Here is a 123662-nt window from a genome sequence, read left to right as displayed (position 1 = left end):
CCACACTTTTATAAGGTATGTGTGCCTCCTTTTTTCTTGGGGGTTATTTTGCTGCCTCTGGGAGGGCCAACTAATAGTTTCCACATTCACAGCATTTTTCATCATACCAGAGATGGTTTAGAGTGCAGATCCTTTCTGCTTTCTGCGGAACTACCCAACAAGGTCTCCCAGGACTATTGAAAACTTCATACATTTCTTCAAAACAAATTATACAGACTGGCCTCAAATGACCACTGCCAATAACAAAACGACCCACTGAGGAGGGACCTAGTCCAAGGTGCCGATAACAACTGATAACCCTCATTTAATGGGGTGATACGATTCAATGTGTGTGTGCTATGACACTGCTGAATTACAATGGAAGTGCAATGTTTGAATTTGTATGATGACTGCAATTGTTTTTTTTCCTGAAGATACCTGTGGGGAACTCGACTGGTGTTACACAAGATGTTCAATTTATAAGTTTTAGTTCGTACAACTTTTGAAAGACAAAGACATTTACCAGGCATGGTCTAATAAAAAGATCCTGTTCTATGACCAAAAACTCCAACCCATGTTGGCATTACATGTTCCTTCAAACTACATTACAAATCCACCTGCTTAGCTATGAAATGAAACTACTTTTATAATAAGTATGATTTTTATGTAACGTTTTGACTATTACATTTACAAGTGACACCACAGTTGAAGCCTCTTATGACACATACTAAAGGGTGCCAAATCATTTTCATATCAACATATCTGTGATTTTGACTAAGCTGAAAAAACTTGACTCAAGGCTCACTTACTAGCTTTAATCTACTGGAGCTTTCAGCTACCTCTCCCCATCTTCAAACGCTTTCAACTGATGAATACCATGAGGAAAGCCAGCAAGTCGACCCAGGAAATGTAGGCTAGAAAAAGGACCCAATGCTCTGTGTTAAAATCAGGATATATCTGCCTTTAGTGCTTTGATTTTTATTATATAATAATTTTAATCTCTCTTGTGAGTCTATCAACTTGATGAAAACATAATATTTAATTGCTTGAGTGCCCCTTTTTACCCCAATGATATCATCCAGTGTTATCTCAACTTGAGTGAATAGACTACAAATTCATAAAAGAAACTGGGAGCTTGGAGCCTTAAGGTTATGGGCTTTTACTGGCATCGATGGTCTAAAGCTACATGTGGTTGCATTACGGGAAAAGTAGTATCCAGACACTAGGGACTAAAAGTCAGACTATCTTAAGTCAGGCTATTGATGTGTTGATTTTTGCCATTCTTTTGTGTCTCTACTGCAAAACTAAATCAACACAGTACCTTTTAAGAATCAATGACTTTGTGCAGAATCTGTATCAGAACTGACTTACAGCAAACCTTGAATGGCTTATTGATTGAGTTGGAATAGTTTACACAAGATTTACATTGTGTGTTCAAACCAAAATGAGTAATCGTAGCACATAAACAATTTTAATAGTGTCTGTCTCAGGAGAGATATTTAGGTTATACATCTATACATGGATCGAAGGTTATTTGGTTGGAATGTGTTTTCCACTTGTTCCTGAGGATAACAAGTGAGGATGAAGGTCTGTAAACAGTACACATAGGAAAACAAAACAGGCACATATGCATATACTATACATATAGGCATTATGCATATGAAATCAATGTGTTAAGGAATCTGTATGAACAATCAGTTAAAAAATAACACATAACAGCAGCTATAAAAAAAAAAGCAGCCTCCAGGTGGTTGAATTCCTTATACTAACCATTTATCCATCAATCTTTTAACTTTATCTGGCTGTGAAAAGCAATTTGTCACATCCTGCTGTTTTTACTTTCCTTTCCTATGGTGCCAGCTTTCATCAGTTGAACAAGTCCAAACTGTTCCTCCTTTGAGGAATCTAAACAATATTTTACATGTGTAATAAATATGCAAATTAATACAGATGTATATGCAACTATTTAAGATTAAATAAATTAGCAGTGGGGAACGGGTTATCATATTTATAGTATATTTAACCAAATTACCTTGGGGTGGATGTTGATAAACTTACAATTTATTTGGTATTGAGTTATTTTTATCACAGTACTGTTTGGGGGGAAAGAAACGAGTTTGGCAGCGAAAACAACGATGGTGCAGTTGTAAATAGGTTTTGATATTGAAGAATACACTTTGTCAAACACTCTGTCTAGTATAGGAGCTATATTATGTCTATCAACCTTTGAGACACACTTTCTACAAGATAATACTTAAGCATGGCTGAAATAGATTTTGTGAACAAACCGCCAACAATTAAGAAATTAATTGAATGGAAAAAGATGAATATTTACATTTTTAAGGGTTTTTGTTGTTGCAAAATACTGCTACCAGTATGAGCCTGTCCCTTGATAATAAGTCTGAAGTGGTACAGTGTGTACATGTCTGCTGTGAGTGTGACAATAAACTTGCCAGTGAGGAAAGTAGGCTTGAAAAAAAATCCAAATAAAAACACCACCATCATGGCAGGAAAGAGCTTCCAGTGCAAATGATAGCTAGCAGCTAGCTGGCTTTGTAGCGGATGTGCATTGGGATGACAGACAAATCAGGGATAAGTGAAAGGGAGAGCATCGGATTCCAAAAGTTCCTGGAAGATGGCAAAATGCATTATTGCAGCAAAACGACTGTAACCTTACTTAATGGAAAAAATATGTTTTGGGTTATTTAATCATTTAAGTTATTATTATATACAATAATTATTTCATTATTATTTATGGAACTTTCACTATAATTTATGTATTCATTTTCATGTGTTATATTTAAGTTGATATTACTTGTCCCCTTGCCAAAGTTAATTAGTTCCTACCTGCCCTTGTTTTGGGGGACAAATATAGGTGAGGGGTAGTCAATCGGATGTGGTAGTTTCGCGGGGTTTCTCTTGTGTTGTGACCCGTGAAGTGGAATGCTGTATGCTGTCCTGCCGATATTGGTTATTAAAGAAGATAAAGGAATAAGTGTGGAGTTATCTTGTAGCCCGCTCATCACCCATCAGCCCGAGAGACTGGAGAACGCTACCCCGACAAGAAATAAGGGTTACACGACCAAGAACATATGTGAGGCGCTCCATCGAAATGAGTCGGAAGTCGCAACCGCCCGTTCTTGTAAAAACACATTTAAACATGAAAAAAGTGATTTTGGGCTGTTTTGGGGTTTTATGCGTTTCTTAATAAATACAGTCTCAGCTTTAAGACAATGTTAACATTAATATGAAATTCAAATGATAAGTATAGTTTTTAAGCTCTTAAACGTAACGTTGTCAGAAAGTTTTTTGCGGCACACAGACAGGCTGGATGACGTGGTTCAGATAGTGGTGAAGATCGCTGGTTTAACTAGATGGATTAATGTGAGGAGAACATTGCAAAACTTTTCAATTTAATCAGAGATAGAGGTGCTACATGTGATGATAACTGGACAGAGTTAATTACGGACTATTTCACCGCACCAGTAGGTGAGGAGAGAGAGAGAAACAGAGAGACAGCGGGACGCGGACGGTCCGGCTAACGTTAGCCAAGATAATGACGGAGAGATTGGGTTGGAGGAAGATGAGGAGGAAGATATTAAGCTCATTGATGAGCCGATGGTAGCATACAATGTCTCTGACTGTAGTTATCTAAACGAGGACAATGTTAAGAGACTGCGATAGCTCGGGAGTACAAGTGGAGCCGCAAACTTCACAACAGCGCCGCCTGCTAGCTGCTGTTCACCGGAGGAGACGTGAGAAGACCTAGTTAAAGAGATGACTGATGGTAAGTGCTTATACTTTATCTACACGATCCTCTTTTTCTCTGTTAGTAAGGGCTAATAAAATCACTAGAGCAGGCTAAGAAAGCAGCTAATAATGCTTGATAACTACACTACACTGTGTGTAACGTTAGCCCAGGTGTGGGGTAGGTGTGTGTGTGTCAGGTGTCTACTGTCTCCTATACATTACATTTATTAACATAATGAGGAAAATCAGTGTTTCATTCACTCAAAAAATTGTTTCTGAACATAATCCAGGCAGTGATTACCTTATCACTACACAACTGATCCTACTTATTAAACAGTAATATACAAACATAATTTGTAGGAGACAGGTTTGCTGTGAGACCCAAAGATGAGGAGATCTTTAGGCTATAACAAAATAAACAGCCTAAAGTATGGTAAAAGTATTGTTTAAAAGATCTGATATGGTGAATCATAACCTGTGTGGTAAATATGTTATGTTTCTGAATATGGGGCTGTATTAAATCCTGTGCAGTCTGTCTATCAGTGAATGCACTGATCATATTGAAGCAATAATACAGAAATGATCAGGCCTCATTCAACAATGATTCAATATGATTTAGCCAGCCCAAAAGGTTTGTGATGATGACTGCATTTTTTATTAATGCTATCTTATTTTGTAGATGAAAACATTTGGTCCATCTTGTGAAGCTCCATATGACTCTATGAGAGGATGTAGTGTGAGAAGCAGCAACACCAGCGGACTGCCTACTTCCTTGATGCATGTGACAGTTTAATTATGAAATAATAATAACTAAATGTGAAATAACATAAAATATATTCTGTATTATTATATTAAAAGGGCCATTGTCTGTATATATATATATATTTAATTGTATGGATATGCACTTGTAAGTAACAGTAAGTACATGTGTGCATGTGGCTCAATATTTAATATTTTATAAATATTCTTCATATTAATATTTTTAAAGTATTATTATATTTAAATACCCATCATATATTCTGTATTACATCATATGTACAGTATATGTGTTCATATTTTATCATTATTGTATTCCATATGTTTTGGATACTTATCTACATGGGCTTCTAGGCCTGTACTGTGTTGTGTATGTGCTCGTGCACAAGGTCACGTGCACGTGGTCACGTGCATGTGTATGTGTGACAGTATGAGTAGACTACACATAGAGATGTGGGGTATCACCTTTGACCCAAAAATATTGTGTTCATTTGGAGTCTAGTCTTAATAAATGTGTTTTAATCCCTGTGAAACATGGCGGAATCTGTATCATTTTCTTTAAAGCCCTTTTTCTCAAAACTAACTTTTGATAACAGTCGAACTTTGGATGAGCATATCTCATGGAATATTTGGCATAGAAACATAATGTTGGTATTGACATGAAGCTAAGAGTCTCCTCTTTACAGACATATCAAAATGTGTTTCAGGGTCAATGTGACTCATCTTGATGGAGCAGGTCACATATTGCTTGAAATGAACACTGATGCCATTCATTTTTACCAACCGGCCACCTCTTGGTCTGAGCTGTGAGGCAAACCAGGAAGTGCCTTAAGCTGCATTCTACCGAAAATTCAAACAGTGGGTGCTGACGAAGTTTGCAGAAGCATTTTGGTCCATTCATTTCAATACAAAATGAGAAAACTAGTCACTTGATTCATTAATTCAGAATTTTTTTCTTAATCGCTAGTAAAAATCTTCTTCAAGACAATATGATGTTAATAGTGTAAATAATGGCCCCATTTAGAAGAAAATAAAAGATAAAGAATCTTATAATTTAGGGTTTGGCTTCCTTAGATTGACAGGTCAATAACAAGGCGAGCCCTCATCTGGAGAGAAGAAAAGCAAAGCGTATCCACGGCATTGTGTCAATAAAGTTAAAACATTTTTTTAGAAAAGGACGTTTACTGGTTTTGTCTCAAAACGTTGACTCTTCACACTGTATTTGAACATTTTGTTCATTAAAAATGTCTTGTTCAGAATTTGGTTGTACTAATAGACACGACAGTGACTAGAAGACAAGAAGTTGCTGTTCATTTTTTTTTAGGTATGTAACATACATTTTGTTTTTGTTTTTTGCTAGCCAAAATGAACATCCCAGTAAATGCTACAGTTAATGCTTACACAAATTAGCAGCGGCTTCTCTCAGTCAGGTTGCCGGTGTAGAGAGGGGTGTAGTGCAGAGTCGTCAGATCCCTCTCGCTCCTCTGCAGTCCAAATTAGGCCTGCTCCCTGTTTCTGAAAACAAAATGGTGACGAGTGTAACGCTGAACTCGACACCTCAAATGGGCAGTCCATAAACCAATGGGTGACGTCACTATGACTCGACCATTATTTATATACAGTCTATGATTTTTACTCACTTTTCCTGTGAAAATAACTGCATACACAAAACGAGTCACATGACGTCCAGAGCTCTATACAAAAAGTGATAAATGTCTCTGGAATAAATAAAAGTAATAGCATTACATAACAATAAAAACAAGAACTGAAGAAATGTTATCATAAATTCATTATATGCAGCCACTCATGCTGTGAAATGTTATTATAATTAGTTCTACTGTAAGAATACATCTTGATCCACGTCAGTGAAAGACTGCATTATCATTGTCAGTAAGACAGAAAATCAGACTAAAAGTAGTTATGATTTATAAGTTGAATAAAACACGGAATAATGGGAATAACAATTCACCACAGTTTATTATATTTAATTGCAGATGTATGATCAGAGAATGTGTTGTATGAACACCACACCACTGCATTAACCATAGTTTGACTTCTGACAGGTGTTGCTACAGTATTCCTGTTCAGGTCAGGCCCCTGTATACAGAACATTAAAATGTTCTTATACATGAAATTTCCGGCACTGACGTGACGTACACAAATAGCTTTCAGCACAACCCAGGGATTTTATAAGAACATAATATGAAGAACATAATGAATTACAATTTACAATTTGTAGTGACACATTGATTATTAAGTCGCACTGAGGCCAACTTGACTCAGTATAATTATTCTTTTGGCAATAATTTGACCGGCAGCAAAGATAATTCGATTTTTTTTTTCAAAATCTTGTAGAAAAAGAACTGTAGATATTAACAGTGTAAGTGATTAAAGAGGAAAAAGACAGAAATAACATTACCTCAGGCTTTTTATAGTCTTTTGTCAGATAAGTACTGAAACAGACAGCAAGAAGCTTTAAAACCCTCGCTTGGGCTTCCAGCCAGATGAGGATGTATACTGTTTGCTTGACCTCAAATACAACTGAAGAATTTTTATGAATCCCTGATGCATGGGCTCTTTTATCTGCTGTCAGACAGCGGAATGAAAAGGTCACCAGGGCTGCTGGAATTGAATCGCTCAGTTATTCAGTTAAGTTTCATGCATAAATAAGCATTAGATATGTACTGTACGACTAACATTGACAACCGCAGTAGGAATTTCAGCCACAATAACATCATAATCTCCTCCTACACAGTCTAGTCTTAGTAATGTGTTATGATTATCTTAAACCACGTAAGCACTTATAAAATTGATATGGGGAATGTGTCGGCAGACCTGGAGCAACTAACAGTCGTGTTTCTCAACTTCTGATGAAAATATATGTCTTCAGTGGCTAAAGTCTCATGTCAAGGTGTTTACCATTAAGTTACTAGCTTTGAAGCTGTGAAAGTCTGTTTATCAGAGTTTCTTTGGCTGGAAATATAAATAAGGACAGTATTGACTGAACCAAAGAAGAGTTAAGTGAAGGTTAGGGCCATAAAACCAAAAACATTGAGTGATAAGACATGAAAACAGGTGGTGTCACAGGGGTGAATCCGGGCACCAGAGGCATGACAACTGAGATGCAGACAAGACAATCAATGCAGACAAGGACAGCTAAATTATTTATTGATCAGCTGCTTACTGACATGAATAATAAGTCCAAACAGACATGAGAAGTGAGGATCCACAGGCAATTGAATGGGGTAGGAAAAATATGCAGACAGGTACAGGTTTTAGAACAGAGGTTGTGAAGTACAGAGGTTGGAAGCAACGTTGGGTATTTATGCAACGTCTTTGGGTAAAGTAATGAGGAATAGCAGGAAAAAGGTTTATTTAAGGTCAGTGCAGATTGATAATAACAGGAGAATAAGTATGCATTTAATCTCTATAGCCAACTGATCCATATGTTGGTACAGGTAAAATTCTGGTGTCCGTTTGTAGCCAGTTTGAATAGCATTGACTAATCACATTTGAGTTGGTTTTGGTGGACTGCAGCTACAGCTCAACAGTTCATGTTAGGACAAAAATTCAGTCTTGGAACCCTTCTGCTATCATCTGGCGACAATTTTTATTTCAAGTACTTTAGTTAAACTGGCTACTTGTGAAACAATCTGCCCGTATCTGTTGTCTCTAAACACCAACTCCATTCTCATGTCTCAAGTTGTTAACTGGACTGTAAACAATCACCAGTGCACAGCATAGGATGTTTTGGCCCATATATTTGTTATCCATTGTCTGCATATCTGCTGACAACATTGTAACCCCAGATATATTCGTAGTTGCCCCCAATTGTTGTCACGCAAATTGCAGATGGGTACCAATATTGATATACGAGTAAATTAAGAGGCTACAAATTGAAAAAGCTAAGGGTTTGTCAGTACAACTGACCCATTTTACATTACACATTGTCCCCTGAACCATTGCTGATATGAATATTAATCACAGAAGCAGCAGCGAAGAGGTCGATACTGGAGGCGTTTCAGTCGTCCGTATCTGTTTGTGTCTGATGGAACAGATACGCTCCTATTTTAACCAGCCCATTGGTTTATATAGAATATATAACAGCTTGAGTTTCATGTGCACCATACATGACCCATAGCTACAAATCAGTGATGTGTTTTGGGCTCTGAGCACTGCCAAAACACAGGTAATCTACTTTCAACACTGTGCCTGAACGCATCCTGTATACTGTAGATCTGAAGCTGCTCACTAATCCACATTATTATTTCCAGCTTTTATTATTTCTATTGTAGTCTGTTTCACTTTTATAGACATGAGATTTTCCATTTCAGCAGAGTTCAGCTGTTAAAAGGTTTTGGAGAGAGCAGGTTATGTAAGAAGCAACAGGGTTGATGGCTCAGTGTCTTGTCGAGGGACCCAGCAGCTGCCTTGGACAGAAAAGTGACTTGTGATTGACATAGATTTGTAGGAAAATCCCATCAAATATTTCTGATTGGCCAGAGTTGGATTCTATCACTGCAGGAATATGAAACACTGAGTAAAGATGGATTGTTTCTGTTTCTCCTGTTACAATAAAATTGCCACCCTTGTGTCACATTGCTACTGTTTACACAAGGCTTAACAGTACTAGGCCATTCAGAATGTGAGAAATGTGGAGTTTGATTCCAGTTTTGAAAATGTCACTTGGCCAAAGCAGAAATATATCACAAGCTTTAATAAATCTTAGGCCTTAATTCTTTGCAATTTTCTCCCACACTGCCATCTGACAAGTTATCCTGAAACCACATACTCATATTGGCTCCAGTGCTGTGACAACTGAGAGGAGGATTAGAGGCAGGCCAGAGGTCAGTGAAGCAGGCTGGTGGCTATATGAATCCTGTTAGTGCTTAGTTGAAATTAACAATTGATGAACACCCTTCTATAATTTTCCTAAAACTGAAGTGCTGTAGGCTACACAGTGGTGTAGTGTCTAGCACCGTCATCTCAAAACAAAAGGGTCGCATTTTGGAATCTGGTTTGCGGCTTTTCTGTTTGTAGCTTGCATGTTCTTCCTCCAAATTCCTCCCAAAGACTTGCAGCTTAGGTTTAATTGATGACTCTAAATTGGCCATGAATGAGAACCTGAGCTGTTGTCTGCCCTGGCGATCTGTCCATGTTGCAGTTAAGGAAAATGAATGAATCAATAAAGTGCATAATAAAGTGTAAAGGAGTTTAAGTTTTTCAAACTTTTTTGGTTTTAATGCCAAAGCTGGAAGGGAAAACAGGTAGTCTGTCCTTGTCCAAAGTTATATAAATATAAATAAAAAAAATAAATAAATAAAAATCAATTACCAGCATCTCTGAAAATCCCGATGTTTTTTCTTTAATCTGTGGATTTATGGGGAGTTCAAATGCTGTGGACAGACAGTTGAATTGACTTCCCAGTTGATAATGGTGTGTTCTAAGGTTTTTGGAGAAGGGGCATTTCTAATATTAAGCCTAGATACCACGCTGTCCCCTTTAACTGTGACAGATAGTAGATAGCACATTAAAGTTACATTTTTCACACATTTATCCCCAAAGAGGGAAAATTGTAATTATTCATGGACAGTGATGAATAAAACTGCTGATACTTTGAGACATATATTCAATTGGAAACTGTATATGTGGGTAGCTGGTGGTGGAGGCATGTACAGTAACACTTAGTATTTTAGTACTTCTTTAATCGCGTATGGCCCCATCCTGGCCCCCACATTTGAAATGATCTAGACTGATAGTGGGGCTGTCAAAAATCCAAGTTTGAATTAATTTAAAGTAACAGATTGAATATATATATATATATACATATATATATATATATATATATATATATATATATATATATATATATAGATCCATCCCAAATCCACCATCCTATTGTGTTGTTTCCTTCCCCATTCGTTTCTTTTGCCAGTTGGTAAGTGGCCCTGATTACAATTTCATATTCCTCAGAAATCGGAAGTCACAGCTGGAAAAGATGTCACATCCAAGGAGATCAGGTTCCAGTTAAACAAGGTGGAAAGAAACATTTTATGGTTCACAAATGAGACAGAAGTGTTAATTAACAGCATGTTACTAAAGCTATCACTTAGTGTGGGGAAGGTCTTCTTACAGTCTTTTTACTGACTTGGATTGCTGACTCTTGGGAACCTGGTCTCACAGGAATCCGTGAAATAGCCACGGATTCACTTAACTCAAAATCCGTGGAATAGCCACGGAATCACTCAAATTTCCGTGAAACTGACACAGATTTCACTACAATGCAAGTTAATGACAGTCCTATCCCTGGCTATTCCATGGATATTTTTTCTTATTGGTTTGTTTCAAGTCATGTGACTTTTAAGTTCCTGGTGGTAAGAACAAAAAACATGGCTGACAGTTCTCTCATTTTTAGTGAACAAATCAATATTTTGACTTAGTTTCTGCATAAAAATGGATTTTGATCACATTTCTAGTGAGAAATATATGTTTTATCTTCTAAATATTCACTCAGTGAATGTACATAATCACTTTGTATGTTCGAATAGCCACGGGATATGACTGTCATTAACTTGCATTGTAGCAAAATCCGTGTCAGTTTCACGGAAATTTGAGTGATTCCGTGGCTATTTCACGGATTTTGAGTTAAGCAAATCTGTGGCTATTTCACGGATTCCTGTGAGAGCATGTTGCTCTTGGATGGTAAATTGAACTAACCTTTTTTTTAAGTCATTTCGTTCTTTTTAACTCAGCCCTGTGGCTGAGCTGCCTGTCACATGACAAATGAGCGAGACACAAAATCAACAATCTATCATGAGACACAAACTGACTTATTTCTGCTGCTCAGCCAACAGCCCTGCAGCTGAGCCTCTACAGCTGTCACATGACGAATAAACGAGAGAATCAAACTTGAGGACATAGTTGAGTCGCGAACCAATCATTTCTGTTTCCTGTCCTGACTGAAATGATGCAGCTGCCATCTGACGAGGGAACGTACTGTGTGAAAATGAACGAATCACTCACTGAGACTACTCATTACTCCGCAGTCATAAAAAAGATTAGTTCAAAATAAACAAATGACAAACCACTATTTTCACTACTGTTGATCCATGGAGCAGCCCTCTTTGATTTAGAGGTCCGGGTTCAGGAGGTTTTTTCAACTTTCAGAGTCGGTAATCCCACTTTAGGGGACGTTCCAGTAAAAAAATTTTACTGGCAAGTCAGAAATTTCAACACCATTATTTTCACTCAGATTAATCGGGCAGCTGATTGGCTTCATTGTGCAGGGACAATTACTGTTTAACTTGGGATGCTGTTGCAGCCTACTAACCACACTGCAGTTAAACATTTTTATTTTGAATGTGTTTGCTACGGTGGCCCTGAGCGCTCACAGCAACTGCAATTTAAGAAAACACATGGAAATACACAAAACACAAGCAAATTGAGAAAACATCTTCATCAATGTGACAACGTTAGCCAGCGATCGATAGCGTGCTAGCTCTAGCGGGCTAGCAAGACCAAGACCAACTTGGTGCCGTTGAGAGAGAAAAACTAATACGTGTATCATTCATTTATTTGATTTGTTTACCTGCAATGTGATTGATATGGGCTAACGGGCTAACGCTATATAGGCTATATATGGTCTTTGCAGTTCTTTTTCTAAATGCTGCGCTTGTGTTTTCAAATTGATGAAGATGTATTCTCAATTTGCATGTGTTTTCTTAAGTTGCAGCGATGTGAGCTCTCAGGGCCACCTTAGTTTTCAGACTTTAGCCTTGCTGGAGTAACAAAAATTACAAGGCAGCTGTGTTGAAGTCACACACACACACACACACACACACACAGATTGACAGTTTATTTTGGGAACACCCGCCTTAGCAACACAAGGCATGGCATGTGCTACTTATATGTTGAGAGTTTTCAATTAGAACAAATTATAGATCAAGTTATTTTTTACACGTCCCAACAGTAGTTTCCAGTGAGTGACAGCCCTTCTTAACAGACTCGTCACTGTAAGGCTGCCAGGCACAGAAGTACTGCATAGGGGGATAAACTGTTGGCAGGAAGTGTTGCTGTGATTTTATGTATCTGACAAAGAGCTATATAAAGTATGTAACTGGAAAAAATATACTCTCATCTTGATGGCACAAAACAGCACTAATATAGAGTTACAATACATCTTCTTTTTGTTAAATATATATTTCCTCTTTGGGGCATTTGGCTCTCTTGGTCTCTATCCATAACATTTCCTAGAGGGCTTTAAGGAAGAGGCCAAAATAGCTGGGGCAGCTCCAGGCAGTCATGGCAGGTTAGAGGGTTTGACACTTGATGAGTTGTGTGTTCTTTTACAATAACATTTGTGTTTGAATCACTCAAGCTTGACACATTTAGATTTAAAGTGAAAGAGAAAGGCAGTTTTTCACATTCTTGAAGGACGTGTGCACCCTTACAAAAAACACATTAATAACTACAGGAAAAAGAAAACTTCCATAACAGCAGGGTTATTTTTTCACCTTCAGTTCCTCTTCAACACAGAGTGAGAACACTAACTTTCACATAAGTTATTTTCTGTCTCTGAGGACCTCTGTGAAACAAAGAATGAAATCAATGAGGCTCTCTCAGACATCTATTCATCACACTTATTGTGATCACTTTGAATACCTGTCGTGATTTATGGTGCTGTGCTTTTCATAGCTCCAAATGTGAGGAATGAGAAAAAAGATCCTGTGCAATATGTGTCACATTCTATCAGGGAATGTATCCTGCAGTGCAATAAAATAGAACATGAACAGAGAGCAAAAGAAAAAAAGCACCCGTTCAATTAAATAAAGTAGTCTTGAAAACAAATGTACAATTCAATAAAATGACTGAGCAGCGAGTGTATTTCAGGCTTTTCAAATGGATTTTAAGGGAATGAATGACCATTGACTAGAACTACAAGCACAAAGTGCCAAACCTTTGGCAGCCATTCATTTAGTATTTTCCACCAACTTCCCTTCTTGGCCATATCTTTCAGTCCAGCCAGTTATAATCAGAGGCATCAATAAATGTATCTGGTTATAATTGCAGCTGGTCAGTAATAGGTCGGAAGGACCTGGTGGCCTTGGTCATGTATCATGTAACTATAAAAAGAAAAGCTATATGCAGACACTGGACAGAGCCATGATCATTTTTTGAGACCAATAACATGAAAATTAACATGCACATTTAGATAAAAAAAAGCAAAACAATACATTACGTAAAGTGTTTTTCACACATATATGATGGGGGATAGTGGGACTTGCCATGTCCACCTCATTTCCTTTAACAGAAATCTCACCAATGCAAAATTAAATTAAAACTCATTACTTACCTACCTTCTTTAAAATACTTGCAAATAAGACATTCAGTAGTGTGTCTTTTGTTTCACTCAATTTGTTAAGATAAGGATTGGCAGCTTCTAACAAACAGCATTTTCTATAAACAATAAACAATACTAAAGAATTTCGATTTTATACTACTTTATACTTTACTGCCCCACCAGATTTCAGAGGTGATATATTGGCTGTTTTATTCCACCATTTTCATTTGTCACATGATGAATTTGTGCTATATCATACAGTACTATATGAATTAAACTATATCAAGTTATTAAACCGGCTCTACCTCATCTGTAACAAATAAAGTACTTCTTCCAGCACTGCACTACGTGAGTTAGAAGTTTTCAGACAGAAAAGATTAGAGCACAAAAGTTGGATTAGCAGAGGAAGATTGTTGCATTTAATGGATATAAAAAAAGAATTTCAGTAAATTTGCGGTCTGGGGTTATATCAATAACAATGGAGTAAAATATAAAATGTGGCCATGGCAAAGAATTATGTTTCAGTTAATTTTCCTCTGACTTCCTCACTTCCCTCTCTGCTAAAGGGTGAGCACAGACTCACTGCAAAATACCAGGAAAGTTCAGTTTTCCCTGATGGAGAGTCGACTTTAAACTTTCTAAGCAAATGAAAGGAGGATTGAAGAGCATTGCAGTCTGGCCATCTTAAACATTCACAGAAGAAGCAAATGATTTATCCTTAATACTAAAAGTAGTCGAGGACGCAGTAAAAAATCCAACAGGGCAGTCAAATTAGAGTTGTGGAATAAAAAGATTGGCTTTTTCTGACAAGAATAATAGATAAAATAATATTGTAAGTAACGAATAAAGTAGATGTTGTGTATTTATTTTTTCTATTTTTTTTATTTAACCTTTATTTAACCAGGTCGGTCCCACTGAGACACAAAGACCTCTTTTTCAGGGGAAGCCTGGCCAAGACAGCAGCAGGGTGAAAAAAGTTACAACAATAAGACAGACAGTGCATCATGACAAGAACAGACAATAAAACATGGACGTACAGTAAAATACAAGCAAGCCAGACAACACAGTAAGATAGGCATGGACAGCACAAGATCATGACATCATAAAAAACAAGTGCAAAGGCGATACGAGTCTGCTTCCAGATCTCTCAAGAGTTTTTTAAAGGATGTGAGTGTAATAAGGTCCTGCAGATTGAGACTGCTCTGGAGCAGATTCCAGGATGAGGGAGCCCGATACATAAAAGCCTGTTTACCGAGTACAGTGCGGACTTTGGGAACAGTCAACCGGTATGTATCATTGGAACGAAGACTGTATGCAAAATTACTGAAACACTGCTACATTATCTGTTGAATAACCCAAAAGGGTTATTGGGACTTTTCCAACTCTTTTCTCCGACAGAAAGAATAGAAGACCTTTGGGTGTCTCAGTCCCTCTTAAAAATCAGAAACGTCATGAATTATGTATTTTATTAGGGCCATGGGACAATCGCACTGAGCACTATTGTTATTCTGTGGATTTTTTCTCCTTCCTCTTCCAGACACAATTTCGTCCCGCTACTACAAATTATATATCAAAACGTGCGATTTGATCGGGATTGGTGTGCTATTACTTTTCTTATGGAATCCGAATTTTTCGCGATGCAAGTGCACAAAATTTTGCAATGAAGTGAATGGGACAGCCGGAAAAAAATGGCCGAAAAAAAACAATATTGGAGATTTTCAAACGTCTACTTCTCCGGCATAATTTCACCTAGAGACTCCATTTAAACTTTGACACAAGTCTTGTGTATTGGTATATTAATCCACGTTTTGATAGGTCATATAGTTTTTTTATCAATCCCTGTTCAATGACCAGGATCATTTTTGGTGAAATTCTGAGATTATAATGGGTGTGTATTGCACGGAATGTTCATGTCACAGTGTGTGACATCATTGCCAGAGTGTAGAGGGAGAGAAAAAATTGTCAAAAAATAAATTGGAAAACTGCGCTCCAGGCCACAAATTCCACTCTACAGAAATAATTTATACATAGAAATGTAGGAAAATTTGTCTTCTCACTCACAATCCTCTGGTAAAGCTGTCACAGTTATAGTTTGGGTGTTGGACAAACGGATGCGCCACCAACATGCACCAACAGCCCCATATTAAAAACGCAGGAAGATTTCTGTAGAAAAGCATATTTAACAGTTTTTCAGATCGCTCTTACGAAGCTATTTCTTCATTTTTCTTCACAAAAAAACATATGTAGCTGTTGAGGAAGGACTCAGGATGCTCAAAGTGAAGTCGGATCAATGATAGGTATTATGGTTTTGCCAAAAATGCTTTCTGTTCGAGGCCAGAAATTCCAGTCTGTCCACCTCTGGCTGCTGTTACTGTGACAGAACATTCTACAGGTGCAGTTAATTCTGTTGATTGCTCTGCTCTAATTGCCTTTGATCCTTTGATGTGATTACAGTTACAGATACACGCACGCACACACACACATTTGCGTGTAATTGCACACATACTTGAAAAGGAATGCTTGTTATAGGTGTGCTCCTTGTATATAATATAGTATCATAACATTACTAGTATTAATTGTTTAAAATCTCTTAAGAATCTCATCATAGTGTACACACATCAACAGTAGCCCCCGTGGCCCTTTCAGAATTTCCCCAGAGGAAATTTTCTAGTTTTTTTGGCAGTGTACCTGCAGTAAAACATGTTTTTGCCAGTGACCCTCTTCATTAATTCCCATGCAAAAACCTGATCTGAAGGCCTTGATGGTACAGTCTAACTTTATATATAAATAATACATGCAATTCTGCATTTTAGGGATCTTCTAGATGTTTTGTCCTAGAGGGTTTTTATTCAAAGTTTCTTATTGTCATTCAATTGACTTGCCTTGCCGTCTTCTTTCTTTTAATCTGAGGGAGACACGTCTGACCGGATTAAAACTCAAGGACTCCTTTGATCCTTCTGTGGATAGACAAGGCTTGATAGAGGAAGACAGGCTGCTATAATATCCTGAACAGTCACTGCAAGTCTATAATGATAAGTGTTAACTGTGCAGTCCTCTGAAAACCATGCATCATGCAATGAAGTGAAATCATCTCAATTAGTAATTGATTGTAATGAGATAAGAAAATTCAGTCGTTATATACATAATTACACTATTTACACATCATATACATTAAATACTATTAAACTTGTTGCAATGGTATGAGAAAAGACATCAAATTGAAATCTTATTTCTTGTTGTCAGTTTTGAAATGTGTGTGCACAGCTCTGCCCTTGCCAGTGAATTATTGATCTGGACATGTGCAGGGCGCCCTTTATCACAGCTGATGGGCTACTTTCATTCTTTGGCATGTGTGTGATCGGCGTGCCTCAATGATCAGTCTATAGCTTCAGCTACTGTTGCGCACCGCCTGACAAGCATTCAGTTGAACAGGATGGTAATTTCTGCTCAGAACATGCTGCTACAGCAGTGATGTTATGCAGAAACAAGACCAAATTTGTCTAGATATATTTTCATTTTGTAACATTTGATAAAACCAGAGTTCTGACCATGGAATAAGCTTACCATTGAATTTAAATTAAATTCCGTATTTCTGCAATATCTGCCAATTGGCTGTATTTTTCCGCCACTATGCCAGAAAGAGCCAGCAGCTTTATGTAGTGTGACCCTGATGAACAGCATAAAAAGCTGCAGTGACAACGAGCTTTTGAGTTTAACACTAAAAATATTTGTAGCTGTCTTTTACTTCAGTAAAAAAAAACATCACTCATTTCACATTTTAACCATTTCTGAGTTCCAAAATGTTCCATTCTGAAACCATAGCCTCAGTAAATGTGATTCACAAAGTTAATTTATTGCTGAGGTTTTGTATCGAGTCCTTGCTGAAATGTGCACTGCTAATGAAAAACCCTTTGATGCCATAAAGGAATTGAGGCTTCTTCATTTTGTATTCCTGTCACTACCAACAGACAGGCTTCTCCTCAGTGACACAAAATAGTCCTTTCCTTGTATTGCCAACACTTGTCTTATTAAGGCTATAGGCAAGTCAGCATGATATTCGGTCAAACTAGCTAATGAGTGAACTTGACAATCACACTTTAAAGGCAGCACCCAGGGAGGAGCAGTAGTCAGTATTTGGAAACCTTCCTGCATAGTGATGATGGCACTATAACCGTTCCCTTCGGTTCTTGGAAACAAGTCAAATAGAACAGCAGGCCAGGGAGGTTGGACTACTTTGAATTAATTGCAAGACTTCACTGTTCATGAATATTTTCCTCTAGCTACTCAAAAACATCCACATCAAGGTTGATATATGGCTAAAAAAATGACCTCAGCATATGGCACTGTTCAAAACTGTTTTCTTTCTCATCAAATGCTATTTTTTTTATGTAGGGAACAACAAAGAGAATGAAAAATGATAGAAAAGACAGAGGCAGAACTATGTCAATCATATGTAACTATTATATTTGTATAGATAACTGTTTGGAATCATTTTCTGAAAAAAAAAAAGTCTTGTTCTCCAAACAGAATCTGGTTCTAGACTATATGAGATTTTTTTTTTTTTTTTTCAAAAATTGGCATTAGTTTGTTTTAATTATTTTAATTATGATTATGGTTATTATGTTGTTGTTATTTTTTTTTTACTTTATTTTGTTTTAATTGTTAATACTTTTTATATTTCTACTTGTTTATTTTCTTATCTTTCTACTTTATACTGCTATTTACTATTTATTGTTTTTTGCTATGCACTTTGTTGCTGTAACACTTGAAATGTCCCTGTTGTGGGACTCATAAATGGAATCTTAATCTTAATGATTATAATTATGATTACGTTTTTTTAAAATATGAGGATATCACCAGTGTATTATTTCATGTTTAACATGCTAGCAAACAGCTGCTTGCTAAGATATCCAGAAGGCACAGAGAAACATTTCTCTGTCCATCTGACAGATGTAAGTGTTGAGAAATTAATACTAAGTTTGGTAGATGCTTCTACCCGCCACTAATTAAAAGAAAAGGCAAAAACATGTTCCTTACTGAATCTGCTTAATGAGCTCCTTAAATTAATATATGCACCAATCTTCTTCATTTCATTTTATGAACCTATGATTTAAAGGCATATGCAATTAGAATATATTGTAGACGTTGACTTAATAAAACAATATCTTCTTATGCACGAGAGGTTACAAGCAATAATGAGCTAGAAATGTCTTGTGTCATTTTGGCAGCTGTCAAATATGGCCTCAGTTTTAAAATCTCACACGGAGCAGTGGAGAGGGAAAGCTGCACAGAACTAAACCCCAGAGCACTGAGAATATGTATACCATGTCAAGAGCTCTCTTTCTTCATGCCTTTGCGGGTCAACTTTACTCAGAAGAAAATTGCATAAGATATACAGATGAAAACAGTGTAGAACATGTAACTAGAGTGTACGTGCTACATCAGAGATTCCATTTACCCACCCAGTGAACAGAAGCACTCTGCAGCTCAGTGGTAAATATAGATGTGGCTTTGGTTTCCATGTCAGCAGTGGCAATTATTCCTGAAAAAAAAGCAACTCTAAATGACAATTGTGGTTAGAAGCAGAACACTGGCAACACTGACATCATAGCAAGGTATGACATAATGTCAAAGGCCACTAAACACTTATCACAGAACAGCATTTCCTGGCTTTACTGCTGAGGGCCAGCAATTACCGCTGAAAGTACATCAGCTGGTTAGTTTGCCATTTGGGTCTTCTGACCATGGCAACGGCCCGAGAAAAATGTCAGACAGACCTCCTGTAGAAGTCAAGTGATGACTATAGATATTGGAAAGCACATTGGAGAGCGCACATCATTTCACATATTTCAGTCTGAATGGGGCCCATTCTGAATGGTGTGTGGGCACACTTTTCTCTTGGTTTTTGCAGTTTCATCCGTCTCAAGGAGAGATAGACTTGTGATGGTGATCTTACAGAACAATTACTAAAGAAGTTCGCAATCAACTTTCGCTTCATGGCACTTGGCCAAAATGTAATTCAAAATGCATTTACCTGGCTGCTGGCAGTGAAGACCTTGATAGCCAAAAAACTTTCAATCAGTACGTCTTTAAATTTAAAGATGTCTTGAGTTTTCAGAAATTCCTCAAGAGATCATTACACTGAATGCACTGCATTTGTCGGATATCAATTTTTCAACAATGTCTTCGGGGATGATGTCAGAAATGAAGAAGAATGAATTCTCAAGACAGCCAAGCGCTCCAAAGTTGTGACAACTGCAACCTTCAAATTGTAGTGTCACTGCAATGTTGCTGCTGGCAGCTGTAAGTTACACGAACAGTATCATTAAGATCTAAAGAACATGCAGAGTCCCTCATAAAATTCCTCTGTGTTGGAGATTAGGTAGAAAGTTTATGACCTCTCTACCAAATAGTGTGGAGACTTTGATGAATCTGAGTGCTGGTGCCAAAGATGTGCATCAGCAACTCAATGAGAAATTTTCAATGGATTTTTTTGGTGTGCTCTTATTTACAAAGTCACAAGTTTAAAGAACTGTTTAGAGATGAAAAAGCTCAAGCTCTAAGATGTTGAGATTTATTTGTCCAATAAACTGACAAAAAAACATATGTTCCCAGTTTCCCATGATAAAATCATATTCAATTGACCCTTCGCTAAGTCCTGCCCCCCCCTCTTTACAGTTGCTAGGCCAGTAGAGCTTTCAAACTACTTTCAGGAATACTTCTAAAACATCAGAAAGAAGTAGATAGAAAGAACTACTAAATGCATTAAAAATGTGTTGCCAGAGTATCTGACAGAAAAGAACATTCAAATCGAGGGAAGTGGAGCTCAGATTCGGGGCTGCACTTGATGGTATTGCTAAGTGGAGTGCACTTTGTTCCAAAGGAGCCTTCTTACCTACAGTCCCAACACACATAAGTATGCACAAAGAACCACTAAGACAGTCAGAGTTTGTGGACTTGATGCATGTCATAAAGAAACTAGGTCAGTGATATTCTTGAAAGGCTTTGGGATAAAACAGTGTCTTGACTAACATGACCGTAAGTAGTTTTAACTGTGATCTGTTATCTTAGGTGATAAGATCCCCCTGGGTCAAAACAACCACATTCACAGTTAGCGTTTGGAAATCCATCGATATAACATGACCAGAGGAAGATGCAAGTTCAGTTTTAGGACTCGGAAACCCGGGTATTAAAGGACAGATTCTGATTTTGTTCTGAACACAATACTTACATTGATGTAGAAACTGATTGGTAGCTGTGATTATTGGTATAACACTGTTGCCCATAAAGTTGGAATGATGTTGTTTTCAGACACAATCCTCTGTTTATTCCTGTCTAAATGCATCATTAATCACTTTTGACCAGGTGCAGTGATTACATGTCCCAATCACCCTACCTGTCAAGAATAAATCACATTGTCAAAATAATTTCAAGAGGTAAAAGTATTTTTATTCCAACTTTATGAGCAACAGTGTATCAGAGTGGCTAGTTTAGATTCCCTCCATGTATGTCCCCTAAGGCTGTGTATCAGATTGATACGGGTACATTTAAAGTGACACCGGTACCAATAAAGCATGTGAATAGAACCATACTTTGCGTAAAATGCCATCACTACTACTCCACATCAAAATTATTTTTGTACAGAAGGTATTGAGTACTGATACCCAGCCCTACTGTCCCTGTACTTTTTTCAATTTCTCAGTAGTGCTGGAGGAACGTGTGTAGGTAGTCACATGTTGGATTGTTGCAGTTATTGTGTCCAAGGCTTCATGGTCAATATGGATGGAAGGAAATAAAAAAACAACTCTGCTTACTAGAAATTCTGTGTATGTACAACTTATGTTCAAGGACAAATATCTTTGAAAGTAAAAGTAACATCAGCTGGACTATGAGTCATATCAACATCATAAGGAACAACAGGATCTCCAACCTTAACCACAGAATAGACCATTTGTCGAAACCACTCATAACGACACATACGAGCAATTGTCAAAATGATTCACAACTCATGGTATTGCGGATTGTTCGAAAAATAGCACATATGTCATTGTACATACACATACGGTTACCGTTTTTAAAAAATGCTGCAGTTTCAGTGAATTTCGGCTACAAAACCACTGACCGAGGTTTAACCCTATAAAGCCTGAACCATGAAATAATTGCCAGAAAATTAAATTTTTGTAAAAACTGAGTGCTTATTAACCTGCTGACGAATTTTAAGAAATAAATAAATTGCATATATGAATTCTAATTTGTATCATATTTGATACATCAGGTCTTTTTGTGCAATTTGTTGCTCACAGTTTGTTTTTCTTGAACTAACAAAAACATATAAACCCTAACATTTTTAACCTATTAAGACTTTGACTTTTCCTTTTTCCTCAAACATGCAAAATACATATTTTTTCCATATAACACAACATTATACATCTGCTGATATGAAGTTTTTTAATGCAGCAATGACTGATCCATTCGTGGAACCTGCATATCATTTTTGCTACATCTGGTATTTTTGTGCAATTTGTTGCTCAGTTTGTTTATCTTCAACACATGTAAACATCAGGTTTTTGATGATGTAGAGGTCTCAAAAATTACTGTATCTAATATGATACACTTGGCTTTATAGGGTTAAGGTAAAAAACTTCCTGGTAAGGCATTATAAAAGACAGTTGAAACAGTAAATAAATGTACTTCAATACCGAAAGTGAAGTAGTTCCAATTTTCCCGTGAGCAACGTAAATTACGTAAAAAGTAATTTACCTTTGTTTTCATATGGGACACAAACACAGTCCTCCTGGGTGAAAGTCTGCAATTTGTTCGGCTGTTTTTCTTTTTAACATTTGCTCATGGCAACGAAAGCATAACATAGAACATAGGGTTAGGGAAACGTAATGGTTTTATTATTGAAGGATATTTAAAAAAAATTTAATGTTTAACCAAAGCAAAACATTTTTCCTAATGGTAACTAAACTTTTCCGTTGCCAAAACCAAACCACATGCGAAATACATGATGATGATATCTGTGTAATACAAAAACACAAAACTTTGTGTACAGGAAAACTTATTCCACTGAACATAACTTATGTAGTAATATCTATTTCACCCAAAATATAATGGGAAAAAACAAATTAGAAGCATACAACATGAGTTTTAGAAGACAGGCCTGACAACACCCATCCATTCCCAGACACGAGGAAACACTCTCAACATATTAAATGCAGCAGGAAGACAAAACAAGACAGCCTCCGCTTATTGGTAACCAGCTCATGGATCAGCATTCTTACTTCTTTCCCACTCCTTCAGCACTTTTAAGATTTACTGACAACATGGCAAAGCTGGAATTAACAACCATCCCAATCCCTTCTGCAATTTAAACGCGGCCTGCTTCAGTCAGCCGAACACTACTTCACAACTCATCACCACTCATTGCCTCCTTGTCTCCCCCCCGGGCCGTGCTATCTGGTCTACTTGCTCTCCAACCCTTCATGCTTTATGCCCAGCACAACCTGCACCACAAGCTCTGTTAATAATGAAGAAGACTCTTCCTCTCTCTGACCGGGCAGGCAAGACCGATAAGGTCAACAAGGTCATGAAAAGCATCTCCACCAGGCAACTACTTGCTCTAGAATGGCCAATTGGTTTCCTGCAAAGCAATCACAAAGCAATTGAATCCTTTTGAAATTAGGTTACAATCTAACCAGAGACCGCCATGCTAATACATTGATCAGTTTATTTAATATGCTTTTTTTTTTTGCAACTATCTACCCTCATATCTAGATTCTTATCACACATATAAAACTTGAAATAAGGCAAGAGATCCAGATACCTTTATGGGTTTTTTTATTAAAAAGATGGTCGATCTCATCTGAAGTACAGTCAATCAAAATATTGTCCTGGCTTTTTCAATTACATTGCAGACCTTCTATAATTTCAATTGATTTTGGTTTTAAAGTCATTGTAGGTGATTTGAATACCAATTTATGAACCCTACAGACAGACAAAACAATGTCCTGCATTCTTAATAATGCTGAATTGACTCAGCATGACATTAATATATTTAAATGTCTTCATCCCTCTATAATTGAAGTTATTGCTTTTATATCATTGCTATGTTTGTTTGTGACTATCACATCTATTTTAAACCTTGGGGACACGGACAGATTCATATTTTTTCTACCTCATTTAAACCCAAACCATCATCTTTTAGTAATGCTTACCTAATTTGCTACCTAAAGCTAACCAAACTGGGACAGGTTAACAGTGTTAATCACATGCTTAAACTCTAGTTTTGATTTAAATCCCAACGTTAACCACATGTTTAAAACATCGGCTGTAATCGTTGATAAGAAAATACCTTGAAACGTAATCGAAAATGCAGTTTAGTTGCATGGGAATTAAATTTGAATAAAAGACAGGGTTGCTGTTGATCAAACGATTTCTGTTATAGATAAACTTCCACAAATAAAAGCCAAATTGGTAAAATGGTTTAAAGTATTGGAGAGCAGAGCACAAAGCTCCAGGTTCTTCATGACAATGCACATCTACAATTCTATTAAAATCTAACAAGAATTAATACATGTACCTTGTTCACTGATTAATTGAGTGAACCCCCCCACTTCTCTCTACTAACACATTTAATGACTCAACAACTCCTCTTAATTAAACGTCAGAATAAATCAATTGTCCCTGCCCTCTGGAACGATCCATAGAAGTGTTTTCTGATCTCACCCTAATCTGCAGGACAACATAATTTGTCTCTGCCTTACAAACACATTATAAACCACTGTAGAAATCCTTTGGAGGACAGTCTCATGGCTGCTTTTTGTGTGACAAATTTAAGAAGATTAGTTAAGCTGTCAGTTCTTTTGCATCTTTTTAATATCACTACAACACTAATCCAGTTTTTGCTCCCTTTAACTATGAAATTTTCATAAACTGATACTAAAATCTGCTACATGTTTTAAATGCAAGGCATCAGTTCTCCTCTATCAGGCCGTTTCTAAAGTAACTCTGTAAGCAGCAATATAATTGTGAAGTTAGTAGCAATTACAGGCCAATTTTGAGACAACCAGATCACAGTAAAATTACAGAAAAGGCTGTTTAACAAGAGCTTCTAAACTTCATGGTTTTATCAGCTGCTTTTCAGACAGCCCAGTCTTATCCCAAATAACTAAACAAGTCCATCAATCAGAGACTGGCTGTGCCCCACTGAACAAAGGCTTTAATGTAATAAATGTTTTATGTGGTAAACAAAAAAGCAACAAGTATTATTGATTTAAAACATTTTACAGCATGAGAAAACGATTGAATTTAACTGTTTTTGTGTTGCTCTTATCTTCTTTTATTTTTATTGTTTCATGATCATTTCGGAATTGTACCTTTAAGACAAGAAAGTGGATCTTATAACAACACTGGGTGCCTGCGCTGCCTCTCTCACTCACCCTCAGGCTGCTATGACAGCGCATGCTTGAGTATATTGTTCTGTAATCCTCGTACAATAGGACCTCTTCTCCAAAACACACCACAACTGAAGCCAGCCCAGTTATGTGTGCCAAACTGCTGTTACCCTGCAGTTATTTGTAAAGTCGGTTCTTAGAGTCATTATCCTTCACACACAGAGACACAACTGCAATTTTCAAGGGACCAGGAGTGTCCCGAGAGGAGTTGTCCTTCAGTTACACTTGTACACAGTTTCCTCAGAGCATATGTGTTGTAGATAAGCACTTTCCGTTCTTTGTTTTTTTTTGAATTAATCTTCTTCAGAGGAGCTATTTAAATGAGCAGCCCTGAGGCTTCAGGTAATGGATGAGTGACAGATTTGAGTTTAAAGCTCTGTCGGATAAAATTCAGGGTCCAGATTTGTCCACACTCCAAAGTATATAAATTTGAGCAGCAGTTTGCATTGTTGTTATGATGTTTCATCTTCTGTATCGACTGTAATGAAGAGGATGTATATCACCATGATATCATACATTAGTGGACTATGTTTTTGAAGCCTTGAGTTTGGCATTCTCCCCTTTGCCATCTTCGGATTTTGGAGCCAGATGTGACCAAGGAAGAGAATTTCTTAGAAATGAGTGAACATATGGGCTGAGGGAACATAGGGGTGACCCCAGTGACAATATTTAGACAAAAGGGTAGAGTTTTTATCATCTAATTACCAGCTAAAGCAACCAAAATGTAAAAAAAAACAACACTGAGTAACTGAAAAGACATTGAAATGGTCAGAGTTCTAAAACAAAAACACACATTGCACTGTGGTAGCTACCTGTTAATTACAATATAGCCATGCCCTAAGGATACCATGTATGATTGTGGATTTTACTGTAAATGTGACCATAATTGACTAAATGAACACCATGCTGAATCAAAGAAGACTTGCAACTGTCGTGGACTTTGACTTCAACGGAAGACTCAAAAGCAAAAACTCAGAAGCAGGAAGTATAACAAAAAGTCTTTACTTGAATGAAGGGCTGAACAAAAAAAACGCTCTCAAGGAGGCTGCAAAAATACAACATAAAGCGCTCACACAGGAGGTTACCACAAAAGGCTCACTAATAAGGAAAACAGAAATGAGACCCAAAACCTGGTTTTCCTGGACGTGGAACATACATGGTAGACAAGACGAACTGACACGAGACAAAGGGAGACAGGGTCTATTTATACATGAGGGAGGGGAGCCCAGGTGAGACGAATCAGGTAACGAGGAGACGATCACAGTGGAGGGAAAACTCACACAAAGGGAGGAAGTGAAGTGCCTGAAACAAGATGGGAACAGGTGAGTACAAAATAAAACAGGAAGTGAACGACAAGACTAGACATGAGTGATTTAACTTGACATGAAAGTGCTCAACAGAATTAACAAACTTTGCGTGACATAACAGTACCCCCCCTTCTATGGACGGCTCCTGACGTCCCAGGCACCTTAGGCTGGTGTCTGTAAAAGTCATCAATTAAGGTCCGATCCAGCACGAAACTGGATGGGATCCAAGACCTCTCCTCCGGGCCATAACCCTCCCAATCCACCAGGAACTGTCTCCCTCGTCCTCTCTTACGGACAGCCAAAAGCTTTTTGACTGTGTATGATGGGCCACCATCCACAATCCGGGGGGGTGGTGGGGGCTTGGAGGCGGGAACCAAGGTGCTCTCGGTGAGTGGTTTGACCTTGCTCACATGGAATGTGGGATGTACTTTCAGAGATCTAGGGAGTTTTAATCTCACAGACACAGGATTAACCAAGTTGGATACTGAAAATGGACCAATAAACTTGGGCGCTAACTTACGTGACATGACACGGAGAGGTAAGTCCTTGGTGGCCAGCCAGACTTTCTGACCTGGCCTGTAGCAGGGAGCAGGGCGTCGCTGCCGATCTGCAACCTTCTTCATCCTCGTGGCGCTTCGCAGCAGGGCCTTGCGAGCTGCAGCCCAGATGCGGTGGCAGCGGCGGACCAAGGCATGGGCAGAGGGAACCGTGATTTCGCTCTCCGACTCTGGAAATAATGGGGGCTGATATCCATATGCACATTGAAAAGGTGAGAGGCCTGTAGCAGAGGTAGGAAGAGTGTTGTGGGCATATTCTACCCACGTGAGGTGCTTACTCCAGGAGGCCTGATTCTGGGAGACTAAGCAGCGGAGACAGGTCTCCAGCTCCTGGTTAAGCCTCTCAGTCTGGCCATTAGACTGAGGATGATAACCAGAAGTGAGACTGACAGAGGCTCCTAGGAGATGGCAGAACTCCTTCCAAAACTTGGAAATAAACTGCGGTCCGCGATCTGAGACTATGTCTCTGGGGAACCCATGGAGCCTGAAAACATGGTTCATCATGATGTCTGCTGTTTCTTTGGCCGAGGGGAGCTTGGGTAGAGCAATGAAGTGAGCCATTTTAGAAAATCTGTCCACCACCGTCAGCACAGTGGTGTTACCTTCAGAGTAGGGGAGACCGGTGACAAAGTCCATGGAGATATCTGACCAGGGGCGTTGCGGGACAGGGAGGGGCTGGAGCAGTCCCATCGGGGCCCTGGAGGAAGACTTGTTTTGTGCACAGACCGGACACGCCCCCACGTACTCCTTGACTGCCTTTTCCATGGCCGGCCACCAAAACCTCTGCTTAATGAAGAACACTGTTCTCCTTACCCCTGGATGACAGGTGAGCACCGACGTGTGAGCCCAGTGGATAACCTGTGGACGGAGGGACACAGGGACAAACAACCGGTTTCGTGGGCAACCACTGGGTGCTGGGCTCACCTCATTAGCTCGCTTCACCTCTGATTCTATTTGCCAGGTAACCCCTCCTACCACACGGTTAAGTGGTAGGATAAGTTCAGGTTCCTTGGCAGCAGGCTCAGGGTCATACAGACGGGACAGGGCATCAGGCTTGGAATTCTGAGAACCCGGTCTGTAGGAAAGCGAGAAGTTAAACCGATTGAAAAAGAGGGACCACCTGGCCTGGCGAGAGTTCAGTCTCTTGGCATTCTTTAGGTATTCGAGATTTTTATGGTCTGTCCATACCAAAAAGGGCTGCTCAGCTCCCTCCAGCCAGTGCCTCCACTCTTCTAATGCCACTTTGACTGCTAGAAGTTCTTTGTTGCCTATATCATAATTCTTCTCCGCTGGAGTCAACTTACGTGAGAAGAAGGCACAAGGGTGGAGTTTGTTGTCCTTGGCCGATTTCTGTGACAGGATGGCTCCAAGGCCGACATTTGAAGCATCCACCTCCACCACAAACTGCCGCTGAGGATCAGGAACCGTGAGTATGGGAGCCGTGGTGAACTTCTCCTTCAGCAGCTGAAAAGCTCGCTCAGCCTGAGGATTCCACACAAAAGGAACATTGGAAGAGGTGAGAGCATGCATAGGGGCCGCTACGCTACTGAAACTTCTCACAAACCTCCGGTAAAAATTAGCGAACCCTAGGAACTGTTGCAGTTTTTTGCGGCTGGTTGGTGTGGGCCAATTGACAACGGCACTGACCTTGCTAGGGTCCATCTGGATCTGGTTGGCTGAGACAATGAACCCTAGGAATGAGGTAGTATTTACATGAAATTCGCACTTCTCAGCTTTCACAAACAAGTTGTTCTCCAGAAGCTTCTGGAGGACCTGTCGGACGTGCTGGACATGAGTCTTCTCATCAGGAGAGAAAATTAAAATGTCATCCAGGTATACAAACACAAACCTGTTTAAATAGTCTCTGAGCACATCATTGACAAAAGCTTGGAAAACTGCAGGCGCATTAGTTAAACCAAAAGGCATCACCAGATACTCATAATGTCCATGAGGTGTGTTAAAACCAGTCTTCCATTCATCCCCCTCCCTAATTCGAACCAAATGGTAAGCATTACGGAGATCTAGCTTAGTGAAAATCTTGGTATCCTGTAGGAGTTCAAAAGCAGAGGAGATGAGTGGGAGGGGGTACCTGTTTTTAACCGTGATGTCGTTCAATGGGGCATAATCGATACAGGGCCTGAGAGACCCATCTTTCTTCCCTACAAAGAAGAATCCGGCCCCAGCCGGTGAGGAGGAAGGCCGAATCAATCCAGCCTTCAACGAGGAGTTAATGTAGTCAGTCATGGCCTCTCTCTCAGGACCTGAGAGAGAGTACAGTCTGCCTCTGGGAATGGGAGCCCCAGGGATCAAGTCTATGGCACAGTCATAGGGTCTATGTGGGGGAAGTGATGAGGCCTTAGTCTTGTTGAACGCCTCCTTGAGGTCCAGGTAACATGGCGGTACATTGGTCAAGTCTGGGAAGTCAGAGTCCCTGTCATGCTCCACTAGTTCGGTCTTGGTCTGGACATGATTGATAGCGAGACTGGCGTCGGTCGTGTGGATCTGGTCTCTCTTACCAGTACTGGTCTTTTTGAAACACACTTCGCGGCAATCTAATCCCCACCCCTTGATCCTGCCAGATCTCCAGTCTATATGTGGGTTATGTCTGGTCAGCCATGGGAAGCCTAATACGAGTGGGTGCTGTGCAGAGTTGAATAAATGGAATCTTATGCTCTCCGTGTGTTTATCGTCAAATGTAAGTGTGATGGGTTCTGTGGCATGGGTGACGTTGAATAAGATTTTTCCATCTAGCGCCCTGGCAGTAATGGGTTTAGGCAGGATCTCAGTCTTAATGTCAAGTTTTTTAACCATTCCCCAGTCCAGGAGATCTGCATCTGCCCCCGAGTCAACCAACCCCCCCAGAGTAACTGTCTGGTCACGAATAATTACCTGGACCTCAGTCAGGGTACGAGAAGGGAAGTTGAGGACAGAGGGTCGGCTCGCCAGCGCCCTCCTCCTCACTGGCGAGCCTGTCCTTTTGCTGGGCAGGATGACAACTGATGACCTGGATGGCCACAGTAGAAACAGCAGCCCTCCTGTTTACGACGCTGTCGCTCCTCGGGTGTGACCTTGGCCCTGCCCAACTGCATGGCTCCTCGGGAACGGTAGCGAGCGCTGGTCTCTCTGGAGAAGGTTGCGGCTGGGGCTTAGATGTCCAGGCTGTCCTGGGAACCGGGGCAGACGTACGCAGTCTTTCTCTGCGTCTCTCTTGAAGACGGTTGTCTATGCGAGAGGCCATGGAGATTATCGTGTCCAGATCTGTGGGAAGCTCTAGGGGTGCCAACTGGTCTTTGATAGAGTCTGTGAGTCCGTTCATGAAAGCGTCGATTAACGCAGGTGTGTTCCACCCACTGTCTGCTGCCAAAGTCCGGAACTCGATGGCGTAGTCTGTGACTCGGCGATTGTGCTGTTTGATCTGCATAAGCACCCTGGACGCCTCCCTTGCTGGGGAGGAGTGATCAAAAACCCGGCTCATGGTATTGGTGAACATGGAGAGTGTTTGGCAAACGGTTGAGTCTCTGGACCATTCAGCAGTGGCCCAAGCTGCTGCTCTACCCGTCAAATGGGACATAATAAAAGCAATTTTAGCCTGATCAGAAACAAAGGCAGCCGGGTTGTGTTTAAAATGTAAGTCACATAGCACCAAAAATGGCCTACAGTTTCCTGAGTCTCCAGAAAACTTATCTGGGGCGGCCAGCCGAAGTCCAGAAGGCGGAGACTGGGCCTGTTCCAAAGCAGCAGCGTTTCCAGCAGCAGGTGTGTGTGTCGTGGCAGGTGGGGACTCCGAGGGATCAGCCTTGAGGTGGTTGATGAGGAGATTCAGCTGCGTTGTCAGGAGGGTCACTTGGTTGGTGACCGAGGACTGGAAACCCCCCTGTTGCTCAGTGAGATCCCGGAGACCTTGTTGTATGGTGGACAGGTGTCCCTCGTGCTCATGCAGACGAGCACCCTGAGCTCGCAGGGCTGCCTTCACAGCTTCAGAGTCTGCTGAGTCCATCTTTGGTCAGTTCGTTCTGTCGTGGACTTTGACTTCAACGGAAGACTCAAAAGCAAAAACTCAGAAGCAGGAAGTATAACAAAAAGTCTTTACTTGAATGAAGGGCTGAACAAAAAAACGCTCTCAAGGAGGCTGCAAAAATACAACATAAAGCGCTCACACAGGAGGTTACCACAAAAGGCTCACTAATAAGGAAAACAGAAATGAGACCCAAAACCTGGTTTTCCTGGACGTGGAACATACATGGTAGACAAGACGAACTGACACGAGACAAAGGGAGACAGGGTCTATTTATACATGAGGGAGGGGAGCCCAGGTGAGACGAATCAGGTAACGAGGAGACGATCACAGTGGAGGGAAAACTCACACAAAGGGAGGAAGTGAAGTGCCTGAAACAAGATGGGAACAGGTGAGTACAAAATAAAACAGGAAGTGAACGACAAGACTAGACATGAGTGATTTAACTTGACATGAAAGTGCTCAACAGAATTAACAAACTTTGCGTGACATAACAGCAACTCATAATTGAGACCATAAACTCACTTGAGGTACTAGATACTGAGGTAATAAATCAAGTGATAAGTAGGGTCATTTCCTCGTCACCCCCTGCTGGACATTAGAAAAAAATGCCGGTGGTTACGACCCCGGCTCAATAACAATACAATAAATGACGAACGGCAAGCCAGCCGTAACAAGGTTGACAGCACTTCTGTCATGGCTTCACTTTTCAGGCCCAGAGATTGCTGCTCTGTTCTGTGGAACAGAAGCTTCAGTGGGCGTTTAAGACACAGGCTTCATGTATTTCATGACTGACTCAATAAGTCTGTTCCCCTTCAGCTTTGCTGTATTTTTGTTCTTGACCAAAACCCCAACTTTTCCATTTCAGCCTAGCATGAAAATGTATTTTTATTTTTTATCTTATTTTTTTGGCATCACCACTCATGTGTTTAAAGTTAGAAATTGAAAATGTGCATAAAAACAGAAGGTTGGAACTGCTTCTAGTTCTCACCTAATGTTTTTAAATACACAGATGTGTGACTTCAACTTTCAATGAAAGGACAAGATTTTTTATGTAGCAATTCAATTCTACGTTTTATCTAAGCTGTGGAGATGGTGTGATGAGTCACCTAAAACTGTCTATGGAGAACATTAATGTGACTTTTACTTTCAGAACCAGGGGTGCCAGAAAAAGCTCTTTTTCATTTCCCAACTCTTAACACTGTAGGTGTTAATTATGTAAATGTTCTTGTTTAATATAGACTTTGTGGTAATTTATAATAGGTGAAGGAGGAAGGGGGAACTGTGTTCTTCCCCAGGCTACAGCAGATTTTGTAAAAACTTAATTTCTCACATGCTGTATACAAAACATTTTGCTTGATCTTCACAGCTGAATTTCATCCATACATTGGGCATGAATGAAAGCTGGAAATATAAAAAGGTAAACATTTGGGAGAATTATCACTGTGACTGATGCACCCTTTGTTGATCCGATGGCATTCAGTTCAGACATGCCCTGTGTTGGAGGGTTCCCCGATGGATCAGATCCAAGTGTATTACATACACAATTATCACAAGCACAGCACACAAAATAAGATGCTGCACAACATTCACGGTTGAACATTTTTTGATTGCTTAGTTGGTAAATGCCATTGAGATTAACTCACAAGGTGGTTGCCTGCATTTATTTAAACTGGTTCCAACCTGATACATTTGCACGAAGACATGCTGTATGAGCATTTCCTTCTGAATGCCACGCATGATGAAGCTGATTTAGTGTTCACTGCTTTGTTGATATACATTTACATGGTACATTATCACACAACATTATTTTCATGTGGTTTAATAAAATAGCAGGCATGAATATGTTAGTTCAGTAAGATTTAGGCCCTAAAACAACATGGGACCCCTTTAAAAATGGCACATCTCAAGGGATTATTCCTAATAAATAATTTCCGTATAAATAGTTAGGTTTAGTAAAAGGTCATGGATTTGGTTAAAATGACTATATCTGTTTGGGATTAGGGTTAGAGTTAGGGTTAGAGTTGGGTCTATTTTATTTTTTTGTTTCTCATGGGACACAAATAGCTGCCTCCTGGGTGAGAGTCCTACATTTGTTGACCCATCCATCCCAAACACCTCCATGTGTGGACATCCTCTGACTTTAATTAGAAATGTGTTTGTGATACATCAAGAACAAGCTTGTATAAATATAAGTTCCATTGTATGAGAACATAATTTTAAGGAGACCCTTCTGCATGATGTGTTCATGTACACAATGTGAAAATTTTGAGGATGCATGATTAAATGTATTATCTCAGTTCAAATGATTTCCCACAGAAACATATACATTACAGTTATCCTACAATTATTCTAATAAATATTTTGTGCTGTTTTAAAGATGTTAATGCTGTGATACGTAACCATTTAAGGTCAGGCAACAAAACCTGATTAAGGTTAGTAAAAAAAAGAACAGAGTAAGGTTTAAGCCTTACGTTAGGTTTGTAAAAGAACTACTGGATGCAGTTACTTCGATCACATTGATAATGAGTGAAGACCTTTTCAATGAGACACAAACACAGATTTCAAAGCCCTGGGTTTTTGCAACCTCCCAGCCTGACTTTAATGCCTCTACAGTCTTCATAAATGCAAACACTTTAATAGGATAGTTATGAAGTTCTGTGCAATACATTTTCTAGTAATAACTATCAACCATGAAGTCCACATAATTGCACACAAAGTCAATATAAAGATGCAGAACTGAACATGTGAATTTTCTCCAGGAGATTTTAGGCAAAGCCACATCCTCATGGGTTGAAAGTGTTTCCAACTGAGATAAATATTTGTGCAAGGCTGCATGACTTGTTCTCATAAACCTACACACAGGGGAAGAGAAGATGAGTCTGAAAAAAACCCTCAAATTTTCTTGTTTCATTTTGATGAGTGTGAGCTGTCACAAAAGGTGCGTGGCTGGATTCAGTTATCTGTTCTGTTTGTGCATTGGTTGTGTTGGTGATTGAACATGGTGCAGATTCCAGCTGTTAAATTTGCAAGACAAAAAATTCAATTTTGGGTTTAATTTGATTCCATCTAGAAATCAGTTGCTGTTCTGGCTCAAGCAGAAATTCTGGCTAGACGTTAGCAAGATTTATTTGCACTATTCAGACAGGTGGGTGGAGGCAGGAAGGGAAAGATCCATATGCTGATAATGCAGGCAGAAAGCTTAGTGATGTATGGAAGAAGTGAAGATGTATAAGCTTACAGGCAGGCAGATATACACCTTCAAGTTGAGGTACAGATGGCTGGAAAGCAAAGCACGTAGCAAAACTGACAATCTGGCAACTCTCTGGGGAAGAGAGGCTGGTGTATGTATTCACAGGGTGAGTGGAAATTGTGGGAGATCTTGATGCAGGGGTTTGGGGAAGTGTGGCTTGTGTTGTGGAAAATCACTGAAGAAGCAATATTCGATGAGAAGTCACCAAAATAAATACTAGAGAGGAAGAAGTCTTTTGTCAGTTGATTGAATCTTGCTCTGACAATCTTGCAAAATCATGTATATATATAAAAAAAGTGTATAAAAGTCTGAGAAAAGTGGAGACTTGAGCAAGTGTCTGACGAAAGACACAAAACTGTAACTAACTGTGCTATCAATTTTCTATTACGCTGGAAAACAATAAACTGAAAACTGGTGCCATAATAAATAAATGGTAACCCCCCCACCCATCACAGTGAAGGGAAGCTTAATTGTATAGATGATAAGCAACATGGAGCATAACATGTATGTGTTCTATCTTTTTATATGTTGGAGATAATCAAGTCACCCATTGTTAATCAGATTGCCTTTGTGCTGCCATCAGCACCAGCATCCAACAAATCAACCAATTCAAATTCACTACAGGGATTGTGTGCTTAGTTGGCTCCTATCATTGTTTTCATCATCCCCTGCTGCAGGTGTGGTCTGTCTTTATGGATCAGTGTTGCTGCTGGCTCGAAGCTGATCAGAAAAACTGCTGTGCTTGTGTCCTACTGGTAGCCAGCAGACCAGGCCTTCTCAAGCATGTTTCACTCTTTCCTGTTTTTATCCCCTTGTACTTCCTGTAGTTCAGCCCTAATGCTACCAGGGGGTCAGCACATCATACAGCATTTATATGGAATAAATGTAGCAAATGTTTACTTTTCAATATAGCTCTAAAAGCTAGGCTTATGAAGCTTTGCTCCTCTGACTCACCAGACCAGCTGTGTCTCTGCTGAGTGACAGAGTCATTTCATCCTTATTGCTGATCCCATCCCCAGAGATTAACTGAAAATCAAGTGTCACCCTGACATAAGCATGAAGCATAAAAAAAGAAAAAGGGCCTTTGTGAGAGAATTTTTTTTAAATTTAATTAGCTATTTTGTAAATATAATACATGTAATTATCACCCATCTTGTCTTTGATATTACCTCAGCTACTAAAACTTCTTCACGTCTTCATGACCTGTCATTGCCACATTATGCAAATGCACACACTTGAATGACTAACCTCTTGTGGTATCTAACCATGCATATAGCTTGGTAATTATTTTTGCTTGGGTTTGATATCTTTTTCAGATTGTGTCAGTGAGCATCACACATGGAAGACAGATATCATTTAAATTCATCTCCACCTCAGTGATCACTCTCCTCAGCCAGGAAGGGCTGTAATCACTGAAACAGAAATAAGTTGATGTTCTCACTTGCAGCTGCATTATGAGCTCAATAATTAATAATTTTATGTCATAAGGGGTGATTGCTTCGGCATTAAGAGTAGCTGATTCAGATCAATTCAGTATTTACCACCACTGCATGATGCTTTCATTATGTTCAACCTTCATGGACTACTACAACTATGAAAAGCTACATAAATATAAACATTTAATACCTGTATAAATAAACTCTTCTTTTTTGTTATTGTGGTTGAAAATACTGCCATTAAAGTACTTCTCATACAACACCCATCACATCATATGTTTATTTGTTCATTTATCAACAGACCTTACAGTGCATGTAGACCTGCAACAATGCACCCATTAAATCAATGAACCTGTAAATATCTGGACATTTGGATCCATCCTGTCTGACTGTTTAACTCTGTGGTAGACAGGTGGCATGTCCAGGATGTTTCCACTGTGTTATACTGTTTAGCAAAACTCTATTTGTATGCATGTATTATTCATCTGTAAATATCTCTTATCATTCATCCAATTTGAATAAATATTGATTATAACAGTGTGTGTCCAGCTCCTGCTCATACATTCACTAGAATAAACTGGAGATTAGATTATCGACTGAATGTTGCGGAAGAACACACAGGATGGTGTGCTGCTGTAACTATCCTTTGACAGTAGATAATTAACTCTGGCCAATGAATCATGTGGCTTGTCTAGTATGGCACTGACAGTGGAAAATCCCCAAAGGATTAATTTTAACAGTGTTCAAACAAGACGGCCACAAATCCTCTTAGTCTATTATTTGGACAGTTATTTTTGTTGAACTGTTCTTTCGATCGGCTTCACACGTGTTTGGTGAGGAGCAAAGGAAGTGCGATGTCGAGGGTGAGCACTTGAGATCTAGCAGCAGTATAATGAGAGGGGACCCTTGTTAACTTTTACATTACCTCTCGCCCAATCTCAGCTGGGATTAGCTACAGGAACCCTGGGCTCAAGTTCAGATAAGCGGTTAAGGATAATGAATGAATGAATGATTGCATTGATTATAATACAACTGATCTTTGTAAAAAAAGTTTCTGGATATGGAGGCCGGATCTGTGGGCAACTCGACCATATTTGGAATTGGAAGCATTATGGTTTTTGTTTGTAGTCCTAGTAGTATTGTCCAATCATGTTTGAGAAAGCCTTATTTGACTGCAGTTAAACTGTCGGGGTGAAGAGCAAAAGAAGCAGGACACATTTGTCAAAATGCAATCTTGTTACTTCTACTGTCAGTATCCTAGTGTTTCTTCTTGTTTTCTCTTTTTCTTTTTGTGGGAGTGTGTCTTGTCTTGTTGTCCCCTGTCTTGTGTGTGTTTGTCTGGAGCTATTTTTTGGGTCCTGTTGTCTGCATTGTAAGTCCAGTTCTCGTCACCCATGACATCTACACAGGCAACTTATGAATCAATCCAGTTATACACATTTTTACTTGACTCCAAATCGATTATCACTTCTCAAGTTACAAATCACACTGGAAGAGTCCTGGCTGATATCTGCTGGATACATCAGAAACCGTGATATATTGGCTGTTTACCCAAGGGGCCAAATCGTTGGCAGACTGACAGTCGATGGGCTCCAAGATCATCATATCATATCAGATTCATTCATTTATTATACTTAACTGCTTATCTCAACTCAGGTCACGGGGGGCTGGAGCCAATCCCAGCTGACATTGAGCGAGAGGAGGGGTTCACCCTGGACAGCTCATCAGAGACAGAGAACCTTCCATGCTCTCTTTCACACCTACAAGGAATTTAGAGTCACCAATAAAAAACCTAAGCTGCACGTCTTTGGAGTGTGGGAGGAACCCATGCTGACACAAGGAGAAACTCTATGATTAAGATATGTTTTTAGACTAAGATTATGTTATTATAATAATAACTTGACACCAAAATGTTGTAATGGAAGGACCTACTATGTGAAGTGTTAGAAAATATTTATATATAATATATAAGTATTATATATAGTATATATAGTAGTATATATATTTATATAATATATATAATATATAAGTATAAACCTGAACCTATTAATTTCAAGTAAGAAGTTGTTGCAACATGTTTTTTGATGTTTATTTGTTGGATAGTGTAAATAATCTCTGCCCTCTTTGGTCTTCCTCAATAAAATGTACTGCAGCTCTGTAAGTACCTCCGACACAGTTTGATGCACCTGGTATGTCATGCAAGACTTAACTCACACTGAAGTCTACATTATACATTCCTACACTCAACTCAAGTGTTCATGGGACTCCTCAGGAGGATGCAACAGAGGTTAAACATTCTTCTCAGGGCTATAACTCAAGAGCTACTCTTTAAGTACTTCTTTCCAAACAATGTTTTGCAGACAGGCAGACCTTAACTTCATCTTCTCACCTCTTCTAGCTCTTTTTGTCAGACATAGACACACTTAAAATTCCCCATTGATGGCCTTTCGTGCAGCAGACATTGTGTGTAGTCATAGCAGGAATTACATAAAATTAATGATGGGTTTGTTCATATTAGGTGCATAACTATGGCCCGGGAACTGGGATAGCTAATTGGAATGAAGCCATTATTTACGTTATTAATTACACATGTTTGACAAGTCAAAATGTCTGTTGTGCTGTTGAGAAAGATCTATTATGTCCAGACACTCACAGGACACTCACATCTGTCACTACATCGCCTTATCCGCAAAGTTCAGTTTTACTTGGAAAGTCTAGAAATTGTAAACACGTCAGGCTGAACCACAGGAGAACACACACAGATTTATCAAGGTAACCTTTTCACTGGTTGCACACAGACAATGCTAGAACTCACTGCATGTAACATCATTCAAAAATAATAACCACCTCAGGCTTGGCAGCCTCAGGCCTATCCTCATGTTTTGCCATGCATCCAAAATGTCTGAGTCTGCCGTTGGGTCGACTCACGTTTTCAGGTCAGTGATCTGTACTCGAGACCTGCTCACTCGCACACTGCTTGGTTTGACCCTGGTGCTGCTTTGTAGGCTTCATTGGACCAGCTTAGTTCAGGTAGTTCAGAGTCAGTGCGTCTCCAAAGCAGTTTTGGTTTTTCCTCTTGTCTCATACACAACACATCATGACAGGAAAAGCACAGGCATTACTAACATCAAAGATGTCTTTATCGAATGAACACTAGGATGCACACTAAACATTAGGACCTCAGAACCCCAAAACTGAAGCCTCTAATAGGACTTTTGACCAGAGCCGGTGCCCAATTGCGAACGGTTCTTTGGTTCTCCACCGCCAAAGAGCTGGCTCCCGGCCGGAAAAACTGGTTCCACAGCGGCACCAACTCTTTGTTGGTCTTGAACCCCAAACTGCTCACATCAGGGGTTGGGGACAGGGCTATCTGACCAACAAGACCAACTCGGTATCATTGAGAGAGACTAACTAAAACATGTATCATTAATTTCTTTGATTTGTTTAACTGCAATGTGATTGATGCGGACGAGCTCGTGTGATAACATTAGCCGGCAATCTTTAGCTTACAAAGAAGTCCAACATTAACATCATACGTTCAGTGTTAATAAGAATGTATTCGCCGCCCATCATGATTAAAATGAGCAGCACAGATGTGTTGTAGAGACATGTAGTCTGCTGTTATAATACTTGCAGAGAGGGCAGAGACATACATATGTTAACAGTGATGTAATGACGTGACTCTAGATCCTGTGGAAAACAAACAGTTCAGAGCTGCTTCGCCAGATGAACCAACTGCGAACCACACAAGCACAGGCTCCGAACCATCCGGGTACCGGCTGTGATCGAAAAAGGGTATGGATTTCAGGCTTCATTATCTTCATCATTTACACCTGTGTTCCTCCCCCTGTGATTTTTGTGATGCTGAAATGTTCCGCATGACCTCACCCCCAGGTGTTTCCCATTGAGGTAATTAAGATGGCCTTGATTAGCCTTGAGGACAGCTTTTGGAATTTCGATCTACCTTTTTGAAATCCACAGAATACTTAAGTAGAAATAAACTTGCCCTTGTCCTCTTAACACACAAGTCACACTTGAAGGTGGTGTACAGAACAAAATTCGGTCAGAGGTGGGATAGCCCCCATGTGGCTCTCACCAAGTTTGATTTATTGACAGTTACAGTCTGGGCCAGGAATAGCTGCGTGACAAGAAAATATGAAGGCGTTTAGGAGGAGGAGTGCTAACAGCTCTTATGGCAGCAGTGCTAACTATGCTAACCATGGAGTTTTCCAGTTAGCTCCAAGGTTAGTTTACACTCAACAGGGAGACCTGTCTTCCACAAGAGAGTGGTAATTATCAGCGGTAACTGACAAATGAGGAAGCCTGGCCAAGTAGCGTGCAGTGGAGAGTGACAGAGTTTAGCAAGCCAGTGTGACATGGATTACAACACACACAGAGGGGCTGGTGTTTTTTGAGATAAATTACAGTGTGTTTTATTTTAAAGAAAAATGACCTGTCAACTGAGGTAGGTGTGATATTCACTTCACGGCATGCTCCAGTCCTATAGTTTCACAGTGCGGTGATCTTCTTCTATATATTAAATCAGTTTTAGTATATAAAGTCAATAAGAGGGTTGAAGAAGCATATTTCATGCCACCATGTACAATATAATCTGTACTGCACAGTGAACCCGGGCTGCAAAATAGAGGGAGAGAAAAATATGTTTATGGCTTTTTGTGGTGGTTATTATGAAGATTCATGCTTGGGTGTGAGATCAGAGTGGTCGGAGTGTCACATTTCCTTTCAGGTACAGCATTTCACGAAACGTCTGATTCAGTTCAATTATGAAACATTTAACTTGATATACAGTATGCCAGTTGACAGGTTTGTTTTGCCTGTACACACTCACACAGGCATACAACTAACATCTCACTAATGACAAATGACAAGTAGTCAATGGTTTGAGTTGAAGCTCAGTGGTTGGACCTCTAATACAGTTTTATAAGTCATAAAATGACATATAAGAACCTCATTCTTTCTTTCTCCTCAGATTCAGTGGCTTGAATCCTTTCAAATCGAATGCAATGAATTCCTTAACAGTGGCAGATACCGGGGTATGTGAATTGCTACAAATAGATGTGAGGAGAATTCTAGAAATAGGATTGCAGTTTTCACACATCCACTGTTATCGGTTATGAAGTACACACACACACACACACACACACCCACAGCTTGCTCTCCCAATGTTACCTCCTGCACAATTGCTAATGCATCATAGATGCTGATAATAACCAAACCGAAAATCCCTAGATGATGTTAAACTGCAAAAGCTTTTGTTGGAAATCATACCAACCCCTTCATGAGAATATGTTGGCACAGTACAAGACAAGAGAAAGTTAACCTGTGTTTTTGGCAGAATAGCCAGGGACTGTAATTACTTTGAGCAGTATGCAGGGAAATGAGTTGATGATGTATTTCTTTTCCCTGATTGTATGAATAAGTCGTGAAATTTGCAACTAGTCGGCATGTTGGAAACACTGTAGCTATTGGCCTAAACTCACACAGTTCTCACTCTCCCAGTAATTTTCCATTCTACCTGCAAGCCACTCTGATCTCATCAGCCCAACTCCACTCACCTGCACACTGCCTCTGATCACTCACTGGCTTATTGTTCTTTGTTGTTCGATGCCAGACTTTTTCTGATTTCCTGTTGCCGACCCTGCCTGTCTCTGATCTACCTGTTTCATCTGACTCACGGTAAACTCACCATCCTCCTGTCCCTGATTTTGAGTAATTCAAGCTGCCGAATCAGCTTCTCTGCCAGAGACTTGATTGAGAGACTTTGCTGTTGCAATCAACCTGTTCATTGTGCATTTCACCTGCATTGGACTGTACCTGCTGAGTCTGACATTAAAAGTAATTATCAGCTGTTCCTGGTATCCTGTGGGCTGCAATTTGGTTCATACGCAACCCGTTACAGTTCTAATTTATTATAGTTCATGTAATTCTGTTATAGATTTCTCCAGTGACGTATTTCCAAGGTAACAATCTGAATCATTTGAAGCGCCCATTCTCCACTCAACATAATGTTGGAAGGCCAGCTTTCTTTTTAGCGACCCCCTCTTCCCACTCGATGGGCCACAGTACAACCACAATAAAAAGTGTTTTCTTTTGAAAGACACTGAAGCAGTAAATGGCCACCAGACACAAGCGTGTTTATTTTGGTAGCAACAGTGCTAATGAAATTGACAGCTTTATGCTACCTTTCTTCTCCACTGCTGTAGTGGGTGAGAGGCTGTTCTAAAAATGTCTGACCTGCCAAGTTGTCTGACACAGACCAGCAGACCGGCACTCCTAAACCACATGCAGTAGACATGGATTGCTGTGCAACAATTGCCTTATTTAGTGGTGCAGGTCAGATCCATGCTTCTTCTACAGTATAACGGCACACAGTGTCAAAAACACTTGCATGAAGTTTTCAACTCAACAGTGAATGTATTTACTCAGTAAATCAATTAATCTGAGAAAAAAAAATCCCTAAGAAAGTATTCCTTCAGCAAACATGTCACTTTTTAATATATGACTTAACCCTACTCAACACTGTTCTGGTTATATTTAAATTGCTTTGTCAAATTTTTGTTCTTCATGCACACACATTCATATTATTATACAGTATATTCAAATACAACATACAGTACAAAAGATCCCTGACGCTTTGCCACAGACCTGACTGCACTTGAGTAGTCAAGCTGATGAATACCTAATGCCTTATTTAGCAGTGCTCACCACTGTAGAGTAAAGTAATAGTTTAATACCACCGTGATGAATAATTGAACAACCTTAGGTATTATGTGCTTTCAAAATTAATATTCCTGTTCTATATACTGACATCCACTAGAATTTTAACAAGAACAATATGAAAGGATGAGGTCTGACCACACCCCCTTTTTCTTATACTTTAACAAAATAAACTGAATGTGATGAGAGAATTTAATATATTTAAAGAATAATAGTTATACATTTCAGACCACCAATAGATTGCAAAACCAGAATATTTCCAGGACATATTCATGCTGCTCTTCCATGTCAAGTTCTATTAAAAAAGAAAAAATGACACCCTCGAATATTAACATGTATGCCATTGGTGTTTCTAGTTTATCATGTTTCGTTATTTATCTTCTGATCTTTTGTTATATCCATACTTTCTCTTTCAGCCTGCGTCATCGCCTTCACCTGGGGGTTTCTTACATTTCCCAGGATGCTTACTATGGAAACACCTCCAGTAATTAAGCCGTAATCATCTGATGACAATAAATAAATGCCTCACCAATCATGGTTAATGCCACGATAATATATTTCCTCTATAAACAACATCATCATCAATGGCTGCCACCTGTTGTTTATTATTATTTTCAGCTTTTATATTATATATATTATACAGCTTGCTTTGGGAATATTCATGATTGCTAAGTGTGGGACTACAGTAATCATCCAAGTAAAAATAAAACCTTTAGAGTGACCATTCATGTAAAAAGGAGGAAGTAATCAAGTAATCTCAAAGGTGGTTGTATGACTGTTGCCTAGTTACATGCACATCTGTTGGCCAAAACATTGTTAATGACTCTAAGGACAAGGAGCATCTGGAAGCAAAGTACAAAATTCTCAAAGCAACTCTTAGATTTGTTTGTGCTGTACTGTAATGCTGTTTGAGGAAGAAGTGAGATGAAACATTATATCCATGCAGTGTAATGGAAAAAGAAAGGCAACGAGACATCACAAGACTTTTTTTTTTCTTTTTTTACAGCCAAGTCGATTATTGGGCGAGTAGGGGGCTTCCTTAGGGGTTTCCTTAATGGCAAATTATTGGATGATTGTCTTCTGATGGATTATTCTTATTCCAAAAAACAATTGTATTTAGATTCATCTGTTTTTATTAAAGATGCTTGAGTTGTATCCTAGTGTTTTTGGTTTATAAAGTTCTATCTTCAATAAAACAAGAAACATATTTGGCAGTATTAGTTGTTAAATTATAGTAGATGTCTGGGGTGAAAACTACATTACATTTAAGCAGATGGTACATGTAACTCACTCGCATTGCAGTTAAATCAATCAAAAGCTTCAGTAGTATTGACTTAAGGTTAAGTTATATCAACTAAAGATATCAAGTTATACAAACTAAAGTTGGAGTTGAGCCAAATAGCAAGATTTATTTGAGTTAACTCTCTGTTGTCTTGACATACAATTATTTTGCAGCAACCAACATAATTATGTAAATTTCAGTATATCACTGTACGCATAAATACTTCACTTTATTTTACTTTTTAATCTATTTTTGAGAATGCCTAAAAAATGTTTGGGGCCTAAATCTAACAAGACTGAAAGTGAATGTAACAAAACAGGAAGCGGCCACTGGAAAGGCTGATAAAACAACCTTAAAACCTAACCACCCACTAGAAGGCGAGTAGACCCCTTGTCCATACTTATTGCCATTTTAAAAAGTGTGTTTTACAGTTTTTTTACTGTAAATGAGGTGAAAGTACTCTGTGTAAAAAAATAATATGCATATGCTGTTCATATCAAACTGTTGATTGGGGAGGTCAAGAAAGGGATTTTAGTTTAGAGTAATTAAAGATGGTTTCCTCAGTGTTGCAGTATGAATTGTTTATTAAATCATTTTGTCACAGCAATACAGAGACAGCAACACATATTGACACTTTAATAAAGGTCAATTTAAAGTTATAATCCGCAAAATTTGAGTTTATCTCAATTGTGGTGACTCCTTTGGTGATAACTGAACATTTCAATGGCATTTCAGAAGCTTATAAACCAACAAATAAATAAGCATGAGTTGTTGTTCTCTGGCTAAAGGGAATGAAAATGACAGGTTGACATATAGTCAGAATTTCAGCCTGTACCGTATTGTACAGTGAGCACATCTGGAAGGAGAGATTAATGTTGTAGCTCTTTCTTTTCAGTAATGGGGCTGTTTATGTTCACATCCCTTATAACCAGAAGGATATATTTGTTTGGTTGTGGGTTCTCCAATGCAACAGCCTCCTACACAGGTATCAGGTTTACGAAGCTGGGAAAAGTTTGATATGGAAGTGCGCTGCAATAACAAAATTCAAATATTGTAATTACAAAATCAAAATGCTTTGATGCCTCTCTTTCATGAATGCATTTTGCTTCTGGGTGAGATTTATGATGCTACATGGCATAGAATTGAGAAATATTAAAAAAAGATTGAGATATTTAAAAAGTTGCGGATTATCACAAAAACCTGCATTGTTTCTGACATGAACATAAAACAACACAGAGCACTGTTGTTTTTTTCTCATTAAAAACTTGACTGTGTCTGTAACAAGTCACAGCTACATTTCATCATAAGCATGTGATGTCATTTGTAAACACTCATGATACTGTAAAGAAGATGCTGCAGTGAAGCTACATTAAGCAAATACATTAGCACTAACCAATGCAGAACAACCTTGTGAAGGTGTTGCCATAAGAAATATGATATAGAAGTCACTTAGTATCATCAGTTACAAAGAGTTCCTAAAATTCCTTATCTCAAATTACCAAAATAATTCTTTTTTTGCTAGCAATAATTACATTAGAATAATGCTTAAAGGATAATTATAGTTTATTTCAACCTGAGTCCTGTTTTTGAATAAGAGCAGTGTAATTAGTGCTTCCAACAAAGTGAAGGGGACAAGCGGGCTCAGATGGAAATGGACAAATTATCCTTTAAAGACACGACAAATAATATGTCACCACTTGACAAAGATAGAGGCACACATTGTACTGTACATTCATACAAAACACAAACATTTATACAGAGAAACATGAAAATAGATTGATTACCACATAGAAATATTCAAACAACTTCAATATTATGATTAGACAACAGCTTAGAAGTACATGACACTGAAATGCACAACTTGTTTTTCATCACATTCTTGAATAAATACTTTCATGAAGTCTTCTAACATTCAGATCTGTTGGTAAGAAAAATGAAGAGATTTATAATGTTTTTCTAAAGTTGCAAGTTCAGGTCCGTCTTAATTTACTTCCACATCTGACAAAATTAATATCTGGAATCTTACTCCATAACAACAATTTTTTAACTCCATATAACACCCAATCATTTAATAATAACAACAACAATAATAATAATAATATCATCATCATCATCATCATCATCATCATCATAATTATAGTTATGACAATAATAACTTGACCAATAATGTTGTAAAATGTCCAGAAATTTTACTAAAGGTAAAGGAGAGATTCTCTCATTCTAAATCAATAATCTTCGGATGGATGGCCTTCATCATAATATGCGATAGTTCCATTCATCCATTTATTATCCTTAATCACTTATCTGAACTCGGGTCGTGGGGGTGTGGAGCCAATCCCAGCTGACACTGGGCGAGAGGCTGGGTACACCCTGGACAGGACGCCAGACTATCACAGATCACAGGGCAGACACGTAGAGACCGACAACCATTCACGCTCTCATTCACTCCTACGGGCAATTTAGAGTCACCAATTAAACCTAAGCTGCATGTCTTCGAACAGTGGGAGGAAGCATGAGGACCGGGAGAGAACTCATGCTGAGATGTGGTGAGGCAAGTACACACTTCAATCAACTAGAAAACACCCACATAAAATGTATAACAGTATCAGTAAAAATGTTATTACAGTATCAGTAAGGAAATTTTATTACATTATTGGTTCGTTATTCCAATATTTCCTGGATTCTTTTTTTAAAATCAGATTAAGTGCTGATTTTATTACATTATCATGGCATTATTATTGGGTGCTATGCTCCATACATTATTGAAAAAAATAATATAATAATATATAATAATAATAATAATAATAATATATATATATATAATGCAATATATTGTTAAAGAAGGTCTATTTGGTGGAAAATAAACAAATCAAAGCAAACTATTATCACGCTTAGTTCCCAGCAGTGAGTAATGTCTGTTTGTTGTTGTGTACAGAGTCAGAGAACACACTGGTCCTATAGTTTACATAATCCTGCCACAGTACAGTTCGATTTATATTGTTAAACCCAACATGGCACAGGCTGGCGTATTGCTCGGTGCAGTTTCAACACTTGATGCGCACACAAGCATGAAGATAGATAAATGCGACACAGAATAACAGCATGCTGGAAGAAAATATTGAAAATCTAAAACTGTCCTTCTTTCTCATTATCTATTGTATGAAGGCATTTTAAAGAACATTGTGAGAAAAACTGTGAAGAAGGTTACACTTCACTGTGCAGCTTCACTGAGCTGCAAGTCTGGAACTGACAGACCTTGACCCACTAGGCCCCAGTTGGTTAGTTCGCTTTAAATCTGCACATTCTGCAGCAGCCTGTTTATTGGCGTGCTGCAAATATATATTGGATTTCGCCTCAGGCTTGCTGCCAGTTACAGGAAACGTGTCTCTTACAACCATTAGATAACTGAAAGCCAAACTTAATTTCAGCACTACTTTCAGAGCTGAATTCAAAGCCACATATAGAGCCAAATGGAGCAGCTGTTTCACTTGCAACTCTCTGCTCATTCATGGCTTCAGGAGAAAATAGATGCCAAGTGAATCCTCTGCATCGCATAAAGTTCACAGTTATTAATACAGATGGAAATGAAAAACTATGACATACTTACATAATTACAGTCACCATGGCATATTTTCAATTTCTCTTCATTGTGAGATTGTCTCACACTAGCAGCGAATTTTAAAGCAGAACTGATTAATTTCATTATCAGTATCACTTGAACCGTGAGACCTTAACAAAGCAGCAGTGCGCTGACTTAGCTGAATGTATTGTAATGAAATAGCTATTTACAGCATCTCATTAATGCAGAGGGACCCATATTGGATAAGGGGAAAACTTGTTTCACTAAAAGGCAATTTGCCTTGAATTTAGAGGATTATACTGTACAAATTAAGCATTCACCTATTATTTTGTTGAGGCCACTCCCGAGCATGTGTGTAAAGCAGTAGCATGCATATTTTTCTTGCTTAATTTACAAGCTTGATGCTACAGTTTTGCTTTTGGTTGAGAACAAACCCTGAAGCTCAGTCGTTTGTTTATGCTGAATGTGACTGTTTGAAGCATCCTGCCAAAGCACTGGCCCGTTTCATCCAGCTGCAAATTTGCAACATGAGATAATGTCTTCCCCTGTTGATCTGGTCAAAACAAACATCATAAGTGTAACCTGTGCATGAGGACGGAAGAGCCCCGTAGGGACTCACAGATTAATCTGGAATTTTGAAAACATCAATTTTTGTGAATGTGCCATGTTTTGGGATCTGCATGTAAACACTGCTCGTAATTCACTTTTATCCTACAGGCCCCAGTTCCTCACTGGCACTCCTCTCCACATATAATATACAAAATGAGATTATACACAAAATCTGAAACCACAAGAAAAAAACTGCACCTCATGCCTTTTTTGATTTTTTTGAAGCAGAGATATTTTGCTGTGCAACATTCTTATTTTTTAATTTCTTAACCTATTTTATTGTAAGTTTAACGCTGCCAGCTGTATTATTTAGGGAAAACTGAACAAGCATATAACAAAAATAATTTTGAATCACACTTGCAGCAAAAAACTTAGCTTTACTGCTTTTGTTTGAGCTCTGTGACTTTTAAAGAGACAGTTCACCCCAAATAAAAAATTCATCTAGGAACATAGGATGCACCTGAACTATTTTCTTTCATGAAACTGCTTACAACAAGGTTTGTGGATTATCTTGAGGAACTGGGTCATGATCTCTTGAAAGAGACATTGCTGTTGTATTTTTGTGTTTTTTATGTATGAGCACTTTGAGCACCACTAGCGAAGCACCATCTATCTAGCTCCATTATATTAGTTATATAATATATATTATATAAGGCAGACATCCCAATGGCTGATATCTCAAAACAATCACTACAGTTAAGAGGAAAAGTATTACTTTTTGATTTTGGGGTGAACTGTCCCTTTAAATGAGAACTGCTCGTTACATTCACTTCAAACTGACCCCTCAAGATCCTTTGTCTGTGGCCAGTTAGCCCTACTCAGTGATTCATTCATGTTCCAGAGTATCTTGAGAGAATCAATATTATCCATCAAGATAAAATATTAAATAATCTGTATATCCATGTGGTCATCTTTTGAGTTCTCAAGGAACCACTTTGAAAAAATGCTTCTACGTCTAAATAAAGCAAACATCAGTGCACCGTTTGTATTAACAGTGTGTTAAGCACATGTGTACTTTTTTTTTTACATGCATATGTGTGTGTGTAAGTCTGTGAGAACACCCTTCAAGAGAACTCCTCCGGTTGAGCACTTGGAGCCGTTCCATTCTGGGTTTTCGCTCCGACACCATTGCATCCAGAGATCTCGGTGTGGCGTGACGTGATGTAGCTTCTCTTTCTAGCAGACAGGGAGTCCTTCCTTTCAGAGCCAGTGCGGGCACTGCCATCACCCTCAACAGGGTCGTAAACCACCACCACAGTGGTATCCATTCGTGACAGCGTGTACATGCTGCTCTGGCGTGTTGGATGCAGCCGCGTAGAGCGTAGTTCCAACTCGTCGTAGCTGGATACCTTGATGAATGGGCACCAACGGAACGCTCGCTTGAAGCCGGCTCGAAACCTGGTGCCACATAAAAAGGGAGAGGGAAAGGGTTGTATGTGTGTGGAATGCAAAAAGCAAATAACATGGAAAAGGAAGCTTAAGCAAACTTTTGAAATATCGCAAAAAGACTTGCAAAATCAAGGCACATTTGCATCACCTAGCTTGGACAAATAGACTAGACTAGTTTTGTCAAAAGTTCGAATCCGCCAGTAAATGTGAGTAGAAGAAGTAGATTGGGCGAACCAGTAACAAAACAAATCGCCTTAGCCAGCTAGCCTGTCTACAAGACAAACATGGAGAAAGGTCTTCAGGATTTTGTTTCAAATGGGATTTTTTTTAATTGTTATATCATGTCACCAGTGCTGACCATATTTCATGTGGTCCGGAGGTGAAGACTAAAAATATGTTATGTTTGTAGACACCATAGACTGTATAAAATAGACACACAGCACAGATGTTTCCAAATCCCATTTAGCCAAATTCAAAATCATTTTTTTTTATTGACAAAGGCAAAAACCACCCAAAGTGAGGGTAAAAAAAACCTTGCTGTTTCCATTCAGCTTCTTTAATGTGATTCTTCAGAACACAACAGGTGAATATGTAAACGGCTAATGTGTCCAATGGGTATGTTACAGATGTTTTCCCTGAATAAACCAAACAGCAGTATGTACTGTAGAACTGTGCCAAAGGTTGGCTCTTCAGCTGATTGTTATTGTATTGTGAATGTTTGCACAGTGAGGAAAAAATAGGACAATGGCTGTGGAAGTGCAGGATTTACAATGAGAGTACTCAAGAGTAAATCGACAGCACTTGAGACTGTAGCTGTGGAGCCTTTTCTGAATGCACTGAGGCGGTATTCACTGACATATCAGAGCTGTGAAAGAAGCAATGTTTTAAAAAAAAAATCAAATCCATTTTTATGAGTAGACTGAGTGATTTGCTACAAAGAACTAGCAAATTCCATTTATAAAAACATATTTTTAACTGATATAACAAAAAAATACTATAAAGGTATCTTGCAAAGGTATTTTATAATTTGAAAGACTCATTTTTGTGTAATAATATTTAACTAAAGGATGACTAAGAGGAATAAATGTCATAAAAAACATGCAAGTGATATTAAAAAGCTGATTCTCTTGCCATGTTATATAATCCTGGCTTAATTTTGATCATCTAGTGATGTGTTGTAACAATCACACACAGTCAGTGATCGGTTGGGGCTGATTGATGATATAATCTCATTCATTTTTGGTCTCATTTAGTGTCACATTACTTTCCATTCACAATGAATGGATTGCAGCTGTTGATTGAACAAACCTCTATCAGCCCCATATCAAAGTCCATTCCACAAAATACTTGGACTCATGGTATAAGTGTGAAAAAAACATCTTTAAGTTTTGCAGTGCAATTTTCTTCTTTTTTTGCATCTGATTGCAATTAACCATATGGAGAAAGTAAAGGTGTTTCCTTTGTGCCAAGAACACTTGCAAGAAAATTAAATCTTCAGACCGACCAGGTGCAGAGGCTGCATTGTCTGATTTTTTAATGAACAGGGACAAAGAAAAACTATAATTGAGATTAAATACAGCAGCCTGTTAGTGCTATTGGTGCATTTCAGTTATCACTAGCTCCCTGAGGATGCTAATAGTTTTGCTGTAACTGTGTGTGGCTTTTAGCGCTGGCCTTTGTGAATTGAACAGTTTTTGCAATTATGCTTATATGCATAGAAAGGGGCCAATTTTGCACTGATTGTAGTCCTTTTACCTTAACCATAGGTGCAAATAGCACACGAGCACTTAGATGCTTTTGCTCAGGCGTAGCTCACCTTTAAGTGTACTTTGAGTATAAGGCAGGATATTTTTTCTTATTTGTGCAGGTTGCATAGCCACAAAATATATGTAGTCCTTTTGTGGATAAGCCATTTATTGTTTTAGATTGCTAACAAAACCCTGTCGTTACTCACCGGCTGTTGAGGCAACAGTAGATGATGGGGTTGTACATGGTGGAGCTCATTGCCAGCCACAGCACCAACAGATAAACCTGCTGGATGTACTTCCACTTGCTCAGAGGCTTGTTGAGACCCGTCACAATGAAGTAGACGTGATAGGGGAGCCAACAGAGGGCAAAGGTCACCACAACGATAATCATCATCTTCACCACCTGCAAGATTAACCGTAAACTGTCATTATTCGCTGTGTCTAGGAGTTGTGGAAGCATTGAGAGAGACAGAGTGTGTTATCTGGAGGAAATTATATAGGACAGAAAAACCTCAACAACTATCATTCTTTCTGAAATGGATTAATATTTGAAGAATCTGGACCATAATGTTTAGTTATTTTCTGATTTACAGAGTTTTAGAAGCACCATGTATTGCAGGCAACAACAGGCATCACTGTAAAACTGAATGGAAAGCAAGACAGTAGCTTCCAGTGTTTAAAACAGTGATCCTGCAACTGTTTCACAAGGATAGATAGAACAGTCAAACATAAAATTTACATAAAATATCATCAGAAGTGCAACTTTCCAGAAGATATCATACAAACTTTTCATGACAATACATTGCACTGTTACAATACAGTCAAACAAAAAACATTTTTTGCATCAGTATTTCAAGGAAGAACAACCAAGAAAAACCCCCAATACAGAGCACAAGCATAACACAAACACAACTCTCAGAATTACATATATGACTGTTGTTTATGATGTTGTGAAACAGAACTACTTGATTATGTTTTGGCAGCAAAACTACTTGGTCATGTTGGGGATATTTGTTATGGTTTGGTTAAAATATATAGTGCCAGTCAAAAGTTTGGACACACCTTATTCTTTTATAATTATTATAATAATTATTATTATTATTATTATTATTATTTCCAACATTGTAGATTAACACTGAAGCTATCAAAACTTGAAAGAACACATGGAATTATGTATTAAACAAAAAAAAAAAAAAAAAAAATATATATATATATATATATATATATATATATATATATATATAAAACATATTCTGGTTTGTTTACTACAATATTCCATATGTGTTCCATCATAGTTTTGATGTTTTTTATATTAATCTACAATGTAGAAAATATGATAAAAATAAAGAAAAACCATTGAATGAGAAGGTGTGTCCACACTTGTAACTGGTACTGTATATGTTAAGGAGTTATTGACGGTATGTTAAGTTAAAATTACTCCACATTGACTTTTGCACATGGGACACACAATCACTGGTCTCCTGCGTGTTTGTTTGACCCATGCATCCATCCCACTGCAGACTTTGTCGCCCTCTATGTCACCTGACTTCCTCCTTTGTTCTCGTCATAGTTACTACGGCCACAAGAGGTCTTACAACAACTGTAAATACGGGTTGTAAAAAAGCTGCTTCACAGATAACATATAAAAAGTTCTTGGAGAATTAACATACATTTTTTTTTATTTAGCTCTGCAATTTGTTTATTATTTCTCTATCTTTCAGTCACTCTTGCTAACTGAAAATGAAGTCACTGAGTCGCTGTGCATTGCATTGCACTGGGAACACAATCCATAATATTGTGTGGCTCCTCAGAGGCAGGCTGCAGAGGCATGCTACCAGAGACATAACAGACATCATCGTGTCCCTCTTGAAATCCAAACACAAAGTCCTGGCACCCCTTGTTTCGAGTGCATGTTTCAAGGAAGTTTATGGCATAACACAAGCCATGCTGTAAACTATGCTAGGTGGCTGCTAAACAGTGGTGAAACAGTCCGGCAGTATTTTGTTTGATGACGGTGTGGGCATTAAATATCGGCTCTGATTCTCTCAAGTCGGAAACTAATTCAAAGAAAAAACGTTATGGTTCAGTGGAAATGTTTCAGGGGGGAGATTACACAAAGGAGGAGGTGAAGACTCTAGAGTTGTGTTTATTTTAAAGCATGTGCACTGTAGTCAAATGTGTCCACGGTTCGCCAAGGGTCGCCAGCGTGTGGCTCTTCTCTGTGGAGTTTGTATGTTCTGCAAGTGTGTGTCCAAAGACTGTGGCAGGAAGCTTAGCTTAGGTTTAAGTGATGACTCTAAATTGCCCATCGTGAATGAGAGCATGAATGGCTGTCTGTCCCTGTGTGTCTGCCCTGTGATAGTCTGGAGACCCTCTTGCCCAATGTCAAGTGGGATCGGCTCCAGCTCGCCTGCAAGTTAAGGATAATGAATGGATGGATGGATGTTCATATCAGCACATTAGATCAGTTGTTGTCTCATGCTCAGAACATGCCTGCTCCACCTATAGATATGTACAGAAGGTTGCCATCAGCCCATTCAATTCCAGTTGCAGAGTGGTTACTTTGCACTTTTAGTTTTCTTAGGTTTAGGTGCTAAAACTATGCGTTTAGGATTAGGAAATAAAAAAAACTATGTGCTTAGGTTAAGCAAAATAAAGATCATGGTTTGAATAAGTGGTTTCCGACATTCCATTCCGACATTATACGGCATATGACAGTATTTGTATTTGTGAATGGAAATGAATTGGCTATTATGCACTGGCTACACACAGAATCTATGTGAGTGGGATGGACTCATACGACGGACAAAACCAAGTGCTGGAAATCTTGTTCAATTGGGTAAAAGGCTTAGCTGTCCCATCATTATGAAAGGTGTCTAGTTTCTCAATAGGTTAAGTATGTAAATAAACTTGAGGAGGAGAAACACAGTTGCTAGGTGCTCCTAGGTCTTGTTTAAAATGGTCCATATTTGGAATACCATAGAACTACAAACAAACCGTATAACTTAATATGTATACACACACACGATATTTAATATCAGGCTGGCTTCTTGAATATATAAGGCATGTGTCTGCTTTAATGCAATCGCTACTGGAGACATTGTTTTGACATTTACTTTTAGAACTATAGTAGAAAGAAAATTATTTGAAAACTGTGCTAAAAAAATGTATTACCTTGAAACTTTGAATAAATGTATATGCCATCTCTAATTCAAAATGTTGGTGCCTTAAACAAGAAAATACTTGTCTTTGTGCTTGTGTAATCAGCAAATTACCTCCATTCTAAACACCCGAAGGGGAATAAGTAGACACAGCATTTTTGAAGATTATTTAAAATACATTCAGTGAAATTTAATATAAAAACCAAACACAAAACAAACAAACCATAAGGTGAATCAGCTTAGTTTTTCAAAAGCCCGAGCAGAGCAGGAAAGTGTATATTTCCCCAAGTTCTTCACTGTAAAATCCAGTCATGCTGCCAAGATTTTGAACATGATAGAAAAACAGAATCCATAATCTATTCGTCAAACAGCTACATAAACAATTTTGAAAGTATATCCTGTGAAGCACATGAGGTTTAGGTGAGCTCATGAGTGGTTTATATAAACATTTTTGCACTCTCTGTAGGGCTGTGAACTGCAAAACACTGAGATGTTGAAAAGTGCCGTCCCCCTGCCATCAATTTTTCATCATAAGCAAAAATGAAAATGTCAGCACATATTTCATGCAATGTCCTGTTCATATTATGTAATATTACTGATGGCTAAATAGTATGCCTGCAAGTTATACAGTTGTTAACTGAACTGAGTGTTCTCATTGTAGATCTGGTTCTCCTTCTAGCGACTAGAAAAGCGCTATATAAGTGCAGGTCTATTTACCATTCTGCAAACTGTTGCAGAAGGACAATGATACAACTAAACACAAGTTAAAGAAAAATGGCCACACAGTGGGTAATACCACTGCTCGGGGGACATCAAAAGGGTCATCCCAGAAATGAAATTGACAGTTTGAGTTATTGTAGGTGAGCACAGGAACTTCATGGGAGATAGTCATGTCTGTAAATCAAAGGCGGATTTGAAGCCTATTTGCCTCAGTCTTGTTAATAACCAGTAAGAAAAACATCATCATTTCAGAGAGCAGCTTCATGAAACTGAGTTATGATCACTAAACTAATAGCCTAAGAATTAACAGCCTGAGAATGTGGCCATAAGAGGCAACCATGTACAGAAAAGAAAAGAAGTTGTAATCTGCTGGTTACGGTGGCCGACAAGGGTCAAACGGACGGCAACGGCCCAATACGTCTCAGTTTGAGAAAACAGCTTCAAGTACAGAAACGATGCAAAATCACAAACTCAAACACAAGTCTAAACGAGGTACAAAACGAGGAACGTGGTGCAAATTAAAAAACGTGCTGCAAAAAACAAAGACAAACTCCAAACCTGCAGGGGGCGCCCTCAGCGTAACAGCTCAATAGAGAGACACACGGGATGGAGAGAGACAGAACAGCTGACTGAATCCCAACAGTGTATGAAGATACAGCGGGAACGGTAATGTGACTTTTACTTGATTTTATATATATGTATATATGTGTTTATATATGTTTGCATGTAGATTAGCCTGCTTGACATAAAACACCCGTTTTAATAATACATTAAAAAGCCCTCTTATCACAGTCTCCCATACCATACAACGCTGCACATTACGTGTTACAGTATGCTTGTTAATGACAGCAGTTAACTTGTAAGCAGTCATAGATTGCAGGTTTGGAGCATGCAGCGTTTTTCGTTTGCAGATCGTTTCTCGGTTTGCAGATCGTTTCTCCATTTGCAGCGCGTTTGATGATGATGATGCATTTGTCTTTGTTTTTTGCAGCACGTTTTTTAATTTGCACCACGTTCCTCGTTTTGTACCTCGTTTAGACTTGTGTTTGAGTTTGTGATTTTGCATCGTTTCTGTACTTGAAGCTGTTTTCTCAAACTGAGACGTATTGGGCCGTTGCCGTCCGTTTGACCCTTGTCGGCCACCGTAGCTGGTAAGACCAAAGAGAAGAACTATAATAAAATAATAAAGTTGTGCTTATAGACAAATTTTAATATAAGGAATCGATCCAGTTCTGATAGTGAAATGAGTCATTTTGTCGGGGGTTGTGATGCTCAAAAAATGTTTCCACAATTTTCCAGCTGCAATAGTCGTGACATAATAAGCTATAGTGATGCCTGACAAAGCTAAAAGCTATTTCCCACTAGCTGAAGATCTTTGGAGCCTCCTGCCAAAGGCCCCAGATCAGAGGCAAATCAATGTTGGCTCCATGCTTGGAAGCAGAAAGGCCCTTCAGGCTGAATATTTGATTACGACCTGTCAGGGAGTCCATCAGATGGTTACAGCCAATGAGAGCGCAAGACCCGGGAGAGAGGTCGCCTATGCAACCTGTTCTCACTGCCAACTTGTAGGATACACATCAGGGATTCTATCAGGAGAAAGATCTTGTACCATGTGAACTAATGTTGATGGAGAGTCACAGAGTGTGAACAGTTCAACGATCTGATAACTGTGTAGTATTGTGTAGTGTGTATCAAGCATCACTAACTTGGCCAGTGAGCCGCCCAGTCCCAGGAACATGCACGCTTTCTCAATACATTCATGGAATTACAGGCACAGAGAGAGAGCCAGTGAATTATTCAGTTCTTACATTTCAACCTGTCATATAAAATACCTTCGGGAGGCGGGGCACATTTCAGTTAAAATGAGGGAAAATAACTAATGGTCAAGTGTTACGTCTACCTGGACATCTCATGCTGACCTTTCAGAAATATCAAGAGTCAGTTCCAAATCTGGACAAGCAGGTTTTTTTTTGTTATGCTTCTATTAGCATAGGAACTGGAACCATCTGCCAGAGGATCTGAAATCCATTCCATCAATTTCTTCTTCAAATACAAACACCTTTTCTTTTTATTGTGTATGACATATAGTTATGGAAAAAAAATATTAGACCATCCATTTCCCATGGTTGTCTTGATAATTACCAAAATCAATATCAAGAAAACCATGGAAAATGACTAAATATCAGGTCTTAAATTAAACTCTTATGAGCTATTTTTCATTATATCATTATATCTGTTCAAACAAATGTACCTTTAGTTGTGCAAGCCATTAAAATTAACATGACATTGAAGAAAACAAGGGTGGTTTAATATTTTTTCCATTTTTCTGGTCACTCAAGTCTGTTGTTTTTCTCTCTTCACACATTTACATTTGTATACCTTGATATTTTATGGCATTCTGAGAAGCTGTCCTGATATGTTTTACACAAATTACACTAACTTTGGGGTACAGATTGTTATTTTGGTTGTAGATTACACACCAATAAAGAATACATGATCGGTTTAATAATTGGAATGAAAAGTCCAGGGGAAATTAAACTGAAGATCTTGAATAAATCCCTCTCAGCAAGGGTCAAATGATTTTTCTGACTGTCTGTTAAGCATACCTTTAGAAATAGTTCACCTTGTGAACAAGACAAATATAAAATAACAAACATAAATATATATATATATATAATATACAATAAAAAACATAAATAATAAAACCAATCAATGTACTACAGGATAACATGTGACAGCTGTTGATTTGATTTTGTTGTGATTGCAGCACAACATGTGCAATTTTAATAAGAGGAAAGATAATTTGTTGATTGCTCGAAGAATCTTGAAAAGTTCTGATTATACAGCAATACAACTTTTATTTAATTTACAGGTTGACCTTTCAAAAGTAGGACTCTAAAGTTTGTTTTGACTAACCTTGGGTGTCAGGTTGTTTGATTTGCAGTTTGGTACAAATCTTTCTATAATTGTTAGAATAGAAGTAATTTTCACTGGGAAGCTGGGGACATGTCCCCCCTGGCCTGCTGATTCTTAAATGAGCCCAAAGATTAAATACAATTTTATTGCCTAAAATGGCATCTCTGGGAGACTGCTAAAATATTTTGTATTACCATTATCCAACACAGAGTGACGGCCTTGACAGTATGTCTATTCAATACATTTTCCTGAAACACGGAATTAAAGAATTCAATCTGTCCGTCTTGTATGTATAAAATTTGCAAAATATAGCGTCCTTAAAGGTGGAGTTAAAACATTTTTTGTCAAATTCAGGGAGCACCTCCTCAAATCTAATGTTCATACACAGCTCTGTCTCTGTAAATGGGAAACAAACAAAGTGGCTTGGACTGAGCCACACAACACTGTTCTATGTCTGATTGTATATAGGAGGACATGGGAAAAGCCATGGATGTAACAAGAGAAGGGCAGTTTGTGAGAGAGACAGTAAGTGCGGCACATGCTCACGTTCCTAAAAAGTACAAATATAATAATCAAGAGTTCAAATATCAAAATCAAAGACTCCATCTTTAAGAAAACCATTCAATGTTAATGATAGCCTGAATATGTGACATATCTACATAACTATGATTAAAAGTATCTAAATTACCTTGTTTTTAACATTTCCTTCTGAGGTCTTATCGTTTCTCCCGTCTTCCTGTACAGACAGACTGCTTTGTTTGGTGTTGTGATCAAACTGAGAGATAGTAAGAGAAGAAAAGTAATTCTCTCTGTCTCAAACTTCTTATCTATGTTCCTGATGTGGAAGTCATTTTCCAGAACACTAAGAAGGGGAGAAAGATATACCTACTAAGGGAACCATACGATTGCACATCACGTATACATCTCCCACACCCAACAACTGTCTGCCAGGAAAAAGACTAGAAGCGAGGGAGTGGAATAGCAACTAAAACACAGCAACAGCCAGCAAAATGAACATATCCTTTATTTAGCTTTCCATGTGTTTTCATGATTTACTGAGCCTTACTGGGTTTCAAGGTGATTGTATAGTAGTAATTTTGTCTTGGCTTACTTTCAAGGTTGCTTGGAGACAGATTGCCTTATTCCGAGATTGCATGCCAGTAAAAGACTAAAGACTCAATTGAAAGAAACTCAAATTTTCAATTAGTATGTAACACAAACAGTTTGTCCTCTAGAGTTGTGTAAGCTTTTGCCAATTAGCAAGGCAAGACTCCAAAATGGGGAGACAATAATGTGCTTTACATACAAATTGAAATGGAGAAAGAAAAAAGTAAATTAATGACTCATCAACAATCATTTTGACAACACACTGCATTTTTTGTGGCAGAACAGAATAGGATGCATAATTTGAACACAAGTTTTATGAAAATTACGTTTTTTTTTATGGGAATGTAACTATGTGCACATTCAGAGAGCTTTTGAAGGTTTTTATATTTGGATTGCAGTAGAAAATCCAACACAAATGGGCCCCAACAGAGCAGAGATAATAAGAGATGAGTGGAGAACAAATATATGAAATTTACATACAGTGCAGCAGACCTCAAAGGGAGAATGTCTTATCCCTTTTTACCTCTTTGAAGTTCCATGATTGCTGCACTACAAAGACCAGTGAGACAAAAAATTGCATGTAATATAAAATGTATGGTAATGCTGCTGTACCCAAGAGTCAAGCAGCAGCATGAATGATGCTATTGTGCCGACATATAGGCTGTAACAGAGTTCATTGTGAGGTCTAAAAAGGCTTCACAGGTTCTAAGTTCAGATGGCAATTTAGGAGAAGAACTAGAAAAAGATCTTAACATATAGGTCGACAACATATTGGTTGACTTTATATATATAATATTCCCTTTCTTGCGGAGAGTCAGATGAAAAGAATGACACCACTCTGTTAAATATCAAGGTAGAAATGATGTCCCAAACCTTTCATTTTAACAAAAAGAAAAAAATGTATTTCAACATTTTTTTTTAAGTCGGATAAAATTGCCTTGCCACTGTTAAGCTCTGCTGTGTGTAGCACTTCATTCAATAGCTATGAGGTTGTGCCGACAGTTTAAGGATCCAGTGGAGTTACAAGATTCTGTCACAAGCTCTTTTTGATATATTTCATGTGGGTAAACATTTGTAAAAACCACAGACAGCAATATAGCACGACCAGAAGTGTGATTTAGGGTAAGAAAAGAGACGAAACATGGAGATACAGGGTTCCCTACAGCCACGGGGAAACCACAACCAAAGCTTACAAATTAATGTCATATCTTTTTGGTTTAAACCAGAGAAAAACAACACTGTGGCTGTACTGGAAGTTGTGTGCTGTAGGGTACTACTTCATGGCTTCTGGTTTCCTGTCAACCTTAAATTGACAAGACTCTGGTTTGTTTTTGTCAGGCATAAGAGTGTCTCCCCATTTAATGAGTTTCCAAAAGTGACAAATTATTACTTTAATCAAGCATTAAATACTTAATTTTGCAGATAATTAAACAGTGGTGCATCACTGAGGAAAATGAAATACTTACTTCTTAAGAAGCTTTGTCAAGAAAGGAAATATAGAAAAATGAAGACAGTTAGTTCGGCTAAATTTCATCGCCCATAAAATTTGAAAAAAAAATGTTTTAAGGCACAATCCTCTGTTAATTGTGGTTTCATTTTCATGGTGATATGTTTGGAAGAGATTGATTAATAAAGTTTTGAGAAGATATACACTTTAAATGTCAAGATAAATCACATTGTCACAATCATTTTAAAACAAATTTGTAACAAAGTGAAGTGCCAGGATTTATACCTCTAAAACAAGTAAACAATTTATGTCATTACACCACCACAACAGGTGAGATTACCCAGCAGCAGCTGTAATGCTACATGGCCTGAATAAGGATATGTAGTGGCAGACACTTTGTCCTTGTTGATTTATTTTCTGTAGCGCTGCAACAAGGTTATGCCTCTTGCGTATAGTTACTGACAGTAAAAATCCGCATTAATGCTGTGGTTCACAGCAAAATCCAAACTAATGATGAATGCAAAAAAAATAAAAAAATAAAAAGCCTGTCAACAGTCAACAGCCTGCAGCCAAACTGCATCCTGCTATACCAGAATGAATACGTTTGTGAGGGAGTGAATGAATTACAAGCAGTTTCCATCGTTATTAGCCATTGCAGTTTTCTTGTAACATAACAGGAGGGCAGCAGGGTAGCAGATGAGAGGTATCCAGGGCAGAAAATATTCCATCCATGTCTTATAATTGGACATGGCAAATGTTCACAGGTGTGCTTTTTTTTCTTATTGGAAGATACCAGTGCTAACCCGGAGAGACAAGTGCAAGCAATTGGCTGAGCCCTGCAGTTACTACTGTCCTAGCTCTTCCATCATTGAGAGGAGAATCTAAAGTATTTGTATTCACTCCCAGTCCTTAAATATGGAGGACCATTCTACACCAAAGTAGCTCATACAAACACACCTGTGCAATTCTAAAGTCAATTTCATATCAATTCTATGACATGGAAAAAGAGGCGAAAAGGACAATGGCTTTTTCTCACAAAATGTCAAAGTGAAAACTAAAATTACTGCCTTGTGGTTGTACAGCTACAATTCCAAAAGAGTTGGGACGCTGTGTAAAATGTAAATAAAAACAGATTGTATATTTACAAAAAAGGAGTGGAATCTGATTTTTCCATTCTAATTTGCCAAGCCAAATCACATCTTTCCTTTTTTGCTCATTGATTGCCCTGTATATGAACCTTATGTTATAGGAGTAGCATAGGTAATTTCGAGAACAGCAGGAAAAAGAGTGAGAGATCGACGTGTTGGCGAGTGAAAAAGGAGCATAAAAGAGTTTAGCAGAGTGTGTTTGTGTGTGTGTGTTAGTGTAGGTGCGCTGTTTCCAAGGCAAAGGAAGGGACAGACGTCACGGAAGGGAATGAGGTAAAAGAGAGAGAGCTCCGCTGTTTTCAGCCTTGGTCGACATGCCTCCTGCTGCTGACTTTAACAGAGAATCATTTAAAACTATAAAAAAACGCTTTGCTAGAGCTTTCTACATTCCCGAGTGCTCTCATTAATAATTATATTCATTGTGAAATCATTCGTTAAGTTTGTCGTGTTTCATGAGCACAATTCCACTGTGTGATTGGCATTGGATCAGGGTGTGTAAAACGATCTATTCAGGGTCACCCATACAAAAAACAAAAGTGTATCAGTTTGAACATTAAATGTATTGTATTTATACAGTTTTCTATAATAAAAAAAGTTAGCAAATTACAGCTATTATTTGTGTTTTGGACCATCATCTTAGGCAAGGCAAGGCAAGTTTATTTGTATAGCACAATTCAACACAAGGTTATTCAAAGTGCTTTACATACACATTAAAAACAGCAAGACACAATTGAAAACAGTAAAAACAGTCAATTAAAACAGGGAAGATACAGCAGGATAAAAAAAAGAGATAAAATAATAAAAAGCACAAGTCAAACATTGTGTAGTTAAAAAGTAAGGGCAGTAGAGTAGAGCAGATAAGTGTTAAAGTTAAGAGTACGCTTCAGTAAACAATAGTGTTTTTAGTCCTGATTTAAAGGAGCTGACCGTTTGGGCAGACCTCAGATCTACAGGTAGTTTGTTCCACAGGTGAGGAGCAGAATAACTGAAAGCTGCCTCACCCCGCTTAGTTCTTGTTTTTGGGACACGCAACAAGCCAGTTCCAGATGACCTAAGGGGTCTGGATGCTTCGTAGAGAGGGAGCAGATCAAGCATGTAATTTGGTCCGAGACCATTCAGAGCTTTGTAGACCAGCAGTAAGATTTTAAAATCTATCCTCTGACTCACAGGAAGCCAGTGTAGTAATTTAAGGACCGGTGTAATATGGTCCAGTTTCCTGGTGAATTTAATAAAAGTCATGGTGTATTTTTTGTTCAAATCGATGCTTTCACTATATTGACACTTAATAATTATAATTCCAGTGATTGATTCCCTGTCAGAAATATGCTGTCCTTACTTACAGACTGTTTTTTAAAGAGGACTGACAAAATCTCCAAAATCTCCATTACCACAGCGTTTCACACATAAATTGAAATAAGCAGCGGGAGACAAATGGAAGTAGACAAGGAAAACATATTAGTTTGATGCGGATTTGTTTTGGAAAATAAGTAATGAAACTCACATGCTAATGAGGTTTTTTAATGCATAAAATGGATATCGAGTTAGATTGTAACTATGCTCGGGGCTTGCCCCAGCACTAAATTTACATTTCTTCATTAATCCAGTAAATGACTAGCCATTAGTTGAAGCCAGAATGAGTCCCACCAACAATTTCAAATGTGAAACGATAGGAACAAAGCTTCAGCATGTTGAGTGCTTGAATTATATGAAGTGATTAAACAAGCGAGGAACTAAGTCAGAAAAACAAAAAGTGAAGAGAAAAGATGAAGAAAAATAGAAGAGGGAGTCTTTGTTTCACACTGAATACGATAAAAGAAAAACCAATCCTGTCCTAAAAACAAACTAAAAAACTATTTATTTGCAAATATAATAATGTGGTTTAATCCTTGAAAATGGTTATTTTAAAATTATTGTTTTTCTTCACCCAGCATTAACTTTGACTGGCTGCCTACAGCTTCTATCCAATACAGCAGTCTGACACTATATCTGGAAGTCATTCATTGACATATTTGCACATTTATGTATTAACATCACTGTCTACACCAGGAAAGGAAGGATATCAGGAGTCTTTTATAAGTTCAATTTGAGTCTTTAAATAGCCTCTGTGGAAAGAGAACTTTGTGCTTTTTCAAACAATTTTTTTGAGACAATGTTTGTTTGTTGGAGCCAGTAAGCCATTGGAAGAACATCTGAATAAAATAAAAAGCTTTTACTTTAGGCTTTAAACTAAGTATGCCAGCAGAAGCCTTTGTCAAGGTCTAAAAAACGCAGACATTTAATTTTTCTCACAGGTTATTTGACTGTATCCACTTAACGCTGGCACTCACTCTCAAAAGAAACCAGTCAACTTCCATTGTGTTGTCTGTCATGGTGAATGGAGGAGTGACCCTTAAGAAATTGCTCCGATTGTGATTATCATTATAAAGCCTAAACACTTGGCCATGCACCTACTCCTGTCTCTGTCAAGACACATGGATCCACTGACACCTGTCAGGATTAGATCAGTCCCATTATCACTCACATTCACTGCAGCTTAACAGTGTCGCACTTCATTTCAGGAAAAATCTGATCTTGTAGACGTAATCCTTCCCAAGCCTTACATCCACACACACACACACACACACACACACACACACACACACACACACACACACACACGCACGTTTTGTCTTCAGGCAGAAAGGAAGATGGACGATCGATGGTGCTTACAACACAAGTCCGACAGAGATTGTCTTTAAAGAGCCAATACGGCAGACGGGTCATTAGTGCTGCACTTCAGACTGACATTTGGAGTGCAGAGCCCCGGGCATGAGCTTGAAATACACCACCTGTAGCATGATGATTGCAGCAGAATGGATGAACTCTAAACAATGGACTAGTCAATAAAGAGGATGAAAAATGACAGAAAGGTGGAGGATTTTATTGCTTTTTTTGATTATTACAGACCTGTGGTGGCTTCACAGGTAACGTGTCATTCAGGTGAAAGACTTGAAAATCTTGAGAAATAATAACTCCCTTCATGGGCTATTTTCACACATAATTACCGTTTTCTCTTTCTTTTTTTGAGCTCATTCACTCATTTGATTGTGCAGCTTCTTTTGAAGATCATTGAAGTGATTGTCACTGTTCAATACACACCATAAAAAGCTCCAGTCATGTATGAAGCAAGCAGAGTCAATTCATCTAAACAATATGCTGTCAGCCCAATATGTTCTGTGTCTGTATCAATTGGCCTGCCCACCATTTCGGTCCAGACTATCTCAAACACTGTTAAATGGATTTTTTAAATATGATTTCGTAAAGTCATTCGTGGTCCCCCGAGGATGAATCTGACACTGACACTGGTCATCAACTCACTTTAACTTTTAGTCACTTATGCTCTAACATATCTCAAGATGAATTGGAAAAATGTTTGCAAAATACATTTATGGGCCCCAGCCAATGCATCACAATGACTATGAAGCCTGGTTACTGAAACACCCCACCAGTGACCTGTCACTCAAATCTGCCCTGCCCTGAATTATGCATTATTTGAGGCTTTGATATAATTGAAAACGGGTGAGTTGTATAAAAATTCACCCCCATACAGTTGTCAGGAAGGTAGAAATTACTTTTAGAGACCAAAACTGTTTTCTGTACCGGTTGGGGATTGACTTGCCTTTGAAGCAAGTCTCAAGTCACCATTCAAGTGAACTTCAGTTTTTGGCACTGCTTTAATTTTCAGCCCCTGACATTGCTGCTTGATGCAGACATGTGACACTCAGATGCTGATTATATGTGACATTACATCACATTATTATCAGCATATTAGCATCGTGCAAATGTTAGGATGCTGATGCAAACATTTATCTCAAAGCACTGCTGTGCCAATGTACGGCCTCACAGAGCTGCTAGCATGGCTGTATACTCTTGTTAAAGCATTGATGATAGCATTGCTCTTAAGTTTTTCAAGTCCATTTTTTAAATTTCATAACCTTTATTTTTTTCTTGAGAAAAGGTTAACTTTAAATCAGAGATGCTGAGGGACAATTACTGCAATCTAATACATATTAAAGTGCTTGGTGATTACCTCTTGGTAATCATACTTAATGATGGACTGCCTTCAAATACCACTACTAATTAAACTTAACCTGAAGACAATTAAATGTTTTTTATGTATTTAATGCTTCAGTGCCTCAACCAGAGCCCGGCAAGGGGAAAACAGAACCAGTAAGAAAGAGGACGTCAAGGAGGAAAATTAGAAGGGAAAAAAGAGAGTGACCGAGCAAGAGGCCGCCGGACAAGAGTAAATCTTGAACCTGCTTTATGAGAGCTTTCCAACAGACACAGAGCTGGTCATCTTGCTGTTCAACTGATGAGTAATATTAGGTTGCTTGCTATGTCTTGTGTTGCTGCTAGTTTTTGATTATAAGTAATCCACTGTATCGTATTGCAAATGCTTACAGGGTTTCCCTGTAACATTTTGCCTCACCGATCATTATCGGTCTCAAACTTAACCATAAGTCACGTGATATGCTACTCCTGTACACTTCAGTAACAAATGTTACTTGGACCACTACAGATGAACATTTAATATCCCCAAATTAACATTATGGACACCACTGCTGGCTCTACCTGTAACAATCTGGCCACAATTAAGCCCACTGACAGGCTCTAGCCTTATACTAGGTTTTGAACTTGCCTTGTTTTGTGATGCTGGAAAGTGTTGCCTCGGTCTGTTCTCTCCTTTTGTTTATTTTTTCTGACCAGAGGCGGCAAGCACAAAACTCTGAGGAGGTTGAAAGTATTTTATCATTTAATATGATCATGTGGTATGGAAACCTGAATATTAAAGGGAGAAACAACCTGCAGAAATAGTGAACATGGCCTCTAAGATTTTAGGGAAGCCACAGAAACATTTGAGCTGTCTTTATGATGAATTAATTAGAAGTAAAGCTGAGAAGATAATTAATGACTCCTGTCATCCCATGTACAGCGAATTTGAGCTTTTGCCTTTGGGGAAGCAGTATAGGCTACCGATGGCAAGGAAGAACCTATACAAAAAGTCCTTTGTCCCAGAAGCTGTCAACGCAATAAATAAGACCAGAATGCGGTACTGTTTACTCCTGTTTTTTCTTTGCTGAAGGTTTCCCTGCACAGTAGGTTCTCTGAATAAAGCAGGTCTTATACCTACAATTGTAAACTTGATTTGTACTGTGGTGTACTTTTATGAAATGATGTACTTGATTGGGTGATGTGTGAAGTACAGTTATTGCTGTAGGCTATTTTACATTTTTCTATCCTTGAAATGTTTTCTTTCTTTCTATGGTGAAACCAAAGAGGAATTTCCACTCAGTGGAATAATAAAGTTTCCATTATCGCAAAGATCAACATGTTTCCTCTTCAAAATTATCCTACAATGTTGTTTTATGGACATTGCATGCATCCACAAAAATGCAAACTGCAATCAACAATGTCAACATTAAGAAATTCCCAGTGAAACAGATGGACAAAACCTGCATAGTCCTGTGCACATACACAGACACACACATTCACACATCTTCTGTTTCACTTATTGATCTTCACAGTTGAAGTACTCCCTATAGACCCATTATCTGGCTTGAAGACTCAGAAATAATAACCACCCTGTGGAAGACAATGCTTGCTCTTGTGAAAGCATGTTTAAGCAAAGACAGAACTTAGGATGCTGCATGCATAGGCATTGCAGCCACAGGGAAATCACAAAGTGGTGTGACAAAATCAAAAGCATAGCAATTCTTTTGTTTTGCAATGAAGAAGGCGTTTTTGGACCAAACTGTTCTTGCGACTCCCTGAAAGGAACTGCCCACTGGCAAGCCCCCCAGTGAACTACATACCTTCAAGGGCTTTTTTCTGTTTCCATTTGCACCGCTAACAGGAAAGCCGAAGTGATTTAAGCCCACCGGTTAGTGGCAACTCAAAATAACTATGTATGTAAACTGGTGCATTTATACTATGTAAAGCCTGGACTTTACTTACCATATTGGTTTTCCTTTGATTTTTTGATTTTTTGTTACGAACTGTAGATAGTTTTTTGTGGTGTTATTTACATGGCTAACAGGCATTGACTGTTTTCAACAAATTGGTTAATAAACACCTATTATTGTATTATTTTTGCCAGTGATGCTGAAGTAGGTGGTTTATGTGTCTTTATCATGCTTTTGACTTAATTGTCTGTTTCAAGATGGGATTTCTCATATTTAACCATTCTTCTTGGTACCAGCAGTAAACGTGTTGATTTATTGTTACTTGCATGTTTTGAATGAGCTCCTGAGACATTTAGACCTTGTCGTCCAATATGTCCACAATGTGCAGAAACTCAGTGCCTCGAGACACGGTTGGTTTTCAGAGCTTGTGCCTGTCCGTGTGCATGGACCAAGACTTGATTGAGGACAAGTGACAACCACAAAGGTTGTGTTCTGTGGAATCAAGGTTTTCAACCCTGAAATGCTCACGGTGTAGTGTGCCTACCTACTGCACACACACATACACAAGGCCAAAGTCATTATTCATGTTGGGTGCAATATGCTGGTTCTCACTTTTTAACTGTAAGATTTACAAAATCATTCTCTACCTTGGAATAGGGGACACTGAAGGCGGAAAGAAAGCTACACAGCCTCTTTAATAGTTGAGATTAATCAATATTAGTTTGCTTATCAATCTGACAAGTGGGATTTGAATATGTATATGAGTATTTCTATTTTAATTAATTTCCTTTAAACCCATTATTTTTGCTTTACTGAAGAAAATCAAAGTTTATGGCTTCAATAGTGCTGCTGCTGCAATTCTAAAGCAAATTTCATTTCATTTTCATTTTCAAAGCATAAATATTAGTTCCAGTGATTAAACACATCCACAAACTTACATTGAGTTGTAAAATTGATTTTCAATATTACAGACTTAAAATCCTACAAAACCATCCATAAGGTGTTGCTCTAAAGACTTACTTTGTTATGCTTTATCTCTACAAATGATGTTAGGGTAAACATTTCACAATTAATTAGATTTGGAGGTGATCTGGGATTTTGCCCAGCAGACAATAAATGTTTTTTTGCCATAAATTAAATTACCAGAGACGGAAGCTTAAATCCAAATCCTAAAGGTATACAGTAACAGCAAGCTGGATAATTATTCTTCACAGCAGATGGTTTTCGAATGCCTTCTAGTAGTACAAAAATATATATAATATAATATAAAACATTTTAAAACTCCCAGGTCTCTGTGAAAATGGCTTGTTTCCTTCTATCATCTTTTTCTTATTTCTACTGGATTATTGAGATAATAATTACCTGGAGCCACAGGCTGCTCAGTGGCAGAAAATTACAATCACTCCTTGTTTTCTGTCTCCTGCCGTTGGATGATCATCATGTTCACAGTTACTAATTGGGCTGCCTCGGGGTCATATCTGAATTCCTGAATGAATGGTGAAGTATTTCCACTCAAGCATGCTTACCTTCCTTTTAGCCCTGAGCTGTCCGTGATAGTTATCCGATGAGTCTCCTGGAATCTCCCCTCCCCACAGAGTCACTCCCACAATGGTGTAAGTGATGCCCATCACCACTAAGGGAAGTATATAGACCAGAACGGTAACTATGATATGATACCTGGGAAGAAAAAAGGATACATTTATTAATTATTACATTTATTAAATGATATATTCCTATATGATTTTCTGCACAGTAGAGTTTATAGCCTACAATCAACTGAGGTTGGTACTTTTTTTTTTGGGTGGGGGGTGGGTTGAGACTCAATAACTGCGATATTCAAACTAATTGATTCTGTCCTCCAAAGAACCACAGCATTAGTCATTTCATAAAGTGAACTTAACAACATATTTTAGAGGAGGCGGGGTGCAATTTTAGAGTGACAAGGTTGATGTTTGGAGGTCGGACTGGATAAATGGATCAACAAAAGTAAGATCAGAAAATGTTTTTTATTTTTCTGGAGGTCATTGTTTAAAATAAAAAAATAAAAATCAATCAAAATTACTTTATTTATCCCAGAGGGGAAATTCAGTTAGTCTGGTAGAATCTCTTGAAGAATTAATCTTTTGTATTTCTCCGAGAGAGGAGCCGTCCACAGCTGTTTTTTGGTACATAAAGGTTTTGTGTAGCGGATGATCTGGGTATTTCAGGATGGCCTGGAACATGTTGACAGGTCATCTCTCCACCACCTCCTCCAGTGTGTCCAACCTGGCTCCAACCACAGAATCAGCTCTTTTGACCAGTCTGTCCCACCGCCTTCATCTCTGTCTGATGCTGCCTCCCCAGCAGACTGCAGCATAAAACAACACACTACCACCACAGAGTGATAAAACATCTGCAGCATCTTATTACAGATGTCCAGAGATCTGAGCTTCCTTAAGAAAAAGAGGCGACTCTGCCCCCTTTTTGTAGAGAGCGTCTGTGTTTAGGGACCAGTCCAACTTATTATCCAGGTATACACCTAGATACTTAGAACTTGGCACCACCTCGATGCCCACTCCACAGGTATTCACTGGCTGAAGTGGGGGCTTGAACCTGCCGAAATCTATGATAATTTCCTTAGTCTTTGAGGTGTTCAGTAGGAGATAGTTCTTGTGACTCCAGTCACTGAAGGCTTTTATCAGATCCCTATATTCAGATTCCTGTCCATTCCTGATAAACACCACAATAGCAGTGTCATCCGAGAGTTCTGGATGTGGCAGGACTCAGAGTTGTATTTGAAGTCCGCTCCCATCTCTGTGAGCTTGTTTTTGAGTATGTTGGGTTGGATGGTGTTGAATGCGCTTGAAAAAACCAAAGAACATGATTCTCACATAAGCACCAGTTTCCTCCAGATGAACAAGGGCACAGTGAAGCCAATATGGCCTCACAGGAATCTGTGAAATAGCCACGGATTCGCTTAACTAAAAAATCTGTGGAATAGCCACGGAATCACTCAAATTTCCGTGAAATACACACAGATTTCACTACAATGCAAGTTAATGACAGTCAAATCCCGTGGCTATTCCATGGACATTTTTTCCTATTGGTTTGTGTCCAAGTCATGTGGCTCTCAAGGATAATATGTAGCTTTTCTGCATTCAAATGTCTAGGAATTACCACATCTAGGTTATATATTTTGTTGAGCTGTGTACTTATACTCATTATACTACATTTTCCCAACAGTTTTCAAACCCAGAAAAATACATTATTTGAATCAAGGTATACCCTTTGCACCTTGACTGTCATAAATTAACTTTTCATCCAGTTTTAAGGCAAATGTTTATGCTAGACTTTAGATATCTTGCTTGTTTTAAACTACATATTTTGTCTGATTGAAGGATTTTAGTTTTTTGACATTCTAACTTATCAGAGAAACAAGCAGAACAAATGTTATCGGCAGCTGTCCGCCACGCAGTGTCAGAGAAACACAGATTTTTGTTTCAAATTGGAAACTGATTTATTCAGTGTTTTTGCCAGTTTTAATCATCTTGTCTGTTTTGAAGAGGAGACTTCTGTGGAAAATTTGGCTCCTGGTAAAAACCATGAACACTGAAAGAATTATAGCTGGGAGAAGCTGACTGCAGGTGCCGCAGCTGGTCCATATTGAAAATCCATTTTTTGTTATTGTTTTCATTTAGAGCCCTTGGTGGGAGAAAATTACATATTGAGCACTTAATTTGGAGGACTTGATGACTTGTTAAGGAACGGTGGTTCAGTAGACATCACTGTCGATGTTTTTTCACCGGTGGAGTCCATTTCAATAATTATGTGTGTGTTGAAATGAATCAAATATTGGGTAGTATCCAAAATCAGCTGTCATATGAGAGTGCTGGCTCTAGAGGGTTTCCCCAACTCTTAGTGGGTTCCGCGTTGTAACAAACTATCTTCAATATAACCTTGTGTGCCTTAGTTACCGACAGAGCTTGTTCTTGTTTTTATCTATATAACTGCCTGTCCCTGTTTTTATCTGTCTCGCAAGCTGTTACTCAGGGCTGCAGCTGCGTCTGCAGGTTTCCTTCGTCAGACACTGACCCATCTTTCACCTTTCCCATCATTTACGCGCACCTAGTGTGTATAAATGACAAAGCTTGAACACAGAGCTTCAGAGCTCTTCTGCAGACTGCCTCTGACACACCAGTATTTATTTAGTGACTTCTCATCGAGCATTGTTTCTTCAGTGATTTTCCACAACAACTTGGTGTCAGAAGTGGGATCGATTGATCGTCCGTTGGACCCTCCGAGGACATCGGTGGCTAATCATCAGGAGTCCACCGGTGACTTCTCCTCTGCCTCGATAAAATCTTTTTCTGAGACGAGAGGACAGGCGATCCAAGGAGACCAATCGACTTCACAATGATCCTGACGAAGAAAATAATCGCTGAAACTTGGTGAGAAGTTAAAATTCTATTCTCTAAATTTGATTCGAAGAATCCTGAATCTTAAAAATATAGATTTCTTAAATCCAAATGAAGAAACATACAGTAGTGTTCATTATAATAGCAGTCCAATGTGACTAACCAGATTAATCCAGGTTTTTAGTATATTATTTATTGCTACATGGCAAACAATGTACAAGTAGGTGCAGTGAATTCTCAGAAAACCAACAAGACCCAGCATTGGTGATATGCACGCTCTTAAGGCTGTGCAATTGGGCAATTAGTTGAAAGGGGTGTGTTCAAAAATATAGCAGTGTCTGCCGTTGACTTTACAAACTCAAAACTATTTTGTACAAATGCATTTTTTTCTAGGATTTAGCAATCCTGTGAATCACTAAACTAATATTTAGTTGTATGACCACAGTTTTTTATAACTGTCTGCTTCACATCTGTGTGGCATGGAGTCAACCAACTTGTGGCACCTTTCAGCTGTTAATTCACTCCAAGATTCTTTAACAACATTCCACAATTCATTTACATTTCTTTTTTTTGCTTCAGAAACAGCATTTTTTGAGGTAATCCCACAAGTTCTCAATTAATGGATTAAGGTCCACTCCATAACATCAATGTTGATGGTTTGGAACCAAGATTTTGCTCGTTTACTAGTGTGTTTGAGGTCATTGTCTTGTTGAAACACGAATTTCAAGGGTATGTCCTCTTCAGCATAAGGCAACATGACCTCTTCAAGCATTTTGACATATGCAAACTGATCCATGATCCCTGGTATGTGATAAATAGGCCCAACACCATAGTAGAAGAAACATGCTTGCACCACCATGCTTCACTGTCTTCACCGTGTACTATGGCTTGAATTCAGAGTTTGGGCTCGTCTCACAAACTGTCTGCGGCCCTTGGACCCAAAAATAACAATTTTATTCTCATCAGTCCACAAAATGTTCCTCCATTTCTCTTTAGGCCAGTTGATGTGTTCTTTGGCAAATTGTAACGTCTTCTGCATATGCCTTTTTTTTTTAACAGAGGGACTTTGCAGGGGATTCTTGTGAATAGATTAGCTTCACACAGACGTCTTCTAACTGTCACAGCACTTACAGGTAACTCCAGACTGTCTTTATCATCCTGGTTCTGATCATTGGCTGAGCCTTTGCCATTCTGGTTATTCTTTGATCCATTTTAATGGTTGTCTTCCGTTTTCTGCAATGTGTCTCTGGTTTTGCTCTCCATTTTAAAGCATTGGAGATAATTTTAGCTGAACAGCCTATAATTGTTTGCACCTCTTTATAAGTTTTCCCCTCTCCAATCAACTCTTTAATCAAAGTACGCTGTTCTTCTGAACAATGTCTTGAACGGCCCATTTTCCTCAGGCTTCCTCAAGAGAAATGCATGTTCAACAAGTGGCCACCTGATTCACACCTGTTTTCTCACAAAATTTCTCACTGATTGAATGCCACACTGCTGTATTTTTGAACACACCACTTTCACTTTTTCACACTTTTTAATTGCCCAATTAAGAGCGTGCATATCACCAATGCTGGGTCTTGTTCTCGTGTTTTCTGAGAATCTACTGCACCTACTGGTACCTTGTTTGCCATGTAGCAATAAAAATATAATAAAAACCTGGATTAATCTGGTTAGTCACATTGGACTGCTATTATATTGAACACGACTGTATGAACAAGAGGAAATAATACATTGTACTGACAGAGTGAATTGAATTTGTCTTGCGTGTTGGTCAATTACATTTGTTATATTTAGTGGTAGTCTTATATGGTTGTTTTTTGACTTGGTCAGTGACCATCTGATTCATGATATTCAGAGCGGATCCGTGTAAAGGAAGAAAGGAATATTGTGGAAAGATAACAATTGCACTCGAATTAATATACATCTTTCCAAAACTATCCATAATATGACCTGGACCACTAATTGTTGATCAGGGTTTAAGGGATTAGGGACACTAAATTTGTCCATGCCAGAAAATGGGTGATGAAAACAGTAAGGGGCACGAGGATCCTCCAAAGGGTCCCATAATGGATATCATGAAACAGAAATATGTGCCAGATTCAGTTGAATTCTTAACTACATGGTCTAAAGATTTTGGTTTACCACCAAATTTGTCATTCAATAAAAATAAACTCACAGACTTGAGAAAGAAACTTAAACAGAGAGATGAGGAACTTAAAGGGAAAAAGAAAGTCAGAGTGAAAGATTTGGAGACAATAGAAAAACACACGCCTGAAAAATCTAATCACGTTCACAAATCTGATTTGTATCCAGGTCTCTTCGACTTATGCACACCCAGACCACGTCCACCTAGGCCAAATCCACTGTCCTGAACCAACATAGCCGGATGGAAGAACCGGGTGAACCAGGGCCAAGGCTGGCCTGGGCGAATGACACCTCAAGAACGTCTTCATGAATGGACTCAGACCTGGAATCAGAATTCTGACAGATCGCTCTTGCGTAAGATCGGAAGACACAAGACTTGCTGAGGTCAAACAACATGCTGTTCACTTCTATTGACAAAAAGGATGAAGAAGAAAAAAAAATAGACAAAGTAAGACTGAAGAAGGACAGCTGACCATGGTCCAAGCTGTTCAAGCCGTGGCCGGACAACAGCAAGGGCATGACAACAACTACCTTGGCAGAGGACGCAGCGCAACCAGTGGTCGCTCCACCTACCCTCAGGAGGGGCGACAAACATACCCTCCTGTAGGGAACCATGTGTGCTTTAACTGTGGCCACACAGGACACTGTTACCAGTTACATCCAGGTCACGGGGGAGAACACCAAAATCCTCAATCCAGATCTGCCATTTCTGTCTCCTTGTCACCATCCCAGCAGTCCTTCTTCAGCGTGGACAGGGCACGACCACACATCTCCCTGTCAACATTTCCTGAGGACCAGTAGAGAGACTCAGGACCGTTTGTTTGGCGATGTGAAGAATTGACTGACAGGAAGCAGACACGCCATGGGTGACGCATTCACCTTCCACAGACACATACAGAACAATATTTACTCTGGCGGTAGACGAGAAACGCTCAGTGTTTGTTCTAAATGACACGCCCAATTGCACACTCCTCTCCAACAGCACAGCAGCAAATGAAGCTGTCCATGCCAGAGCAGAGTTCCCAATCCTTACACCATTTTGGCCCAAGTCCCCCCTGACTCAAAATGATTTTTCTGTTCTTGATGCCTATTTCAGCGGTCCTGTGGATGCTGATAGACAAATTTAATTTGCCTTTGAATTCAACAGTAAGCCATACATGTTCACTACACAAAGACACTCCCACTAGTTTTGATATACATGAGGATGAGGAAAAGAACACAGAGCAACCTTAGTCCATTTGAAATACTGTTTTCCGACCCCCCCTCATGTAGGTGTGGAAGCTCCAAAGGCACCGCCGCCATCCACCACTCTGTGTGAAAGTGATGTACTAACCTACTGTTCTAACTTCTCTTCTGTCTTCAGACATTAGAAGCAGGTCTCAGCAGCCCTCCTGGGAGAAGCCACCAAGCCTCTCCAACTCGGATACATGCGAGCCTCTGCAAGAAAGTACCTGCTCTGACCTCTACAGACCAACAAGCATTAACCTACACAGAACATAGGTGTGAGTCTAGCGGCGCCTGATTTCGCTCCAACACATTTCTGCTCTGACCTGCAGTTTGTTCCGCTGGGTACGGATGGAACACAGATCCCAACCATGGCATCCTTTCATACGTCCACACCTCTGGCGCCTTGTAGGAACGATGTTGTTTTTATTCTGATATTGACATGCTCTGGTGTAATATGCTGATTTTATATTGTTCACTTAGTTTATTTTGTTTACTTCACTTCAGGAGGCTCAGGGTGTTTTATTTTTTCTCTCTTTGTCATCTGTCAGAGTATTGTTTCGTCAATGATTTTCCACAACAGTGTATTGCCAGCAATTCACATGTTAGCCAATTCATCATTTACTAACATATATCACACTTTGTGATTATATGTCTTATTTTCTCATGAATAAAAATACAAAAATAATTTTTGTGCACTTCTGTTGTGCTTGCACATTTTTAGCAAGGTGAGGAATGGCCAGGAATTAACAATTATATAAAACATCAACAAATGTTTTTGTAAAACTAAAAAAAGTACTGTACAATTAATTTGACCCTTTTAAAATTGTTTTTATGATTTGTCTTACTGTCTTTGCTTTGAGAACAGTTAAAACGACATGAATTACACCTGTGTGTAAATTGTAAATTAAAGTTTTATTTTATTTACATAATATAAGTAACTAAAATAAGTATTTGAAATACAAAATATGAGCAACTGAATTCTGTTACAGTTACAATTTAATTTGGTGGTATTCTGACTACAGTTACTTTCTATTTTTCTGTCTTTAAAGATAGATTACTTGGGAGTTACTGTATGTTTTTGGTTTGGTTTGTCTTGGAAAAACGACGGACCTGATTTTCCTGTTTGAGTGATCTGAATCTCAGGGCGGTTTGTTTTTGCTTTATTTTATCTAAAATTCTTCAGTGGCATCCAATTCCCATAAGCTGATTTAATAAAAGACAAAAAACAAAACAATATGTGCATGTGAAGTGCACCAGCAGCCACAAGATTATGACAGAGATGACAAACAGCGAGGATTTTACAACCCAATGATTTTCAGGTATTCAAAAAGTAATCCAAAGTATTTAGAATGCGTAACCTATTAGTTATCTAACAGAATATAATGACATTATAGGGCCTGTATTTAGTAATCTGTAGTGGAATAGGTTTTAAAAGCAACCCTCCCAACACTGTGAACATGTTGACACCTGTTGACATGAGCTGCATTTGAACTCAGTTAACTGAATTGGAAAGAGCTGAGCTCCACTGCTTGGTATTAAAGCAAGATACTAAATATTTTCTCACATGAAAGGGTCGTCAGCCATGCGGGGCCAGGCCACGTAGCAGAGGGTCCTGCGGGGCAGAGCTCGGATGGTGGAGAAGTAACAGAGAGGGAAGGCCAGAACCACGGCCAGACTCCAGATACAGACGATAACTCCTGTGGTGGCCTTCGCCGACAGACGAGGTTTCAGGGGGTGGATGATGGCCATGTACCTACAGGTCAAACATCAGCAAGTTAAAGCTTCAACAGCATATTAAATCACCGATTAATGTATAAATATAATATATTTAACAGGGAAGGTCTTTAAGATGCATTATAGAATTTACAACAGACACCCAGCTCCCACCCAGTTTGCAGTTTTTTTAATTAATGTAATGTATACTTTATGGTAGTTTTCCCCAAAGCTTGGGAAGGTTTTTGACTTATGATTAAAAATAAGTTATGTCTACTGTACAGATTGTGGGATTGCTGTTGTTATGTCTTGTGAGCTGTTCAAATAACCTCGTTGGATCTAGGGGATTTTCAGTGGCCTGAAGAAGTAAAAGTAAACAATATTCAACAAGACAGAGGAAAAATACCTGCAATAGAAAGAAAATTGAAATATGTAGGGTAAGTAGACACACAACAATTAGCAGATTAATCTCACTTAGCCTAGTGATGAAAATATCCATGAAAAAAACAACACAGAGATAAAACTGTTTTTGTAATCCTGTGTAATTTCAGCAGTAGGGAATTTTCATACCATTCGGAGCACACAAAGATGTTAGCAGCAAGCACAGCCCCACTGATGCTAATATGAGTGACCATTCTCTTTTAACAGCTTGACAGCCCTAATATACTAGCTTTGACCTAACTACTGTTTGCCATTCCCTCAGATTAAGTTTGAGTAGAATTTTATGTCATAAAAATCAATGGAAGAATCAAGCTTTTAAGTTTTTTCACTATTAAAATAATGGTTTATTTTCTGCCTGGCAGCCTGTAAAAGTCAAATTAAATCTGATGTTTGATTTTCACAGAAATTGATGGATGATTCATTAAAAAAAGCAAAAAAAAAACTGATGAGATTTCGTTTGAACCGCACAGTGTAAAGACTCAGAGCTGGCAGGAGATCACCAGCTGAACATGAACCAAACTTAGGATGCTACATGATTTTAAATTGCTGCAAACGGAGGTTTAGAAGCGCTAATTCAATCTCCACGAGATGGTAAAGAATGGGTCTTGTACTGTCACCTCAATGACTGGAAGTCTCTGAGGGACAACAACAAAGATGCCCCATCTATTCACTGGTAATTGCTCGGCATTTATTCTGTGTGTCTCACTGGCCCTTGTGGTTGGCAGTGTGTAAATAGATTGTTAGATGTCCAATCAAGTGTGTGCCACCACTGTCTGTGTTATCTGGGATCCAACAAGCTTTGCACAGCGGTGGTTGATCTAATAGTCTTGTAACCAATGAACAATAACCACAACACAAAAGCCAGTAGCACTTGGATAATGTGATGACACACACACAGCAGAGCACAACACAGAGGTGTCCGCATCAACTGGACATGATCACAGAGACATTACAGCAGCAGATTCATAAATCATTTCATGTTTTTTTGTCCAACCTGGGAGTCTGTTATGCCTAAGGCTGCATGAAAGCTTTCGGACAACAGATTGTTTGGAACGCGTCACTGTTGTGTGACAACACCAACTAAACACTCACTTTATCACTGCCTCGTGTTTAGCTAACAGAGATTATCTTGGATGAGACTTCCAGCACGAGCGGCCCATCATTTATGAGAACAGAGTATGTTGATTCAGCCACCCTCACTTCTGAGCAACTTAAAATATACTTAAAGGGTCCGTTCAAATTACACCACTATGTAGTTATGCAGATATCTTTTTTTTTTGCTTGGATGTTGAGAAATCCACCTCTGGGAGAGTTGAAGGGCTTTTATCTTTTAAAAAAATCAATACCATTACACAGGATACTCTGCAGATATCAACACTTGTCATAGAGACCGTTTCTGCTGCTAAATGTAGCTCTGTTAAAAGCTGTTTATGAGTCTGTGGATAATCCAGAGCAACATTGTCTCATTGACTTTGTGGTTGTTGAATTTTAAAAAGTTTTTCTTCTGCAAAACCAACATACCATTAGTCATGCATGAATTAAGAAATCTTCAGCCAGGCATTTCATTTGATTCCTCTTTAGGCATTAGTTTAAAACATGAATTTCAGTAAAGCTGTAAAGTTATTTGAGTATTAATATTCACATATTTTAAAATATGTATTAGCATCCGCAGCTCCACTGCTAGCATTTGCTAATCATCCTCATTGCACAAAATATAAAGACTCACATACTGGAACTAATCTGCACAAAACAATAGATTTGCAGTCAAAAATGTACTGTCGATGAAGTATCTTCCAGAACAACAAAGTTGCACTGATTTTGTGAATTGTAGTTGAAATATAGCAGCGATGCATGATGTCTAATTTAATGGACAGACGATAAACCAGAATTTCTTAAACCTGCAAAGGTCTATTACTGTACAAGAATTGACAATATATTCTGAGCTGTTAGAGCAATCTGTTGGCCATCTTAATTCAAGATATTTTGCGCTAAGGATGTCTGGCCATTATAGTGGCTTATCTTCATCCATGGCTTTAAAGCCGTAGACTGTATAAAAATATGGACAACATGAAGGTTCCCATGAATACATATCACAGAACTGATATGGCACTGCCACTCAGTCTAGAGCATTTTTTTTTTTACAGTGGCCACTCGTGGTATTGAACTAAATTATCCCCCTACAGTGAATCAAGCATTATCCTCCAAAAAGAAATATCTGTTGACTAAACACCTCGATTTGGGAGAGGTTGAAAATTACATTAATTTTTTTCTCTTTTACTCCCTTTATATCAGAACCTCAGATACAAGCTTTTTACTAAAGTATCTGCAGAATGTCGTGATTTCTTTTCTCTCTCTGACAAATGCAGATTTGTTTACAGAAAAGGTGTTTTATCTCACTTGTTTTTGATGTCTACCAACAGCATAAAGCACTTCTTTTTGCTCGACTAAAAGTACAGTCTGTGTCCTAACATTAGGTCTGGCATGTTTGGAAGGGTAAGCTTATTATTTCTGTTTCTTTTACTGATGATGTCATGGCTTTTGTTTGTTTTGTTTTGTCTGTAGTGTCGTGTAATTCTATGCAGGCTGGGCACCTTTGGGTGTATGACACTGAAACAAATAAAATACTATTACTACTACTATAATTGTTTTTTATCAATTGAAGTTTTATACTCACAAAACTTAGCCAAGAAAAGCAATTTCATCACAATGCAAAGTCTTAGTGGGAACTTTCTAGTGGCGCCAGGAGCAAAAACGCTGCTGTGCATATTCAGTGGGCTGCATAATGGGGAAGCAAACCCATAAGCCAGAAATCTTTTTTTTTTACAGTATAAATGTGCCAAGCGAGCAAATCTCATTAGACTGAATAAGTGCCATATTTGGGTCTGGTTTACAGTTATCATAATAGATCCATAAATGGCTTCTCAAAAAGTGAAGCCAAAACATCTTGATCGCACCCTGGTGGCTGGCTGCAATATCAAACTAAAAAAGTCAAAATACATGTCAAATTTTTCCCAACAATTTTCTGTAGTTCTTTTCATGCTTATATGTCCAAGTGCTGATTCTTTTGGTTGTAATTAGTAATTTGATGCCATAACATGGCAGTGTACCATCATGATTGACAGCTGTGATTGGGCATGTGTGGAACCTGATATTGGCTCCAAATGCATCCACGGTATTTTGGCTTCATTTTTGTGCAGTGGAAGGGTGTGGATCTGCGTTGTGCATCTTTAAACACAGCCTATGATCAAAAGGGTGAGAAAGGGTCAACATGATATTGTGGTGAAGGCAGAAATTAAAATAAATATTAATAATTTGCTCAAATTCAAAGTGAACTGAAACTTTTTAGAAAAAGCACTTGTTATCTCAGTGATGTATGCCTTTTGGTTTCCTTCTCCAGTTCTCCCTGCACATAATATTGCAGAGAATATATCTCATTGCAGGTGAGGACCTTATGATAAGGCTGTCTTCTACACATCCACAGCCTCAACACAAGAAAATAATGGTGTGAGAAATGGAAAAAGGCACCAGCCATGTTATCACAAAAAAGCTCCAAGGCCTCACAAGTTACCTTTCACACAGCAACCTGTGTTTGTTCGGCTCCAGTGCCTAGGGAAAAACACTTGGCAGTACAGAAAGTCAACAGGAAGGACAAATTCACAGATGATCACGAACTGTGGCCTCATGCCATTTCAAGACATCAAAGCGGAGACAGCACCATACTGGGGTTACGAAAAGCATGACCGGAGGTTACATCTACATCATGTAGGTCATGCCGATGTTCTCTTTCTCAGTACACAGTTGACAGAATCAAGTGGACACTGCAGACCAAAAATACAAACCCATGGAAGCTGCTGTAGAGGAGCCAAAACAAGCACGGCCTCAGGAAATGCATTGCTCCCTTTGTGTGTCAAGGAGAAGTACTGGAGGAGGAAAAACACCTCACACAACAGCACAACATACTGTGACACTCTGCTGTACATACACACTGCCCGCATGCAGCTCCTATACACGCATTTTGTTTTCATTACGTTCGGCCTTCGGCTACTTCCTTCATCAGTCTAATCCCTTTATTCAAACATTATGACGTATGATGGACCACTGATCAGTATCAAAGCCCGGCTGATAGTGATGACTGCATCAGCACATTACTTACTGGAAAGGGCAGGGGAAGGAAAAGAGGAAGAGACGGAGGAACAAAGAGAGAAAGAAGTGTGAAAGAGCAAAGGAGATGAATAATATGAGTCCATGTGACAGAAAACAAGAGAGTCAGAGAGCGTGAAAGCTCTGAGAAAAAGGGAGATGTTTTCCAGGGTGTTGGCACATTAAGAGTCATTCTCTGCAATGCAGACTCAATACAACAGCTTGACTTTAGCATTCACTGGCAGTGAAACGTAAAAATAAATGTCTGGAATTGTCTCATGGTGGGTGAGATGGCAAACACCCTGCTGTGAAACCGCCTTTCCACTATAATAATGCAAATGACAAGCAAGTAATTATCACTCCCCGCACACACACACACACTGAAATCAGCAGGGAGCATAAACTCTGATGAAATAACGTTGAGACAATGCCTACACAAGATGCCATCAGTGGAATTAAACTGAAACTGATGGGGACTCTATTTGAGTAAGTTGTTATAAGCATGAGGTCACAATCTAGAACATCAAATGACTTTAAATACACAGATGGAGTTCAATTTGTCTTCAAGCAAGACAAAACACTGATGTGAGTTTTTTTTCAACACAAGATTCAATTTTCCGCCACTGCTGGTGGAAAGTAGCCAAGTAGAATAATCAGAAATGTCCAAAACATCATGCGTGAAGCACTTGAGATGAAAGACTTTAGGTGACAAGGATTTTTTTTTCAAGCTTGAAATATTCATGCCCTGTGCATGTGATCTGGATATTTCATTTCTTCTTTGATGGTGTGTTGAATGTAATGTGCATTGTAATGGAATATTCTACCTCAATAGCTTTATTGCTTTCCCCCTCTTTTTTTTCTGCAAAACTCAAACTAGTTAATTATTATTCATCACAATGAAGACGATAATTACACCTAGTAAGAAGAAACCTAGTAAACTATTTATCCTTTGGTAATATATATTTATAGTGTATAAAACAAATGTGGCCACACATGTAACTGATCACCTATAGAGAAAGAGGGGTGAGTGACGTGGGGACGAATAATCATGCCAGAATCAGTCAGTCGTTAAATATTGTTCTTGCAACATTTCATAAGCCCACCTGTCCACAGCTATCGCAGTCATGGAGTAGATGCTGGCAAACACGGACGTGACCGGGAAGAAGTTGTGGAATTTGCAGTACGCCTCCCCGAAGTACCACTCTCCGTGTGCAGCGTAGATAAAGTTTATCAAAGTGTTGAACGCGGCCATTGACGCGTCCGAAAACGCCAAGTTTAGGAGAAAGTAGTTCGTCACCGTCCTCATGCGCTTGTGGGCAAGAATGATCCATATCACGATGAGGTTTCCAAACACCGCCACAGCCAGCACGGAGCTGTAGGCTACGGACCAGAGAGCGACGCGCCACGGCGGCTGCACAAACTGGTTGGTGTAGTTCCCCGTTATGTTGGATCCGTTATGTGGAGCTGCCATCCTCTTCTCTCCTTTCCCCCCTGAATATAGAGGATGCTTTGGTTCTTTCACTGAGTCTGATCTTACTCACCGAGGTGCAAAGCTGGAATGGTGGGAGAGGATTTGCGTTTATGCACCATAGCGCGCAACTTCTCCTTCCCTACAGTGAATGTCTCAAACCGTCCCGCGCTTTTCGCTATCAGATAATATTAATAAAAACGCGGTGAAACATGTAACAAGTATCATCCAGTGCCTGTTGAATGTGGGTGTGAGCTCACAGCCTCTCCTCCAGCAGCAGCAACAGGCAGGGCGCCGTGCGCACTCAGTGACGCACAAGTGGCACACATAGTGAAAGAGATTGATTGATTCTTGTGGCTGCTGTTTTAAACTTCATGAATAACAGATGGGCCACGCATTCTCTCTTCACACTATACAATCAGATTGCAGCACACATTGTGTACCTTTATCTTCTGTGACCCCTTCAGATCATCTTGTGTCAGCACCATCTCTCATAGAAGACAAACAGGATATTGAAATATTGCAGACGATGTGTATTTCTGTTTTTGTGTGTGTGTGTGTGTGTGTGTGTACAACGCCTTCTTCAGTTCATTGTCACCTCCTTTTGTTTGAGTGTTCCACCTCTGTCAGATTTTGTGTGCGTCTTAACGCTTCTCTTATCTTAAATCATCCTCACAGTGCACCACAGGGAATAGAAATGTACAATCCTGTATCCGAATGGCTGTGGCTCTCCTCCTTTCTGTCACATCAATATTCACAACCAACAGGCTGAAGTCCCCCCCAGACAACCAACTGTTCACATCGGATAAACCTCCTTCATCTGCTTCCATAGCCTTTAGTGCTGTGGTAACCTCTACACGGGTACATTTACACGTTACGTCCATGGCTGATCAAATCCAATCAGTTCAGTAAAGCTGTTCAACAGGCAGCTATGCTTCTCACTGCACAGTGGCAGATGCCCTAAGACATTTCATTCTTAGAAATATCACATTACTGGTTGTGCATGACGACTCCAGAGTGGATTTTCAAGGTTTTTTACATTTTAAACTTTGTTTATCAGCGATTTGAAACAAAACAGAGCTGAAATGAACGCTGAATCAGCAGAATATGTAATGCTATACATTTGAATTTGGGAGGTCAGTCACAGGACATTTTCACTTCACTGCGCCAGACTCCACTGCAGAAAAATGCGGTGATTGGGGTGTCATGTGGATGCATTATACTGTAGCACAGCACAGCACAGCAGAAGGAAAGGAACTGTTCCCTTTTACACAACCTAAGTTATTTATGTTTACATACACATATAAAAAGCTGCACTATGGTCTTTCTCATACTCTGTACATAATGCTCTCAAATGCATCTGACATTAAAGGTGTGTTTGAGTAATCAAGAGTGTTGTGTGGTGCAGGAACAAAATCTAAATTACCCTAATTAAGAAATCACTCAATCTTGAAGAGGCGTCTATAACATGATTGATGTTGTAGTGACTCAAAACAAGGGTTTTTATGTGTTTGGCCTGGTCTATATAAATCTTTTTTGAGTTTTTCGCTCTGCTGTGCAATCCTGCAGGCTAATGATGACTGAAATTCATATGAGACAATCACAATTTTGAAGTTCTCTCCCCGAGGATATGTAAATCCTGCCAAAAGTACCATGATGGGCACTCTGTTTAATAAAACAACAGCGTTTGCAGTGTGAAAATACAGCATACATATTCAGCGATTCAGTAATATGAATTAATGGATATTCATATGAATCTGAATACTGATATTAAGTCAATGTTAACATTTTGATTCAGCTTCAGTGTAATGCAACATTTTTTTATGTGAACTGAAAGAAAACATTTATTTAAGGGCCTCAATGTAAGACATTTTAAAGCATTAATTCCCCCCGTGAGAATTAGTCCATTCGGTGAAAAGAGAAGAAAAAAACAACACAAAAACAAGCAGCAACTCAGTATGCAGTTTATGTGGAGGCAATAACTTACTGAAGGCATGGACTTCATCTCTAAGGCTTTCACTTGAGTCTTTGATCACTATTAAAAAACCCTGAGGGGATCTCCAGTAGTCAACTTTGCGATCTCAGAGACTTATTACACAGCATCATTTTGTGACTGAAAGGATGCATACAGCACATGCAGGGAGGAACCAGTGAGAAGTTAGATGCAATTAGAAATACTGTGTGCCACAAAGAGTAATACAATGAGTCGCATACAAATTAATCCTCGACAAGCAATTTCTCTTAAAACTCTGGTGTGGTTTTAATAACAGGATAATGAGAGAGAAAAAGACCCCCAGTTTCTGAGCCTTTAATTTTTCAATTAGTCTGAAGAATACAGTGGTGAGATATTGTTGCGAAGTTTACAAAAACAAGGGAAGAAAATACTTTTGTGAATAACAGACTGTTTACAAGTTGACGCTGATAAATCGAGAAGATTGTTTCTCTTAGTTGTGTAATCATGAAAAGAAATGTTTTTGTAGCATTTAAGTCTTTATTGTAGGTTTACTACGGTATGCTCAAGGACTTCTCATGGTTGCTATGATACACAGTTTTTGATCAACCTGTTTTAGTGACTGTTTTACACCATCATTCACAGCTGACTCTCCTCTTAAACTGTGGCTAGGAGTCACAAGTCACCAATAACTGCTTCAGTTCACTGGCAAATGCATTCTGGGCAATTGGCTAAGATAAAAACAAGCTTCACTTAGTCTGTTGCAGGCAACATTTTGGTCTGTGCAGCACACCCAAATGTTAATGTTGAGTTATTTACGTAGCACATATACTAATTTGAACACAAACCATGATAAACTGAAACAAACTGCAACCGTTACACATCATTAACCACATGTTGAAACTGCAGTTTTGTTTCTAATTACAATATTAAGTGTGACTGTTATCTGAGAAAATATGTACAGGAACAACAAAAACGAACCCTAGACTTTCACCAAGGACGACGTCTAGCTCCTCTACCACTGCCCTACGTCTCAAACTAGACTCTTCTCCTCTGTAGTTCCCCGGTGGTGGAACAAACTGCTGAGTCCCTCTCAATCTTTAAGAAGAGACTAAAGCCCCAGCTATTTACTGAACACCTTCACATAGTCTACATGAATGGAGGGGGAAAATTGCACAATTTGCATTTTTTGCACCAATGTACGGTGGCCCTGAAGTGCAAAACACACCAGCAATTCACACAACACACCAGCAATTCACACAACACGCCAGCAATACGACACAACGCGCCAGCAATTCGCCCCAACGCACCAGCAATTCATCAAAACGGAAAGGGTAGGTACATATGGACAATGATCCTCCTGCTGATTGGTTCCTGCCGTCATGTATAGTGCGCCCGTATTGTGATATTTATGGTAAAATCATTGAGCTTGTTCGGAGAGTGCTGACATGAAGGATAAACACTTTACTGTCATTCCTTCTCACTTTGCAGTATAAAACTCTTACCTGCAGATCGGAGATGAAGTGTTAACTTTACATGGACACGCCACGTGATATAATCAAATTGTGTCGCGCTGAAAATGTATTTCTTGTGTCGGCGAAATTCACAATACAATGCCCTAGTATATTCATTCATTCATTCATTATCCTTCTCCACTTATCCGGACTCGGGCCGCGGGGGGCTGGAGCCGATCCCAGCTGACGTTGGGCGAGAAGCAGCGGGTCCTGCTGTGAGGCAAGAGTGCCCGGTAAATATTACATTATATTAAAAAATAATCTGTTTCCAATCAATAATTCCAGTCTAACACCAGAGGACCTTGGGTATCTTCTCTTTCACAAACTTACAAAATGTGTCACTGTGGAATATCAGAATAATTTGCCCTTGGATATTTACTGTACAGTAATTATCCAAGCGCATTTTATTATGAATTTCGCCGACAAAATAAATACATTTTCGGCGCAACGCAATTTGATTATATCACTTGGTGTGTCCATGTAAAGTTAATACTTCATCTCCTCTCTGCAGGTAAGAGTTTTATACTGCAAAGTTAGAAAGAATGAAAGTAAATTGTTTATCCTTCATGTCAGCTCTCTCCGAACAAGTTTTATGAATTTACCATAAATATCACAATACGGGCGCACTACATATGGGCGACTGGTTTGACTATGGAGAAGCGAATGACGGCAGGAACCAATCAGGAGGAGGATCAGTGTCCAATATGTACCTACCCTTTCCGTTTTGATGAATTGCTGGTGTGTTGTGGGGAATTGCTGGAGCGTTGTGTGAATTGCTGGTGTGGTTTGCACTTCAGGGCCACCGTACCAATGTCCTATTGGACTTAAACTAAACCCATGGCACTTACTCATGTGTTGTCTTTTGACTTGATCTTTGCTTGTGTTCGATTAACTCTCACATGTACATTGCTTTGAATAAAAGCATCTGCTAAATGACATTGTAGACTTGTAGAACAGCGTTTGTGTCCCATGTGACAACAAAAGTAAACAATGTGATTTATTATTATGATTTTTGTGTGATGCATCAACATCACTATGTCACATCATCTTCGTAACTTCTGCCAGCATTTACATGCATTTATTTACTTACTTTTTAAACTGTCTTTTATAACGCCTAGCCAGGATGTGTTTTGCCCTAAACCTAGAAAAGTGCCAGTGCTCTGTACCAGTGAAATGCTCATATGGGTCATTTTTGGTGGTATTGACAGATGACCTATTCTGTCTGAAAATCTTGCTGGATATTTATGCATCCTAACACACAAGGGTAAGAGAATGTCCCGGCAATTAGTATTGTGAAAAGGGAGAAGAGATTATGGTTGAAGTTCGAGGGCAAAAAGCAAAAGTCCAGTATTCAAATATACATCCAACAAAAACACCAGTGAGCCCCCATTAGGCGCATTGCATACATGTTTTTAAAGCAGCATGTAATTTACAGTAATATCTGTTTAAAAAAGGAATGGAAAACAACAAAGACAAGGTTAAAAAATGCTCCATTTGCATACAGTGCATATTTCCACAGAGTCTGGCCTTAACCCCTGCCTGTTCTCTCCTCTGATCATTTAGAGACTTGCTGGTTAATGAGGTGCACTGAGCTCATTGTTGGATCGTGGCGTTATTATGTCAAGACTTGATTGTTGTAAGTAATTACATTTTCTGACATGAAATGTCATTTTTTTCCAGTCTCCCGCTACATATTTCTTGTGAAAAGATAAGGGCAGCGGTTACGTTGCTTTAGCTGCAGCATTGTTGGCGGTTCTTTTCACAGCTGCCTGTCAGGGCTCGGGGCTATACGCTTTGATCAATTCAAAATGTAACCAGGGACAGCTAATGAAAGAGCATTGCTCTGCAAATATTTCTTCATTAGTCCTTGTCTCAGATATTAACAGCTAAACATAGTGTTCCTCAGAAGAATACCATTGAACGCTTTACTTTGTAGCTTATTCTGCTTTAGTTTTTCTGAGCAAAGCCATTGTGACTATTGACCACCAACAGACTGTCACACAGTAATCAATTCAAGGCTATGAACGGGCATGTGTGTGCCACTAAAACATTTTGACACAGAGTCAAGACAGCTTTTTCTCTCATTTAAAATGAGAAGTGTGAAGGTATTCCACCTGCAGGTGATCTGACCATACACACTGTGTAAGCAAGCAGGAGAACACTAACTGTCAAGTAGAGCTGAAGAGAACTTACAGCACTGCAATTATCTCTGAATATCAACTGCTGCTCCGATACGGATAAATTAGTTGTGCCCCTGACAATGACCCTAATGATAACCACAAGCTCAGACATGTTTTATGCATAAATGTCAGCATATCAGAAGCATATGGAGAAAGTGACGTGGTTCTCTTTCCTCCCTATTAATGCAGCATTTCTATAAGTCTGCCCCCCTGCTGCAATCAATGGACGTCACTTCACCACCACATTCGTACTTGTATTCCCCACATGCTGCATTAGTGTTTAATGATGAGAGCTGGCGGAGAGGGCTCAGCGGGGTATTGGCTGTGTTTGTCGATACAGCTCCATGAAATGGGTGACAGCAGCAAAGCTTTCCTGTGCTGTTTGTTGCTCTCGGTTTTAAAGACCAGGAGGACAGCTGCTTAGTATGTTAGCGCCCTTTGAGACTGCGATGGATGGATCTTTACTTATCTCAAAGTAGGATTAGTTGGTAGTTACGTAGACCACTTAAAACGTGATGTAAAAAGTAGCTATGCATGGAAGTTAAAGGTTGCAGTACGCAATTGTGGAGAATGTTTATTGTGTGTGAGGGGTGTCAAATAGGTCGTCCCCTCAGGTCGTCAAATATCGACGCTTTGGGTTTCATCATGATGTAATAGGTTGCTGTCCACCAGTTTTTTGGGGGGAGGGCAGTCTCCTTGAAGGGTATGTATGGAAGCCCATAGGGGACTTTTGTTAAGTTGAAGGTGAAAATGTAATTCCCCAATACTATTATTATTGTTCACATATTGTGCAAAAGTCTTAGGCAGGTGTGAAAAAATGCCTAGAAGAATTGATGCTGGTTTGAAGGCAAATGGAGATCACACCAAATATTGATTTGATTTAGATTTTTCTTCTGTTCACTCACTTTGCATTTTGTTAGATGATGAATGAAAACATTCTTATTTTACAGCATTTTTTCCACACCTGCCCAAAACTTTAGCACAGTACTGTATGTGTTATTTCAGTGAACTTTAAAATGCTACAATTAAATTTTCAAGGTTACATTATTATTTTTTTATAAAGTCCCCTATTGGCTTTCATAAGGTATCAGTTCACAAGTTTTAGTGGTTAACACTGCAGGCAATATACACGTTTCCATAAAACCAAGAATATAAAATATATATGTAGTTGCCATTATATAAATTCTACATGTTGTGTAATATACAAAATACATGTAAACAAAAATAAATTCCATTTCACAATATGTTTTTTTTTTTGTTAATCCAACCCAATCCCCAGACATAACCCTCTGTATCCAACAGTTCTCAAAAGCTCAGTTTGCCACATATTTCAAACTATTTTGAGAAAAAAGCCTCTTTCACACCACCTCTCCCTACCATATATTTTTTTGTCTTTTTTAGCAGGGTGGGGGGTCAGACAGATAGCACGTCAATAGCAGATGCCAAGTACAAGTGGTTCAGGTCATCTGAAAGGTTGGAGCCTGGAGTGTGGCAGGTTTTTCTAGCCATAAATTGGTTTATTTTGAGTCAAATCCCATACACAGTAAAGTGTTCTCCTGTTGTTAATACTCAGAGCACCAAATGTGTTTGAGTCTGCAGCATAAATTAGTTTGAACAAACACCTGAAACTGCACCCTGCTGTTGTAGAAAATGACTGAAGCCTTATAAAAATGAAATTATATACTCATGACACATTTTTAAAGCTTTATATCTTCAGCAATGTGTTCGGAGATGAGTAGCACAGACATTTGAAAAGTATTCACAGAGGCTCTGTTTGTATTTTCCTGGGATTTGTTGACAATAAGAAGATAAAGAATAATTCGTTTTTTAATTGCCATGTCCTTTAAGACACATACCCTATACAAATCCTCACTACTTCTAGTTAATTCACTAGTGACCAGATATTAAGGTCATTCATTTGATGAGTTGTATTGAGAGTGCAGTCATTGCTAACACAGGAAATAAATTCAGGATGAACTGAAGAGCTTTACTGCTTTAATGTAGCTCATGTAAAATACGAGGCTGCTTCTCTTCTTTGTTCATTTCATTGTGTTAATACTGGTCAATACATTAGAAACTCCCTCAGGCTTAGAATCCCACAGAGAAATATCTCCACTGGGAAATCAGCCTTAGAAGCAGTCGTTTCCCCAGGTTAAATGACATGCGCTCCATCACTGCACCACACACAGTCCACCAAGACGCTCTCATTGACTATAACAATTGAGTTCATGACATAGATATAGAGTATGTGACATTAATATTTATACAAGGGTGTGCTGTACAGATCAAGATAGAAGCAGGAGATTTTAAGCATCAGTGATGGGGAAAAAGGTTGCACAAATGAAAACAATCACTACAGTTAAATGTCTATTTAAAAAAAAAAAGTAGTGACACTTCATAGAGGTACACAAATGCATACTATACATAATTAAAAAAGCAATGTGACAATACTTATAATCACAGAGCCATTTATGTGACATCTGATCAAACACCATCTCAGATGAAGACCAAAGCTAGTGAGTGGATTTTTAGTTCCTATTATTATGATAAAAAGAAAAAGAAAATAATTGCCAAAGTAACTTGCTAAACCCTGGGGCACAAAAACAAAAACAGGTGTGGTTCCCTATGGGCCCCTCAGCTTGTGATAATGTGGTTTAACAGTAATTTATACATTTTGACACAGTGCCCTGGGTTTGATCACATTTTTAAAAAACTTTATTTATTCACTGGGGACAGTGTAGATTAATTCACACTGACATTTATCAACATCAGCGTAAATTTGCAGGTTAGCTCAACAGCTAATTTGCATCCATAGTCCCAACACAAGCTAAAAACTGAAAATGATTATTCAAAAGGATTATTATGCAAATACTTAAGATGCAATTAAAATAGACAACCCTGTCTCCTTGGGACTGTGTTTATTACAGGTAATTTGCAACAGCAGAAAAGTTTTTTTGTGTAAACATTGTGTACAAATTATGTGCTTCTAGAGAATTATGCTCCCCCTTTAAGAGTGCCAAGTCCTGAGTATAGACCACACTGGTCTCCCCCCTCAAAATAGTCAATATAAGTCATTTGTACATGCAGCAAAATACACCTCACATTTTTGCTCTAAACCCAGGTCAGTGTTTCTGTAGCCTTAATTCACCGAAACTGCAGCCTTTTTACAACCGCAAACCGTACAATGACATGTGTGGAAATGCTCATATGGGTCATTTTTTTGACAAACGCTCATATGTGTCGTTATGGGTGGTATTGACAAACTGTCTGTTCTGTTGTTTAGGTTGGAGATCTTAATGCTATAGCCACATGGTAGTTTAATCAAAGCACACAATGTCTTTGTTATTTTTGTGGGATGGGGGTGGCTGTTATGAAAAGGTAATTTAGAAAAACCTTAGGAAAAAACATTCAGATGGGCAAACATCACAGGAAAAGTAAGAGACACTTGGGATATGGTAAGAAAAGAATACCAAGAACCATTGTTTCTTAATTGATAAAGTGCTATACCATCTGCTGCACAGTATAAAAAACCCATCTGCTGTCATTGTCTCTTCACTGGTTAACTCGAGTACATTGTTTCAATCCCACAATGCACCACTAACAATCATAGAGTCGGAGAAAGAGACAGAAGCAGGCAGCTTTTCACCAGCATCTCCGTCTTATCCATTCAGCTGGGCCAGATATCACAAATTGGTTGCTTTTCTTCTCCGCTCGGTTTTATCAGCAATTTGATTAATGCATCAGAGCCTGTGATTGTGACTCTGCGCTGGTTCCACCTAGTCATCAGTGCTGAGAGTCCAACACAAAAGATGATCAATAGTTACATGCTTAGACACTTTAGAGAAGAGAGTAGGTGGTGTTTATTTTTTTTTCCTGCAGATATCGGGGCTTTCAGTGGAAACAGTTGAGGTGTGTTTGCAGGTCACGTGCAGCAGATATGTGTATACATATAAAGAACTGACAAGTGGGGAAGATTTGTGAGCCTTTGATGTGAAAATGGATTTTCTAAGCAAAATCAAATCAAGCATGTTCAGTGATGTAGAGCACGGTCGCATATGCACTTGCACTTTCAAATGGTAATCTCCAACACGTGCAGTCCTTTCTGTCTCTCCACTGAACAACAGCCTCTGTTTTCAGGTAAAAAAAAAGACCTTTTCATGTTAAGAATTCAAATGTTTTATTTTTAGAGCTTCGAGCACTTTAGCTCAAAACCAGAAACCAGAGAGAATCATTTCCCCTCTAGACTTTTAGAAAGTTTTTTCAAATAACTGTTCAAGGTGAAGAAGTAGAGGTGAAATTTTTCATGATTACCTGAAATATACACATGAAATAGCCGTAAAAAGTCAAAGTCCGAAATATGAATAGAACATTTTGTATAACAACTTTGCTTTTTCTTCTCTCTCCCATTTATCATATCATGACTTCTCAGATTTATCTTGTGACCCTTTGGGAGGCAGGCTGTACTGAGACTTTTAATTTAATGCTCTATAAGCATTATGTGTCATGAGCCAAGACCTGCAGGGCTGCTTCGAAGAAGAAAGTGATGTAGTATAAAGTGAGACAACGTCTGCACAGGGAGGAGGTCAGGCTGGACTGATCAAACAAACACATTACTTTCACCCAGGAGACCAATGTTTGTGTCCTGTGTTATACAACATAAATAATTAAGGTTAATTTCAGCAACAAACGTAGTTATTTTAACTCAAACTGTAAGCTTTTCCTAACCAAGCAGTTTTGTTGGCCCAACAGATTCTGCGCTGCAGGGGCTTGTGCAGGCGCATTGATCACTCACTATGCTGGGGAGGATTTGATGAGGATAGGTTGCTGGAGGAGGCTCTGCGCGAGTGGTTCACCTCCCAGTGGCCAAGTAAAATTTGAGGGGTTGACAAAATAATTGACTCAACAAAATGATGTGTCTTTTTTTCAGATTTTTCCTTTTCCCTTGTGAAATACTGGATACTTTCAGCTTTTTTAAGCCTGTCCAAAACAATCTGAGAAGGAAGAGTTGACCTTGTCATAATTCATGTCTCAACTATTGTTACACTATTGTGACAGTCTTTTGAACAACTTTAAATTGTAATGAACCCTCCCACTCCGTTTGTGGCTCCTGGTATGTGTTTTTCTTGTGTTCTTTCTGTTCCTGTTTAGGAGACAGTCAAGGGGACTTAGGTTTGTCAGGAGGATGAGTCACAGCTGAATCAACGCCTTGTAATTGCATCTCCAGATTGCAACATGACACCTTTTATCCCCCCAAAATTAGCACTTATATGCAGATTTATTAAATGCCAGAAAACCTCCTAAAATAGACTCTTGTCCCATTGCCGCTAGATCAGTATGCCTTTCAGCTCCTTCTGGTGTGTCACAAACAGTCCTGCTTACTGCTTTCCAGTATAACATATGATGTCATAAAATTAGAGCTCTTAGAAATACATTTTAATGGCCAATGAAGTCTTCAGCTGTTTTTACTGTTGGAGGAAAAACTCTGTTGTTAAACATTGTGAAACTAAATGGAGCCGTGCTTACGGGTAAACAGCTGCTCCTTCTAAAAGAGTGTTCGGTGATTTCCTACAACTCACAAACAAACACAATTTAACAAAATATGGTATTGATTTTAGCACCATGTAAAATGAATAACTCTCAAATGCTTGTTTGCCTTAAGGATGCAGTTCAAACATTTTATAGCTGCTGATTTATCAAACGAGATTGAAACATGCTGCTGCAATAAGCAGCATTACTCAGCAAAATAGAAAACAAAGTTTGAGTGTACCATAAGTTGTGGCTCTCTCTTTTCCCAGCTAACTAGGTTTTAATTGGTTCTTTTGGGTTCTATTACATTTGCTTTCCAAATTACACTTTGTCTACACCCATGCACTCACTACAATCAATATCCTTTATCTAACCAGGTGAAAAAAACTCATTGAGATTTAAAACCTCTTTTCCAAGAGTGACCTGACCAAGATGGCAGCACAAAAGCAAAATTACACCTTTGACAACACTGATTTATATATTTCAGAGCTATTTTTGTAAACATATAAATCTGTGCAGTCTCCCTTTGTCTGAACAAAACCACAAACGTATCGATTACGAGAACAATTTTAAAATTCTGCAACTGGTCTCTAATTTATGGCCATTTACTTGTGCCTGTTGGTTATTATTTTGATGCTTTAATGTGTTTTACCCTGCCATACTTTTTAATTCAAGCAATTTGTAAAGCCTTTTTTATCTGCCACTGTTGCAGCACTGCACAAATGTGTAATAGAAAATAATAGCCTTGGCTTATTGGTGGATGTGACCTTTTGTACTGAGCGTGTACCAGCCCCAGTGCCACTGTTTGCCATGTGATTACATGTAAATCCTTGCTATTTACTATCCTCATGTGGACAATAGTGTATACTGCAGGGCAGTGGATATATATAGTGCAAATCTACACTATTCATGAAAATCATAATAAATAAGACAACTGGAGCCTATATTTTATTTGAATTGAATATCAACATTGTCATTGGAAGTATTTGTCCATTGAATTACTGTTGTTAATCTTATAATATATATATATATATATATACAATGGCAATACCATCAGGACCAGTTCCATTTGGTATTTCAGCCAGTCTCTAGAGTTTCTTATCTTTTAGTCTTTTGAAGTTTTTAATTATCTGTGAGTCATTTAAGAAGCAAGTCCATTCATAAAGATTCCATTGTGGCTAATTAGAAAAGTGCTTTGTGTTTTACAGAAATGATGGGTTTATTTCTTCTCCTCTTCTTTTACCTCTTCACCCTTTCCTTCTTCATCTTTTGCTTCCTCAGCTGTTCCCTCTTCCTTCGTTTCCTCTCCACCTCCTTCCCCTTCGGTTTTCTCATCGTCTTTTCCCTCTTCCTTCTTTTCCTCCTCACCTCCTTCCCCTTCCTTCTTCTCATCTCCTTTTCCCTCGTCTTCCTTTTTCTCCCCTTCCACCTCTTTCTCTTCCTTTTTGACCTCCTCTTCCTCCTCATCCTCGTCTTCCACCTCCTCTCCCGTTAGAATTTCCAGATCTGCGATGCGATGTCTCAGAGCCTTGTCAGTGGTCTTGTAATTTCCCAAAATTCTCTTCAGCTTCAGTTGCATCAGTTCCATTGAGCTGTACAATTTGTTGACCTTTTCCTCCAGCTCCTTGACCTCAGGCTTGATGTTAGCTGGGTCCAAATCTATCAGACCATCTTTCATCAGGATCTCCCTCCCTTTGTCCTCCAGCATGGTTTTTGCATCTGGATACTCTTGTAGTGACTCCATCAGGTCATCTTTGGACAGACAGAAAAGGTCTGAGTATCCAATGCTGCGGATGTTGGCTGTTCGCCGGTTACCTGCTTTGCTGCCTTTAATACTAAGGATACTGATCTCTCCAAAATAGCTGCCGCTGCCCAACACAACAAACTGTGTGACACCGTCATCAGCTACGACAGCAAGCTTTCCATCTTTGATGATGTACATCTCACGGCCAATATCCCCCTTTTTGCAGATATAGTCTCCAGGACTGAACACCTGTGGCCGCAGCTTAAGCACCAGCTCGATCAGCAGTCCTGCCTCGCAGTCTGCAAAAATTCGAACTTTCCTGAGCGTGTCCATGTGGACCTGGATGGCGATCTCAGCCTTTAGCTTGTCTGGAAGATACCTCAGCACCTCTCTTTCATCCTGTGCCTTGCCGTTATTCCACAGATAGTCGAACCACTTGATGACTCGCAACTCGAGATCCTTGCTGACCTTTCGGACCTGTGAACGAAAAGAAAACACAAATATTCAACATAGAAGATTGCATTTCTCTTCATGTGTCTGAATTTGGTTTTGTGAACATTCACTGGTTGGTGGGTTAAAGAGAAAGCAAAAACACTTATAGGCTAGGATGAGGTGTCTATGTAAGCATGAGAATGAGTTTGCAGTATGTGCAGTAATTGGTTGGGGGCCTGAGAGGAGAAACTCAGACCACCAAAACAAGCATTCTTGTAAAGAGATGTGAGCTTTGATGTAACCATAAATAATGAATGACTTCTATAACTTGACGAGATAAGGGTCACTCCTCCTGACTTCTCTCACCAGAATTGAATGTACATTTTATCTTTTAATTATATGAATGCTTAAAGTCATCAAATGCTTTGATTGTTTCATTTCTGAGGCTACAGATCCATTTCCACAACAACAGTAAGTCCACTTGTTAACCATTTTCCTCAGAAAATGTTAGCAGACTCATACCAGTCTCTTTAGAGTGATTTTTTGTGTTTGAACTTGAATTTGTGCAACATAAGACAAAAGCTAAATTTAGGATGATTAGAGAGGAGCAGTAGATACTAAGACACATTCTTTGGGGACAGGGATAACATTTCTTCATTGCTCTATCTGCCATTCGTATCCGTCCAGTTCAGCTCTCTTTTTGTATTCTCTTTGGTGTCCATTTTAAGAAGCTGGCTAACACTGACAATAATGCTGTCAAGTAACATTAAAGGATGTTGATGTGAGTGAAGGGTAACCATGTTAACTGAAGTGCACATGTGCTGTATTATGACAGCAACACTTGGCAAGGTCACAACCTAAGAGCTTTATGCAGCACTCCTAAATGAACCCCTGTAGCAAAGGGAAATATTTTGCACAAGGGAAAACATTTTAACTAGTTGAAGCAACTGGGTACAGATTATGTTGCTCATACTTGTTTGGATTTGAGTGTAAAGAGGTCCCTCTACCTGCATGTACTGCTTGATGTTGTCAATCCGGGATTGAAACTGAGCTTGGGCAGCGTTCATATTGGAAATCATGGTGGCGATGTTTCCTACAATGGTTGCAAAAATCAAGACTCCCACTAAAAAGTCCATCACGTGGAAGAAAAATTCTGAGTCAAGGGCTGGTGGTGGAGTTTCTCCAATGGTAGTCAGGGTCAGCGTGGACCAGTAGAGACTGAACGAATATTTCCTGCCAAACTCCCCAAACGCAGGCTCATCAGGATCAGTCAGGGACGGGTAAACCCAATCATCAGCACCAAAACCAATGGATTTAGAGAAGGAGAAGTAGAAGCAAGCATTCCAGTGGATGATAATGAGGATGTACATGATCAGGTTTCCAATTCGGAAGAGGTTGGGGTAGTTGGTTTTAGTCTCTGTCTTCGTGAAGAACTCCATCATGCGGCCGATTCTCAGCAGCTTGTTGATGCGGATCTCTGGGTAGTCGAGTCCAAAGTAGAAATAGAGAAGGTCGGTGGGCAGCATGGAGACAAAATCGAGACGAGCCTGGAAGCTGCTAAGGTAGCGATCAAGTAGCAGCTGCTTATCTTTCACCATCAGGCCTTGCTCAAGGTAACCTGCATTCAAAGAACCAGACAGTGTCAGGGCACAACATGTACAATGTTTTTTCTTCAGGAGTGAATGAGTGAAAGTCCTCAAGGGAGGATGGAATTAAATGAGGAGTTCTCCCTTTTATTGCTTTAATCAATGCTTTGATCATTGAAATTCCAATTATCCAACAGTTGGATGCATCAGTGATGATTAAGGCATCCCATAGAAAAGTGCTAATACTTAATGTAATTTAGTGTTTTGTATGTTTCCATTGTCTTTGTCAGTATGTTAAGAATTGTTCACAGAATTGTAATTAGGCTTTATTTTCTGTTGATCAGCGTTTTCATCATATGCATGTCATTCAGATTTGAAAAACAATTCAACGTTCACATTTTTCAAGGATAGGTTCATTTAAAAAAGGATAGGTTTTCTTCAAATTCTGTATTAATACAGCACCCACATGCTCACATGTATATTGACACAGTATAGGCAGAAGTTGCTTGTGGCAAAGTATATCAGGTTTATACTTTGTATTGCCTAAATAAAAGATTATTTTGTACTTAACAAATCCTACAGTGGAGATATTACATGTGTGACAGCTTTACATACAACCCCGTTTTCTACAAAATTGAGACTCTGTGTAAAACATAAATAAAAATAAAAACAGAATGCATTAAATCAGTACAAGTGTATAGATTTACAAAAAAACATTCCCTGTTTAAGTGTTAGATGACTTGTCTTTGTACTGTAAGGACTTGCAAATCATTGAATTCTGGGTTAAATAAGTTTTTTCTCAGCTTCCCAGATTTTTGGGAATTTGGGGGTTTTGGGGGGTATGGGGGGTTGTGCGGGCAGTGCATTTTATTTATATCATTTTATTCTATTTAATTTTATTGTTCTATTTTCTTTTTTATTGTGGTTTTATTGTGCTATCTATTTATTGTGTTTATCTTTTTTGCAGCACTTTGGAAACCTTGTGTTTGCTAAAAATGTGCTTTATAAATGAAGTGGATTGGATTGGATTTATTATATTAATACTGTATGAGGGAGCTTATATGTATCAATACATTACAAGGAAGGAAGTGAGAATCCGATGTGATTGCCTGTTTCACTGAGTGCTGTGGGATTTATTAAGCACAGGTGTGGGAGAGTTTAAAAGAAATGACTCTGCTCTGTGTCCATGGTGCTTAAATATGCACCAAAATAGATACAACGAAGGGACTTTTTACTATTCTCTCTAATTTGCACATGATGGCATTGAGATGGCATGTCCTGTACATTAGGGCATTGTGAATGTGAGAGAGCTACACTGCTGTCTCTTAGAACAGTTTTCAGTAATACAGCACGTTCTTGACATCATGTCACGTTGCCATACCTTGGCTTTTGCTCAAACATGCTCCTGCCTCGGCCGCTGTAATATTTCTTCCTGTCCATTCTGGCTGACTGAGTGAAAAAATCCCTGTATGTGCAATTTGAAATTATTTTTCAAGTTCAGCAAAAGGTAATATGAGTCTTCACCAGTCTTAATTAGTTAAATGAAGTAGTTATCTCCAGAGTAAGTCTTTTATAATGCAAAATGTATTTCTACAGTCTTTCCTTGTAGTGCTGCAGTGGCAGGACAATAACACAAATAGGGAATTTTGTGCCAAAAACACAACTTAGAAAATGCAGTTGATTTATTTATCTCTGACTGCTGAAATTATATTAGTGTCAGCTGAGCTCTAAAGCATTTTTGAACAGAACAAGGACCGTGGCTTTAATTTTCCATCACCAACGTTGAAATCAAATTACAAAGTGAGTATTTCCACAGGCACAATGGACAGCAGCTGCCAATAATTTCAGTTTTGTACTGAAATTGTGTACATGTGGGTATGTGAGTGCTGTTTCTAGGCAGCCTTTCCTGAATTCTAATGTCAGCTCGTCACCTGTTCTGGTCCTGACAAACATATCAGCCAGGTAGATGACATCTGAGGTGTAGTCCAGGATCACCCAGTAAACGAGGTAGTTGTGCTGCATCTCCTCAAAGCAAGCCCTGTTTGAAGGAGAAGATGACCAGAGTGAGACACCTGAGTGTGTTTTGTAAATATTTCATATTGAGCAGTGTGAGCACCTTCACCCCTACGTCTTGTTGTCTTACTGCTACAGTCAATGTGCTGCCAAGCTCACAAGTCTCAACACAAACTGGAGCCGCAGACCACCGCCATGCCATGCCCTATGGCGCAATGTTACAGAAAGTAATAATAGTAAATAATTCAGCTTTGCCCCATTGTGCATAGGATCTGTTCCAAAATTAAATGTGTACACACAAACAAACCAAACCAAAGACCCAACCTGCCTGGTGGAGATAACTGCTAGGGCTGGGAATCAACAGTGGCCCTATGATAAGTGGTGGAATGTAACTAAGTACATTTACTCAGTACCTATAACAACAGTTTTGACATACTTGAGTATTTCCATTTTGTGTAAATTTATATTTCTACTCCACCACAGTTTCAGGCAAATACTGTACTTTTCACTCCACTACATTTAGCTGCTAGTTATTTTTCGGGTCAAGATTTTACACAAAAATGTGATCAATTTAAAGTGATTAGACTTTTTTTTTTTAATCAAACCTCATAACAGTAGTAGTTAAACTGAGCCCTACCTGGCAACAGTAAACTGCTGCTTACAAAAATGCATCAATAATAATAACCTTATAACACATTATGATATTACATATTATATGTAACAATCTATATTATATTACAACAATCTGAGTAAAGAGTACTTTTTCTTTTGATACTTTAGAAATTTCACAGTGTGGTATTGGTACATAAGTAAGGAATCTGAATACTTTTTACACAGCTGCCAATGATACAATATTATCACAATGCTTAAGTCACATATGGTTGTATTGTGATTTTACAGTGACATATATTGTAGTAAATGTGCTTTATTACCATTCCTCAGCTGCATATTTTGTCCCCATAGGAAAACATATAACTTTCTAACTATAGTTGCTATTTTTATTTTTATTGTAGCATTTTAAAGCAGACAGGGTGACCAACACCATCATAAAAACATAATTGTTGCATGCACCTGACAAACTGAGCTGTTTGTATTACAGTCTACATCAGCCAACTTAAGTGAATGCAAATGGGCATGGACTACTGAGCGTGCAAAAAAAGTGTTGCAGTCCCTTGTTGAGGAATTTGAAAGTAAAATACAACTAAACATCTCAACCTCAGTTCCATTTAGTGGACAATTTATTCTATCAATGGTTTTTACCACTTTTACAACTTTTGGAACAAGAATATTTCTCTGAACAAAGTCAGTCCACTGCTAGAATTGCAATGATTTATAACAGGTTCTTATGATAACCTATAACAGAGCTCAGTGAAATCATGTGATCATTTGACCTGCAGGGAAATAGCAGTGTTGAATAAGAATCAGTGATTAGTAGAGGTCACCTGGCTATGATCATGGTCCAGTTGTACATGACTGGTAGCGTGATGATGAACAGCCAGTTGTAATACAAATTCCCAGCAGGATTAATGACAAATAATTCTTTGGGCCTATGGAAAGAGAGAAAGCAAATATAAATAAAATATCTGAAAGTGAAAAAGGTGGAAGTCCCACTGAGTGATGCACTTACTTCTCCTTCTCCTTTTCTTTTTGTTTCTCCTTCTCTTTCTCTTTTTCTTTTTCTTTTTCCTTCTCTTTCTCCTTCTCTTCTTTTTCCTTCTCCTCTTTTTCCTTGGCCTCCTTTTCTTCCTGTTCCTTCTTCTCCTTCTCCTTTTGCCTGTTACACACATCAGTACATTGGAGAATATGAGCATCATATATTAATATTAAAAATGATTTGCTAAACAGTTTTGAATGTATCAGAATTACTCTTTCTTCTCTTTTTTTCCTTTTTTCTTTTTCTCCCTGATAAAGGATTAATTAACACATTTAATAGGATTTATATTTTTAAAGAAACATCAAGGACCACCTGATTAACAAGGGCTTGACTTAACTCTTCGTGACTCCATAATTGTACTTACTCTTCACTGTTATTGCTGTTATTCATATTGAGCAGATGATGAGGATTTGACTGAGGTGCACTTCTGGAAGAAACACAGCAAGTTACACATAACGTTAATTAACTTCTCATTAATGCATTGTAAGCTCTTTGTTAGAATCTGTTTTAATGTGTCTTTAATGTGTCTTTTGCCTACTGGTCATCCTCGCTGGACTCGTCACTGTCTGTAGAGAGTTGTTGTGCAGTGTTAGGTGGCACAGTGAAGTGTGGAAGGATGGTAGAAGTGGTCATGGCAGCAGATCAGCAGTTAACCCTAAGATAAAACAAACCACAACTGGAGATGTTGTGTAAAAATGGCTTGACTCTCGTTTAGTAAATCTCCCAGTAGTATGATAAGCATAATTAGATACAGGTGAAACTAGGAGTCAATTATTGTACAGACAGAAAAGTCAGCATCGATTTGATCACTGATTTATCATTAAAAGATCCTGGACATGAAATTCAGAGTGAAATTAAGTTGGATTTGATTGACATTCACTCTGGGCCAGGATTACCTCCACACAGCTCTCATCTAGGTTTAATTACATATATTTGAAAGAATATTTGGTGCTTTTCTTATTCATCTATTGTTGGTTGGACAAAACAAGACATTTGAGGACTTCATCCCAGTCTCTGGAAACATGTTATGGAGAGTTTTCTGTCATTATATAGACTGAAAATAATCTGCAGCAGACCTAGATGCATTGTTATAAATAGATGACACAAGCACCAGCATTGTGTCTCTCCAGTTGAATAACAACAAAAGTTGTTGTCTTGTGCTGTTAAAACCTAGAGCTAAAGTGGAAGAATGACCTGGAAAATTATGCATTACATCATACCCAATTTTATTTCTTCTTGGTCAGACAAAGAAATCATTAAACATTTAATGCATTGGCAATGCATTCATCACTGCATTTAAGGTCAACAGCTAGCAGAATTCAACAAATGAAAGGAGAAAACCTGTTATGTGACATTCAACCTTGTTACTCAATCAGGTGATGCAACAAAAACAGTCGCCAAAGTGTAGAAGTGACTCATAATATATTCAGTTTTATGTAACTTACCTTTTCCACCTTAATGTAATGTGACGTCCATTTTCCTTTTGTCCTTTTGCAGATTTTTTTGTAGCACTAAAAGCTGTTTCTCACAGCAACAGCAGCAGCAGCAGCACATTTATTGTATCAATCATTTGGTGCTAATTTAAATAATATCAAAATGTAGCTAGACAAGTGTCACCTATAAGTATTAAGTCCAACTAACTGTGTCATAGAGTCTCAGTGACCCTGATAAGGATTTGTGGATTAGAGTTGGCTGAGAGTCACTCATCCTTCTTATTTGTCCACTCCAGTGGGAGACAAGATTCACTTAAGTTTAGACAAGCTTCAGTTAAACTGTTAGTGAGGATCCAGAACACCCAAAACCCCTTTGTGTTGACAGTGCTTTTTTTCTTTCTCTTAAATCTAGTGACAGGCTATCATTTTCCTGACCATTGGCAGAACAGCAGAGGATTTAGTCTGCTGGCACACACGCATGCACACAGCCTAACACACACCAGCATCTCCTGCCCAGTCAGCACTCTCAGCCATATCCACCTCTGATCCTATTAGATCATGCCGCTGGGTATTACAGATTTCAGATCAGGTGGATCTGGTTCCTATTATATGAATATGAATCGTGAGGGTGAAAGTGAATCTGAACCTGTGTCAGTGTGGAGTGCTGCATCTTAATAGCAAGAGAGCTTCCTCCCCTGCTGCTAGAAACCTCCTGTTGTGCAGTGGCACTCCCTGTTGGCTCATTTGTTTTTTGCAGTTTTATGACAACATTCTCAACATTTGAGCATCTGTGGAACAGCTTTTGGATTATATTGAATCATTTTGGAGAACTATACATTTTTATCATCATCTTGTGAAAGAAAGTACAAAATAATTAACTTGTAAGCAGCTTCTGTTTCATTTGGATACCATTTTTATGCCATATTTTGCCTTTATTCATAATATAGGTCTTTTTCACAGCAGAGAGTTTGACATGTTGCAATAGAAAAGGCACAGACGTAAATGATATAATGATGACATGGCTTACTGGGACAATTGATTATCGTTTACTTAGAGAAGAGCTATAATTCTGGAGCCATATTAAAAAAGTTTCAAAAAATGATGCTGCCTCTTACCATTATGAAGCCCTTGCATCACCCTGAGACTGCCAAATAAACACTTACAAAAAATAAAATAAAATAAAATACACCACTTATTGGACTTGTATTACACAATCACAACACAAACTAGGAACATATTCAGTATGCAGTGCAGACTACATAACCACAGAAACTGATAAGAACCTGTGGGAGACGTTGCCAATGTAAAGAGTGACCACAGTCCGGAAAAAGAAGGGCAGGCAGACAGACATGACTGCACAGAGGACAGGCTGTGCTATCATTGTGATAAGGGTAGCTGTAGAAACAGAATTACACTCATCGGAAAGAGAAAAATTATAGCATAGGCTGCTAAACATGTGACTTCCTGCCACAACAAAAGAGGCAACCTGGGATGCAATTACTGAAATTACTTGTATACATATTATTTTATTGTATTTCACCATTATATAATACTGTTTTATACTATACTACTATACTAAATACAATATCATATTTCTAAATTGTGCTTTGGCAACACAAATGTCATGCCAATAAAGTCTATTAAATTGAATTAAATTGAACTGAATGGGACAGAGGCATTATTTGGGTTATTACCTGTGCTTTTCCAATAGTGACAAGTCAAAATGCATGCTGGGAAAAATGCATTTAGGCCTGAAAGATCTATATTTTTCTCTTGTGTGCACAATGAGATATGGTTCTTTTGAGCATGCTCATTATTTATCACTGAATCACCGCTAAATTTCACCTAAGGAACTGCTGACAGTATTTTAATTAAAGACAGAAAGATTAACACAACAAAATCTTTTAATTGTCCAATTCTGAACCAAAAACACACTTCATCTCTATAAAATGCCACAGCTTTTTCATCCCTTTGAATTGCATACACATCCAGTTACTGTTTCCAGCTCTTGCTGTAACTGCTAACAGAGGAGCACTTATACTGGTTATAAGAGAAAGATAACTACACTACAGCAGCATCTGCTGCCACTCCAGTTGTGTCAGTCTCAGCTGCCAGCGGGCCAGCCCCGGCATCAGCTGCACCTGCATCAGCAGCAACAGGAACATCAGCTGCGACAGGCGCAGCCGCATCGACGGCCACCTCGGGGGCATCAGGGGCAACGTCAACTGGAACCACATCAACAGGAGGCACATCCACAACGGCAGCATCAACCGGTGCGGCGTCTACTGGGACGTCAACAACTGCTGGCTCCACAGCCGCTGCAGGCTCTGCTGCTGGCTCTGCTGCTGGCTCTGCTGGTGCGTCAACCACAGCTGGTTCAGCCTCAGCTGCCTCCACTTCCTCGGCTTCCTCTACCTCATCAGAGTTTAGGGGGGCAGCAGGTGCACCAGGTGCTGCAGCTTTAGGGGCAGGGTTGCCATCCTGTGTTGAGGAGATGGACATACAGCTCAGTAGCCATGAAGAGAGTACTACACAGCTGTTAAAACAGTTGTTTTATGTCTTTTGTGGCTCTGAAGTAACTTTGTTAAGTGTGAAAAAATCACTCAAGTGGTACTTTGCTTGTAGCGATCACACATTTTTAAAAGAAAACCTCTGTACCAACCCTTGGTGTGGTGTTTGGAAGATGAGAGTTGAATAGAAGATAATAGGAAATAGCAATTTATCCATTCAATGGACTATAGATTGTGCTGCTTCAATCCGCCTCTGTTGTTAAAGTACAACACTTACCCTTAATACATTTTTGGAGTACCCCTTTAAAAGATCAATACAAAGAATATATGACTATGATATGTTGTGTCGGAAAACACTCTAGTGGTGCAAATAGAAAAGATTCACTTCACTGTCCTTATCATTTTGCTGAATAGTATTTTTAACTGATGGCAGAAGAGCCGATCTGACAGCTCTCTTTTCAAACAGCACATAATACGCCCCTTTTACAGCAGCCATTGCCACATGTGACAGGTCAAATACAGCTGTAATTCATGAAATCAATTATCTATTCAGTACATCTGAGCCATTCCTGTGAACCTATACATACGCCACACACACAAGTCCCTGGATTACTTAAGCAGAACAGGGCTGTAATTAATGGTATCACTTACACCTGTAGTACACCCTGCTGATAAAAGGTCCCATACAATCACCAGCAAAATAAGCACAGGTGCAAATAATGACAAACAATTAATAATGGCTTAACTCCGGTTTAACTTCGGTTTAATTTCAGTTTCAAAGTGTTGATATTGTGCATGCTGAAAGTTAAATGTACTTTTCTTACCATGATAAGCTCGAATATCTTCTGTGAAAAAACACATGAGGCTACCCAGCTGCTTTAAGGAGTGAAGCCTTTTTTCTCTACATTTGCTTTGGGAAAACAAACACACTGAAGGTCTTTCTTTAGGCAGACCGCCCAACTGAAATTGAGTGCAGGAGAAGAGCATCTGCTTTCTTTTATGAATATGTGGATGCTCTTTTGCTGCCTCTATGCTCTATTCATGTTTCCCAACTCAGTATAAATCCAATCCAGCAGTTTTTGTTGTGTATACGTGGCAAACCATAATGCCCTTTTTTGTAGAAGTGCAATTTGCAGCAGTAAGAGAAATCTGCATTAAAGTTAACAATATTATGGTTGTTAAAAATTTCAGTTCAGTCTGATATGTGAGCTCACCTCCGCCTCCTCCTCTGATGTGTCTCCGACAGCTGCCGGAGCCGGAGGAGCGGCATCAGCTGGCTGGGCTGGTGCGGCTTCCACCTGCATGAATAAAAAGGCTTTTTACTCAAACAGCATATTGGATTGTGACAGATTAGATGTAGCTGTGATGTATGTGAGTTTACCACTGCTGCTGCAGCTGGGTCAGCCTAAACAAATGAACAATTCATGAATAAGGAACACACAAAATTTAGTAATAATAAATTTAGTTTTCTTAGTTTTAGTTTTCACATAAATCTAAAACTTAAGTGATGTTCGAGTCTATCAAGATGCAAACTTACAGGAGCATCAGCAGCAGGCAGGAAGGGGTTTCCAACTACTCCCTGAAAAATACAAATTAATGAATATAATTAATTATTAATGGCAAACTATCTGAATTGATGATGATTTATATTTCTGTTTTTCTTCTTTTTTTCTCATTTAAAATAGACCCCCACTACCTGCTGCTGGTACAGCCTGTACATCTCCATCCACCTCAGGGCCTCATTAGCATGTGCTGCAGCCTGCTGAGGAAATACCAGACATCCCAAGACATGCACTGCAATTAAGCCAATTATCCTCTCTGTCAGACACCTATCATACTCGCATTTGATGACATGACTTAAACATGGTATGACATGCTGTGGCAGACAGACACAGAAACCTACAGAAGCCCCGAGAGGCAAGTGTGAGAGAAAAAATAGTTCTGGTAATCCATCCTCTGAGTATCAGTTCAAGGGTTTTTACCCTCAAGTGTTTATGACTTAAAAAGTGGTGAAAAGACGCTTTTTTTCATCATCATTTTCATTCATTTCAGTCATTTTTTTCAAGTATCTTTCTCCATTATTTGTAAAGTCATTGGGGGGAAAAAGTTGGCAGGTGAATTTTTTGTTATTGTATTCCTCATTTCAACCACAAGAGGCCGAAGTGCACCACTTCCCCATGTTCTTAATATGACTAAACACATTCATGTTGAGTTTTTTTTATTTCTCCATGCACTCTAAAGACAAGGAACATCTATTGACAGAACTTTTTGCTAACACATAATACACACTTCAGCCTCTTGGGGCTGAAATGACTATTACAGTAATATTTAGACAACTTTTCCTGACCAATTTTTTTTTTAAAGGAGCTTAAAAATAGGTTTTCCAGGATAATCGTTCTACTCTCTGTTACAAAAAGATTTGGATGAGATTGAAAAAATGGATTTATTCACTTGCTTCTCAGGGATTTTGTATAAACCTCACATTAAAATTACATGTCTTACTTTTTCCTCATTGCTTTCACTGTCTGCAACCTGCAAATCAAACGAGAGAAAAGAGGAAGCAAAAATGACATTGTGTATATTTCTCTGAAGCAAAAATAGTGTTTAAAATCTTTAAAAGGGATCAGTTGGCAGACTTAATAACACCTTTGAATCATGTTTAGGAAAGACTTACAGGAGCAGCCAGGGTAGTGAGCAGCAGGCACATCATAACCACCAATAACTTCATCATGATTGCTCCTAAAGAAAAAAAACACTTTGTGATACATAAGTTTGTTTTGCTAATTAATTTGCTAAATAAGAATGAAAGTATTTCACATATTAAAATTAAAGGAAGGTCATTTTCTTCAAGACCTGTAATATCAGCAGGACTGTATTTTTTTTTTTTAAATGATGAAATTGTTTCCATATGAAAAGTCCATCTCACCTTTCTTCCTGGTGCAGATAAAAACTGAAGATGTGTCTCCTCGGGGATGAAAAATAATCTACTTCATCTCTAACGTTGAGACCATTTATATACTGGAAAATCCTGTGACAGCCAATCATATCCAGTAAAACATACAGAGCTATCTGTTTGAAGAAATCTCCTTACACTTGGAAAAAAAGAAAGGCATGTAGGGTTAAGGCCCCTCTTATAGTTAATTACATGCTGTGCACACATGCTCTTTCTTTATTGCCCTAAAACCAAACAGAAAAAAAAAGACAAGACCGCATGAAGCTGACATAAGCATGTGATGATAATGAGTGAGAGACACCACTTGGTTTGAAACTTAGTTAGAAGTATAAATATAGAATTGTTTGATGTCCAAAGAAGTAAAATCATCCATTATTTTACAAAATAAGACAAGACTGGGGAAAGGCCAAAAAATAATATAGATTTGAGCAGAACTTTGTTTTCTTCTTTCATATCCAACTAATTGTGACTGTAAAGAAAGTACAAAAACTAGTTTCAACTATGACAGCTACAAAGGTCAAATAGAAACTGTCTTTCTCAAAAAAGCTCCATTATGTTGTTTATACAAGACCCATATTTACATTTACATCACCTAAAAGTGGAAGTAGTATGTAGATTGACAAAGTCTGCGAAGTGAGCAAGCCAGGATGGCGGGTGAAACAAACACAGGACTTGGAACCAGGCATTTCCTACATAAAGTAATGCACTGTAGTTCCAGGGCTTTCCACTTTTTTGTTCCGTGACACAATACATATTGTCAAAAGCCACATAGGTTTCAAGAGGGGTGACGGTTGGAGCAAATGCCTCCTGGTTTGGTAGTGGGTGTCATGCCTCAACCTAACCATTCTACAGCATTAACAATGTGAAGGAGTTCGTATGAACTATTCCGGTGTGATTTAGTATGATATCCTACAAATTGTGACATGTGACTAGCGCTGCTTTCAACACATGACCATAACTCATAGTTGACATGTAATGCCTACTGTTGTAAGTTCACTGTTTTAAACATCACGGTTGCTGCTTTAAACACACTGGGGGCAAGACACTGAACTTCAAATTACGTGTCAATGTGTGAGTGTGCAAGTATTTGTGTGAATGTTTGTCCCTTCTTATAAGCTGGTGGCACGTTGCATTATAGCCTCTGCCACCAGTGTAAGAAATGTGAGCATGAATGTTGGCTTGTGCTGTAAAGGGCTTTGAGTGCTCACTAAAATTAGAAAAAGCGTTATATTAATGCAGAACATTTACCAAAATACTTCTGTGCTAGAGATGAGTAGGATATTGGAATTTTGGGGCATGTTTGATGGCTCCTTACACTTGAGTATGCCATTGTTTTTCCTATACGTCCACTTAGCGCTTTTGACACAGGATTTCCAGACATCTTAATTATTAACAGTGGGTGTGTGTGTGCCAGAGGCAAGAACTTTTGTGGTGTCTGAGTTTCCACTGATCCCTGTTTTTGTTTTAGCTGGTGTGGCCCTATATCACAGGGATTTTAATCATTGCAGGTTTCTTATGTTTATTTTTCTTGGTTCCAAATCAGATAATGAAGGACTTACTCTGTAATCTGCAAAACTCTATTCTAGACATTCTTGGATCCAAACTGCTGAGCTAACGAGTTTCACTGCACACAAGATAAAAGTCTCTATTAGTTCTTTAAAACTTTTACTGTTTTTGTCTTGGCACTCCATTACATTGTTCCTTTGTTTGCTGCCTTCAAAAACTATGCAGTGTGAAAGAAAATGAGGTCATGAATTGGATATTTTTCGTACTAACAGGAATGCCTGACTTCTGCCAACTTAAGTTAATTGTGTTCTGTTTCAGCAAAGAAACCAAATCCAAGATACAACCCTGAATCCAGAAAAAGGTAGGACGCTATGTGAACCATAAATAACAGAGACATCCACACTCTGCTTTTTTGGTTAAAACTTTTATCATACGGCCCCCTTTTATTGAGGATTGGGGGTTGTGGGCAGGGGATTTTTAGGGGTAGATAGCAGGTCAACAATAAATCCCACATAGAAGTGGTGGACATCATCTGAAAGCTGTGGACCTGAAGATTAATTTGAGATGAACATCTCATGCATGTCATCTTGGTCTGGTCAAAGATCTCTAACGCCTGGATTCCACTGGATGCTTAACGGCTGCAGATCCGTCGTCGGAGCCGTTACGCACCCATTATAATCAATGTGTGAGATTCCACCGACTGCAGATCCGCTGCGTAATGAGTCCGACAACGCAGGGCCATCCGACAGCCCTCGCAACACTTGCGCAGAGCTTCTATTTTTGTCGGACAACGGAGCACGACGCATAAATTCAGCACAGAGCAGATCGTTCGGGACAGGAAGTCTTGCACAGACACAAAATAAAACAACGGGATATTTTCAAAATAAAATACCTCGGGTTCGCTAACGAGGTCGGCCGGCTCGTTAACAAGCCGGCCGACCTCGTTAGCGCTCGTTAAGACGGAGTCGCTGGATTTGTCTCCAGTCATTAACGAGGAGATGTTGATTATCTTCCAGTTATATCAATTGATTAGGCGTGAATTCGCGAGATCTCGTGCGTCCTCGGGACTCTGCTGTCCGCAACAGCTCCGACACAGACGGATCCGGTGGGTGTTGACGGACTGCGTAGATACGCAGCCGTTGCGGACAGACCCCTGTCGGAGTCGTTACGCATCCAGTGGGATCCAGGCGTAATATACATGACTTAATCAATTCATTGATTCAATAATTAAACCTATTAAGGTGTATGAGGGTTCGGAACAATAATCTCTCTCTATTTTGAAGTCCATTTCCATGTTCAACTATGTCCCATAAGTTCTTGCAGCAATTTTGGGGTTGATACCATTTGGTGCTGAATGCAATTTTATTCATATCAAGAATGGATAAAAATGGTTAAAAGAAAACCCTCCAGAATATAACATCAATATGCGAAGAGCTTTGGAACAACATAAAAGAATCCATGCTGTGATTTAGGTTCAAAAACTTGAGTCATTTTGGAGATTTCTGCATTTCAGCGATTGGATGACGAGCACTTCTGTTTAAACTGCTAAAAAAAAAAAAGCTATAGATACTCTGAATGCTCCAGGTCTCTAGTTTGTGGTTGTAAAGTTTCATGAGGCTGTGATTATCCTAGAGGTCAAAACTGCTCTCATTATAAAGTGAGGTCGAGACTCACTGCAATGAACTGACTACTACTGATGACTAACATCATCCCACATGAAGAAAAGGGCTCACAGGAAGGGCTCATTGAATCCACAAGAGTCTCAGCTTTCCACTGATACCCAGTTTATGTTATTCAAAGTCTGTTTATGGACCCCACTATGCACAATTATTCAAATACAGTAGGCCAACATTGCACATTTTAATGCATGAGAAAAACTATGTGGTTTTGCCTTAAATTACATGTTATCATCATAAGTAGCCATGTATGTAAAGAAGAGACTTGTGGTAACCCATAGAGCCCATTTTTATTTAGGTATCATGACGTGAGAGGTCACGTGAACACTTTGAAAATCACCACGCCACATCAAAAAATAGCCCAACTTTGCAGCGTTTTTTCGGCACGATATCCAGACATGACTGGTAACAATGGATTAGATCTTCTAGTTTCATATGACACCAGTATCTAAAATAGTAGCCTTAAATAGTATCTAACTATTTAAGGCACGTCCACCTTAGCTCAATTCACTTAACTAATCAGGCCTGTAGGTTGTCTCTTGGGATGAATACTACTGACTAAATTCTCACTTATCCAGATAAATATCTCAACATCTGACACTCAGACTTTGCTGTTAATGCCACCATGGGGTTCACATGTGGTTTTGAGTTAAATGTCCTGAAAATTATTGGATGAATTGCTGAGGAATTTAGTCAAAATACCCATGCCCCCCTTCAATAGTTTGATTTATGGCCACCTGGAAAACAAAGGACATCAGCCTATTTACCAGAGTGTGGCTGGTATTTGTGTTTGTGTGTGTCATCATGGCAAACATGGCCATGGAGACACCTACTATGTAGCAGGAGCTACCACAGAAGCAGTTTCAAATACTTTCAAATACGTCAGATGTTTATTAGTCTGTGTGTGTGGACAGATTTTTTCAGCGACACAACAAAATAAGATGTAGTCACGAAACTTTTCAGTTGTGTAACTGAGAACAAAGTGAAGGCCAAGTTGAAAGAGGGGTGTGGTTCGAGGGCGTCTGAAGCAGGGAAGCAGAAAGTAAGGAAGAGGCCACTGGCCATATATGACTTTGTCTGAGTTATCGGTCTTACTTTGATGTCTGCCTGTGACATTAACTCATCAATGTACATGTCTGTTTTATTAAAATAAAAGATGATGAAAATGATGAAAATTCAGGATCAAAAGCTCACATGTTCTGCTACACCAACCATGCTGCCATGTTTCTTTGTCCATTCAGACATGCAGATTGTATCAACTTATCACCAGGTGTTATAAGCATTTATTCATCACAGCCTCCTTTATTCTGTTTCTTTATTTAAACGTGACTTTTTAACGTCACAGAAGTACTGAGTTGTATTAAGGGCATCATACCGTAGTTGTGACAAGTCAAATTAACGCTATTAAACCTGCTGTCAACTTCCCCCTCTGCTTTGGGTGATAGAAGTTTAAGAATTTATGTGTTTTAATGTTCCAGGAAAGAGAACTTGTGGGGAAGAGACAGTTATAGCGTGAGAGGATGGCGCCGGTGTGAATTTTAGGTTTCTTTGAAGAGATGAATGTTAAGTCATGTTGTGACAGGCTTTTATGCCCAGGGGAGCAAGGATCAGGAAGATCTTTACCTTATTTTTCTAAGACAGTTGCATTTTACTGTGGGGGATTTTGCTCAACCACGGTGGCAAACTATGTTTGCGGTGTGTTGTAATTATGATGTTCTGTAGCCTATGTAGTATGTAGGGAACATATACTGTACATATATGGAATATGTTGGGTTCAGTGATTACTTTAGTCTTTTATCACAAAGCAGAGGTGTTTATGGAAATGTCACTGGATATCTCTTACCTTTTCAAACCAAACAAGAGCTTTGCTGTGTTTTGATTTAGGATACTGCCTTTCTTCCCTTGCCCTTTGTCCCAATGTGTTCCACAGGGGTCAATAATAGGTCCTCACTGTTTACCGTTTTCATTGATTATACATTATTCATAACACATTTAGACGATTTTTGCTAAGTGCTTTCTGAAAGTAAACCCTGAAAACATAGAATGTAATATTTTTCCTTATGTGATCAGTAAAATGGGTAAAAGGTTGTCAGTGTTCACAGGCCTAAAATAACTTCCTAGATCTTTTACATGCAAAGAGTTTCTTCACAGGCAAGTTTATGTTTTATTCTAAATTTGCTATAAAAAAAAAATATTACAGAAACTACCACTAGGGGGCAAAAACTCCACGGGGAAGTAAACAATAACATCACAACTAAAATGTACATGATGCTTTTCTCATGATGCTCGTGTTTGAGCAACATAGGTCAAGAATGTGATGGTATTTAACTATATGGACAGTCTTGTCCATATAGTTAAATGAAAAAAAACAAACAATGGTTGCCTGGGAGGTCTGGAAGGAATCCACAACATATATTTTAAGGAAAGCAGTAATGGTTGATTTTCTATCGACTATAGCTTTGTAGAACTTAGTTAGTCCATTAAGTAATTGGTTAATCAACAGAAAATGAATGTGTAACCATTTTGATTATTTAAGTTAACATGCTGTGCTCTCTGTTTTATATAATTGTAAATTAAAAGTTTTGGGGTTTGGACTGAGGATAGATTTTTTTTTTTAAAGGCTCTGGGAAACAGTGATGTGCATGTGTGTCTCATTTTTGATGTTTTATAGACCAAATTATTATTATTTTTTAAATCGAATTAATTGATTAAATAATCAACAGGTCTATTCAGAACAAATTGCGGAGACAAACATGGGTCCCTTGACCTCTGACCTCAATATATCAGAATGAAAATGGTTTCTATTGGTACATATGGGCCTTCCCATTAAAGGCAAATATCTATTAATACAAGCTTCGGGTTTTTAAATTCAAATAAAAAAAAAAGATGAATTGTGATTAATCACAGCAAATTGACTGAAATAATACCAATTAAATCCTGCAACTCTTTGAATAAATACAGAAACTGTAATTGCTTGAAAACAGACTTTATTCTTAAAAAGGAAAATAACATTTAAGGAAAAGTTCAAATGTGTTAATAAACATACATTATGTAGTAACTTTGTTAACTACTGTGGAAATGCAGTATCACAATGTATGTGATTCACACAATAATAGTGAAACCTATGAAAACTATCAAGTAAAGCAGAAAATCCTTCAGAAATATATTCCACTCTAAGCAGATGACCTTGTTTTAAATTAAATTACTATTGCAACAGTATTCTTATTAAAAAAGGTGACTATTTTAGCGTTTTATCCTAACTTTAGTACTTTAGTCCACATTGTGCAGAAACAGATTTAGTCATTTCACATCACTTGTTCCATTGCAGGTGTCTGAATGTTGAGAAGGAAGGAATAGTTTTGCCTCCTTTTCAAACTTTTGATCCACCTTACACCTGGGCAGGCATCTGCAATGACAAATTTGCAATTTAAAACATATGTGTTAATTTCACAAACCCTACCCACAGATATTCCATATTGATAGTCATTTCTGATATGAGAGCTAAATAATCTTTTAAACTATCAATGCATTTAAAGTATTATGTAGATTGATAAGTACCTGGCTTGTCTGTGGGGGCTGGTCCTGCAGGAGAGGCTGCATGGGATCCTGGGATGGAAGAGGATTGGCATCAAATGAGGGAATCTGAAAGAAAAAGGTGGGGAAAAAGTGAGGAAATGCTCAGAATCAATCAAATAAATGTCTTAAAAACAGAATGTGTTTTTCTCCTCACGTTTGGGATTTGCTGCGGAATATTTTGAGGGGGATAGTCAAATGGAAGCACCTGTGAAAAATAAAAATTGTGGTGAAATTATTATTATTTCTTAAAAAGAAACAGCATTAGAATAAATTACAATAAATGATGTCTCACATTTGGCATGTGAGGGACATTTGTCATCGGGGGCAAGTTTGTCATTATCTGGAACAAAAGCACATACACTCATTTAGCGCTGCACCATGTAAAATGATAAACTGTAAAGTACTTTAATATTTAAATTGAGCATTATATTATATATTAAACTTTAGATTGTTTACCCTTCCCTGGGAGAAGTCATATGGGTAGTACTGGAAATTTAAAACACAACAGAACAAACATATCAATAAATATTGTTCCAAAAAGTTATTTCTTGTATAACACAGGCATCTACAAGGAATAAATTAATTGTTTTCAGTCCCAGTAGTTTCTGTTAAACTGAAAAGGGGAAAAACAACAACACTTACAACTTCCACACTCTGTCTGCCTGGTGGCTGAGGGATGGAGTATTTAATCAAACCAGTGGAGGAAAAGGGCTGCGGAAGGGAGGAAAGAAAAGAAATGAAAACGTTTGAGCAGTTAGGTGATGGCTTTTTTAAACAGTTCCTTAAAAAAAAGAAAAAAAAGATGCTTTTATAAATTGTGCGTGTGCTCACAGAGTTTGCTCCGCCTACACCACCAGGAAATCTGTGGGGGTAAATCTTTGAAAGAAAGAAGGGAAAGAAAAACATAATTGTACAGAGAGCATTTATCATAATAGCAGTGCAAAAAAAATTAATCTCTGTCAAATGGAAGTGTGTATATGAGATTAAAAAGAGTCTGACATACCAGTTCAATACTGTAACCACCAGGTAGTCCAGGTTGTGGTAGAGACGGACTAACTGGGAAGGCAGTTCTCACCTGAATGAATGAAAAATTGTCAGTAGACTCAATATTTCTGCTGTGCTTCTTATCACAAGGAGCCTTGCTCAGTAGTGTAGAATTAATGAAAATGTCAAGTGTAATATTCATAAAGCATTATTCACAGTATTCATTGCAAAATATGTGTCAAAATATAATTCAGAATTAATTATATATATCATAGTGCTGCAAGCTATAAATCGTATACATATAGATACAGACTTATACATATATTATTAAGAAAAAATAGTTTGGTAGAGATCCTCACACAAAATCACACCATAATCAAAAATATATATTTTTCAATTAAAAAAAAAATTTGAATAATGATGCAAAAATGGTTTATGTTGATAAAAAAACTACACACAAAATGCACTATTACCTGTGAGGGTGCTACCTGTGGTCTGGAGCCTGCATAATGAGGCAGGTAATGAAAGATGGACTGAAAATGAAGACAGGAACAGAAATAGTTAGATATAAAGAAACATCAGAACTGAAGTCAAGCAGACTTAACAAAAAAGTTTTTTAAAAACTCACAGGTGCAGCAGAGGCTGTGCTAGCCAGACAGAGGCAAAGGATGGCAAACTTCATTTTTGCAGATTTTTCAAGTCCTGCAGACATAAGTCATTAAAAAAAAGTCATTGTGGTTGGTTGGCATCCTGTTAGGAAAGCATGCATGAACTTAGGTTAACTTCATAACTCACCTGCTGTGATAAAACACCACTGGAGAGGATGATGAATGTCGATGCAGGAGGTGATGCCAGTTGATCGTATCTTCTGCAGAGTTACTTTCTCTTTTTATAGAGCGCCAACTCACCTGAGAGCCAATCACGGCCGATGGGAGTGATGTTACCCAATGAGTAGGTGCAGTGCAGGTGTCTAGTCTCCAGCTTTACTAAATGACCAGTGGTCAAATCCACTTTCTGTGTAATAGCAGACTCTGTTTGATTACATAGTCTAGAGCAGTGCACACCTTCACTCTGCCTGCTCCTCATTCTGCCATCATGAAACTTTTATTGGTTCAGCCACTGCAGCATCGTGGCATAAATATCTGAAACTGCAATATTATGCCTATAACATATGAGAATGTAATATTAAACGTTTGTTTTAAGTTGGTTGCATGTTGTATGCCCAAATCATGGAAACAGAATGGCTTCAATTTATCCAGACAAATGAGGGTAAATATACTGACTGTATATTCAGAAGATATCTCATGTTTTCTGCTCTAGTGATATTCACATTTAAACCATCTGAAAAAGACTAAAATATTCCCCTATGTGGTAGATTGCATAAGTTAGTGTCTTCCTGTATTTTAGTTGGAGAATTTACTAAAAACCAGAATTACAGAGTAAAATTAAGATGTTTTAATAATCTTATTACAAAATGCAAAATATTATTCATGACTTACATTACTTTTGCAATCAGTTTATTTTTCAATATACACAATTGCCCATAAAGTTGGAATAATTTTGTTTTCAGACACAATCCTCTGTTAATTGTGGTTTAATTTTAATTGTGATATGTTTGGAAGTGATTGATTTATAAAGTTTGGAGAAGATATACACTTAATCCGTCATAAATAAATCACATTGTCACAATCATTTCTTGGAAAGAGGTAAAACATATTTTACTCCGACTTTATGCATGAACGTGTATAAATTAAGATGCTTTATTTAAGAATACTGCTTTTTGACAGTGGGCATTTTCAGTCAGAGCAGCAGATAAGTTAAACTCAATTCTCACCCTTATTGGAGAATGTGCCAGCTTCAGTGTTTTTAAAACACACTGGCTAAAGCAAAAACAATCATGATCATTGATCTAAACTTTGTGGGAACCAACTGTTTTCCAAAAATGGAAATGATATAATGTACATCTTGTATGGAATTTATATGCAGTGTTCTGTTTTGCTTTTAATTGTTTGTGTTGTACCTAATGTACTGTAATGTCTTTTAACATGTTTTCTGCCCCGGAAGCACAGATGCAATTTGCTGTACAGCTGACTCAACGGTTGTGTTGTGCATTGCCCGTTTTACATAAACTAATAAAGTACACGTTATTTTCATTGCATGGTAAGTATAATTCAATTTGGTTTGGCAGCAATCCACTCCACTTATGTAAATATGTATAAATATGTATAGTCGAAGTCCTGTGTGTACACATAAATAACCTTAAGTAATTATAGAGTGGAGAATCAATATTATGTTATATTGGTAATATTGTTACAGGGTAATATGTCAGACCCCATATTAATTATATAATTTACTAGATTATTTGAACCAAAGAACTAGAAGAGCATGGATGAGTTATATTTATTATTATGAAACATATTGGTATTGCAAATTTGATCAAGAAAAAAACAACTCAAAACTGGAAAAAAAGACACACTCATATTTCATTGCATAGCACCATTTTTTATTATGAGACAGCATTTTTCCCACTTTTTGTTTCCACAAAAAAGCATCAGGTTAACTACAGAGCACCATTTTTCCCCCTGCAAAACAGAGAGCACCATTTTCTTTTTAAAGCATTGCACCTTTTTTTCATACTTTTGGAAACAGCAGAGTGGGCTGGTCATCTTTCACCTGTTTAGCTGCTGCTCTTATTGCATTGGTCACCTAAAGTGAGAAGGGAAGCACAAACATCTTTACTGTTCTTGTGATGACAAAACTTTCATGTATTCCAAGACACAGAAATAAAATGTATGATCACATGGTTATTAAACAACTTTGACTTTTTAAAATTCAATTAAAAAAAAGAAAAAAGTCTGAATAACAATAATTCTACTCCTTAAAGAATTGTCACTAGCACTTATTGATGCACTAATAGCTATTACTGCACTAGACCTTGATTGTTTGCTTTGGATAAAAGCGTCTGCTAAATGACTACATGTAAATGAATTATGCAATAATAGAACATTCTTTGTGCTCTATGTATATATGTCAATGTGCATGTGTGCATGTGTACCTGTCCTGCTCCAACCTTTCCTATCCTGCTGACTCTGATTGTTTAGTCATCATCATCATCATCATCATCCCCGGTGGGCCTGGCAGCCTGAAATGACAGAGGCTTCTGATGAGCCAATCAGGAGTGAGGATCGTCTGCTGCTGAGTCGATGTTTCTCAACAGCTCAGCAGAAATAGTTGGAAGACTGTTTTTCTGATGCAACACTGATGTTTATTAGAATGAACCCGTTGCCCTCATCCCAACCACAGCCCAATTCATTTTCCTGCCTGCTGAAGTCATTAGAAGCTATTATTGTGCAACAACTTCAGTTTAATAATGTATATAGTCCACAGCTGACAGTGGCCTGTCAATAAAGTTAAATTGTTTAAAATAAAGATGTGTAATCATTCTTACAGGGGCAGCAACGACCGGTACAACAGGGGCAGCAGGAGCAGCTGGAGCAGCTGGAGCTGCAGGGGCAACAGGGGCAACAGGGGCTACAGGGGCTGCAGGAGCAACGGGATCAGCAGCAGCAGCGGGGGCAACGGGTGCAGGCGCGGCAGGAACTGGCATGTCGAAACCGAAAGGATAGTACTGGCACACATAAGGAGAAGAGATCATTAGTTCAATAAAGCTCTTTCATTCTGCCAGAGAAATGAAAATCTGCAGGCACTTACCACATCCTTTGTGTCTCTGCCATTTGGCTCGAGTATCTCCTGCTTGATGAAGCCACGAACCTTTCAGAGAAAACACATGTATGCACACACATGCTATTAAAAATTACAGTATCACAGACATAATCCATTTTATTAAGATTACGTTCTCTTAAGTCTGTGGCCTAGAGGTTAAGGCAGGTCAAGCACTGGAGTGCCCTTGACCAAGACACCTAAAACCCCACTGCTCCCTAAGTGCCAAAATGTGCTGCCCACTGTTCCATAAGCATGGTGTGTTCACTGGTGTGTAAAGGATGGCTTAAATGCAGAGGACAAATTCACTGCTCTCTGTTTCAGCGTGTGTGCAAAACTGAATCTTAATCTTATACTATGTGTACTGAAAATGCAAGTGTCTTTCATTCAGATGTAGGCCTTCATTGCAACTGAAATTTGATTGCATCTAAAAAAATTAAATATGCATCAAGTGTCTGCAAAGTTCCATATGCACATACACACAAACACACAAATTGTTCAAGCTATACTCACTGGTCCTCCGACAGGAGCATCAACCTCGAGAAGCTGGAAATAACAACAATCCAGATTATCACACAAAAGAGTGCTAATATTGATGAAATGTATTTTTAAAAGTGTGCAGACAATATAGAGTAGCTCTTACAACATCCAGAGTTCCAACTGGGACTCCAGCAGGAATAGCCTGAGCTGCCTGTGAAGAAGAAGAAAAGGATAATTTTAATCTTTAGATTGGGAGAAAAAGCAGGAAAGTACATGTAAAGGAGTCAACAGGCTGAGGTAAAGAGACATTACCATCAGCGGTGAACACATAATAGTAGACCTGCATGCAGAGCTCATTCTGTGGTGTTTAAAAATGTGTTTTTTAAAGTGTTTTTTGTGTGTATGTCATGATCTTCAACAGTTGAGCTTGACTGTTTTTTTTACTGTACCTCAGGAGGAGCGTGACGGATGTCAAACTCCTGGTACTTGTGAGACTGTGAAGAAGAAAAGAAATATGGCAAAATCAATGGAATGCAGGTCAGTGTAAAATCAATAACTCAGACTTTTCTTTGTTGTTGGTAAAAGCAGTGTTATTCATTGACAACATTGTGAACATAAGTCTTTAAAGTGCTCACAAGAAGTGAAAGTTCTACAATCCCAGGACAATAACTGAGCAAAATCAATCTGCAGCTACAGCTACATGACCTTGGGGTGAGATCTGTCAAATATTTACAGCATGGAGCTCTAAAACATATATAAGAGAGAAGTAAAAGAGAAGTATTTTAGGAATTGAAGGTTTTCCTTACAGGTGCACAGACAGCCACTCCAAGTACACAGGCAGCAAGCAGGAGGAATTTCATTTTGAAGCTGTCAAAGAGATTTTTTTGAGTAATTAGACAAAATGCATTAAAAAGAGCATTATTATCATTGAAAAATGTCTAGCTATATGATATTAGTCTACATTACCTTTCCCTTCTGGCAACACACGAGTACTGAAGGATTGTTGAGGAGGGGTGTGATCTCTGCAGGAGAATTGCTCCTATTTATTTGCTGACAAAACAAAGGACGAGCAAACCTATGACAGGAATTGGTGATAAGCCAAGGATTTTCATTTTTATGATGACTAAATTGGCAGCTTTATCTCAGTGAGAAATCTCGTAAGAGGTTTTTGGCTTGAAACACGCATTAATCACATTTCAAACCTTGCAACATCTTTTACACAGCCCAAAAAGGCTTCAGGGTTGCATGTGATTAGGAGTCAAATGTTTCCAGAGGCTGTAAAGCAGAGCTCTTGCAAACTAACATAAAAAATATTAGATTATATATTTATATATATATATATATATATATATATATATATATATATATATATATATATATATATTATATATTAGATTATACACACACATACACACACACACACACACACACACACACACACACACACAGATATATATATATATATATATATATATATATATATATATATAATCACAACGTGTTTTTCTGATTCAACTTTTGTGACATATAAACTGATTTAATGGCTTCAGTTAACTGGTGACAGTTTGAAAATACTGCACTCAAACAGTCACCTTTATGTCAGCCTCTGGGGACACACCAGAACAGCACTTTGGCAAAAATCCAGCAACTGTGAGGTAAAAGTCTCAGCATGATGATTAGACAACCTTACATTACCGTGTTACAGATAAAACACTGAGTACTGTAAGTGCTATTCAAGACGTTTGAGTGGCGGGCAAGACAATACAGGTAAAAAATATCATTTATTTCATGCACTGGTCAATTTGGAGATTTGGGGCTTTTTTGCCTCCATCATGTGTTATTTCAGACAAGCGGAAGGCAAAAATCCATAATAGCTGTTGATTTTACTACACTTTAGTTTTCCATGTCTGTAGATTTCTACTTAATTCACTGCAAGTTAGCATTAGATAATGCATCATTTCTATATTCACCTGCAGTGTTTTGCAAATTGTTTGGAATCGACAATAAACATCTTTGAAGGCAGTTTTTTTTTTCAAAATGTGTAATTTCTATTAAATTGTGAACCAGAAATGTCCACTTCTGTAACACTTACATTCAACAAACTTTCCAGTTTTCACAATCAAGGGGTTTGTTCATATATCATTCATAGCCTGATTTATATACATTTTTAGTCCTGGCTCTAATGAAGAATTTTGAAGCAGTGTTCAGCACACATTTCACTCATTTGCATATTTAAACATGAAATCTTTAAAAATTTGGAATACAGTAAAAAAAGTAATTGTCTTAAGGTGACTGGAGAAGTTTCATGGTGGTATCTATAAGTTAAACTTTTGACCCTATTCACCTGTCATGTCTTCCCCTAAAATGTTAATTATTAAATAGGAGGAGAACTTCTCCAACTTTATTTAACACAATTCAAAAGTAAAGGCCAGTTAAGGACAATGCATGCTTTCTTGACATACCTTTTGTTTATAGCAAAAACTGCTGTAGGGCAGTTTTGAAAATATTACGCTGTATGAACAAGAAGTTCCTGAGAAAATCAGGTGTAGCAGAGGAAGCCACCCTGTCAATTTAATGGCATGTGCATGAAACTGAAAGCTGCTATAATTAATATTTGTATGTGCTCTTTGGCGTGATGAACCCACAAAGAATAATTACTGAATTTAGCAGTTCCTCTCAGCTCTACTACTGGTGTTTTGGTTCACTGTCCGCACTGTCATTAACCTCGTTTTCGGCAACAAAAGGCAGCAGTTCTCAGCTTATAACAATTAAAAATCTACACCACAGTTGAAAGGCAATCAAGTAACTCCCCATAGGGTTGGAGGTGAACTAAAAAGGGAGCTAAAGTTAGACAGTGAGTAATGTAATTGTATTGATAGGATGGAGGCAAACATGACTTAAAATGAATGTTATTGTTACTCAAGTTCAAAATATGAACTTAAAAGCTGATAATATGTCAGTGTTAAAGCTGTATTCACAGCTTATTTCCTAACACTCTAAAGTGGCCAAAAATAAGTGAATGCAGGTTATTTTATTTCAAATTAAGTCATGAAAACA

The 123662-nt window shown here is 38.5% G+C and overlaps 5 protein-coding genes across 6 annotated transcripts; all 5 read right to left on the bottom strand.

Annotated features, from left to right (window-relative positions):
- Positions 1-44435: 44435 nt before the first annotated feature.
- tacr3a (tachykinin receptor 3a) lies at positions 44436-83173 on the bottom strand. 2 transcript variants are annotated; one of them, XM_059337398.1, is made up of 5 exons: positions 82803-83173; positions 76970-77158; positions 69166-69316; positions 51402-51598; positions 44436-49456 (listed from the first exon to the last, which is right to left on the bottom strand). In XM_059337398.1, exons 1-5 carry the CDS (start codon positions 83168-83170, stop codon positions 49123-49125), a joined length of 1239 nt encoding a protein of 412 aa, XP_059193381.1. In that variant the 5' UTR covers positions 83171-83173; the 3' UTR covers positions 44436-49122. The 2 variants fall into 2 exon arrangements, with proteins under 2 accessions (XP_059193381.1, XP_059193373.1); XM_059337390.1 differs by lacking the exon at positions 44436-49456 and having other exon boundaries at positions 51398-51598; positions 82803-83170.
- Positions 83174-95557: 12384 nt separating this feature from the next.
- cnga1a (cyclic nucleotide gated channel subunit alpha 1a) lies at positions 95558-102400 on the bottom strand. Its single transcript, XM_059332510.1, has 8 exons — positions 102306-102400; positions 102132-102194; positions 101741-101887; positions 101556-101660; positions 100032-100138; positions 97522-98132; positions 95707-96559; positions 95558-95628 (listed from the first exon to the last, which is right to left on the bottom strand). The coding sequence occupies exons 1-8, from the start codon at positions 102398-102400 to the stop codon at positions 95558-95560; spliced, it is 2052 nt and encodes a 683-aa protein (XP_059188493.1).
- A 1690-nt stretch (positions 102401-104090) lies between these two features.
- On the bottom strand, positions 104091-108438 carry enam (enamelin). Its single transcript, XM_059331803.1, has 7 exons — positions 108385-108438; positions 108213-108242; positions 107407-107586; positions 107248-107289; positions 107092-107115; positions 106925-107008; positions 104091-105681 (listed from the first exon to the last, which is right to left on the bottom strand). Exons 1-7 carry the CDS (start codon positions 108436-108438, stop codon positions 105262-105264), a joined length of 834 nt encoding a protein of 277 aa, XP_059187786.1. The 3' UTR covers positions 104091-105261.
- A 6795-nt stretch (positions 108439-115233) lies between these two features.
- On the bottom strand, positions 115234-117087 carry scpp5 (secretory calcium-binding phosphoprotein 5). Its single transcript, XM_059337080.1, has 11 exons — positions 117034-117087; positions 116879-116938; positions 116425-116496; positions 116271-116297; positions 116166-116186; positions 116064-116132; positions 115878-115907; positions 115714-115761; positions 115576-115626; positions 115404-115487; positions 115234-115251 (listed from the first exon to the last, which is right to left on the bottom strand). Exons 1-11 carry the CDS (start codon positions 117085-117087, stop codon positions 115234-115236), a joined length of 534 nt encoding a protein of 177 aa, XP_059193063.1.
- A 1862-nt stretch (positions 117088-118949) lies between these two features.
- On the bottom strand, positions 118950-121606 carry scpp7 (secretory calcium-binding phosphoprotein 7). The gene is made up of 9 exons (XM_059337070.1): positions 121572-121606; positions 121412-121472; positions 121055-121099; positions 120769-120816; positions 120639-120671; positions 120117-120176; positions 119854-120033; positions 119461-119547; positions 118950-119111 (listed from the first exon to the last, which is right to left on the bottom strand). The coding sequence occupies exons 2-8, from the start codon at positions 121463-121465 to the stop codon at positions 119503-119505; spliced, it is 465 nt and encodes a 154-aa protein (XP_059193053.1). The 5' UTR covers positions 121466-121472; positions 121572-121606; the 3' UTR covers positions 118950-119111; positions 119461-119502.
- Between the last annotated feature and the right edge of the window lie 2056 nt (positions 121607-123662).

This window comes from Centropristis striata, chromosome 1 (assembly GCF_030273125.1).
Source record: "Centropristis striata isolate RG_2023a ecotype Rhode Island chromosome 1, C.striata_1.0, whole genome shotgun sequence".
Taxonomy (NCBI): Eukaryota; Metazoa; Chordata; class Actinopteri; order Perciformes; family Serranidae; genus Centropristis; species Centropristis striata.
The sequence above is the reverse complement of the archived record's forward strand: the minus strand, read 5'-3'. Positions and strand labels throughout refer to the sequence as shown.

What these genes read in the sequence shown, in the direction of transcription:
- tacr3a (XM_059337398.1), bottom strand. Translation starts at nt 83,170, where the DNA reads ATGGCAGCTCCACATAACGGATCCAACATAACGGGGAACTACACCAAC. An exon ending in ACTGCGATAGCTGTGGACAG is followed by an intron (nt 77,159 to 82,802) that starts GTGGGCTTATGA and finishes TTTGACCTGTAG; the next exon opens with GTACATGGCCATCATCCACC. An exon ending in TACTGTTGCCTCAACAGCCG is followed by an intron (nt 49,457 to 51,401) that starts GTGAGTAACGAC and finishes ATGTGGCACCAG; the next exon opens with GTTTCGAGCCGGCTTCAAGC.
- cnga1a (XM_059332510.1), bottom strand. Translation starts at nt 102,400, where the DNA reads ATGACCACTTCTACCATCCTTCCACACTTCACTGTGCCACCTAACACT. An exon ending in TGGACCATGATCATAGCCAG is followed by an intron (nt 100,139 to 101,555) that starts GTGACCTCTACT and finishes TCCTTCAAACAG; the next exon opens with GGCTTGCTTTGAGGAGATGC. An exon ending in GTTTGTCAGGACCAGAACAG is followed by an intron (nt 98,133 to 100,031) that starts GTGACGAGCTGA and finishes CTTTGAATGCAG; the next exon opens with GTTACCTTGAGCAAGGCCTG.
- enam (XM_059331803.1), bottom strand. Translation starts at nt 108,438, where the DNA reads ATGAAGTTATTGGTGGTTATGATGTGCCTGCTGCTCACTACCCTGGCT. An exon ending in GTGAAAGCAATGAGGAAAAA is followed by an intron (nt 107,587 to 108,212) that starts GTAAGACATGTA and finishes TGTCTGCCACAG; the next exon opens with CATGTCATACCATGTTTAAG. An exon ending in TGCCTGCTGCTGATGCTCCT is followed by an intron (nt 107,116 to 107,247) that starts GTAAGTTTGCAT and finishes TCATTTGTTTAG; the next exon opens with GCTGACCCAGCTGCAGCAGC.
- scpp5 (XM_059337080.1), bottom strand. Translation starts at nt 117,087, where the DNA reads ATGAAGTTTGCCATCCTTTGCCTCTGTCTGGCTAGCACAGCCTCTGCT. An exon ending in GTGGTTACAGTATTGAACTG is followed by an intron (nt 116,298 to 116,424) that starts GTATGTCAGACT and finishes TTTCTTTCAAAG; the next exon opens with ATTTACCCCCACAGATTTCC. An exon ending in CCCACAGATTTCCTGGTGGT is followed by an intron (nt 116,187 to 116,270) that starts GTAGGCGGAGCA and finishes TGTTTAAAAAAG; the next exon opens with CCATCACCTAACTGCTCAAA.
- scpp7 (XM_059337070.1), bottom strand. Translation starts at nt 121,465, where the DNA reads ATGAAATTCCTCCTGCTTGCTGCCTGTGTACTTGGAGTGGCTGTCTGT. An exon ending in CAGTTGGAACTCTGGATGTT is followed by an intron (nt 120,672 to 120,768) that starts GTAAGAGCTACT and finishes TGTTATTTCCAG; the next exon opens with CTTCTCGAGGTTGATGCTCC. An exon ending in GCAGAGACACAAAGGATGTG is followed by an intron (nt 120,034 to 120,116) that starts GTAAGTGCCTGC and finishes TATGTGTGCCAG; the next exon opens with TACTATCCTTTCGGTTTCGA.